This window comes from Paramisgurnus dabryanus, chromosome 5 (genome assembly GCF_030506205.2).
Source record: "Paramisgurnus dabryanus chromosome 5, PD_genome_1.1, whole genome shotgun sequence".
NCBI lineage: Eukaryota > Metazoa > Chordata > Actinopteri > Cypriniformes > Cobitidae > Paramisgurnus > Paramisgurnus dabryanus.
In genome coordinates, this window is record NC_133341.1 from 10617407 (window position 1) to 10728697 (window position 111291).

The window sequence follows — 111291 nt, forward strand, 5'->3', positions numbered from 1 at the left end:
CAAGCCTCTCACAGGTAGCAGATGCAGGAAGAGGTATATTAGACCTTGTTCACACTGTCAGTCCAAATCCGATTTTGGTGCATATCTGATAGGAATCCAAATCACATTTAGAACGTGTGAACGGCTAAAAACCACATGAAATCTGTTTTTTAATCCGTTTTAGGCTACATCCAGAAGTGGTTTGAAATCCTTTTCAAATTGCATTTCTGGAAATCCATTTCAGTCTGACCACCCTGATCGCATTTGTGTAGCTTTTCGGTTACGTCATGCTGTCACGTCACATAAAACACGTCAGACGTCGAGGCAGATTGTCGTGCCAGTGTGACATCATTGCCATAGAAACCAGCAGATAATCCGGAAAACGGCTACAGGACGGACAGATTAGAGCTGAACAATTGTGATACACAATGTGGACAGTGAGTCTGTCAAATTAGATATGCACCAAAATCATATTTTGCCTGACAGTGTGAACAAGGTCTTAGTCTTGATAGAGAGGCTGCAAATAGCAGGGGACGTGTCACACTTCATGTGTTGTCGGTTTCAAAGATGCGAAAAAATCTTCATCATCAGATGAACTGTTGAAATAGATGAAATAACATTTAAATTAAACTGGCCATCAGCGCAATTCAATTGGTTTGATAGAGCAAGGGAAAATAGATCTCTAAAATAGAAGTACTTTTTGACTGTAAATAAAATAGTAAGGAGCAAAAAGTACTTTTTTCTTAAAAAAGTAAAAGTAATGATTTTTAATTGCACTCAAGTAAAGTAAAAATCCCCAAAAAGAATACTTAAGTACAGTAATCAAGTAAAATTACTCAATTACTTTACACCCCTGATCATAAACAATGAGCAATATATTTACAACATTCATACATTTGTTCATTGTTTAGTTTGTTTGTTCATTAACTAATGTAAACAGAAATGACTTTTGATTTGAAAATGTACTGATAAATGTTAAGATTAACACAAACTAAGATTAATAAATGCAGTTAAAGTATTTTTTATTTCATTAACTCATCCATTAATTAATGTTAACAAATAGAACTTTATTTATCAGATAAAAGCTTTTTGGAAAACAGTGTAAAATTCAATTTTTTCCTATTTTTAAAACATTGTCGACTGGGTTTAGGGTTAGATTTGGGGTTTAAATAGAAAAAAATAGAAAAAAAGAATGCATAAAATGACAAGATGAAAAGAGTGTGGTATTAAGTGATTGGAAAGGATTTTGGCATATGCATTGCACGGCTTTTCAAAAGGCATGTTATTTATAAAAAAAATCATGAGAATGGGTCCATATACCTGTTCTTTAAAGGATGTAATGACTATCCATGTGTGAACATAAAAATTATCATTATGTACAATAATAATTACACATACTTTGATCAGTTGCAAATTTTAAGCCAACAGCTGTGTTTTATGTAACCTGATAACATAAAAAAAATATTCCAGTCTCTCAAGAATGTTCCAGAGTTCTGTTACTGAAGAAAGGATTGATTAAAGTGTTCATGGAAAAAACTCTTTTTCTGAGAAGATACCCACACCAGTTCATGAGCCAACAGGTCAGAGCGAAAGCAAAAGCAGATGAACGCAAAAGCAGCAGAAAAAAAAATCATGACTGATTTCCAACAACAATTAAAAATAAATCCTCAATTTGATTAGTCTTACTTTAGTAAATTTAGTAAAATTATCTTTTGATTTTGCAAAAAAATATGTTTTAAAACATTGCCAACATTTCAATACCCATGAACTTAAACACACTCCACAAGCTAACACTTTGCATTTATCATAAACTTAATGCACTCGTCGTGTTTGTGCAAGATTGACAAAAAATTCCCTGAAAGATGTTTACTTTTCCAAGAAAGCTCCCTCAGTTCTTGGAGAAGCACCACACCTGAGAACACGCTTATACGGTTGAACCATATGATCATATTTGAAAAGAGAAACTAAAAAATGCAAACCTGTGCTTTACCGAAACATGTCTGAACATGGACTGACCTGAAAAAAACACTCTAAATACACAGCAAAATAATTCATCTACAACACAAATTCGGTGTCTTTCCTTTAACAGAAAAAGGGAGTGTGTTCCAGTTTAGTGAATTGTTATGTCTTTATTTGAATCTTCTTAGTTATTCATCTAAACTCTTTCTATCTTAAGGATGTACACTCATAATCTGGTAAGAACACAGCAGATAAAATTTAGTAAAATACTGCAATAAAGTTCCATTTGGTACATTATACTGTAGTTAAAGGAGCACTGTTTAACTTTCAGAAGGATCTCTTGACAGAAATGCAATGTAATATAAATAACTATATGATCAGTGGTGTATAAAGACCTTAGAAAATTAACTCTGTTTTAATTATCTTAGAATGAGCTGCTTTTATTTACATACATTGCGGGTTTACTACATGGAAGTCGCCATCATGTTTCTACAGTAGCCCTAAACGAACAAACTGCTCTATAGAGCGGTTGTCACTATGTTGTGATGACGTGTTTGTCCTGTGGTGGCAACATGATCTCACGTCGTGGTATAGTCACAAAAATTTTTTTCAATTTATTCGTGTCCATGGGACGGAATGTAGCTTTTTTCGTGCCTTGAGCATGAATGTCTTTTTTGTGTCACTCGCACAAGCTCTATAAATAGTTTTTCGTGTCCGTGGGACGATTTTTTTTTCATGTCAATTTATGTATTGTTTTCTCATCTTTGGATTTGGGGTTTGGGTTAGGATGTACTGTTATTTATTGTTTTCTCTACATGTTTTTCTTCCGCTTTTAAAACTATTCTCCCCTGGAGTTGGGGTTGAATTAGGGGAATAAAGGCCTTTTCAGGCAGCACTGGCACAGGGGGTTTGGGTTAGGATGTAAGAGAAAGTGATTCTGACCCCAACCCCAAACGACAATGGTAAGACAATAGGAAAAACCAATCAAGAAAACAATACATAAAATGACACAAAAAGAAAGTCGTGCAACGGACACGAAAAACTATTGTGACATGAAAAAGTCTTTCGTTCTCCAGGCATGAAAAAAGCTGAATCTGTTCCATGGACACAAATAAATTAATCAAATTTTGATTTTGCGTTGCTATAACATGACTTTCTGTGAGATCAGTCTGATGGTGGCTAACTAGCTTCACTATACGTTTTGAAAGGAAGGGGTGAGCTGTGGACTGAGCCGATGGTTGCAATTTACAATTTCACAGCAAAAAATGTACACAACATTTGTTAAATGTCACGTTCTTCCTGATTCCATTTTTCGAACTTTAGTTAGTGTGTAATGTTGCTGTTAGAGCATAAATAATACCTGCAAACTGATAAAGCTCAAAGTTCACTGCTAGGCGATATATTTTCTCCTTTACATGCCTACAGCGAACGACCGGTTTGGACTACAACCCTCTAGTTCCTGCTTTAATGACATCAAAATAAGAGTTTTTGACTAAATCCCGCCCACATGAACAATATTTTTCATGGCATTTATAAGTCTTATTCATTTTAAGTTAATGTTAACTTACTAATAGGTGTTTAAATCAAAATCACTTTAATCAGTGAACTGACATTCAACAATCAGCAGTTTGCAAAAAGTTGCATCTGTTAACATTAGTAAAAGCTAACATAAACAGCAGTTGTTTTGACTGATTAATAAATGCTGTAAAAATATATTGCTCATGGATGGTTCATGTTAGCTGTAAAAGAAATACAACAAATATACACTGTCTTGACCATTGAACTCTGAACTAATGATGAAGCGATGATTAATCCCTATAACACGCATACGAAATTCCTGCATCGATTGCATGTAAACATATTTTTTAACTGAAGAGATTATAAAATATTTTTTATTTAATTACTTTTTTTTTACAATATTGTATAATTACATGAGTAAGTAGTGACTATTAATGACCATCTTAAATGTAATTATTTCATAAAGCAGTTTACACATTGTTTTTATTATGTCTATTGTATTTATGCTAACACGCAATGTGTGAAATACGAATATTGGAGCAATAACATGCTAATATTCTAAATAATACTGAATGTCTCATTTTATCTTGCGTTACATTTTTTTCATTACAGTTACATTGTATGATGATGACAAATATCTAAAGATATTGCAGGAAAATTACAGGACCATTTAATATTACCAAAAATACGTTGCAGACCCCCATTATCATTCAAGATTAAAAACCATATAGTTAATTGAACACACGATAATATTTTATTCTTAAACAGGGAAGAAAATCACAAAATCCGACTGCTAATTGCAATTCAGTATTGATTTGAAGGATGGAGTTCCCAACAAATTCACATGTTTGTGTAATTGGACCCATGACGTAAATCCTTGAGATATAACTACTTTATAGTTACTTCAATATAAAACATTTTCCTTGTGTGACAACTAGCCCCAGTCTCCATCAAGTTTTTACTGCTCCAGTGCATAGCATCATTCTTACATGCTGCCATTTCAGGTTTTTTAAGATGACTTATCTATGTTCTAATCAATAGGTTATCAATGAGTTGTGTGGAAATACAAAGAAGTTGGCCTGACAACAATTGTCACTCAAAATCTTAAACAAATTTGTTCAGTATGCTGACGTTTAAAAGGAACAGGGTTAATATTGAACTTACCCTCATCTCTTATCACACCCCTTTCAGAACTTCTTCCTTGTATGCTTTTTTAATACAGTAAGGCATAATAATTACAGTACGTAGATAAACACCTAATAAGCATGATTTATAAGCATTATAACAACTCAAAAACCGCAAATGTTTACAGACTCACAATGTAATTAATTATCAAAGCTTCAGATGTTATTTATAGAGTATGAGCGGGCAGAAGCTTTCTTGTTTTATCTGAGTAAAGCTGTTCTGTAAATAAACAAAGTTTGTTACTCTTGGGAGCCAAGAGTATTTCATCAGTATCGGTAGAAATGTGTTACAACACAATATCAGTTTGTCATTCTTATCTTTTGACTTGTGAAGACTGTACATTATTTATTCGATAAACACTCTAGAGATATCGAAACCATCAGGTGTTTATGATTATGAAAAGGGCCATTAGATAAAGTATGGTCTAAATGCATGTTTACATAATCCATGTTATTTATATTTTCAGTTATCGGCTTCTCTCATAAGCATGTATTGGGTTTTATTCTGGTGAGGTTACAAAATTTGTTTTAAATGATTATTCACCATTAAATATTGTTAATCAAAGGGAAACTAACAGGAGAACACTGCAAATTAAAGTTTTGAATGTTAAATCTGATACAGATGTGGGTTTAACCTCTTCCTGGCCCTCATAAAATACATCACAGTGACTCATGCTGGGTGTTAAAACTGAAATAGTGCTTGTGCACAGCCTCAGGTCACTGATTTACAAAGCTTCACTTTAATGGTTTTTCTAGCTTATTTCCTGCAGCAGATAATAAATAAGCATGTCTGTTAAAATCATTCATATGGTACAGTAGGCAAAGGTTAGGCTCAAATTTGATTTTATCTCGTTTTGCCTACAACGTCTTCTAAAAGAATGTGTGTATTATGTGAAAAAGCAAGCTTCTGTTTAAAATTACAACCATAAGCCATAGGGATCATAAATAATAACCCAATAACAAAAAAGAAAGCCCCAGTAAACATGAAGATCAATCCTTGCTATAGGTTTTTGATCTCTTATATACTTTTATCCTCTGGCAGGCTCAGAAAAATGTGTTTATCTCTGTTTTCTGGAACAGAAATGATTTGTGGGAGATTTCAAAGACAAAGAGACATAAAAGTGTTCACCTGTTGACGTTCCTATTGAAGAAAGAAGAAAAAAATGAAAACATCTTGGTTGGATTGCCATGGAATTTCAACCGGCAAACAATAACAGAGAATAACATGAGGGATGTGGCTGTTGCGCCTCTTTAAGACAGAAAAATATACATCTGATTCAATTTAACCCCTTAAGTGTGCCCCTCCGCCATTTATAAGTGGGGTTGAAAAGGTGATGTGCACCTACAGATTTGTATATGCTATGGGGCCGATCACACCAAATGCGTTTATGGCAGTTGCAGGGGCCTTTTTTGAATGATCTTCTACAGTATGTGCAGTGAGCGCGCTGTTTATGCACGCGCTGAGAGTGGAAAAGCGCCCGACGTCATTCGAGATTTTCCATTGTCCAATAGAATGAGGGAAGAGGTGGGCCTTCCATTGTGGTGAAGTTTACACACTGTAAAATGTAATTTGTTGACTTTACTTAAAAAAACTTAGGAAACCGATTGCCTCAAATTTTTAAAGTAAAGTTGACAATCAATTTTAAGTTGTTGTAGCTGAGAAGAAATGTGTAAGGACAACTCATATCATGGTAGTACACTTGAGTACAGTTAACGCAAAATCATTAGTTATGATGACAAAAAAAATTTTAGTCCAGACAACTCATGTCATGGTAGTAAAGTGAACTTAAAAATCATTAGCTCCCGTCACTAAGGAAATGTCAGTTCAGACAACTGAGTTATGTTCAGTTAGCAGTACTCATTAAGGCAAGTTATCCTTACAAGGCTAAGTGTTCACAATACTAAGGAAATCTTAGGAAACCGATTGCCTTAAAATATTCAAGTAAACTTTACTCAAAAGTTTTAAGTTGTTGAAACAAAGAGAGACAACAGTTTGAATGAATCAATGAAACACTTTATTTGATTGAAACAGAACAATACAGTGAACTGCACATCCAATAAGAGAGAATTTGAATTTTGAAAAAAGACATAAAAACCCAACAAATCACACATTCACCATTACACAAAACCAAGACCAAATGACAAAAAAATATATATTTCCATCAATAATGTAGATACACCATAAATGTGTGTGTGTGTGTGTGTGTGTGTGTGTGTGTGTGTGTGTGTGTGTGTGTGTGTGTGTGTAAAAAACAAAGAACTTCACTACTCACTGCACAGTAGATTTTTGAGTGATTGAATTTTGGGCCTTAAAGGAACACGCAGACATTTTGGGTTTTTACCTTATTCACCGTATCCCCCAGAGTTAGATAAGTCCATACATACCTTTTTCATCTCTGTGCGTCCTGTAACTCTGTCTGACGTACCCACCGCTAGCTTGGCTTAGCAAAAAGACTGGAAGTAAATGGCTCCAGCTAGCATACTGCTCCAAATAAGTGACAAATTAACGCAAACATTTTCCTATTTATATGTTGCGATTTGTATAGTCACAGTGTGTACAAATAACAAGGTCATATGAGACAGACATCTTTTAACAGTATACATACAGGAAACTATATTCTCAGATGAAGCACTGATACTTGGGCGGAGTGATTAGCACAACTCTCTCCTCACCAGGGGGCTTCTCTGGTGCTGCGAGCAAATCACTCCACCCAAGTAGCAGTGCTTTGTCTTCAGAGAATATAGTTCCCTGTATGTATACTGTTAGAAGATGGCTGTGTCTCATATGACCTTGTTATTTGTACACGCTGTGACTATACAAATCACAACATATAAATAGGAAAATGTTTGCGTTATTTTGTCACTTATAGGGAGCAGTATGCTAGCTGAAGCCATTTACTTACAATCTTTGTGCTAAGCTAAGCTAGCGGTGGGTGCGTCAGACAAAGTTACAGGACACACAGAGATGAAAATGGTATGTATGGACTTATGTAACTCTGGGGAATACAGTGAATAAGCTAAAAACCCAAAATGTTGGTGTGTTCCTTGAAGTGGGGTACCTTCAGGGATTACTGTTAGGATCTCAATGGAGGTGTTGGCCAGTTCAGGTTCATCACAGTCCTAAAAACACAATTACATGAGATATTATTACACAATTCCACATTGATATACAACCTTGCATTTAGGTAGAAAACACAAAGCAGCCACTTTAGAAAGAAGGTTGATAGGTAGTCCTGATCAGGACCAATTGAGGGTATCTCACATCTGCTCATATTTACATCTGAAGAGGCATTAGCTGATGACAACAGTTAGCTATTCTACAATGTGATAACACAAACCTTGCACTCTATTGACAGTTCTGTAAAATGGATAAGCCATATTCAACAGGGAAACAACATATGAGAAGAAAAAATACCTACAATTCTAACAAGGCTTTGCTGTTGTCCCAGAGGACAGTTGACATTTTTGTACATAATCATTTCACTCTTACACTGGTCATTTGTGAGATTAGTAGAACCCTCTCATTAACACCTGAAGATGTGTACCATTAAACAAGCATGCAAACTGGTCAAGGGTTAAAAAAAGGTGAGAAGGGTATGCGAGGATGGTGGGGGAGTGGGTCATATGACGGATTCTTTTATGCTTGCTGCTAACAAAACATCCTACCCTAATGGAAGCTTATGAAATGTACCCTCCGGCTAGTTTGACACATTATTGAGACCTTATTGAGTCAGCCCTACCATTTGTTCCAAAAACGTGATAGAACAACACCTCCAATGTTTTTGTTGTAGCGAGATATTTTAAGACAACCTTTTTACTAGTAAGTCACCATTGTTTGTTTGACCCATAATGCATTATGGACCGTGACGTAGACCGGTCCAAGCGCCGCTACAAACAAAAGGCAAATAAACTATAACATTATCAAGTAAAGCGATTACCTCAATTAGCGAGCGAAATGTCTGCCATTCAAGCCTTTCCAATTTGAGCCTCAACATGCTGTAAACACGGAGGAAGGTATATTTCACTCGCTAACTGAGGTAATAGCTTATCTTGATAACGTTATTGTTAATTTGCCTTGTGTTTGTAGCAGCGCTTGGAGCCATCTACATCAGTCCAGAATGCATTATGGGTAAACATTTCTTAAAATATCGCTACAACGAAAACATTGGAGTGTTCATCTATCACGTTTGTGGGGCAAAACGTTAGGGCTAACCCAAAAAGGCTAATTTGTTAAACTAGCCAGAGGTCCTTTTAACTTAAATTTCCAATAAGCATAACCTATGCATTACACATTGTACTGAGCAGTAGGGCTGGGCGAGAAATCGACTGCGATTCTCATGCGCATTTCATCAGTAAAGCTGGCTCCGTGATTAATAGTAAATCACCATCACCTGCTTTCAGGTGGAGCAGCATTTACTACACAGAGCCGTATTTCACAGAGAAGCTCGGCAAAATCTCATGCATTATCAGAGGTGAAATTTCACGATTACGAACACGATTTTGCCTAGCTTCTCAGTAAAATACGGCTCTGTGTAGTAAATGCTGCTGCATTTGAAAGCAGGTGATGGCGACTTATTACTAATCATGAAACCAGCTTTACTGATAAGATACGCATGAGTATTGCAGTCAATTTATGGCCCAGCTCTACTCTACTACTGTGCAGTTTGCATTGCATGTCGAAATTGCATATGGCATATATGAAAATAATAGGCCACTTTTATGACACTGTTGTTTCCAAATCTGGAGGTGCTGTGGCATTTGCAATGCATGAGTTGTGACCCCTCTCGGCCATAGGGTTGCTGCGGTGACAGAATTTTCCCACCGGTTAATCGGTGCGTGACAACCCCGATGATACCGGTTTCACAGGGTGGGAGGGGCTTACTTTTTTAATTTGAATTAGATGCAACTGTTTAAATGCAGCGCTTGCATAGGCTGTCTTAAAGGAATAGTCTACTCATTTTCAATATTAAAATATGTTATTACCTTAACTAAGAAGAGTTGATACATCCCTCTATCATCTGTGTGCGTGCACGTAAGCGCTGGAGCGCGCTGCGACACTTCGATAGCATTTAGCTTAGCCCCATTCATTCAATGGTACCAATCAGAGATAAAGTTAGAAGTGACCAAACACATCAACGTTTTTCCTATTTAAGACTAGTAGTTATACGAGCAAGTTTGGTGGTACAAAATAAAACGTAGCGCTTTTCTAAGCGGATTTAAAAGAGGAACTATATTTTAATGTGGAATAGCACTTTTGGGAGTACTTCAACTCGGCGCAGTAACACCCTCCCTCTCCCATTATGAGAGGGAGAAGGGGAGCGGACTTTTCAGGCGAGTCGAAGTACTCACAAAAGTGCTATTACGCCATAAAATATAGTTCCTCTTTTAAATCCGCTTAGAAAAGCGCTACGTTTTATTTTGTACCACCAAACTTGCTCATATAACTACTCATCTTAAATAGGAAAAACGTTGATGTGTTTGGTCACTTCTAACTTTATCTCTGATTGGTACCATTGAATGAATGGGGCTAAGCTAAATGCTATCGAAGTGTCGCAGCGCGCTCCACCGCTTACGTGCACGCACACAGATGATAGAGGGATATAGTTAGTTAAGGCAATAACATAGTTTAATATTGAAAATGAGTAGACTACTCCTTTAAATCTCATATGAATTTGCATGCAATGCGAGCGCAACAGCTGGTTTAATTAAGTGCTTGAGTCAATGTGCACAGGTACTTCAGAACCTGCCAGTCCCAAGGAGAGCATCCGGCTACTCCTCTATAATGGGTTGCTTGAATGATGGGTTTATTATTATTTGTAATGAAAAACGCAACAACAAAACGATCTCGCTTACATTAAACATCATATATGTATATTATAACAAAAATGAGTAAGCATACGGCTTCTGCCATCGTCTGGTCAGTCGCTCGCCTCACACACTCTGACAGGAATAAATGAAATCTGACACCGGCTGCTCTGTGATGATGCGCGTTCAGCTCTGCTGAATTCAGGCAGAAGACACATTCATGTTTGCTGTCTCTAACGAAACTAAATGATTTAATTACAAAAAAATATCAAAACGACGGTGAAAGACGGTGTCGCGGTGGGCAAGTGATCTAACCGGTAAGAGGCTGACACACTGGTAATCACTGTTACACCGACTATCGCGACAAGCCTACTCGGCCACTGTAAACTAGCACCTGAAACTACTTACAAAGTATGTCTTGAAGAAGTCTTTGTTCTCATCTCCAAGGAGGATGGGAAGGCCACGGAGGACTGCTGTTCACTTAGCAGTAACATCTGTATTCTGAAAGATAATTTCATACATAGCACCCATAAATGGTCAAGGACCATCAATTAACAGCTCTGAAAATACAATGTGGTTACACTATTTTGCTGACACCATTAAATCATTAATGTGCATGAGAAACTTACCCCCAGTGCGATTTGATGATGCAAATACGCCTTAAGTATCTGGCCGGTACATCCACCCTTGGACTTGAAAATGTCAAGACAGCGAGGAGTTGTTTGTCCAGTTCTTTGAAAAACTCGATTTTGAGGTTTTTGCTGGTTAAGCGAAAGAACTCTGACAGAACCTAAAGAAACAGACAAATGAGCATTTAATGAAGTCATTTTGGATGCGTTTCACTAGGTCACACTGCAAATCACTAGGTCACACTGGCCAGAAAACTAGTATTACACAAACCTCGAAAATGATTATATTACTGCAACTTGTGCATCCAATCAGCTCTAATGAACGCTTTCTTTGTAAGGCATAAAGGATACATGTATGTATATTGCCCTGCTACTCATTCCATTACAACAGGCTATCTGAATATAACAAATTGTATATGTATGTATTTTATGCTTAGAATTAGTCAAGGGGGTTGTATGGTTATTTGGTTCATATCATAACTTTCTATTCAGAAATTAATTGTGCATAATGACATGTGCAGCAACTGCATAGGTTTAGTAATCTAGTATTTTTCAGTAATGCAGTTATTTTGGGAAAATTTTAAATAATTGCAGGCTGAGTTGAGGTGCCCTTAATTTTCTGCTTGGGCCAAAATGTTAAATAAATATAACCTTTATTATTTTAAAATCACAAAAATACCAAATGCCCTTTCAATAGAAAAATATATCCCACCTTTAATATCGGAGTACATTAACAGTAAGTTACAAACCTTGAGCGGGAGCGTGAAGTGCACTTCCTGCTTGGCAGTCTCTGCATTAATGCTAATGTTAAAAACAGAAAAAAATATTCGAATCTCAAAATTAAAAATCGAATGAATATATCGTCGCTGTCCGATGAAAATCACGTATGTTCATTTTGCCGATTTTGAGATTTTTTGACAGATTGAATGTCCAGGTTCATTTCCGTATACAGTATGCGTCACATACCTAAATGGCCAATGAAAACTTGTGAAATCATGTCATCTGATTTTCACGTATACCCATTTGGTGTCAAAGCTGTCAATCACGCCGCATATCTTCCACCTGTGAAGCATCTCGCCGGTCTCGTAAAGTTTCATCGAAGCTCAGCACTGGATATAGCCGAATAAACATGACAATGACTTTCCTTCATCGAGGTAAACGTTTCCCCCGGACACCAGACGAACATCTAGGAGTAACTTAATTACGGTAGGACTGTGCAAACAAAGTATCTGTCTAGCATTGGTGTTATTTACGCTGGGGATGTCCCCACCACTTTTTGAAAGCATTTGGTTAAAATGTCCTGAAAAATCAAGCGATGCTTAAGACTGGTTTTGTGGTCTAGTGTCACATATGTTGCGTTGTATGCTTATGGTGTGTTTTCTTGTACATATGTAATGAAATTCATTGTAATCATTGACTAAAAGCGCTGCTGTTTTCTACGGTTTGGTGCTTTGGCACTGTTCGGTTGAGCTGGTGTTGTAGGGACTGTTACATGTGTGCAGTCGACATTGTTGAGGGTTTTATGCTGAGTATTTTCTTGTTGTTGACTAGCCTACGCTATGCCCATTTTTGATGCGCCGTTATTCAATATTTTTCCTGTCCCGCAGTAATGTTTTTATCTGATCTTTTGTCCCCACCACTTTTCAACACAAACTGACGCCCCTGCTGTGTAGCATTACCATGTCAGTGTATTGATTCATTGTCCCTTCATAGTTTGCAAGAGACATTTAATAAATGTATAATTAATATTAAATAAAGTAAGCGTATTTAACTAAGACGTAGGCTATTTAATGAACTGAGCATATTCATCTGTCAATACGAAACGCGACTTGGCCATTCTAATTAATGATCGGAAGAACGCGTATCGATCACAGTTACTGTAAAATATGCACGCATGTCCATTTAAACTCAATTTGGGTCAAATGTGGATTATATCATTACACTGGCAAGAATATGGTTACATGTAAATATGCCGTACCAAGTATGACAATGCTACATTCAACTGCTTTTGATATACGGTGTTTTTTTTCACTTTCTGAAAAGTAAACGTTTTGGACATACGTGAGTTTTATCGGGCAGCGACGATATGAATATTCTGATCCAGACCTCCTGCTTAACAGCTGAGCTAGCAGATAAGTTAAAGTTTTACTGTGCCATCGCCAGTTATAGCCGATGCACGCAACAGTTAACAAGCACATTGCATTTGGCGATATGAATTCATATTTACAGTTTAAGAAATTTGAGATTTACAAGGTGGGACAATGACAAGGTGGTTAGCTAGCTTTAGCTTAAACCTTACCTCACAAACAAAACTCAACTCAGAACATTAACAGAACATAGTCCTGACTTTACTAAATTGTAGAAATACATTTAACCTACAAACAGACTGAAGTATTACATACATGGCCTCTCCAAATTAACATTTTGCATGCTCTTACCTTCAAACCAAATCCAGACAAACGTTCTTTTGCCGCGTGATGGTTCAAATCCAACGTCTCAGGAGGAACTGCGCATGTGCAATCTCTTCTTCGTTGATTTGTATTGGCGGTTGGCATCCAGCATGGTGCATTACCGCCACCAAGTGTTGGGAGTGTGTGGAGACACTCATACTTCTCAAGTAAAGGTTACTTAAGTATGATAAGTTTAATTACTCTCCTCACCAAAATGCTGTGTCAACTTATTGTAAGCTAGTAGAGTCAACAAATTATGGAGCAACTAGTTATGATCACTATTTATTTTTAAGTAAAGTTAGCTATTACATTTTACAGTGCAGGTAAGTTGAAGTTTACAGTTGTTTGGAACAACCGGAGACTACAGTAACTCACTCTCTCTTGCGTGTTTGTGCACCTCTAATATATAAATATAAATATAATATAAATATATAATTTTTTATATTATATATAATATAAAAAGCCGCACCGCACTGCTCTTTTTTTAAAGTGACCAAAAAAGGCGCTTGCGTTTCCAAGCGTTTAAAATGCGTTTGGTATGATTGGCCTCTAACTCTGGCATTCTTTGGTCTAAAAGCAAAGTGTGGTAATATTAAATAAAAATATTTATAGTGGTTTAAGGTTATTTCATAAAAAAATTTTGCAGTAAACTATATGGGCTCTATTTTAACGATCTAAGCGCATTGTCTAAAGCGCACAGCACAACGTCTAAATGGGCGTGTCCAAATCCACTTTTGCTAATTTAACGACGGGAAAAATGGTTTGTGCGCCGAGCGCATGGTCGAAAAGGGTTGGTCCTCTTTTTTAATGAGTAATGGGAGTATTTTGGGCGTAATGTGCAATAAACCAATGAGAGTCTCACCTCTCATCCCCTTTAAAAGCCAGTTGCGCTGGCGCTATGTCTAATATCTATTTAGATGACGGACTTTGTAAACCAAAAAACTAAGCGGAGTAAGAAGATCCCCAGTTTAGGATTAATGTTAAATAATTGTGTTGTTTTTCACGTGCATTAAAATTTTTATTTTTTATTAAAACCTTTAAATCCCGTTTTCTTTTAGTCATGGAAGTAAAAAAGCAGGCTTTTAATTGCTTTAAATGTATGGCTATTCAATATCATCAAAAAAATAATTTACAAAAGTATGTAAGAAAAGGTTTGTACTCTAAAAATACTTTATTTGTAACAAACAGGAGATAAAGAATTTACAAACGGCTCTCCTCACGTTTCAGCACTTTGGACAGCGTTTTTTTAGCAAAGAGTTTTTTTAAGCGTTACTTAAAAAAGTTTCTCATCTCACCATATCCACAGAGTCATCATATACAATAAATCCGTGAGGTAGCATTTAAAAAAAAAAACATTTAAAAACAGATGCATTTGTTTAAAGCAAAGCATTTATTTACTTACCAGGCTGCAGGTGAAGCAGCTCTTTGCGCAGTCTAACATCTCATAATTAGTCCTCATTTATGTCCAAGAGACTCAGTAATAATCTTTTACATTCAATCCTTTAATCTTTCATATTTAAAAGCGTTTTTGTGCTGCTGCCATTCATGTATGTGATAAGCAAACCCGCGTTGTCATCCGTATGTCCCGTTTATAGGCGTATATTACTAATGCGCTCTTTAAATAACAAAAAAACACTATTGCGCCATTGACTTTAGACTTTAGAGCAGGTTTTTGTTGGTCAATGGCGTAGTCTATTTTAGTTGCCTCAAAATAGCAACGCGCCAACAATGCGCCTGAACACACCTCGTTTTCAGACCAGAACGCCCAAAAGGGGGCGCAAATGCACTTGATATTTAAACAACGTGGCGATAAACGTGAAAATGATAATTGCGCAGGGTGGAAACTAGCAAAAGACACTTGCGTCGCGCATTGCGCCGGGTGTAAGATAGAGCCCTATATTTTATATACAGCAAAGATAAAAATGAAAATGCTTCATACCCAAAATGCTGAAAATAAAGACATGTCTCAACTAATTTTGATTCAAATTTCAAGTTAAAATCACACACAATTGTTTTATTGGCACACTTTTAGTGGTTTTCTCAACAAATGCCACTAGGTGTCATTGGTTTACTGCATAATATTGTTACAAATTAATAAATGACTGTCACTGCAAGTATAAATGTCGATTTTGTTCGAAATTGAGCTTTTTATATAAAAATAATTACATTAAGCCCTCATCTAGCGATCACAATGCTCTAAATAGTCATTAAACATCTCAAATGATCTTTATTTGAACATTTTACCATGCACCCTCCTTAACCTATTACAAAAATGCATTTTCATCCTCTTGCTCGTCTGACATTTTGGCTTCTTTTTTAAAACATGCAGGGCTTAGAAAATAGAGTGCAGGTCTTGCTTGATTTTAAAATATTAATAATGGTTTTAGCAGTAACAACATAAAAAAGCAGCTTGTGTGTGGTCAACACGTAACTTCCGGTAAACTCCGCTAAGAATAAATAACAATAAAGACCTTCTAAAGTAGTTTATTTATATAACAAGCAAAACACATAGTTTACCTAGAAACCAATTTTTTTTTCGACGAGGTATTTGTTCAAGAGTTCAGTTTAGCAACTAGTCAGACCATTAAAAAAACTAAACTGGAAGTAAAGTTCCAACCAGTCGTGTAATAGCGTCACTGCAAATGCGTCCAATGAAACAGTCTATTAAAGTTCACCCCAAAATTAAATTTCTCTCATCATTCAATCTCCCTCATGCTGTTACGAACCTGTATAAATTTCAGTGTTTTGATGAACACAAAGGAAGATATTATGAAGAATGTTTGTAACCAAACCATTCATGAGCCCCGCATTCACCTCCATAGTATTCTTTTTTTCTACTATGGAAGTGAAAGTTTTGGGTGAACTATCCCTTTAAAAGTGATAAGACATGAAAACGATATTCCTTCTGCTGACTGACAGAGACGAAATGCACACAGATGCACCATATATACACATAAACGCAAAATTACAGTTTTAAAAATATCTATTTTGACAAAAATTCATGCAGATATAATCTATTAATGTCTTAAATGAATGTTTGGTTAACTGTTAGGAAACATATCTGATGTGTTATTAGATCCTTGCATCAGTAGATCTCAATGTCAATCAAACAATAAAAGAAAGAAAAAAGTTGAACATATATCTTTCCTATAGTATTGTTTTTGATTTGTGTGTGTGTGCTAAATCTATTAGTTTTACCAGCAGTGATTTTAAGGTATGGATGCAGTGATTTTGCTTTTGAAATCTTGAACTCAATGTTTCTCAAAATTGACTTTGCTGACTCTATTAACTTCAAACAGCTGTAGCTTTGTCATATTTTGTCAGATTCCAGCTAATCATACATCATTTTGACTTTTTAAAACTTTTTTAAACTAATTTTTTTAAACTTTGCTCATTCCGAATCACGGGTCAAATAGAGTTTGTCAAGATTAGGTTAAGAAAAGGATATTAGTGTTATAAGTAAGGCATAAGTAAACCCTGAAGGTGTGATCAGGACCCGAAGCAAAGGGTCTTGTACCACACTGAAGACGCTTATTTTGCATAACAACCAGCTGCCTTTACATTATGCTATTTATTATATGGTTATTCACTTCATAAGTTAAGGAACATTAAATCTTGATTTGAAATATTTTATTTGCTCATTTTTAACGAATGCAGACCTTCCGTGGTTTACTTTCGGTTTTCAGGCAATTGTTATCTCAGAATAAAATACTTTGGAATCTTGCGACTGGCCAATCAGAGTCAAGCATTTTAGAGTGCTGTGCAACATGTAACAACTTGTGCTCACCTCCCTATATAACATTTATAAAAAGTGCATAACATTGATTCACATAAATAATCATAAAAATAAAAAGTCAGATTATCACTTCAGTATCAGGCAACATTTGTTCTATTGCTAAACGCATAGCACTGCCTTAAACAATATATAAACTTGCACGAGAAATCATGTTGCTGCTACAAATTTGTAATAATTTCCTGTAATATAGACAATGTACCACATACATCTAAGTCATACATGTAGGTCAAATGTCAAAATGATGAAACTCTGGTTTCCAGGTTATACGTATGTAACTTGTTTATAAACAGTACAAATGTATTTGTATACTCAGGCATTTATGGTGACAAAACTATAAAAGGCTCTGGAAGGACCTGACTTAAGTAAAAAAATTATCTTTATCCACCTCATAAATAAACATTTGCATGTACTAAGAATAAAAATAGGCAATCTTTGTGCATAATTTAACAGAGATTTCCTAAAAAAAAAAAACATTTCTATTTGTCTCAGCAAATGAGTGTCTTGATCAGCGGCTGAAATCAGTTTGTACCAGTCAATCAGGTTTAGCTACAGTATAGGCTCTACTCGGTTGGGTGGCAGATTTACTGTAACTGTCATGTTCAAAGATGTGTCAAGAGATTATTTGCCTTTAAATGAGAACATGACATTCCTCGATTACACAATATAGATGCTGTCTGTACATTGTATTGTTGTCGAAAAGGAGAGCCTATGTATTCTCTGCATTGCAAAAGAAATAACAGTTCAGCTGCAATATAGATTGACATGTTTAGTCAAGTATGGTAACCCATACACAAAATGTGACCTCAGTATTTAACAATACAGCAATCAGCGAGCAATCATGAACACACACACACACACACACACACACACACACACACACACACACACACACACACACACACACACACACACAGAGAGAGACACAGTCGCAACCTGTCAGCCGTGAGACTCGAACCAGCGACGTATGGGTTACAAGCCCGACTCTTTAACTACTAAGCTATTACTGATTTATTGTGTAATAAATTCATCAACAAATACTGTCTAAAAGAACAAAAAATCCTGTCATTTTGTTCTGACCAAACATAATAACTAGGTAAGACATCTTTATAAAAGGCCAGAAGAATGTGAAATATCTGTTTAAGAATATCCAAGAGACCTGAATAACTCAAAACATGATTAAAGCCGATACAAGATATCTGTTTTGAAACCTTCAGGGAACAAAAGAAAGAGATGAAAAACGAACTTTGCAACAGTGGGGATTTGTGTGGAGTCAAGTGCACATTTGAAATAACACAGAACATGCAGTTCGGAACAGCAATGACTAAAACACACTTTCTGGGTACATTTGCACAATATTGTTCCTGTGAAGGGAGTGCAGTACAAAGTAACGATCGTGACTAATAACTTTGAGACATAATAAAAAAAACTGAATAATCAGAGTAATCAAATCAGCTAAAGGGGTAATTTGAACTCTGTTATGGCCAACATATTATTAAAATTAATCTTATTGGCAAAATGGCATTACAGAATGGCATTTAAATACAACGGAATCTAAAGCATTGTTTCCAAAACTTAAAAACAGTGAAGGAATTATATTATTGTGTCTCAAAATTATATTTATATTAACTTTATAGGCCTGTTATAATCAATTTTTCAGATTTAGGGGAAGTAAATTTGGGAAAGTTTTTGATGGACTGACTTTTAACTGTATGTTAGAATTGTATGGAATTAAACGTCTTATTGTATATGAGATAGTCATAACCTTCAGAGTATCATGAATAAACTGTCAATCATAAATGTTTTGTCTCCCCCTTCTGGTCATTTAAATGTGTGCAACTAAACTGAACTGTATACATATATTGTTGGCAGATATTTTTAATTTAAGTATATATGTTAACTTCATCAGTGCTATTGTAACAAAAAAGCAAAATAGTGGTTTTGTAAGGTTCATTTAGGAATAATGTGGGTTTATGGGCATACATTTAAATTTTCTTCATTTGAATAACAATTTACATTTATGCATTTGTGCATCAAAGACCTTTGGGAGACCGTTATCGCCAACTACAAATGAAGAGATTAAACAAACATAACATGAAACGGCAGTCATTCTTGTAAATGCAACAAGCAATGAGCAATTTATTATTACCAATTTAATGGTAAGCTGGAGGATAAAGCTGTAATAAGTTGGTGCTGATACATAGATGATAATTATTGTTGTATGCCTCATTTAAACAAAATTTAGCATGGACTAATTCGAGTTCAAAAGTTAATTTGACAGAAAATTACACTTTGTCTCGCAAAAACAATGTCCACACCCAAAACATGATTATCGTGGTCATGTGATCCTTGTCTTTAAATGTTGTATTTGATTAGAGGTGGAGATATGTGAAATTCCAGACTTAAACTATGGGAAGACTAGTATGGGCTAGACCAAAATTAAAATAATGAGCTAAATCATGGGAATGGAACATCTGAGCTATTTGGTCTGACTCAATCCTTGCTTATTATCGATGAATGTCTTGCTAATAACCTCAGGCAAAAATACTTTAATGTATAATTATGTGCAGCAGAGATCATAACAGATTTACTATGATGTATTCTGACATGAATGTGAATGTCACAACTTTAAATATTTCACATGGTATAAAACATTATTATAATTGTATTTTATAGACGGTTTCGGCAGTAACAACATAAACAAGCGGCGTCCGTGGTCTACACGTAACTTCCGATAAATTCTGCTAAGAATAAATAACAACAAAGTACTTTAAACGTATTTTATTTATATAACAAGCAAAAAAAAACAAGACGTAGGTTACCTAGGAAACCAAAACATTTGTTATTTTCGACGAGGTATTTGTTTGCAGTTCAGTTTAGCAAATAGGCAGACCATTAACGCTTTCACCGCCAGCATTTTTAAAAAAAGTTGCCAGCCAGCGCCAGCGTTTTTCATGATTTTCACCAAAGTTTAATGCCTTCCAGAAAATGTTCTTCTTTAAATATATAAACATACATATATACCAAAAGAAAGAACAGACCCTCTGCTTTCAAACAAAAAAACCGTTTCATCCTACCTTTAGTGGTTCTTTTGCAATCAGCTTTTGAATATGGGTAGGTTTTTGCAAAAACACCATATTTTGATAAGAGATAATTCAATTTTTATGACGGATTTTTCATAGAGATCCCTTTCAGAGCGATCTTTATAACAGACACGGACATGCAGCAGCTTGCCATAGGGCAATACTTCCGGTTTTAAAAAGTTGCGGAAGGGCGCCACCTGGTGGATAATAGCGGTATTGCGGAAAGACGGAATATCTCGTCATTGGCGGGGAAAGAGCTAAAAAACTGAAACCGGAAGTGAAGGTCAGACCAGACTCGTATCACGTCACCGGACGTCCGTCCAATGAAACGGTCTATACTAAAATAAACAACACAATGCTTTAAATTAGAAATATCTTTTTAATTTATTAAATAACAAGCAACTACGTTTCAAAATCTGCTCATTAAGATCTTGTACTGTAGGAGAAAAAAACTATATAAAGTCACATTGTGTCTAACAAGGTTTATTATCCTATAAACAGTATTCAGCATTGTACCACAAAAAGTCAGCATGTTCAGCATTCATGTTATTCCAACGGCATCATTTTTCTCTTTACATTATTTACAACTTGCCTTCAAAAAATTTTTAGTACATTTGTCTATAGTTAATCTTGTATTGTTTTTAAAACGAAGTGTTGGTAGTAGCTTTGAAACATTTTAGCCATAAATTAAAAATAACAATAATCTTCTGAAACATTTAGATAAATTAACATTTTTGGGGTAAAACTACCAAAATAAATACCAGAAAGATGCAATGTTTATATTGTGGATCACATTTCTTTCAGACTTCAAACTTTGATGTCAGTTTGAATTCACCTCCTTATCTTGTGTTTTAAATGACATTTATTATTGTCCTTGAAATACTTGGGTCACAAAGCGGTTGGATTAAAGGCATGAGAAATGCATCATTGCCATTAGGGTTGATGTTAGTTTACACAATGATGTTTGATGGTTTAGCTAATGACATCCATAAAACACAGGTGAAAGAATGTAAAGCCTGGTTACGGGCTATCAAAGCAATCAAAATAAATAAAGAGACATGCCAATTTTGCATAGTCAGCTCATTTTATCCCAGTTTCCATTAGACAAACTTCTAAACACTGGGAGTGTGGCTCAATAATAGAAGTAACAGTGGAATAAAAGTGTTTTCATGTTGTTTCAACTGTAGGCCCAGAGCCCCAGGGTACATTTCTTTAGTTGCCAGTGAAACATGTCACAACAGCAAGAGGACATTCAATGAAGGCTGGATAAAATCGGATGCAAACAAAGCAGTACAAAGGAAAACGACAACCGAATTTCCAAACATCACGAGACAAAGGAAGTTGTTTAAAAAACATTTCATCTTTAACTCTGTATGTGCTTCATTCAATATGTTATCCATATACATCGAAATAAATCAATTAAGAGAAAAAAATCTAAATTAACACTAAATATCATCAATACGAATATACTCCTGTAAAAGCCGAAAGCATAATGTTAAAGAAGTTTTAGAGCAACAATTGTGTTTTATGTACCAAATGCTAACATTTGAAAGTGGACATATCAGGCACTTAAATAGTGTTTAAGATCACGTCAACAAGACTTTAGTATTATTCCACTACGACCTTGACCTATGGTTGGGTTGTGGCTTATCGAGGGCCACGTTTTTGGAAACAGCCGATTTCCATCTCTGAGGAAACATTCCCACACACCTGTCAAACACACGGAGAACAAAGCCAGGCTGTCTGTATACAGAAACTGGAAATGATGTGCTGATAGAGGAGCGGATTTATCTGTCCTTGGAAGTGAGCTTCTCAATCAGCTCCTGAAGGGGTGCAAGTTCCTTCCTGTCAATCAAATTAAACTCCTAAAAAAAGAGAAAATGTGATATTTTTATTATTAAATCAAGAACAATATTTAAATGATCATGTGTAAACAAACCAGGGATAAGCTTACCCGAACTACACAGTATTCAATCAAATATTTGACTAATTATTAACACAGTAACCTAAATATATATTCAAGTCACAATGAAATAAAAAATTAAACAGTTTACATTTTTGCAATAGGCTTTATGCCCAGCTGCACTACTTCCTGAACTTCAGCCAGCTCCTTGTTTCATGCCTGCCATTATGGGACAAACTGATTAATCCAAGTGTGTCTGATTATTGTTGTTGTGAGTACTGAGGTCAGGCACACCTGGATTAATCAGTTTGTTTGTGACTACTGAGGTCAGACACACCTGGATTAATCAGTTTGTCCAATAATGGCAGACAGGAAACAAGGAGCTGGCTGAAGTTCAGGAAGTAGTGCAGCTGGGCATAAAGCAAATTGACTTATTTGTGAGCTTCATTGTGCCCTCATAATCGTTAATCAAAAATCTCTTATTAATCTAATCTCCTCCCCTCCTCAAAACAATCTCTTTACTTCTGGTCACGAGAATTGCAAGAGTATGGGGCCCGGGAAAAGATCGAAGCAGTTAACAAATAGCAACATGACCCACCTTCCCACTATCCAATCAATTCGAGATGGACGAATTCAAGATCCGCCCAACATTTCTTTCTCATTTCAGAAACCGTTTCACTCTGATATCCATCACGAAGGGGAAAATAAGATAATCGCTATTTCCGTTTCATTGTGACTTTAAAGGAATTATTTATTTGGTTCATCAATGTAAAAGACAACAGATGGCACACCTGAACAAAGAAGATAAAGTGCTTGAAAGAGGTGTTGAGATGCGCCTCCTCCTGCAGCTGGATTACTGAATCAAAGTGCTGGTGATAGATGTGAGCGTAAACACGGAAAAGTCTCTTCAATATTGTCTTGGCTACCGACATGAAGTTCTTTGGGAAAGGAACCCCTGTTAGAGGCACACGGATAAATCAGATTTATTAATCAAATACTGCAATGGCTGGTTATTCATAACATCAGAATAGTTTCTGTGAATAGACATTTTGTGTTTTTTTTATAACCAAATAAAGCATATAGTTCCCCAAAGACCCCTCGACAAAAAAAGTGTTGGCCCCCTTCCTGATTTTATATTTCTTTTTGCATGTTTGTCACACTTTCATTTTTCAGATCATCAAACAAATGTAAATATTGATCAAAGATAACACAAGTAAACACAACATGCGGTTTTTAAATAGTTTTTATTATTAGGGGAAAACAAAATCCAAACACACATGGCCATAAACCTAATAACTGGTTGGGCCATCCTCAGCAGCAACAACTGCAACATGTTACAGCGCTGTGGAGGAATTTTGGCCCACTCATCTTTGCAGATTTGTTGTAATTCAGCCACGTTGGAGGGTTTTCCCGCATGAACTGCCTTTTTAAGGTCATGCCACAACATCTCAAAAGGATTGACATCAGGACTTTGACTAGACCACTCTTCATTTTGTTTTCCTTCAGCCATTCAGAGGTGAACTTGCTGGTGTGTTTTGGATCATTTTCCTGCTGCAGAACCCAAGCTTGCTTCAGCTTGAGGTCACGAATAGATGGCCGGACATTGTCCTTTTTTGGTAGACAGCCGAATTCATGGTTCCTGGCAAGTCTTCCAGGTCCTGAAGCAGCAAACAGCCCCAGACCATTACACTATCACCAACATATATTAGGCAACTGTTGGTATGATCTGTTGTGTTACTTTAACACCAGATGTAATGGTACACACACACTTTTCAAAAAGTTCAACTTTTGTCTCATCAGTCCATATATGAGAGTATTTTCTCAAAAGTCTTGGGGATCATTAAGATGTTTTCTAGCAAAACTAAGACAAGCCTTTATATTCTTTATGCTCAGCAGCGGTTTTGGTCTTGAAACTCTGCTACACAGATCATTTTTGCACAGTCTCTTTCGCATGGTTAGGCCTGCAGTTATTTGGATGTTGTTGTGGGGTCTTTTTTGACTTCTTGGACGAGTCGTCGCTGCACTCTTGAGGTAATTTTTGTTGGCTGGCCACTCCTGGGAAGGTTCAGCACTGTTCTATGTTTTCGTCATTTATGGATAATGTCCTAAAATATGTAGCTTTTGAAGATCTATTGGTCTACTTTTACTTTGTCAGGCAGGTCCTATTTAAGAGATTTCTTGATTGCGAACAGGTGTGGCAGAAATCAGGCCTGAGTGTGGCTAGAGAAACTGAACTTAGGTGTAAAAGACCCCGGTTAAGTTATGTTTTGGATTTTGTTTTCCCTTCATAATAAAAACCTTAATTTTTGTGTCTATTTGTGTTATCTTTCATTAATATTTAAATTTGTGACAAACATGCAAAAAATTAAAACATTACATTTGTTCAGGCAGTTATTTCAGCATAGACTATTTTAAGACCAAAAAACCTACATCATGCAAGATCTATAAGCATCTCATGAAAAACGGACCCATGAGTCAAAGAGTTTGGAAAAAGTAACATTTGTTGTGCTGTCTGGAGATGTACAGTGAAATGAGCCACCTATTTTTGAAGGGAAAAGCGTCTCATCGTCAAGCTGATCCTGGACCCAAGTCATCAGGTAATCGATGTACTTCGGAGCGGAACATTTTATTGGCTTTTTAATGTTAGTTCCATCTGCCCAGTGATATTCATACCTGTGGATAACAGATAAGAAACACAGAAAGGAGCATTGATCAAAATGATTTATTATGATAATGTCCTGTTAATACTTAAGGGCTCGTTATAGTTGTGCGTAGGTTCTACGGCATAGCTACAACGGCGTAGGTTCTGCGTCGGTTTTTATTTATACTTTTGCGTCGTCATCCGTGTCGACGTGCAAACATGCGCGCAGACCACTGGTAGGCAGTATCCACGCGTATAACCAAAGTAGCAGCACGACCGTCAAAGAAGAAGAAGCTTGGCAAGTTAACCCACAAACGAAGAAGAAACAGCAACTTGTTGTGTATAATTTGAGAAGACCAGCAATGATGGAAGTAAATAAACAGTGACTTTAGTTGCAGTTTGAGTTAAATCACTCCTCAACCTGGCCATTCTTTGTTTTCACCGTCGCAAACGGAAATACCTATGACGTAGTTTTTTTTTACCTAATGGGAGGGGTTCTGGTGGACCAATCTCAGCGCTTGCGGTCCGTGTAGAACTGACGCGCTGTTAAATTTTTTGCAAGGTGCACGTCAGGCTAAGCAGAGCTACGCACAGGCTACGGATAGCATACGCCGTAGAACTTACGCACAACTATAAATCGGGCTTTACTTGGGTCCAGCAGACATCAGTGGGCAGCTTTCCTCAGTGCAGAAGTCTGTGATGGTCCCATACAGCATGTTGATCTGGTTGAAGAAGTCCACAGCTATGAGGAGAAAGCAAATGCAGGAGTACACCATAAATGTATGGGGACATCTTTACTGTACCTACAGTATATATCTTTTTTGCACAGACAAGTTGTCTAACATTCAAAAGACTGGCTAAAAACCATTATATGTTACCCTGTCTGTGAAATCCAGGCAAATATCTACACATAAGAATAGGAGCGTCAAAGTTTGTAGCATGGTTTTTACAGACTGGATCATATATATTATTACTGAAAAGTATCAAGAAAAAATAAAAAACTACTAGGGTAGCCCCTAGTAGTTGTGGCCTTCAAAATAATGGCATATTTTACTCATAGGTGAAAATTATACTTATTGGTTATATTATGGATACAATAATTAATGTTATTCCACCCCCCCCCCCATTAAAAACTGCCAATAACTTCAGGTAAAATACTGATTCAATTTACAATAAATGTGCCATCTTAAAAACTCCCTACAATATCACCACAAATCGAAAGAGGTTTTGAAACCCCCGCTGGGGCTCACTGATAATTACACTGCAGAAGGCGGCATACACCCAGCTTTACATGAGCCTTAGCAATTAAATGAAACTCAAAACCCTGGCAACATCCACACCACTGGAGCCTGTAATTCACCCTTTTGTCCCTGGGGCTAATAACTAGAGACAACTCCGCTCTCATATCTCTATTGTTGTAAAAAGAAGCAACTGGAGGCTATGAATCTAAGGTTGCAAAGCTGCCCTCATATAATGGATTTTTAATCAATTCAATTATTTGCTAATTAAATATTGGCTTCAACGTGCATACAAAACTGTTTTTGGTTTCACTTGTATAAGGTGCATCCTAAATACTGAGCACAAAGACACAAAACACCAACTGAACTCAACTGAGGGGTGGAGACAAAAGCTGAGCAAAACAGGAATATCTCTTTGAATAATGTTAATCACAGACCTTGTTTAACTCATAAACCAAGAAACGCTATTTAAAGTCACGATTGGTAGCTAGTGTGTGTACACTGATCAAAGTCACATGCTTACTGTTGACAGCCACCCATTCATTAAGATCTTCTCCATCGGGCAGCATGACAGCCATGCGCAGGTTTCCGCTGCCCAGCGTGGCCTCTGCGTGCTTCAGGAGCTCGTATTGATGCGAGCCCTCAGGAATGTTCTTTTTCGGCTTGAACGTCTTCGACGACCGACTTCCACTGTGAAATTATAGCAGAGTAAGAATGCGAAGGCAAATTATTTTTAGCAAAGCACCAGTTACAAAGCTTTAAAAACATTGTTCAGTCAAGCAGAAGTTTATTATATTCAATCCTTTCGGTAAATAAATTATAGAATGGTGGCTTATATGATGGCTTATAATGCCAGCAGCACTGTAGGGAAGACTTCAATACAGTAGATAAATATAAGATGTCCACTTTGCTATACACTAAATGACTTATTTTTATTCTGACAATTTTTCAAGTATGCAAAAACTGGGATATTTATGCTTTGTTTTGGAACACAAATACCCAGTTTAGAGACGCGGCTTAAGGCTAGACTAAAACACGTTTGAGATGTCTTAACTGAAAATACTTTTCGTTGACAGATCTTAAAATATGCCAGTGGCATTGTTTTGTCTTAAGACACACCAGTAACGTCTTTTTCTAAGGCAATGCATGGTTAGTAATAGGGCTGGGTATTGTTAGGAATTTCACAATTCGATTCAATTTCGATTCTTGAGGCTTCGATTCGATTCAATTCAATTTTGCTTTACTTGCTTCGATATCGATTCAATAATAAGTAAATACCCAAGCAATTAAGTACCTGAGTATATTTTTAAACAATGTGTGTAGTATTAATAATGTTTGATCACGTTGATGGTGAAGGCTTGTAAGAAGTGCTGCGGTTTGCCATCTTTGATCTTTCTGTTTTGATAAAGTGCGTCTTGTACAACGCTGAACGCTCTCACTAGAGTGTTGCCCACAGCGGCGCCACTTGCCGTGGGGGCTGAATCGATTCATAAAATTTGATGAATCGATATTGAATTGAGAAACAAATAATTGCAATGCATTGATGAATCGATATTTTTACCCAGCCCTAGTTAGTAAATTTGCTTAAACAATAACATCATTATTTAACACCCTGACTTTAGCTAAGCATTGTCTGTCAAACCAGCCCACAATGTTTTGATTTTGATTCCTCTTGGTTCTTTGCTAAGGGTTCAAAGGTAAAACATTCACAGGTGTTTGTGCCATCTTTCAAAGAGATAAACATCTTACTTACTGCTGGACTAACAGTTTTCACCGTTTGTTTTTAATAAAGTTTTTTACTTTGCACACAATTGTCAAATTTAATCTGTGTAGATATCAAATAAAAAATCTTTAAAATTTTGATAAAATCTTTTCTATAGGATTTAAAGCACTTATTCAGCCCTTTTACATTGAATTATGGAGCCTCAGCCTACAAATCAGTTTTTACAATACTGCGATTGCTCTGCTGGGTTCCTGTCCAGGGTTACTTTTGGATTATTAGGTAAAAATAGCAGAAGTATATTACAGCCCTGCAAACAAAAATCTCGATTCAGCACATTAAAGAAAATCAGAAACATTTTCTCAAAACTCAAAGAGTTTAATTTGCACTTGGATGGAAACCCTATGAGGTCAGTGGCAGTGACACAAATGTGTGTTCTATGTAGGGATGAGCGATACTGACCAAAATTTATATCTTTCTAGTTTTCAGAAGAATGGCAATAAACGATAAATATCTAAGTATCTTCAGGAGTTGAAGAGGTCAAATGCAAAACCCACTAAGTGCGTCTGGCATGGTTTCTTGTTAAAGATTTGTTTATCAGGTTCTTAATGGATTCTGACTAAAAACCCATATTTCTGAATGTCTTAAGGGTGGGATTAAGCAAATTTGACATGAAAGTACTTGATTAATGTAAAGTTCCTGTCGAGATCATTCAGTTAATATGATTTTTGCAGGTGGCGGCAATTAGTGTGATTTGCATCGGAGCTCTTCAAATTATTACATTTTAAAGCCTTATGTATAATGTCACAATCACCATTATTAAAACTTTTATGAAAATTAAATTCTAGGACAGGCTTTTCCCCACTGTTTGAAAAAATATAGCCTCACAACATGTGAGTGGGTTGGACTGTTTATGTCTGACCTCGGTGTACATTTCTGGCAAAGCTTCTATTGCAAAGGAGGGTTGGATCAGACGGTATAGATGAATACAGTATAGATGGTATCCATCTGATATAGATGGTATTGTTTCATCCGGTATACCACTGGGAAAAAACAATATATTACCAAACCTCAATATAATAGGTGTCAATATTTTAAGGACATTTAAAACTAAATGTGACCTTTGCTTTCCAGGTATGTTCAAAAAATTCACACAATGACATACAAAAAAGGATACCAATAAGTACCATATTTTCCGGACTATAAGTTGCTCCGGAGTATAAGTCGCATCAGTCGAAAATGTGTTTTGAAGAGGAAAAACATATATAAGTTGCAGTGAACTATACGTCACGTTTATTTAGAAAATGATTTTACAAAATCCAAGACAAAGAACAGACATTTAATCTGGAAAGGCAAGTTATTCAACTAAACAATAGCACAGAACAGCAGGTTGAATAGGTGTCCGTACATGTTAAAGTAAAGTAAAATAAACAGTTATTTACACGATACATAATAGCACACAGAACATACATGAGAGGCTGAATAGGCTAAATTAACACGACAAGCCAAATCAAGTTCAAAAAGGTCCCGAAGTCATTCCGCATCACTGAATCCATTGAATTACAAAAATACAGGAGCAGTACAGCAGTAATGGTTTCTTTTGGTTCATATGAAATTATTTTGCCGTATAAGTCGCACCTGACTATAAGTTTCAGGACCCGCCAAACTATGAAAAAAGTGCAACTTATGGTCTGGAAAATACAGTACTGACTTATTACCCTGAGACTCTTTGCCTTTTTAAACTCCTTATGACTTCAACAAGTAAACTATCAAGACAGCTACACTGATGTGGTCCACCATTCACCTAAAAACTTGGCATACCTCTAAGGCCCTTCACATTTAAACGCAGATAAAGTCTGCAGGCAGCTCCATAAAACACATAATGTAATGCACAATGGAGCTGAATTGTGGCTGATTCACTGCTCTTCCTCAGTTGACCCAACAAGCCTTACAGAATTGGATTCTGTCTGTCCTACAATACAGTATGCGCCTTTGTTATTCTATCAACACCACAAAGCCTATCTTTACCGATTCAACAGCTGCTCTGCTTAGTGTGTCCACCTGTTTAGACAGAATGTGTGTTTGAATGGTAAGTGATGAAAGGATGCTGCCTGCAGCTAATGAAAAACAGGCAAATTGTAGCTTGAAGAACTGTAAGCAAATGTACCATGAAATGCCCTGCAAAGTGTCTGTGATAATAAAGTGACTGAGGGCAATGATGACCATGAAACATTATGTAACTGTGGAAGTAATTGAAGTCTAGTGGAGAGTTACACTCATCTAAAGCTCCTTCACATTCTTTATTAGACAAAATGAAAAAACACATTAATTATAATGAGATAATGAAAAAAAGAAAAACATGTTGTCTTTCCTACAAGGACATAAAGTCATATTAAATGACTTAGATGATTAGATGACAAATTAAAAGGCGTATCTACCAAACAAAATTATATTGCAGCCCTGATGACATTACCTTGAGTCAGACCACCACTGTAGAAGTAAGATGGGGAATTCAAGTCTCCATGAAGTCAAAAACGCATAAACTTAGAGGCCTAATCTAAGCACAAACAAAGTTTTACTCAAATCACATGTGTCAACATTTTGAGGACATTTAAAACTGGGCTAGAGCACACAGTCGATGAATCATACAGCCTGAGTTAAAACAATGCCTACTTCCGATTTAAATAAAAAGAAGAAGACAATTGTATGTACACTTTAAACTGCTGACACTTTATATTTTTTCCTTTACAGACTTTACGCCAACAGACAATTATTTTGCTATTATTATTATATAATTATTATTAATCCTAACACAATTCAATTAGTTCCTAAAGACAACTAACGCTGACAGATATCCAATGCACTACAGGATTTATTGAGGGGGGTTAATGGATCATCCATGCTCCAATTTAAAATTGCGTTAATAAATGCATATTAAAATACGATAAAGCACATTTCATTTTCAACTTCTTTAGTGTATTGATTCATTTGAGGGAAGAGATGATTCCTGTCAACTCAACAAGAAGAACCGCTTTACACATATGACATGATATGGGGAATACTGTATAGCTCTGTACTCAAGTTTAGCCTTAAAAGATGGGTAACCAAATTCTGTTTCATGCAGCTGTCTCAGGACCTCATGTAAGTTACAGGCTAAGTATTATTCATTAGCCAGACTACAGTTTCATGTTATGATGCCTACGTACTAACCTGCTGCAACAGCGACAATATCAGTGTTTTAAATTAATATTATTTATGCGCCCTTCTAATAAATTAAGAATGCGTAAGGAATGATCATGTATTCATGTACAGGCTCTTACAAAAGCAGTATTTTCTGCGTTTGCTAACTAGCTATCAGTGTTTTCATTTACAGAAGCCATTCATACTCACAACAAAAAGCTCATCTCTCTCAGAAAGAAATTTGCTGTACTTCAGAAATCGATATTGGTCCGTTATCTTGCCCGCCAAAGGGTAAAGAACGAGATATTTCAGGAACAATGTCCTTAACAATTCAACAACACAGATCCCGACCGTGCAAAAGTTCTCCTTTTCATCCAAAGTATCCACAAAGCCGCAAATCTCGCGATATTACGACAGACGACACTCTGCATAATTTTTTTCACATAAGAGTCACGTTATTCTAGATATGTGAGCGGGCTTGAACAATAAAATTCTGAAATATAAACGATTTTATTTATATTTATTATTCTATTTTATTTCTATAGTGATTTTTCCGATTTTGCATTGTTGCAAGCAGCTTTTAGAACAAACACTAGAGATAAAAGAAAAAAATGTTTAAAAATAAAAATGAAAGAAATTATAGAAAACTAAATATGTATAACATATATAAAATACATAGTATTTTTTCTAATTCATAAGATTTATGTTAGCGATACTGACTGTAAAACTAATTAATAAACAGCTCTAATTTTAACTACTGTGTTTTAGTTTACCTGTATGTTTTGATTGAGAACCTTTATTTTGAAAGCACTGTCATGTCCAATGGCACACGTGTTTCGCACGTCATGTTGTCCTCTGATGCCGTAGGTCAACGTGTGTTGAATGTGCGTAACATGCCGCTGTAGATCAGCCTATGTTGTTGTAGATTGAAGTTAAATTATAAAGAAATTTGTAACAGCACAATATGTCTGCCTTCAGCAGGAGTGCGGTTGTGTTTTTGCGCTGTGTTAGAAGACAACAGTTATCATGTGTGGAATACATTAGATCTGCGCAGTTTACAGCAGTAGCACGAGCTCAAAGAAATCATTCCTGGTCAGCGAGATGTTCAGAAAACTACAAAAACAAACTGATCTGGACATCATACCAACGAAATCTGTCTTCTGAGGTAAATGATTCATAAGCGTAAACATTTCAGAGCATCTCTTTAAACATGTCTCAGGAGGTCTTTTACATAGCCGGTTGGCTTCTTTCTGTCACATTATTTATTTCTTTAATTATTTTTAGGCACCATCAAAAGAGGATGAGTACCCACCTTTACCAGAATACACCCCCGCTAAAGAGGTCCAGGCGAAGGAAGTGTTCGTCATCCGGGCCAGGGGTCTACCTTGGTCGTGTACTGCAGAAGACCTGATGAACTTCTTTTCTGGTACTTTCATTATTATTATTCACATCATCAGATTATATGATTTTATTTCAATATGGTTTCTGCCTATAGTATGTACTTCACCTAACTTACTGTACATGACCGATATGTCATTAAGTACTGTTTCCATTGTATTGCATTGGTAGATTGTAGGATACGTGGTGGAGCTCAAGGAATCCATATAATCCACAACAGGAATGGCAGGCCGACTGGACAGGCGTTCATTGAGTTAGAGCACGAGGAGGATGTTGGCAAAGCATTAGATCGGCATAAACAATACCTAGGGCAGCGCTATGTTGAAGGTAAATTTGAAGAAATATCCTTCACTTTAAATTGATATGGTTCGTATGTGTAAATATGATATACATTGTGTGCTCATTTTAACCTTTTATTGAGATAAAATATCATATTATGTTTCAGTGTATGAGGTCACAAACAGTGATGCTGATGCCATCTTGAAGGCTACAGAAGAAAGTTCAGAGTCAGATGGGGTGGTCCGACTGAGGGGTCTTCCTTTCAGCTGCACAGAGAAAGATATTATTCAATTCTTCTCTGGTAAAATCCTTAATAAAGGCTCATTTGATTGTAGTTGCACTGATGAAAGATGCTTTTTTTTCATTTGTATGTTTTTACATTATCGAAACAGGGTTGAAGATTGTGGAAGATGGAGTTACAGTAGTCCTGAACAGGAGAGGTAGAAACTCAGGTGATGCTTTTGTGCAATTTGCCACAAAAGAAATGGCTGAGAAAGCCCTTGAGAGAGACAAAGAGGTCATGGGAAACAGGTGGGTACACCATCAAATACTTTTTTGGTGCAGAATATAATCAGTATGCTTTACAGTAAATATTCAATGTTGAACCTGCCCCATTCAAAATTTTTGCACCGCTGTCTATAAATGGGAGATAATCCATTTTTGTATTTTGCAAAGAGACTTAGTGTATTTAAGCCAATGTATACATTTTATCTGCATGTTTGTTTCTTGCTTTGTCTTGCAAGCATCATGCTGAAACATACTGCAGAGATTAATATTTTTAAATGCATGTGCATTGTTGTGTTTACTTGTGGCATCTATAGCATCCTACTACTGCTAAATTTGCATATATGAGTAGTGAGTTTAATAAATGGAAGACATAATTCAGATGCACAGTTAGGTGTCTCACTATAAAGCAGTTGTTTTGCACTTGTTTAACAGACACTTTTCACTGTATGTGCAGGTACATTGAGGTTTTCCCAAGCAGGAAAAGCGAAATTCAGGCACAGTATGGAAGAGGGCGAAATGACATGTCAGAAACCACGGCAGGTCCTGTGGATACAACCACATTACGCAAGGCGAAAACTGGTGAGATGTTCTGTGACTATAAAATGCATTGTCAATTTCATCCAAGGCTTGCATACTATTTACTGTTTTTAGCAATCCCTAGTCTAATATCTATATCTTTATTCCCATGCACAGCATACAGTAGCCCTGTGTCAACTACACATCAGAATTCATCTAAGCCTGATAACCTTATCCACATGAGAGGGTTACCCTATGAATGTACTGGAGAGGACATTGTTAAGGTAGTAGTTTTTGGCAACTTAAAGGAATATTCAATTTTCTTAAAAGAAAAATCCAGATAATTTACTCACCACCATGTCATCCAAAATGTTGATGTCTTTCTTTGTTCAGTCGAGAAGAAATTATGTTTTTCTCATTTTAATGGACTTTAATAGAGCCCAACAATTTATACTTAACTCAACACGTAACAGTTTTTTTCAGCGGAGTTTCAAAGGACTCTAAACGATCCCAAATGAGGCATAAGGGTCTTCTAGCAAAACGATTGTCATTTTTGACAATAAAAATAACAAATATACACTTTTAAAGCACAACTTCTCGTCTAAATCCAGTGTTGTGTCGAAGTATGTTCCCCCTATTTTTCCCTTCAGTGTAGTGTTTTTTATAGAGTTTTTATCACGTTATAGGTTTTATTATTTATATATTTAAAGTTTTAATGGCTACTGAGATGTGTATGTGTGCATTTCTGTAATGTATCTGTATTGTTCTTAATGGTAAGTCAATTATTTTTACAGTATGAATCATATTATATGAAGTTTATTTAACTAAGTTCGGGAGGGGCATGGTCATGTGATCCAACCAATCAGTGCAAAGAGGTGCCTATAAATGGCATTCCCTCACCTCTGTCCCGTGACAGATTTTTTGCAGAATCCCTCCTCCACCCCATCACCTCACTCTCATCTAGGTTCATTCATCACAGTTAAAGAGAGGGGAGTACTCTGGGTTCGGGCTAAAATTCCGAGCTCGGAGCCTTCTCCTCGGACAGCACGCCAAATATGCTTTATCTCATTCCCTATCGATTACATGTTAATGCGAACTCGTGAAATGTATAATATATATTTATTATGTATGCAAACATTACATTTTTAAAACAATCAGTAAAGGAAAAAAAAGAAAAAGACACGCTATATTTAAAAAAAATACCCTAATAGAAAACTGTCAAATGTATGAAATATTTAATAAATTGTATTATAAAATACATGATATTATTGCCTTTTAGTATAACCAATTCAAATCTTTAATCTTTCTAAATGTAAAGTGATGAAAACGCTATAAAAACACTACACTAAAGGGAAACACAGGGGGAACTGAGTTCGACACAACTACTGTCCAGCGCGACCTAACGTAAATGTGTAGTTACGTAGGGAGGTCACGTGTTACATATATAAAACACACATTTGCGGACCATTGTAAACAATAAACTGACACAAAGACATTAATTAGTATCAGTTGACATACAACAACGTAGGAACGGTCCTCGTTCTCAACACTTGTAAACACTGGGGCAGAGTTTCGCGTTCGTCCTCTGTGACCTCTTGACGTCATGATGTATTGCGTGGGGTCACGTTGGCGCATCACGACCCGATTTAAACGAGAAGTTGTGCTTTAAAAGTGGATATTTGTTATTTTTCTTGTCAAAAATGACAATCGTTTCGCTAGATAAGACCCTTATGCCTCGTTTGGGATCATTTATAGTCCTTTGAAACTCTGTTGAAAAAAACTGTTAAGTGTTGAGTTAAGTATTAATTGTTGGGCTCTATTAAAGTCCATTAAAATGAGAAAAATCCTGCAATGTTTTCCTCAAAAAACATAATTTCTTCTCGACTGAACAAAGAAAGACATCAACATTTTGGATGACATGGTGGTGAGTAAATTATCTGGATTTTCTTTTAAGAAAATGGAACATTCCTTTAAGATGTGATATACAAAGCTTTTGAATATAATTTTCCAATTGAAAATGATTGCTTTTTAAGACGATGATATTGTTTGTTTTATGTTCAGCAGTTCTTCAATAAAATTTAAACTTTCTTTGTATGCCGAATAAGTAAATGTTTTTTTTTCTGTTGCAGTTTTTCTCTCCCATCAGACTGGACAGGGTTCTTATAGAGTATGGTCCTAATGGACGACCCACTGGTGAGGCAGCCGCCTACTTTACAACACATCAAGATGCAGTAGCAGCCATGTCCAAAGACAGAGAGTATATAAGTAAGTTATTCGAAATAATACATTTGTGTTCAATTTATGTTAACCTGGGCCCGGTTCCCCAAAACGTTCTTATCGCTAAGTAGTTCTTAACCTATTCCTTAACCTCTCTCTTAACTCTATGGCACGATTCCCAAAACGTTCGTACGCTAAGTATATCTTCTGTAAGTCACACTTTCGTAAGGTTGGTCTGGACCATTCGTAAGCTCTCTCTTAGCGTTGTTTGAGCGCAAAACGCTATCGCCGCAGTCTTTAGAAATCAGCGCAGCATAAGTCAAACTATGGTATGCTGACAATGATTTTATGTTATGGACATTTTTAAGACTTATAATAAAATATGTTTGCAATGGATATAGGACTATTTATGCAGTTGACTTTATTTGGTATCAGAACGAATGAATCAAAGACGGCGCCGGTGTTTGTTCCTTATTGAAGTCTGTTCCCTCTATGTTTATAGCGTTTTCATCACGTTACATTTATAATTTATTTAGAAAGATTAAAGATTTCAATTGATTATACTAAAAAGCAATAATATCATGTATTCTATTATACAATTTATTAAATATTTCATATTTGACAGTTTTATGTCTTTTAACATATAGCCTGTCTTTTTATTTTCTTTTTTTCTCTACTGTTTGTTTTAAAACTGTTATGTTTCCAAACATAATAAATATATATTATACATATTATATGATTCATACTGTAAAAATAATTGACTTGCAATCAAGAACAGTCAAGATACATTATATAAATGCACACATATACATCTCAGTAGCCATTAAAACTTTCAATGTATATAAAGAATAAACGTATAATGTGATGATAATGCTATAAAAACACTACACTAAAGGGAAACATAGGGGGAACAGACTTCCACACAACACCGGCAGCGTAACTGTTTAGTCCATGCCAATTTTTTTATTCGTCAACCCTTAAACCTTTTGACATTTTGCCTGACGTGGCTAAATAAAAAAATCGCCTTCCAAGACAACTCATTATGGAGCTGCTAGATCTTCTCAGACCATATTCTCTATCTAACTAGGTTGCTTTTTATTGAAAACATTAATGGTAAGCAATACCGCATTAAACAGAAATACTGCAGCTGCTTGCCAATCAATTCTGATTGTTAAGTACCTTAACATTCGTATAAAAGTGTATTACATATTTTTTTAAAGTCAAAACCCATGTCAAGAAGCGGCACAAGTGGCACAACGGGATAAGGAGGAGGGTGGATAAATAGCGAGGGATACCCGGTTTGTCTACCCGTATTACTGACAATTTGATCATTTTATTAATAGTCTATATTTTACGGATAACTTAAACTATGTTAAAACAAATGTGACTGGAATAATTTGAGTAATGTTCCATTTGTATATAACGTGTTGTCTTTCTTAACGCCGTAATGAACCTTCGTGTGAAGTGGAAAATCGATCCCTGAATGATCGATCGCAAATAATTCAGCACCTTCACTTGGGACAGCGCCATTGTACGTCGTACTTAGAGGCAGCGTGTTAAGAAGCTTCCTAAGAGACACTTCGGGGAACACACTTAGGAACATCAACAACTTTGGTAAGATATATCTTTTGGAGTCTTCTTAGCACGCTAAGAGTGAACGTTATCGGGGAACCGGGCCCAGGTTATTGCATGTAAAAGCTTCAGCCTTTTTTAATCTTGTTATTGCAAAAATAAAATTAAAATTGACCATGTTTTCTTTTTTGTGTGTGTCTTCCAGTGGAGCGATATATTGAGTTGTTCCTGAATTCATCACCATCCATGGAGAAGGAATAAGATAACAGTGAACTTTTTTTAAACTGTCATGTAACGTTAAGGTCAGTTGTAATAAACATTAAAAGAGATGTGTTACTAAACTGCCTTGAATTTATTTTTAATTAAAACATCCTTAGAGTAAACCAGGGTTAGGTTTAAAAACTTTATTTTGTCTTTTCCAATTTTTTTAAAATAGTTATTGTTCTGTTATAACTGGAATTCTTTGTGTAGAAACGCATTTACGTTTACTAACACTATATTTCAAAAGTTTGGGGACACCCCTCCAACCCCTTGGATTGGTCTTGGCCCCTTAGTTTCATCATACCAAGACATTGTGGACAATTTTATTCTCCCAACTTTGTGGGAACAGTTTGGGGATAACCTCTTCCTGTTCCAACATGATTGTGCACAAACCAAGGTCCATAAAGACATGGATGAGCGAGTTAGGTGTGGAGGAACCTGACTGGCCTGCACAGAGTTCTAACCAGAACATCTTTGGGATGAGACTACGAGGGACCAACATCAGTGTCTGACCAACTCCATATTAAACCCTTTGGATTAAGAATGGGATGTCATTCAGGTTCATGTGCATATAAAGGCAGGTGCCCAAAACTTTGGGCAATATAGTCTACGCATCAACAGAAACAGAAGTAATTTCTGTTTTCTGCTCAAATTCAGTTAAGTGAAAATGTTTTTCTTTAATATTGTACTCTTTATTATCTGCATTAGTAGTTTACATTATGTATTAGCTATACACAACGTAGTCATTAAAGGAATAGTCTACCCTTTTGCCATATTAAACTATGTTATTACCTCAACTTAAACGAATTAATTCATATCTATCTTTTTTTAATGCGTGCACTGTACAGCGCGTCATGAATGTGTTAGCATTTAGCCTAGCCACATTAATTCCTATGGTACCAAACAGGGAAGTCACCAAACACTTCCGTGTTTTCCCTATTTAAAGACTGTTACATGAGGAGTTATACCAGTAAGTATGGTGCCACAAAATAAAACTTTTTTGGGTACCATAGGAATGAATGGGGCTAGGCTAAATGCTAACACATTCACAACGCGCTGTACAGTGCTTGATTGAAAAAAGATAGGTATGTATTAATTCGTCTAGGTTGAGGTAATAACATAGTTTAATATGGCAAAAGGGTAGATTATTCCTTTAACTATTTTATAAATTATTTTAGATTTATTTAAAATTCATATGAATGTGTAGGGAAAGGTGCAATTATAGAACAACGTGCTGTTTGAAAGTTTTAGATGGAGTACAGAATGTCACCTCAACTATATAAAAATAAACAGACTCGGAAATCCACATTATAATAAAATTTATTGTTCAGATGACATAATAAAAATGTTTAGATGCTAGCATAAAACTACCTTTCATTTTCATTTTTTTCCACAATGACATTATTTTAGAGTAATTATGATCTTAACTGTGCACAGCTTCCAGTTATGAGCTTTGAAAAAATATATATGTTTTTATCTTTAATATGTGCGTCAAGCTAAAAAATATTATACATTGTCTACAACCTCTTGGTTTAAATATATCAGGAATTTTAATCACAACAGGAGTGTTACATCGGCACTTGAAAAAACACATGAATTACACATGAAGAGAATTCAAACGACCTTCATAAATCCACCTGGTGGACAGCTTCAGTCACTTCTCCTCACTGTTGATATGCTCTCATGAAACAATTTTAAAGCATTTTAAACAAAGCTACTTAAATCATTCCATCTTTGGCAAACACTAGATGCAAAACAAGTTATTGAGATAATGTATAATTGCGATGTTGATACTTGTTATCCAAAGTATATATATAGTATTTATATATTATATACATAGTGAATTGCACTTTTTTTAGATTAATAACCCGTTATTGGTGCTGACAGAACAGTCTGTGGTCTCAGATGTCTCAAGGTGGGGTGGAGGCATACTGCTGCAGTAACTGCAAGTAGCAGACATCACACACATGTTCAGGGTTGATGGAGGAAGGCAGAGGAAGTTCATTAGCAGTGCAGTTCTCACAGAAGACGCCACTGCAGTTCTTGCATTGCTTCTGAAATTATTTTAGAAACAAGACAGTTTTGTATGCATCTCAAGGACATCAACATTGCTTGAGTATTTAGTAAAATACAAAGTCCAACATCACCTTAAAACTCTGGGGTTTTAACTTAAATTTTAACCTGGATGAAAAGTTTTATAACAAATAAAGAAATATTCAATAGAATATATTAACAAAAAGCAGTTTCATTAGCACTCTTAGATTTTCCACTGAACTTACAGATTGAGCTTAGGTTCTGTTTTAGTCATTCAGATTAAACATACCATTATAAGAAAGCATACTGTTATATTGCACACACTTACAAGGCATATTAACATAATCATTGTTTAAATTCTGCTAAGGCTTGGTTTGCTTTGGTACCTTGGGTATGGTCAAGGAGTTCTGGTTTTCACACAAAGAGCAGATTGATGGTTCTATGTCTGGATCCTACAATACCAAAAAATGACAGTCATTAATTAAACATTTGGTCAATATTAAAATGTAAATAGAAAAAGATAACTGACAGGTAAATGTAGCACCTGTTCGTCATCATGTGACAGCGTCCTGAGAAAACAAATAAAACAATATATTGAAATTAATTTTGGACAAGATGAATAGAAATAGTTTCATGCTTGTTTCAGACTTACAGACTTGAACCAAGACTTGACTTTTCCTCGATCACAGTGCGTAGTGTGTCATTTTCTTTTCTGACACTTTCTAACTCCTAAACAAATCAAAAATACTGAATTTCAGAAAACAGTAAACTGCATATACAGGTGGTGGTCATATAATTAGAATATCATCAAAAAGTTTATTTATTTTACTAATTCCATTCAAAAAGTGAAACTTGTATATTATATTCATTCATTACATACGGACTGATATATTTCAAATGTTAATTTCTTTTCATTTTGAATATTCTAACTGGGAACTAAGGAAAATCCGACATTCAGTGTCTCAGAAAAATTGAATATTGTGAAAAGGTTCAATATGGAAGACACCTGGTGCCACACTAAGTCTAGTTCTGTAGGCTACACCATTTTGGGGAAGACTTGACAGTTGTCCAAAAGACGACCATTGACACCTTGCACAAGGAGGACAAGACACAAAGGGTCATTGCAAAAGAGACTGCCTGTTCACATAGCTCTGTGTTCAAGCAGATTAATAGAAATGCGAAGGGAAGGAAAAGATGTGGTAGAAAAAAAAGTGTACAAGCAATAGGGATAACCGCACCTTGGAGAGTATTGTGAAACAAAACCCCGTTTAAAAATGTGGGGGAGTTTCACAAAGAGTAGACTGCAGCATAAGTCAGTGCTTCAAGAACCACTACGCACAGATGTATGCAAGATATGAGTTTCAGCTGTGTAAAGCCACTCTTAAACAACAGACAGCGTCAGAAGCGTCTCGCCTTCAAAATGGACTGGACTGCTGCTGAGTGGTTCACGGTTATGTTCTCCGATGAAAGTTATGTTCTCTGATGAAAGTAATTTACAGATGATTCAGAACGCAGCGGCAAGAGTAGTCTTCAATGAGCCAAAGAGGGCGCATGTCACTCCTCTCTTTGTCAAGTTACACTGGCTTCCTATAGCAGCTCGCATCAAATTTAAGGCTCTGCTCCTGGCCTTTAAAACCACCACTGGGTCAGCACCCCCTTACCTTCACTTACTTAAAGAGCCTTATGTACCCTCTCGATCCCTGCGCTCTGCCACCGAGCAACGGCTTGTGGTGCCATCTCAAAAAGGGAAAAAATCACTAGCGCGTACCTTCTCAGGAGCTGTTCCACAACTGTGGAACGATCTGCCAGTCGTGACACGATCTGCTGACAATGTAGCTTTCTTTAAGACTTGGCTAAAAACCCATCTCTTCCGCCATTACCTCACTTCCTAACAACGGACTTACTATCTTTCTTTAGTTACCTTTCTCTTTATCTCTTTATCTATTTACCATTCTCTTTATCTCTACTTATCTTAAAAAAAAATACTAACAACCCCTTGGCTATGTATATTGTGTTGGACTTGATGAGACTATTTCCAGTGCACTTATGTATTGCTGTTCTTGTGTTGCTATAATTGCTTCTATTGTTTACCTCACTTGTAAGTCCCTTTGGACAAAAGCGTCTGCTAAATGACTAAATGTAAATTTCCATTGGAAATCAAGGTCCCAGAGTCTGGAGGAAGAGACACATAATCCACGTTGCTTGAGGTCCAGAGTAAAGTTTCCACAGTCAGTGATGGTTTGGGGTGCCATGTCATCTGGTGGTGTTGGTCCACTGTGTTTTTTGAGGTCCAAGGTTAACACTTCATGCTTCCTGCTGATGACCAACTTTATGGAAATGCAGATTTCATTTTCCAACAGGACTTGACACATGCACACAGTGCCAAAGCTACCAGTACCTGGTTTAAGGACCATGGTATCTCTGTTCTTAATTTGCCAGTCTGACCTTAACCCCATAGGGGTATTGTGAAGAGGAAGATGCGATATGCCAGACCCAACCATTCAGAAGAGCTGAAGGCCACTATCAGGGCAACCTGGGCTCCCATTACACCTGAACAGTGCCACAGACTGATCGACTTCATGCCAAGCCGCATTGTTGGTGTAATTCAGGCAAAAGGAGCCCCAACTAAATATTGAGTGCTGTACATGATCATAATTTTCAAGTTGGCCAACATTTCAAAAAAATATTTTCTTTGTATTGGTCATAAAGTAATATTCTAATTTTCTGAGATACTGATTTGGGATTTTCCTTAGTTGTCAGTTACAGTTATCACAATTAAAAAAAAAAAAAACATTTTAAATATATCAGTCTGTGTATAATGAATGAAAACAATAAACAGGTATCACTTTTTGAATGGAATTAGTGAAATAAATCAACTTTTTTATGATATTCTAACCAGCACCTGTATAAGATCAACAAACACAAGACAAAGAAACACCAAGGGGAATGACATAGAAATCACAAAGCAACTTTCACCTTTTTGATCTCTTCTACGTGTTGCCTCATATCGTTCTGTGGTGGGGTCTTTCCTAACAAAACTTCAGGACTGTGGTTGCTGTGATGCTCTCTCCATTTCCTCAGCTCCTGCTCCATAACTGATCTATGGCACATAAAGAATAGAGAATGGCTTGTTGATACTAAAACACAGTGAGATTATGTTTGAGGTATATTACCCCATCATTATCTGTGACATTACAATCGTTGTACATTCTAATTTTGCAAAGTTAGGCGACAAAGTTATAACCCAATCTCACCCTCAACACTAAACAATCCTAGTCCCAGCCTAAATTGCATGTTTGAGTTGCTTTAATCTAAAAACATTTTGCACTGACATATCTTACATATTTACACACCAACATATTTTAGTCCCATTGTTTTGTCTCAATATGCATGCACATCAGTATTTTACCTATTTAAGGCACAGTATATTTGCAAAAACTACTTAAATGTCCTACTACAACTAAGGCCTAGTTCTAGGCTACCCGATATACCAACACACTTTTTAACTATTTCAGTTATAGGATTCAGAAAGTCAAAGACCTGGGACAAAATACGGGGTTTAATTATCATTTCTTTAGAAGATTTTGACAAAACTGTCAAAGAATAAAAGTGTTTCATTTTATTTTATATGGATTTCATTTGTCCTAAATATACTGTACAGTATCGTTTTGCATTACATCAGCCATCTGACAGCCTCTATAGGTCATCTGAAACATTTCAGTCAACTAATCGATGTATTGTCATGCCAGGGTACCTTTGCTTTCGTAACTGTTCCACCTCTTGCTGCAGACTTTCAATCTTGTCCCCGAACTCCTGCTTGAAGAGTCTATTAGCCTCATCCGCCAGGTCTCGCTCTCGTTCTGCCTTCTTACATCTGAAGTTGGGCCACATTAACTTAATGAGGTGAAATGAAAACTAAAAGCCATGCAAAATGATAATGAATTAAACAATAAGGAATACTGTAAAACTGAAGAACGTAAAGGACAGGTGGAGAAGACAGGAGGATGCATTCGGCTAACGATAAAAAAGCAAAGCAGTCTGACAAGTGTCTGATTTGTTTTTTATTAAGCTAGGTTTACTACAGTTCACATCTACGTTATGTTTACATACACTTCAGTTCGCTTACAATTTGAATTTCATCATCCAAACGTTTGTAGAATTTGTAAAGCGTGATATCAAATTCTTTTACAAACAACTTTTCAGAGTTTTGACATTTGGTATCAACTCCCAGTGTGTCAAATTCAGGATTCATTTAAGCTAACATTAAGCTTTGAAAATAATTCAGGCACGCAATCTTGCACTCAACATCATTTCTTGCAAAAATAGCTAACATAACCTCCTGAATATGCTTTTAAACATCATACTCAATTAGTTAGCTTGAGCATCCATCAAACCACTCAACATCGTTAAACTTACACAGGTCCAAGGTTTTGAAACTGTAACATGGTCAAAGAGAATTAACCTAATGATAAGAATGTGGTGTTGCATACTTTCATATTTATAGATAGGAAACGATTGTACGTTTTTTTTTAGGAATGTATCCCTATGATGTATTGAACTGGTTTATGGTTTTGATAAGGAACCAACTTGATGCAACATCCTGCTACCCTCTTTAACAGTATTGAAAGAGATATATTAGATAAGCATTTTCACTTAAAATGTACATATCTGACCCAAAACCACAAGGATCTAGGAACAGACCATTTGTAAGACCGGCCAAAACAGCTGCATTTTACTTCTGCTAAATCACACATAGGGAGACTAGAGACAGGAGCACTGAATTAGCTGTACAATATTGAAAGATAATGCGGGGAGACACAGAAGCAAAATCCGTAGTTTTCAGTTCATAACAAAATAACGGCAATGGATTTGAAACCCGGTAATAAAATAAATACCCTAAGTCATATATGTTATGCAAAATTAAACCAAATTTCTGATTATTTTTCCATTTAGGCATTTTTGGATTCTATCCGGGAGTTTGCAATAATTTTATTGCTGTCTCTGCAGGAGTTTTCCAGCGGTTGTGCTCAAGTTTCGTGCCTGTTTGGCCATGTCTTTCTCACTGGTCAGGGCACAACGAGTAGAAACAGAAGAAAATGAACATGGGAGAAAAATCAAATGAAGAAAAAAGACCAAAGAAATGATTGACAGAAGACAGAAATGAGGAGAGAAGTTATTGTAGGTATAGATTATTGTCACCTATGGAAAGAAGCATCATTTCTGAGGATTGACAAATAGTGAACCTGTCCTGCAAGCTCTCAGATTTTTTTGTTGTATACAATAAAGAAAAATTATTATCTGGAATTTAAAATCAAATTTACACCTGAAAATAAATACAATGAATTGGAATTTGCTCAAATAAAGCTAATTATTAACTCTTTCCCAGCCATTGACGAGTTAACGCGTCAATTAAGAGAAAACGCTTCCTGGCCAATGGCAAGTATTTCTGGCTATTCGTAATACTGCAACTTATAAAACCCGGAAATATCGCCCTAGGGCAAACAGCTGTATGTCCGTGTATGTTTTGAGGGTCGCTCTGAATCTGATTTCCATCAAAAGTCCTCGACAAAAACGCAATTATCTCAGCTTTTTGCCTAAAATTTGGTGTTTTTGAAGAAACCTAGAATGAGGCAGAAAAAATTACTGACCGCACACTGAATCCAAAAAAGACTAAGAAGGTCTAGAAAGTACAAAAGTGCATAGTGCAAAAATGTGAATTAAAACCAGAGATCTGTAAATAATACTGGTTTTCAAATAGGAAATAATTTTTGGTGAGAACAATTTCAGCCATTTCATTTACGAATTTGGATGGAAGGCCATCATCTTCAACACGTGAATTAAGGAAATGTTTTAAGGCCAATAGACCTTCATGATGTGGAATGTTAGTACATAGTGAAGTCACATCCATAGTAGCAAGTATTACATCCTGTTCAACATTATGAATAGTTGATAAACACTGGAGGAAATCTGTTGTATCTCTAAGATAACTGGGAAGGGATGTGACTAATGGTCTCAGAACAAAATCAACAAAATTTGAGAGTGGTTCAGTGAGACCGGCTACTATACTGTAGGTCGTCCTGGTGGATTAGTCAAGCTTTTATGTCCCTTAGGCAGAATGTAGAAAACTGGCCTACTTGGAGAACGATTGAACAAGTATTGCAACTCTTTATCAGAGAACAATGACCAGGGCCGCCTTAACCTAATGTGAGGCCCTGGGGCTGAGAGGTTTTAGAGGCCCCCCATACCCTCAATTTATAGTCTCATTTAATAAAAAAAGTGTAATATCTAGGTAATCTACATCACAAAATGCATTAGTTTCTTTCAAGACATACAACAGTGAGTTTTCCCTCTTTGACCCAGAAAACACCATAATATCATTATTAACATATCACTGAGCCCACTTGAGCATAAACTCAAGACACTTTATTTAAGAACCAAACACAGCAACTTGTGGGGAAAATAAAACCAAAATGTGTGAAAGTATATATGTTTATAAGCTTTATATTTATATAGTTTTTGGAATATACAAAATTGCAGAAAACTCCCACTCACTAACTAAATGCTAACCACAGTTTTAACAATATTAGAAGTAAAGTTAGTTTTAAAGTGAAAATGCATTAATGTTAACAAAAGAGAAGTCTTTATAGACAGAATCTTGTTAAATGCATTAATGATAACAAAAGATAAGTCTTTATAGACAGAATCTTGTTTGTTATTTATTTTGTAGGCTATTGAAGAAATAGTATGCATTGTATTAAGTATTTATGCATACGCATGTAAAACGAACAAGTATGAATATGCACAAGACAGACAGGGAACATACCTGTATATAAGATCTTTAGATAAGGAGATTATAATGGTGCTATCAGGGGATGATCATTTGAGATGGTCTTGTCGCTCTTTTCTTTCTTAGACTTGCACCTTTACCGTTGCGTCTCTTTCTCGTCTTTCTAAACCAACAGATGTATTTACTGTGAGCTAACTTCGCGTCAAACTACATCGCTCCAGGTGCGCACGCGTCACTGATATAAACGCGAGTAAACTTAAACTTTATAACAACTAACAGCATTATGTGCGGGAACTCCTTTCTTTATTTGGCGGCACAGTTTCTTGCGCACGTTTAGAGAGACTTCTGCATGCCAGAAACTCAGCTCCACGAGCACAGAGAGAGCGAGCGCGAAAGAGAGAGAGACCTGCACCTCACTAGTGCTTATTATGAAATTTCCGAAATTACTCTTTCATTTGTTGATGGATTATTTCCCGTTTCTCTCTCACACTCAGTCTAACATGCAGGAATGCCAAGTTGACAACGCGCACTTAATTGCATTAGGCTACGCGGAAAATCCGTTACGTCTGATATTTTATTTCACGGTAAGTTACCACGGACCAATCAGCAGCCATGGAACGTGCAATTAGAGTGAGTGAGTACGTTTACATGCACAGAATAAACGGATAACCAGGCCCGGGGTGGGTAATCGGGAGAACCGGGAGAATTCCCGGTGGGCCGCTTCATTTTTGGGCCGGTCGAGTTTTTTTTTTTTTTTACATTTGTCACGTTAGTGAGTCTATGTTCTCTTAAATGAAACTTCACACGTTTAGCATTGATACTGCAGCGCGCAGCCTCTGCATGGGTTGTACCATGTGAGGGAGTTTTCCCCTCTCCTCCCATAGAGTTGGTTCGGTCCAAGAAAACTTTTCTCCGGTAGGCTGGGCGGCCCTACCGTAACAATACGCGTCTGAGAGGAGGAGGGCGTAAAAAACAGGTTGAAGAAAAAAATCATTGGAGGAGGATGCTGCCAAATGTGCCAAACTTACAGATTTATTTTCAAGAGGACAAACAAAAGTGACAACAGGTAACTTAAAGAGAAATAAGCCTAGTAATGATTAGCATTAGCAACGTAATTAATCGGCTAATACCGTTGTAAAACTATTTACAAGCCAAATTTTTTTTGTTAAAATATTACCCTTTTGTTTATACATCATGGCGATTCATAGACTTTGCAAATATTATGCAAGCAGCTTCTGAGCAGTCCCCCGCTGAAAATGAGGAGGCCATGAATAAACAATATGAATTAAAGTTATTTAACCCTCAGGTTATGTTCAGAACCCTATAACACCTTTTGTTTTCCCAGTCAAAAATGACCAGCCTAAAAAAGCTTATAAATCACTTGTTCTGCTATTTAACCAATATTGTATTCAATATTTTTGTCAAATTGTTTTCTTTTTTAATTAGGACTTTTATATTTCTATTTGCATTAATCATCGGCCTCATAGCATTAGCAATGCTAATAATTTATCAACCTTTCCTTGTGGAATACACTCTAAAAAGGGCTGGGTTATTTATATATTTTATATATTTTTTAACCCACCTGTTGGGTTATTATAATTCATGGTTTCATAACAACAACCCAACATTGGGTTATTTTTAACCCAGCATGGGGTAATTTTTAATTTAATATTATGGGTAACCCAGCCTTTTTTAGAGTGTAGAGGAATATTTTTGTTAACTTCTTATCTTAAGTGAAATATTATTTAACTTTTACCTTATTTGTTGAACCATGATATTAATAAAAACTATAGTAAGAGCTGAACTGTTGCTTTATTTATCCAATTTGAAAAAAGTGCTAATTTGGAATAACACTATGGAAAAAGTGGGCCGGTCTTGGGCCTGAAACTCCCGGGCTGAAAAGTGGCCCCACTCCGGCCCTGCGGATAACTATCAAAAATCTGCTTATTACAGAAAACTGTTTTCATGCGTTTACATGCAAATCAATAAGCCGGCTATGCAGACAAATGCGTTTACATGGGACTTGAAGACTTAACAGTTTTCTCGCAGGCAGTGACGTCACCACCTATAGTACACAATAGTCGTTCAAAAAGTAAACGGCATATCTGTCTCAAGCTGTACTGTTGTATCTCTTCTTGTGTGTGCAGAACCTGTAAATGTAACATGAGCTTCTATTTTAACAGTTTCTCTGCCAACTGCTTTTGTCGAGCGGAGACTTTTATGCGTTACTTTGCGCTTACTTCCACGTGTGACGTTTATCTTTCATACTCGGAGACATGCGCACATGGACAAAACCGTGAGAAAGCCGGTTAAGGTGTTTACATGCCACGCGAAATCGGCGTAATGAGCAAAAAACTACCTGTGCCGATCGGTTTTTGCTTACGCGGTTTATGAGCTTTCCCCGGTTAAAGAAAACAGTTTTACGCGTTTACATGACCCCACGTGTTATCAGTTTATTAAGCATAATCGGCGTAAGACTGTGCATGTAAACGCACTCAATGACAGAAAACCTAACAAGTTACAAAACAATATGACATTTTCAGCTCATCATGAACGTGAATATGGGAGGCCCCTGAACTTGGGAGGCCCCTGGGCTTCAGCCCAGGTAAGCCCATTAAGGCGGCCTTGACAATGACTGAGCATGTGCTTCCTGAAGAAACATCTCAATCTCTCTCTGAAACTGGGCTGTTGGATCTGATGGTAAAACTTGATAGTAGCAGGAATTTTCTAATTGACGAAGAGCCTCCTGATTATAAAGCCCTCAGGGCAAGATCACCAAACCCCCTCTTTTACCTCCTTTATATTCGACACAATCTGTCAAGAGCCTCTTTTTCAGACTGTGTCAAATTGGACTTTTTGTTCTGAGATGAGGATGACTGCTCAAATAAACTAGTCACATCCCTTTCCACTAGCCTACAAAATGTATAGATAGATGAATTAGATACAGATGGACAAAAAGTACTGGTAGGTTTAAATTTGGCTCCAGCATTATACACATTTACATATGTTTGGTCTGCATGAACATTTTTTTATAAACATTTGAGTCTTAATGTCCGAAAAAAATTGAAAAGTTCAATCTTTGAGACAAAGGGGTCTGTGGCTTTATATGGAACAAAACTTAAACCCTTGTCAACAATCTGCTGAAACATTTGCACATTTTTATCTGGTTTTAATTCACAGTTTTGCACTATGCACTTAAATAGATTTTCTAACTTTCTAGATCTTCTTAGTCTTTTTGGATTCAGTGTGCGGTCAGCCTTTTTTTTTTGCCTATTTCTACATATCCTTCTTGGTTGTACGCTCCTAAAGAAACAAATAGTTAATTGGAGTGCAACAATTTTCTCTATACTTTGAAGAAGCCTACCCATATTTGAGATGTGATAAAAAGAGAACACAGATGAATGAAACTTTTTTTTCTGAAAACAAAGAGTCAGTTTTTTCGTTTAATATATTGTATGTTCATATATTTAAAGAAGAAGATTTTCTGGAAGGCATTAAACTTTTGTGAAAATAATTTAAAATGCTGGCGCTGGTTGGCAACTTTTTAAAAAAACGCTTGCGGGGAAAGAGTTAAAGGACAAGGGTGCAGTAATAAAGACTTAATTTAGGCTCATTACTTAATAATGAGAACATTGAAAACAGCAATTAATAAATCAATTTAAAAGTATTTCTATTAGTAGCCTTAGTTTAGATCTTTGGACCTTATTGTAAACAATGAATGATGTGCAGCGTCAGATGATCTCACCTGTTTTCCAGCTGTTTAATGACATTCGCCATCTGGTTGGTTTTCTCATCCAAGCGGCTGATAATGTCACTCTTTTGTTTTGCACCGGCCTCTGTACTCTACAATTCAAACACACAAAAAATAAACCAATAACATGCTGCATCAGCTGCATAAAAAACTGTTTTACTCTATTTGCTAGCAGTTTTAATATTCTTATAATAATTCTTTTAATAATCTTAATCTCTGTGCATTTGACTTGTGTAGACATCCAGTAAATAAATCTCATAACAGAGGGCATCTTGCGTCTCTCATACCTGTGACTTGACGGAGAGCTCATGATTAATTGTACGCATGTCATCCAACTGCTGTCTGAGCTCCACCAGGGCATCATGTTTCTCGCAGATGTCTTTCTCCAGCATCTTCATGGACAACTCCATCTCCTGCTTCATCCCTATCTGCACCTCAAGCTCCTTCTCCACATCCTACACAAAACAAAGAGTTTCTATGAATATAGCATATCAAGGCTTTATCTTAGAAAGAACATGTTTTGAACGTTTCATATAAAGTAAAGATTAACTGGGAAAAAAACATGGTTTTAAGTTAAACAAATACATTCTGACTTGCACCTTGGGTGACATGAAAAATGACTGAATAAACTATGAAATAATAACTTTTAACTACATAATAAATACTTATATTTGTATAAGAGTTTCAAATGGTTTTGGTCTGCCACTGGTGCCTCCTCTACAGTTACAGGTGCATGAGACCCCTGAACACAGGCATTAATGTTTAAAGGCTCTCTAAGCGAATCTGCGAGATGTTAGTTATTGTTGACGTTTGAAACTGTTTTCAAACAGACGGAGCGTAGCTAACTCATCCCCCTCCCCCTCCCTTCCGTGCTTTCATGAATGCGCCCAACCCCCACCCCCAAATCCTTTTTGTCGTTTATTGGCTGGAATACTTTGTTTTGTTTTGTGATGCTAGGTTTGGCCACTGGTTGATATTGCCGTTTGTGAAGCCTGGGCTGTCTACAGAGATCGCGTTTTTTTACAGTTTGATCAGCGGACAGGCAGCAAGCAGATAGTGAGGAGATGTTTCTGGTATGTAACAAAAAATGTTTTATGGTCTAAAACGCTTCAATTCGCTTAGAGCACCTTTAAGGGCTGGCTATTTCATGCATTTTGACTTATTAACACAGTGTTGGATTCCTCATGCTAAACATGGCCAATAGTTCAAATAACTATTTGGACGTATAACAGAGTACTTCTGTGCCGAATGCACATCCTCAAGGTTTGTATGGAAAGTTTTAGAAGTTTTTTTTGACTACTGAATCGTTGCGTAAGCAGTGCAGGAAGTACAGCAGAAGTCCTTATATGGGCACATCACCGGGAATAGCGCACGCATACACCAACCAAGACCCGAAACAAAATCAACGTCACAAAAGAAGTGTGTTGTTTGTGAGTGAAAATTAAGCTTGCTCAGCTTCCCAATTAACCCAGCATTGAGGGAACAATGGATATAGTTTGTTTATCTGGAGTAGAAGCAAAGTTGTGCAAGTGTGTTTAACGCTGGATTTTCATTGAAATGGGGCAATCCCAGTGATAAAACAACCATATCATGAGTCGTAGACGGTAAGTAAAACTGCATCAAATGTCTGTGGTTTGTTGATAATTGGTGCGTAAGTGCATTCTGTGCATATAATGTAAATGACGCGAACATGCAGTGAATCATAAGTTATCCAGAGATACTGGGATAATGTTTTGTGTATGTTGCGCGCTTATGACTCGCTCCGCCCACGGTATGGCTTCCAGAGCTTTTCTGTCTTTTATAAAATTGAAGACTCTTCGGAAATGTGTGGGATGCAATACACCTCTAAAGATACTCAAGATTAACACGCGATTAGCAGAAACAGTGTGTTGTCTGACCCTTAACCCACCAGCCTGAGCTGAGTCTCCTCTTTGAGCTGTTTGCGTGTTTCTCCCAGTACTTGACCATTCGCAGTACCCTCTGCTCTTGATACCTTTAAGAGGAACACAGGTCAAAACATCAGACCACAAAGCACAACCACTCCTACTGCAAAAAAAATCCCAGTTCAACATTATCTTGTGGTTTTGTTAAAAAATTAGTAACAAGGACTGAGTCATTGCAATGTGAGTAAACAATCCATACTTCAATAACACTGCTGTAGGTTAAAGTTTACCTTGCGACTCGACTCCACTAAATAAGAGCTTTCCTCCTTCACTCTCTCCAGTTCCTCCTGCAGGGTGATGATCCTGTTGTTCGCGACAGCAAGCTAAATGAAATGAGAAAATACACAGTTAGTTGATTGAGCTGCGTAAAATCCCATGAACTTGATACATCACTACACCACATGGACATAGATAGTGCTTATAATTATACTACTGTAAGTTATAAATATTACCCACTTCCTCTGAAAGTTTACTGTTGGATTTTTCCAATGCGTCTACTTTGGCCTGCAGGTTATTCACTGACGCACTGTGAAGGGGGAATTTCAAGAAGATTAGTCATGCAGCTAGTCAAGAACATGCCTGTGTGCTAAAGGTAAATTTGGACGCACCTTAAATGTCTGTTCAGTTCTTCCACGTAGTTCTTCTGGTCAAGAATAGCTGTGATCTGTCCATCTCTGCAAACAAAAAAGACAGATTCTGTCAAGCTTTCAAATCTTACCTGTGCAACTGTACTAAATGAACACATCTGGTCTAGTGTGGACGTGAAATATAAACTCACCCCTCTGTACTTTTGCTGCTGTGAGCTCCATCTTTTAAATACATGGAAAAATCTATGACTCCAACCTAAAGAGAGGCCAGAAGAAAACTTATTTCCCCACAAAAACAAATAAGATTCATTTTGGCTAGTAATACTTTTTAAATTACAAAGCTAATCTAAATTGAAATTTGTGGACCTTCATTGGCTCAGTGTGCAGTAAAAAGTAACTAACAGATACCTGTGAGTCTAAATCTTCTCCCTTCATACACAAGTTAGCATCAATGACATTTAGCCCCACCAACAACCCAGCAATCACTGCTCCTTCCTCCTCCATCATAAGAGCGTTGGACTCATAGAATTCACTGAGGAACACAAAAGCAGCAAATATAACATCATTCCAAAATGGTGCACCATGATAAGAATTGAGCTCAGATGCAAAAGCCACCAAACACCACCTCCTTTCAAAAATGAGAATCATGTTAACTAAATGCTCTCAGCCCGTACTATACGTTCATGAAAACATTCACTTCAAATCCGCTAAATCCCCACCCACCTCAAGCCATTCAGAAATACTGCTTTGTTGGCAGAATCTGTTAAACGCCATGTAGATTTTCCAGCAAAGTCCTTTCAATTGCATGGAAGATGAATTGAAAGAAAGACAGTAGCAAAATGACTGTGTTTCACATTGAAACTTGGGTCCCTTGTGAGTAAATGAATCAGATATAACCCGAATGTTGCAGTCACATGGGTCACAGTGACCTCTTATATGTGGTTCAGTTTCTTCATTTTTACATTTTGACTTTCATCATTTTCAATGTTTCTTGTTGCATCTTAGTGATTTTGCAACTGTTTACCAAGTCTTGTCAAAAAAAGAAGTGGATTTTTTTATAGTGGATGATTTTGCAGCGAAAGAGTCAAATTTGTTACATTTAAGAAAATAAGGCATTTCAGCTACTGACAAATAACCTTTTTGTTGCTATTAAAGCGAAAAACTAAACCTGAGTATAATAAAAAAATGCTCATTTACAAGAAAACGCCAGACGCACTTAAAGGATTTTGCATCTGAACTCCTCAATTGCAATATCAAGAACAGTACCCGAGAAGGTCTTTTCGGTTGATGATGGTCTTCATATAATCGGAGAGCTTCTTCTGCATCAAAGCAAGGCGAAGCCATGCTCTGCCTCTTCCTAATGGGGTTCTGAGATAATAAAAAAACAGCTTTAGAGTCATAAACAGAACATAATTGAAAGAAATACTATATTGAGGTAAAAGTGTTTTCTTACTTGAGTCCAGGAAGGTCTTTGACACTGGCTGTGATCTCCCCAGCCTCCGGGGTCAACTTTTCTACCAGCTCCAAAGGACCCCAGAAAGACTTATTTTGACCAAGGAATGTCTTTTTACCTTAGCAACAAAAGATATTAGGAAAACAAACAAATGAAAATAAATAAAAGATACAGATGACGAAGAATTAGGTAAAGATTTGGTTTCACTACAATAACTAAACTACGGTAAAGTTTTACAATAACTTTCAAAGGTTAAACCAGTTAACCGGCGCTGTCCCGTAAGCGGGACACCCAAGTTTGCCTTAATATTTTGCACATAAATTTTAATCTATCACGACAAACTATATATTGTTGGAAAGGTCTAAAAATTTAGTTTTCATATTTTAAAGCAACACTATGTAGTTTCCATGTAAAAATGACTTACAGCTCCCCCATGTGGTTGAAAAGTGCAACAGCGCCTGGTATCAGACACTCTTCTGCAGGCAGGGGGAGGGGCGGGGCTGTGTGCTCTACCCTCCACCGCCACTTTCTGAGTGTGCTTGTAGCAGCTAGGAGGCTGCTCAGGTTGCAGCAACAGTATAATTTGTCCAGTTAAAAGTTGTTCTATCACTGAAATAACTTTAGAGACATTATTTAAAGGTAAAAAACTACATAGTGTTGCTTTAAAACCTTTTAGCAATAATAATAATAATAATGCAGTGACTGTAATTTTTTTATTTGTGACAAGAGTATGCAGCAAACCTCACAGCAAACCAACAAAATTGACTATTTTATGTAAAAATAATACTATATTACATTATTTTTATTTATTAAAATAATTTAAAACTGCTATAAAAATATATTTAATATTTTTACCTCCAGACACTTTAAAGAGTCTTCTAGTGTTGTAGTCAAGACCACCTAAACCGAGACCAAGTTATGACCAAGACCAAGACAGGCCGAGACCGAGACAAGACCAAGACTTTAAAGGGTCGAGACCAAGTCAAGACCAATACAGGCCGAGACCAAGTCAAGACCAAGACCAGTGCAAGTCACTGCATTATGCATATGATTAGGCACTTCTCGTCTGTGTGTGTGTGTGTGTGTGTGTGTGTGTGTGTGTGTGTGTGTGTGTGTGTGTGTGTGTGTGTGTGTGTGTGTGTGTGTGTGTGTGTGTGTGCATGTGTGTGTATGCCATCAGAGAAGTTGATAAAATAATCAAAGGCATTGCAGATATGTGGGAATTTATCTTTGTCTATAAGCAAATAAAAGTGAACAAACACTAAAGAGCTGAAATCAACTTAACCATTTAATCTGAGCTGTCTTTCCATGGCTTGCCATTCAATTAATACAATGCAGGTGTTTTTAGTAATAAAATTAGAAAAATTGTCATTGGGAGAAACTTAAACAATGTTTAAACAATGCCAACATCATATGCCAAACCTGAATAAACTGCATAAAATGAATGATAAAAAATAAATTTGTGATGATGTGCCATCAGTTGTGGTCTTGACCGGTCTTGAAATAAAATTCAGAGTCCTCTTTGTCTGAGACCGAGAAAAAATGCGGCCGGGTCCAAGACGAGACCAAGACCTTTAAAAAGTAGTCTTGAGAACTACAACACTAGGTCTTCTTTAAAACAAGACCAAAATTTGGCTTCTAGACCAAAAAAAAATGCCACAGTTATATCACCTTTTTACCCACCCCTCACATAAAAAGGGCTGCGCCAGGTAAAGGGTTAAGCATTATAAAACAGCACATAATGGTACAGTGTTGTTTATACAGGTTAACAATACACTTCAAACTAGCCAAATTATAACCCAGGCTGTAACCCATAAACCCAATAAATCCTTGTACTTACTTTTAAGCCCATGTTTTAGGCAATGCTCCATGACGACAAAAAACTGCTGCAAAGGGGCATAGTCGGAGTCTAGTGTGCGTCCCAGGTTTAATGCAGACTCTATCAAGCCCTTGATGCTCAGCTTGGCCATGTTCATCAGGTTAAGCCTCTCGATAGCAATAGGATCTTTTGGATCTAGAGTTAAACAGAAATGTTCTAGTTATGATACAATTCTCTCACTTTGACTTTTCACAACAGTATTTTACAGATTTGCGAAATGAAAAAGCAGTATTTGAGGATCTGGCCGGAAGAATTTAGTGAATACATCAGGAAAAAGGTCTTTGAATCGTCTGAGGCTATATGGCTTTCTTCATCTACTAGTAATACCTGGTAAAAAAATGTTCATCAGCTTTATTTCAAAGAGCAGAGAGTTTTTGGCTTATTTCAGAATTATAAAACTCACACCAACCTCACAATGCATCAGTTAAAGATGACCAAATTAAAGTTTCTGTTCTTACACCTCACCGTAATATGTTAGCCAATAGCAGTGACTCTTTATAGTGAAAGCTCACTCCAAACTATAACAAACATTAGTTTTGTTTCCCTTAAAATACTTTGGGTCAGTGCCAAAAGTAGTCTGACTCGGTGTAAAATAAGCTCATATTCTCAGTGAATTCTCACTGCACAAAAACATCTTTTACTTTACATCTTAGGCATTAAGACAAAGAAAACAATCTAGGACAAGACAGCACAGCAACTGTGAAAATTATGCCATTAAAGAGTCTTGTTACCAAAGTTCATTTTAAAAAGTCATTGATACAGAAATAATGTATTGATAATGAAACCACAATAATAGAAACTCAGAGAGCATCTTAAAAACTAATTTTCCAAAAATTGTCTTTGTTAGGTTGTATGGTTTCGTAAGAACCTTCAACATCCAGACCTTCTGTTGCACAAAAGGTTCTTGGGGAACCAAAATGTGTTCTTATGGTGTAAATGTAGCTAGCTCCACGCCTATGCTAAGGTTGATTATGTCACAAAGACTGTTTTAGCATTATTTAAGAAAAAGATACAATTCATAATAAACAACTTACATTATAAGATATAATTTATTATAAACGTCTAATGGCAATCAGAGTATATCTTATATCTTACACCTGAATAACTATAAACTGCTAGCATGAAATGCTGCTAACATCATGCAATAAAAAAGCCAAATCAGCAACTGAATGGGATGCAGCATTCAGACAGCCAGTGGGGGGTGGACAAAACAGGCCATCCAAGAGCAATCCAGTCAAATGGGTATACAAAGACATTTTGCAAGAGAAAAAGAAAATCATTAACAGAAACAGAAAGGGAAATAAAACATTAAAAGAGACAGAAAAAGAGATGCAAACAAGGCTAAGGGCTAAAGTATAGCTGTGGTGCTAATGTGCCGTTCAGGGAGGTTGTTCAGCACGACCACCCCTTCTGCAGTTTTAGCATGGTGCCCGAGGCGAGGATGAGGTGGACTGGGGAGAGTGAAGCCACCATACGCACCTTTAAACTCATCAAGCATTTGCATTTGCTCCACCAAATCTGTGAAATCCTCCCATGAGTCTTTGCAAAAGGTAATGGAAAACAGAAAACAAAGCAGAAGAGGATTGGGTCATGCACACCATGGGAGTAAACCAAAGCAATAACAAAAGGGAATACATCATGTTTTGGAATATTTTGGTGTTACGGTCCGTTTAAGCTCTAGCACACTGTCATACAATTGCCGCAATGCCTTTCTCTGTGATAGTTGGGAATAATAGCAACTTGAGCGTTGATGGTCATTAAAGCTGTTCAAATGTGTCAAAAATCGTGAATCAAAAAATATATGTGGCGAATCAGCCATTCATACATTCAAGACAAAGCAGCATATTTTTACATTACTCTGTTTGTTCTGCAAGTCTCAAATGGCAACTTATCTAAACTTTGTCTAACAGAATTACCTTAGGAAAGAGTGCTAGCAACAGCAGTCCTTAAGTTGTAAATATTACTCATATGCACAAATTAATTTATAACTTAGCTTTAACATTTTTTTTGTGGCTTGGCTGTGAAAAAAATCAAATCATAAATGACACTTTATGAGGCAGTGCAGACCAAACACCTTACAAAAAACATTTGCATGCAGTGAATCAGACTATTACGTACTATACCATAGTAAATGGGGATGCAAGGCAAAACATCTGCTTCGTAATACTGATCGATATTCCATGTAAAACATCACCAAAGTACATCATGAAGAGATCTCTAAGTAAATATACGGTATACAGTCAGTTTACCACACGTGAGAGGGCTTTTTTTACAGCTCTAAAGGTAATGTAGTATGGGAAACAAAAGAAAATCCTTTTGAAACAAATGCTTAAGTCTACAAATGTCTCAAAACAGTGCAGGCCATGTTGTCCATGTGGCGCCTGATCACTTCTCATTGCTGTCAGTGATCAATCTTTCCAAGACATTTTAGACCCTCTCCTGTGTAACAGTACCGTCTCCACATAATTGTTTATCCCAGAATACTACACCTTACATTTGGTACAATAAACACTTGCTCTACTACAGTAATGGCAGGGTTTGCAGAACATAGCTCTGATTTTAATAAATAATTTATTCCATACTTTCTTCTTTAAAATTACTGAATAAATAAAATCCAAAGGAAAAAACAATTTGCCATTAAATTGCATTACATTGGTTAAAAATTAATTATTAATAAAAATCTGAAAAAAAAATCACTGCACATTAGAAAGCACATTTCTCATATTATTTAAAATTTGGTATTGGTATTTGGTATTATTTAAAAGTTGATGCTTAGGTTATCAAAACATTCGTACAATAATATTTATAGTTTCAATAAAGATAATCTGTCAAAACCAAATGGGTATCAATTTAAATTCTCACTTAATTTGTTTAATGCAACAACAAACTGCTCCATAAAAACTACATTTCCAAACAAGCCTGCAGGAACGCTGGGAGCATGATGGTGGTAGGCTGGGCCAGCACCGCCCAGTATGGTATAAGAGCCAGGAGGCCTAGTGATGCTGCGCTCGCCTACCTTCGTGAGCCGGCTCAGGATCGGGGGTGAGCGAGATGTCGTTAAGCTCACGCAGGCACAGCCATTCCCCGTCCACCGACACACGGAAGTTGCACAGGTAGATGGTCTCTCTGGCAGCCTGTGTGATTTTGTCAGTAGTGGGGGTGGGGACCTCGCTCTGGGGCGTCAGATCAGACATGGTGACTCAGCTGATAGCTGCGACGACAATAACAACCACGATGGCGGCCCTCAGCAAGCAGACAGGCGCAGTGCAAAACACCAATAGGGGATAGAAAGAATTCCCAGAAAAATCCAGTCCAACCAACAGTCTTCACTGGTGCAAAGGAGGAAGGAAAACAAAGAAGTAGGCAAGGGAAGAGCAGTAAATATCAAACAGCAGTCCACGGAAAATTTGACAGAAAGGATGCTATTCTTCTTCTGGAGCTCAACAGCGTCGTCTGGTGAACAAGCAATGACAGCTAAAATCCGGTGTGAGAATAAAAGGCTTCCCTGGTCTTTGGCTCAGCACAGCCAGGGGATTGAGATGCTGTGTGAGCTGGGCTACAATCAGAGATGTCTCTTTCTCTCCGACTCCCTCCCTCACAGCCCCCGCTTGCATTCGTTGGATTGGCTGCACACACTGCAAATGGGAGGGTGTTGACCAAGATGGCTGCCGTGATGCTGAGGATGATTATGGGATTCACGTGCGCAGATGGTGGGAGTAAGGAGAGCACAGCACCCGAGGGGACTGCGAAGGTAGGGGAGCTGTTGTCATGATCCACAAGAGAAGGATGAAGGCCTTACTAATCGAGACTTGATTCAGATCAGTGCTGCTGATAAAGCATTAATGTATTGAAGAAAATGTTTTGTCCACTATGCATTTTGCTGACGATGCAAAAGACACTTCCCAATGTATCAACCTTTGCACAGCGTTTCAAATTATGGAAGAAAATATTTGGGAATTTTATTATGTGGTTTGGTGTTGTTAAAAAAAGTGTGAAACATATCAAAATATTATTTGATCCTCAGTGTATGTTCGTAGATCTATTAACTCTTAGGGCACTTATGCAAAACAAAAAAAACAGTGAATGAATGAACACATTGTGTGAAACATCCTTATTTCTGTAAACTGTAAAATAGATTGAAAATTACTATAACATGACTGTAATACTACAAACGATTAAAAACATAAGTTTGTTTTTCAAAATCTGCTGACCTATCTTCTTTGAAAAGCTAACATATTTTTAGCATAACATGTGCTATGTTTATGATGCCTAACATGCTGTCTAGGTAGTCAGCTCACTAGATATTGTTACACAGCCATATGGTACAATTTAACATCTGATACTGTCCACACTACAGCCAAAACGGAAGTATTTCAACATTAGTGTCAACATCCCAGCTAACACAGATGCATAACTATTTATAAATACTCAGCATGCGAGTCTAAATTCATACATTCAAGAGAAAACGCTTACTTTATAAAACAGCGACTGTTCCGCACATAGCAAACGTGCGTAAACACCGTAACGTTACCTGTCAGTTTGCAATGTTGTTGACATTGAAACAAGGGAGGGAGAAATGCTGGACAGGTTTGAGCTGAAATATTACTAAATGCTCATGAAAGCAAACACTACGACAGTAAATAAAGAAATGAATAAACGATCATATCATATACTCACTTCTCGTTTTCTTGGTCTTCTCAATCTGGAAATCATAGCGAACTGGTGCGGTGGATGAAGAGCTTGTTTTTGAAAACTGTATACTTGAGTTATAAGTTAGCGCCTCCTTAAAGTAAATGACCGAGGCCGGAGAAAGCGAATCCTCCGGGCTATTTGCTATATGTCCATCGTTTTTACTCATTTGGGGTCTAAGGAATTCATTAGAGGAAACCAAAGTTTCAGTAACTTCAGCAATCTGGTGCTCCGATGCGGCTGAGCTGTGATCCGCCATCTTCAGTTCACATTCATGTGACCACTCTGCGTTAACACACCTCTGGGCTCATTGTTTTAACATGGATCTCTCGTATGCAGCAAAATATTCACATATACTCTAAGAATATGCTGGACAATAATACGACTCCGCACCTTTCCCTCAGGTTTTCTTAGCCGAGAAATGAAGAAATAAAATTAGCAGTATTTGACATGATGCGGCGATGCGCAAATCCATCAGATTATGACGTATATGTACCGCGAGATCAATTTGTAAGCCTAGTTTTTGGCTTACTCTCGCGGTACTTTGACGTTGTCCTTCAGCGGTTAATAGCAGAGCAGAGTTAAGATATATATTGAACTGAATACATAAATTACATAAAATCTCTATAAATATTTGCATTGTTAAAAACTGTAACAGTGTTTAACAGTATACATTATTTTAATTTTCCATAACATTTATATCATATTGTTATAGAATATATAGCAGCAACACTGACAAAAGTTTGAGGTAAATTACAATATTTGGAGACCCGTGCATACATTTCCACTTAGTAATATCAGTATTATTTAATTTTCCTTAACGTAAAATCAAAACAAAAAGGTTAGATTTAGGTTATTACAGAATTGACCGTTCTTTACAAATACGCAAATGTTTCATGCAACAGTAGAGGGCGCCATCGCCATATTTTTAACCAACATTAAAATGACTCCATTATTTTATTATCGTATACTTTCTGTATGTTCTATCTTGACCTTTTCTAAATCCTTAGTAGTAATAGACTTTTAAATATACTTTATAACTATTTAAAATTAATAGGTAGACATATGTAACTGTAGACAAAACTTGCTTTATTAAATAAAGAATAAAGCAATCAAATTTCATAGAAAGATGTACAATATGCAAGATTCCAATGTGCTATATATGCTGACAGTGCAGTTACACTACAGCTCTGACACCTCCAATAGCCCACTGTTATGTGATTGAATTATCTGTGATCTGCTGATCCTATGTTTTGTGTGTTTTCCCCCTCCCTGGGTTACATTTGTTGGATATGATTAAATATGTTACTTATTGCCTAAACTGTTTGATGACATCCTGTCTGTATTGGCATACACTGTATCAAGGTGACCCTTTTTGTTTCATTGCATATCAATAGTATAGACATGTCACTGAGGATTGATCATAAAGCTACAATCATTCATGATTTGAAGCAACGCTCCAAAGAACTTACCTCTATTGGGTTCCAGTGAAATGACATCACATGATGTAACATCCTAAATATTTCCAATTCTGATACTAAATATATTATTCTATACATTCGAGCATTGAAAATAACATTAAATATACTTCAATATATATACAAGTCAAGTTAAGTCTTTGTGAAGTTTTTGTCAAGTTTATTGTTTAGTGTTTCGTCAGCTTAATTTCATTTTGTTTTACCCCTCATGGGCTGTGATATCCTCCATTTGTCTTTTTGTTGCCCTGATCTGCACCTGGGTTATGTCACCTCCAACTCGTGACAGAAGGAACCAGAAGCACATGCTCGTCTACTGTTTGTGACCTTCGTTGGTGGAAATCTCTGACCCTCTCAGCTCACATTCCTTAGATATTGTGTAAGGAAACAAGAAGTTTGCCAGAATTATAAATAACTAAAGCATTGCTTTTTTTCCAACAAGTTATTGACCTTTTTACACAAAACCACTCTGTGTTATTCAAATATGTTAATAAATTAATTAAAATATCTATATTAATGTTTGAAGTTTTATGGTATAGTCAGTGCATGAAGAGTTTTTACTGAAATCTGATAACATAAAGTGTAAAAGCATGTAAAACACAGAAAATCAGACATACTCTTAATAATAAGTATGTTTTATACTCGTAATAATAAAGGTTCCCAAAAGGTTTCTTTGTCAAACTGATTCAATTAAAGAACCTTTAACATTTACAGAACATTGTTCAGAACTTTTATAGTGGAAATGTAAATGGGTGAAAATCACATAAATCTAGAGTGCTGTGAATTGTTTTCTGTGTATGTGGAATTTTTTTTTTTAACCATAAACCATGCAAACACATTGTATTATACCAAATAATACAATGTGTTTAGCAAGGAAATATGTGCTCTTTAAGGGTGCACATTGTAACTTTTAGGAGGTCATAACAGAAATGTTATATTATATACATGATTATATTTTCACTGGTATAATGAACTGTTATGTTTTTATTTCCTTGGAAATAGTTGGTTTTTATATACACACGATATGGATCCCCTTCCTTCGCCATTTTGGATGCCCCGCCATCTAACCCCAAATCCGCTAAATTGCATCAATTCCATATGCTCCAATGGAAAAGTTTTTGGACAGCAATGACTGATCATGGCGTCTTCTTGGAAGTTACTGCCCTATTGGATAAAGTTAGCAACACAAACCAAAAACAGCCTTTTAAATATAAATGTAGTTATTTTACTGCAGATTCATTTATTGTTGTTAAATGAAAGACCCTAATGCTATTAGACACGATGGAGGTGCACAGTGCATATTTACGCAATAACATATGATATTGGGTGGAGTGTTTAAGGCACCATGATTCTGTTGATTACTACCTAAATTAATTCAGTGTAATACATTCATCTATTAAGAAGTTGTAATTCATCTAAGTTCATGGATGAATAAAAATTGAAAGTCATAAAGAGGACATCTCCCAATTTTAACAATAACAACAAAATGAAAGTAAAACAAAAAGGACACTGAGCCATGCAGGGGTATTATTATAATTCACAATAAATTTAATGAAAAAGTGCCTCATGAGTCTTTTTTGTAACTTTGTTCTTCGTATATTTATAAAGCAGACAGGCATGAGGTATATACACAGCACATAGTCAATTGTACATTATAAAAATCATACTACACAGTGTCATGGTTTATAAATCTTTAAAGTTGTTGTAGATAGTTTAAACAAGGCACATATAAGCAACTGACCAAACTGATCTTCCTATATTAGTGGATTTTATTAAAAAAAAAAACATTGATGATGTAATTACATACAAATACTACCTACATATATTAGTGTGATACTGTATATTAATAAATAATATAGTAAATTAATACATTTCTTAACTATTAATTCTGAGAAATCACAGTTCTTTGCCTCCAACTCAATGTATTTTAATGGCTCACTTCGAGCTTTCAGGAACTACTGTATGTGAAATCTACTTGAATCATTCATTGGCTCTGATTAGCCCATAACAGACAAACTGTATAACTCTACTAAGCACGTTTCATCACTATGTTGTTTCTGCCCATTGTCTGACACAACATAGGTCCTGTTCCAAATGGCACAGTTCATGTGGACTTTCGGTCTCATGGCCTTAAATTGCACATGCTCGCTTACAAGTCAGTCAGCAGGAAAAAAACAATAAAACCATTACAGAAAATTCTAAAGGTTTCCACTAAAATACCAATAGGAACCATTAGCTTTAACCATTAAAACCACTACACTGTAGTGTGTTTTGGGCCATATTCCATTAGAACCAATACAATTCCCAAAAAAACCATTAGAATTTTCTGTAATGCTTTTATAGTTTTTTTTTCAGCAGGGGTGTCTTTAACTCTTCTTCGGTGGCCAGATTTTTAAATGTGAAATATGAAGCGGGCCAAACTTTTACACCTATTTTTAAAACATTTTTACTAATAAAGTGAAACAAAAATGATTAAAGCTTATAAGCGAATTCATGTGTTTTAGGCCATAAATATTTTTTGTTTCATACAGTAAACATCTCCTCACTATCTGCTAGCTGCCTGTCCCCTGAACATACTGTAAAAAACACTGTTTCTGTAGACAGCCCAGGCTCCACAAACTGCAACAAAAACAAAGTGGTCAAACCTACCACCACAAAACAAAAACAAAGTGTTTCAGCCAATTGTTTGGAAGTGGGGGTTGGGCGCGTTCATAGAGAGAGAGCGCAATGCGTCATAACCTGAAAACCACGCCCACTGGGGGTGGGACAATCCAGCCCTCTCCATTGACTTTGTATTGCAAGAGGCTGCCTCCTTGTCAATTCTGGCTTATAACAAAAACAGAATAATGCCTAAAAGATGCTGTGTGACAGGATGTAATAAGCCAAAAAACACAGAAATACACTTTTATAAGCTGAAAACAAGCGTTTAAAGACACAATTATAAAGCATTGTGGTCTATGGAGCATTCTGGATCATACATGGGAAGCAGACTCGCTTCCTCAGTCAAAATCTAGGGAATGAGGGTCTGCATGTAAACTTTACGTTTCCACTTCACGAAGTGGAACATGGGGTGGGGAAGTTTGCAAGTGCTTATCTGAAAGTGTATTGGAATGCAACCTGAGCATCAATCTTACCATGCTGCTAAAATCTACACAAAGCACCTTTAAAGGCAGGGTCCATGATCTCTGAAAGCCAATATTGACATTTGAAATCACCTAAACAAACACGCCCCTACCCCAATAAAATCTGGGCCTTCTTTTGATAGACCCGCCCCACACATACGCAACCCAGGCAACAATTTCAGTTAGTAGACAAGCCCCTTACTGCTGATTGCCTACAAGTGTGTTTAGTTGGCCCGATTCTCTTTTCCAAAGCGTTTTTCAGATATCATGCACTCTGCCTTTAAATGTCAAAACATTGTTTTTTAATTACATTCAGAAAGATATACTTCAAACCTTTAAAATTCATTCATATTTAAAAACTTTATCTGAAGGTAAAAATTGCATTACATATTTAAAGGAAAACACCACCGTTTTCAATATTTTACTACTATCTTACCTCAACTAAGACAAATTAATACATACCTTTCTCTTTTCAATGTGTGGAGTTTTAATCTTTGTATGTATACATCTACAAGTAGTGCACTAGTAAAAAAAAATTATGCAAGTGTATGTGACATAATGTAACTCAGCAATTTCACAGAAATCAGACATTTTACCCTCCAGGACCAGACACTAGGTTTGACCAATCAGTAACCAAAGTATTTAAGGGAGCTGTGTAATAATACACCATTTGTTAATATGTGAAATATTATAAGTAAAAGTTAGTCATACTATACAGGTACATAACAATTTATAGCATTGTGTCTCTTATTGTTTAGGTGTTTGTGACATTTTAATCAGTGATTACTTGCTTTGCCACAACTTACCACAAATACTGTTAAACAGGGGATGAAGGGGGGCATGCAGAACGTTGTTTATGCAAAGGGAGACTGTGGAAATAGTGAAACCTAGATGCATGAGTAAGGTTTACAGGTAATTTTTCCCATCCACTGCCACCTTCATAAAGCCTGAACTTTTGTGGGTTTCTTCTAAAAGAATAATTGTGTGCTTTATGAATGCATTTTTTGGTGTCCACTCAAGTGGTTACTCATCTATGTTCTTGCTGATTTTACATTTTGACAGTAAAGGGGAAAAGGAAAATGAAAGGGCAAATGAAAGGTTAAATGGCTAAAGCTGTATCTAAATCCCCCTGAGATACAATAAAATAAATTATTCAGAGGCAAAGGGTAAGTTTTACTGTGCCCAACTATCAGTATAACAACAACATGTTCAGAATGTTGTAAGAATGTAATTCTTTCTTTACTGTGTTATCTGTTACAAAAGGCCAAACTGTAAAAGTAGAGGAAAGAAAAGTAAAAATTAGAAGGTTGGGGCAACTGTCAATTATGTTCTTCTGGTCTTACCAATTGAAGTAATTCACTTAAAGGAACAGAATGTAAGAAATTTATATCAATTAATCATAAAATGGGCCTGATATGTCACTAGACATTAAGAAATAATTTTTATTTCAAATACTTATATCACTGACAACAGTGGTCTGGCCAGGATATTGTCATTTAAAAAGTGGAGTTGCAGCCCTCAACTGATGTGTATGTTGTCAATATGTGCATTGGCCACCCAGTTGTGTGATTGCAGTACCAGTTTTAGCCACAATCCTACATACTGTTCCCTCAAAGTGGAAAATTTAAATTGCTTAAACCAATTTTTTAAGTAGATCCTACTTTTTACAGTGTAGGGTAATTATGCATCTATGCTACATAACAAACAAAAGTTTATGGTCCAGCAAAGTCATAACATAGTCATAACAAATGGTTATTTGGTTTATTTTGTTACTTGGCAAATAGTTTAATAATATGATATTACATGTTCAATCTTAAATTAAATGTATGTTTTACAGATATTAAATATGATCAAGAATTTAAATTAAAGAAACAAATTCATTACAATAATGGAGGTCCTATGATTTATTACACAACATATTTTATGAAAAAACATCAAGAAATGGTCTGTTCATAAAACCGGAAAAAGCCTGTCATTCAAATAAAAAGCTTTGACAGTTTTGACCTCTTTTCACCAACGCACACACAACCACAGTGGTCTTTATTCATGATGAAACATGCTCAGATGAAAAAATGAACGTTAAAATAATGGCATAAATTGTAAGATTTAAATTCAATAGAATAATTGAAGTAAATTAATGCCTTTGTGATTCAGGAATGAGACCATGTGGGCTTCTGATTCCTGCTGAGGAGAAGTTGTAACTAATAATAATCAAAACAACAATTTGCATATTTTTATGTAAACCTGTTTTATGCATGAGAAAATAGTATAAAAGTAAAAGAATTAAAACACAAATAACAACTTTTTCCAATAAAAATGGGACAGCCAAGCTCAAAATATTATGGGCATTCTGAAATATAAAACTCCTGCAAGCAAATACTTCTGACCTTTGGACATTTAAGCTTTAGAGACAAAATAGCTTGTGGCAAGTTCTTTGGTCTGACAACTAGCCCTGATATAAAATCTTCAATGCAAATACACAAATTTTTACACAAAAAAGTTGGTCTGCACTGTGTGCTTCTTTTCATTTCCTAGAAGTGGGGTAAGTGAAAGGAAAAAGCCAGGAGAAAAAATACTAAACAGAAACGTCACACAGGGAAATCCCAGAGAGCGTGCACATAAAATGAAGCTGTCCAGCTAATTCACTCACATTTGAGTGCTTACAAGATCAAGACTACCAAGACACAATGAAGACGGTGGCAATTTTTTTTGCTTTCATCTGCTTGACTCTTTTTGCTGTTAAAGGTAAAATTGGTTTTACAGCCTCTATCATAATTCCTTGCTTTGTTGTTTCACAGTACCATATTCAATATAATCATTTGCTTCTGTTATCCTCTATAGGGCATCCTGGAGTTGGCAGACAAAGGTGTATATGTCAAGGACCTGGTGTCAAAATGGTGAAGCCAAAGCTGATAGAGACGGTTGTAATTCACCGTGCCAGTGCATTCTGTAATCGCCTGGAAATTGTGTAAGTTGATTCTTCAGAAACATCATTTGGATTAATTCTCCAGCTTTTGTATATTTCTCTTCAAATAAATCTATACTGTGTTTAAACAGAGTGACGCTGAGGAATGGTGCAGGGTCAAGGTGTTTAAACCAATATTCTTCATTTACCAAGAGCATCATTGACAGGTTGACAAAAGATACAAGGTGAGAGTTTCCTTATCTATATAGACATTAAAAATGACATGAGCGTTATATGTTAACATAAAAATTAAGCATAAATAGAATAAATAGCTTCATGTGAAATATAATGTTTTTTTTCTCTTTAGGCGTACTAAGATGTAAAATGATTCATCTCCAGTTGCAAGTGTCAATGCTGCCGCCAATGTGAACTCTGTTTTTAAAAAGCTGATTTTGTGTGTAATATTATTTATTATTAATATTTTGTGTATTTCTTAATTTAAAATTTAAAATAAAATTTCATTAACGTTTCATAATTTCTCCATTGTGTTACTACTGTAAAATGAAACTTCCAGAGTAATTTCAAACAATGATAGATAACACTTAAAGTACCAAGACAGTTCAAAAGTTTCAAGTCACTTCACTTCAGGGAAAAATCTGGAAAATCTTTATATATGAAGTTTTGCTTAAATGTTGTGTAAGCATATTAATTAATTTTTATTAGAAAAGTTGTATCTTTGAATAAAAATTGTGAAATGCATGAGTTTTTAAGGGGCCATAGTGTGAAAATCTGACTTTTTCCATATTTAAGTGCTATATATATCATATATATCAGTATATATCATCAGTGTGCCCCTAATTCCCATATCATTACTGTAATGTCATAATTTACTTTTTTAATGTGGAGAAATGTACTGTATGAGTAAGTAAGTAAGTTTGACATTATGGGTAAATGTTATTATATTTTTAATAATTTGTTAAAATAATTATAAAATTGATTTCTTCGAAAATAGTGAAAATTACTGTAACACATTTTATTGTGTTCACTTACAAAAAATAAAAAAATAATAAAATGGAACAACCACAAAAAAATGTACACATGTAAACAAAAACAAAAAAGTTACTAATACTAATACATACCAGGGAAAATGTTGCAAGTGTCTCTACTAATAAGTTAATGAGGGGATTCAGGTGTGTTTGAATAGGAACAGGAAGTGTTGATATGGCTCAGGAAAAGGGTTGGGAAACTTTGATTTAGTTCTTTATTATCTCATGTGCACGTACAGTACATGTGTAAGAGTTTGTTTTTGTTAGCCATCGTCTTTACTTGCCTTTGTAAAAAGCTATTGCATTTTCTTTTATTTGTAATGTATGGGTTATCTTTAGAACTCAACTTAAAAACTACCAAACAATAAATTTTTTGTGGATCAAGGCATTTGATGAAGCTTATGATGAAGGTTTATAATTTTATATTGGTTTTAAGAGCATAGGAAAAATGTAATGGTAAAAATTAATCCACAATAAATCCCAATAAAAAATACATTGTTGATCAAATTTGTCTGATTGGTCCATTGTCACATGATTCCATTTTTAGTAATTTGAATTATATTTAGAGTTTGAAAAATGTTGGGCTGGTGTTATATAAACACATGCCACTAAATATTATTTTTACAGATAAGTGTGTGTTATTGTAGATCAGTGTTTCTCAAAGTGTGGGGCGGGGTCCCACTGGTGGGGAATAGGAACAATACAAGTGGGCGTGACAAACCGGAGGAAATGTGGTCATTTGTGTGCCCATCTCTATTAATTCCGTTATTCATTGACCACTTAAAACAACACATTTAAATATAAGCCTAACTTAACTTAACATTAGACTGTGAAGAAAATGCCACGCTGAACCATAACCTACAAAAACTTTAATGTGGGGAGGAGGTATAGGCGGCAGTGCGTATAAAAGTTAACAATGGATACATTTGAGACACGGAATGAAAAGAAAACTGGAGATTCGGCACCAGGAAGACAGACAATGGACCTAATCAACCAAAAAGAAAAGAAGGTATGATGACTTTTGTCAGAGACAAAATGCAAACGCAGTTGCATTATTAATATTTACTTTTGAACAAAGTCTTATTTATGCAAAGTGGTGATACATTTGCACGTTTTTCTGTCTATTGAAAGTGTTTAATGCTGTAAATGCAGTTAAACTTAAAGCCTACTTGATTACCATTTTGTTGGGGTTATTGGGGCAAGTCTGGGCTTGGAACCCTTCCCTACCTCCAAAGTGGGAAATGGAAGAAAAAGTTTAAGAAACATGTTCTAGATGTACAGAGAAAATGATAAATAGGAAATAAATGTTATATTGAGAACTCATGTATTATGTGTTAGATACCTATACAGATATTTCCATCTGCACACATTTTTTATTATTTCTAATAGCGCTTTACTATATATCTGTTAAGCAGATAAATACAGCATAAGCAGAAATTTGCAATTCTCTTAAAGAATATATTTAAAAATAAAGAGGTAATAAAACTGATGGTTGGTGTTTTGTGGTTGGGTTTTACCTTCATGAAAATAAAACCAACTGATCAATTGGTATTTATTCCATTCAATTAAATTAAATTTTATTTTATAGTGCTTTTCACAATCAGTAATTGTTTCAAAGCAGCTTTACATTAATAGAAGCAGCGGAAACACTGAAAAATCGATAGACAACATAAGTAGCAAAATACAGTGGCTAAGATTAAACTGAACAAGCGAGCATAAGAATATGTAACGTATAGACTCCCAGGGGTGGTAAAAAAAACCCTAGAAGAAAAACTCAATGGAAAAGTCCTAGGAGAAAAAAAACCTTGGAAGATATATATATATATATATATATATATATATATATATATATATATATATATATATATATATATATATATATATATATACTGTATATATGTAGGCGATAAGGAGATTAGATGGGTTCAGTCGGTGGTCATCGGGCAGGCATCACACTTGAAGGATCAGTGGTGTGTTGACCTTTACGGCAGCCGGAACTGGGTCTGTTAGCTTCAAGTTAGTTCTCAGGATTGAGGACGAGACAGGGAGAGAGAGACAAAATCCTATTAGCGTAGGGGCCATTCGCATGTTAAGCAAGTATTACACAGTGTTGTGGTTTAATATCTGCTCGGTTCCAGACCGGCTAGCTATTTATGAGAACAAATAATGTTTTTAGCACAACAGTATTGTTCAAAAACACAGTATGTGTTCAAAATACAGCTTTAATAGACTAAAAAATCAATTGATGGGCATTTTGGTGCAGGATTGGATTCCGGTTGGGCAGGAATCCCCTAAAAATATACTTTCCTGCGTTTGAATATTTTTTCTAATGTTGCACTAAAAGAAATTTTATCTCTTCCTCTTTGAAAACCAACAAGAAGACTATTGATAACAAGACTAAAACACATACAGTACTATCATCTCAGAAGTGAAGGCATTTCAAAGAAATAGGAAATCAAAATTATGCATATGAAACTTAAATAGGGAACTGTTCCTGCAGAGGGAACAATGCGGAAACCCCTTTACCCCATTATATAACCATTATTATCCATATCATCATTTTATGGTGGATATATAAGCAGCTAACCTCCTTCAATCAAATAATACGACTCTAGACACCAGTGAACTCACAAACCATAGCCATCAAATTCTTTAAAACAATGAAGACCGTTGCAGTGTTTGCTTTTCTAGTCTGTCTGCTTGCAGCAGAAGTGAAAGGTGAGTGTTTAATTTTAGATCGACTCATTTATACCTGAATCTATTCAATCTTTTAGTTTGTTTTCTTGCTGTGGTGCAACTCATGGTTAACCTAATTTGTTTCAGGGCAGCAGAGTTTTACAGGCAGATGCCTCTGTGCTGACAAAGGCGTGAATGCGGTTTCCAGACAATTGATTAAGAAAGTTGAAATCTTCTACCCAAGCCCATCTTGTGGAAAGCAGGAAATTATGTAAGAATATAAATACTGACTTTGTCATATTTGCACTAAATATATGAACAATCGTGTATTTAAACCATGATCCAAATTAACAAATGAACCTTTGTTTTCTCATGTTCAGTGTCACTCTGGTCAATGCAAAGCGGAAATGCCTGAATCCAGATTCTAGTTTTACCCAGCATTTAATCAAAATGGTTCTTGAAAAGAGGTTAGTGTTGTTTGTAGTTTTGTGTTCACTAATGCAAGGACACAAACAGCTCAAACTTGCAGAATGACTTTTTTATTTGCTAATAAAAAATAAGGATAAACGTTTGTGCTTTGGATCTTTGCAGGGGCCCAGTAGGGAATGACTCTCAACATAAATCCAGAACAACATCTGAACCATAAAAAGACCCTTTTATCAGAACTATAAGATCAGATGCGGTATAACCTACAGTTTGCATACACTGCAAGTATAGCTTCATTTGAGAATTTCTTTAAAGAACTGATACAGCAAAAACTAAGCTATCTGTTGTAATTTTTTATCTAATTGTTATATAGTTTTTGATATAATTGAAAATTGTTTAAATAATTGTTTTTGTATTGTTTTTAAATTATAAAGCTAACAAACACGGTTGTGGTGTGCTGTAATATAATCCATTGTAAAGCTATTTAAATAATGCAACTTTCCACAACTATGTCAAAGTACAGAGTTTTGTAAAATAAAGTTATTTCTCTCCAGAGATAGTTATCACCTGTCTGTCACTATGGCTATCATCTTTCTCCTGTTGATGTCAAATTTCTGCTTTCTCAAGCTAGCTTTATTTTGTGAGAAATAAGAAAATGCATGAATATAAAAAAGTCTTTCATGAATATGAACAAAACTGTTAAAGCAAATACAACAGTTTATGTCTAACTATGGATATTGGCCAGCCTTTATAGTTTGGAGTGCCAATACATTCAAAAGGACATTATTATAATAGAAAGATAACAGTTTAATAAGAAAGAGACTTTACAGGATTAGCTATTGATTATTTACTCAGGAAACAGAGAGCAAAGAAATCTCATGACCCAACAGAGATGTAAAATAAATCTTTGTTGTCCCCAGAGTACATATGTTACATTAAGTTCAAATACCCCACAGATAATTTATTATAGCATGTTAAAATTTTCACTTTGTAGGTGTGAGAAAAAATGTGCCATTTTCAGGTGTGTCCTTTAAAGTGCAAATGAGATAATCTCTGCCCTAAATCCAACCACGGCACTATGCAGTAGGTAGTTGGATAGTGCAGATTAAGGATAAATATTGGACAGAACACACCACTGGGTTAAAATTGATCAAATGCTGGGTTGTTTAATCCAGTTGCTGGGTTATTATACCCCATGGTTCAGAGCCCCCTCAGTTTTTTGAGCCAAATTGATTTTGCATGCAACCTCAAAATCAAAGACGCGTCCATTAATCTGTAACTTTCTTTTAATCTGTTTAATATGCACAATATTATCAATTCTGTGCTGCATCCTTGTCACTTTTCAGACATTTTTGCCGTTTTGATAGTGTTTTGATCATGTTACATTATTATGGCGGCAGGCGCTGCATCTGAAGAATTAAAACGTGTAAGAAATGCTAACAACATTTCCAAACCCCAGTACGATAATGTGCAGTTAACCTCCTCTGTGTAGAAAATGTATGGTTTAAAGTGTTACTGTCTCAACATTATAAAGATTTCTAGATTAATCTTCTTGGTACAACGCCAAAGTTCGCCAGAGGTCACAGGGGGGCGGAATCACACATGCTCACATTTGAGGTAAAATTTAATGCAAAATCCGTTCCTCTAATAATTGTATCTGAACATATTTTTTTTAACATTAAAATCAATCACGTGGCTATAGCTTATTTTATTTTCGTTGTTTAAATACTTTATGGATTTAAAATTACATTAATTTAATAGGATAATGCAGTTGTTGTGCAAAATGCATTAATGACACAATTAAAGGTGCCCTTCCTCTGTCGTTTTTATTGCTTTATACTGTTGTCTGATGTCTACTCATGACGTTTGCATGGTTTTTACATCCAAAAACATCAAAAGCAATAAGTAATAGGCCATTTTGTACCCTGATTTTGAGGCTGGTCAGAGAAATTATCCGTTTTAATGGGCGGGCTGCATTGACGACTTGGAAGTTAACGCCCACTGCTATGATTGGATAACAGTTTTTCGTTCAAACTAACTTTCAATTTAATCTCATGTGTAATCAGTTTAATGTTAAGTGAGTGTCTTAAGACACAGTGTCTTTCTTACACACGCATATTTTATCATAAACCCTTTTGACACACACACGTGTGTCTTTTATCGTAAACCCACGCACAAAAACACACACACAGTCCCGGCGCCATGGGCGAGCTTTAGGGGGGCGGGCCCGCCCTGTGGGTCACCAGTGCCCGCCCTGGACGAACCCGCGGTCTCCCTTCACCTGTTCACCAGCTCCATGTTTTTATCAATAGGCCACTGTTATTAATTAAAAGTTATTGTTTTGTACATATATAACTCCTGAATAAAAATAAAAATGTGTTTGGTCTGATTTAAAAAAATATATATTTTAAACGTATTTGATTGGTTTGTCAATAGTGAGCGCGGATATGTTTGGTTGTTTGCTAAGCGCGCCACCGCTTAATGTTAAGACACGATTGAGTGCTGCCTGCAGTGAGACTGACACGTTATGGTTCTGCTGTTATCTTTCACTATTTTCGCTGCTGAAACAACAAAAACAGTCAACATTGCGTCTAAAATGTAAGTGGCTTAATATTAATTACTTGTTTAGTGAACTGTCATTAAATCTGTCACATTTTCAACAGTGATGTGATGCTGCTTAACTATATCATGTTATAAAAAATCCACATTTTACCGCAGTATGTTTAACCCACTTTGTTAACACACTTTGTGTTTGCTGTGCTTATTTGTTTAACTTTGTGTTATTACATTATGCACTTTCGGTCGCCATTGATTAGAGGATGCAGAATCATTATCCTGTTTTGGTGATTGTTATTGGCGTTTTTAATCAGACTAGGCAACTTGTTCGGTCGAGCAAGTAAAATTCTCTTTCACTTGGCCTTTTAAAAAATCCACTTGTCTCTGATATTAAGCGGACAAGCGTTGATGTCGAGCCCTGCGACGTGTTTTATTTGCGTTTAGATTGCTTCAGTAAGCTAGGTCCAATCTTTACGACTTCTCCGTTGTATTGCGTTAATGGAGAGGTATGTTAGTTCTCCCTCGCTTTTTTGTCCATTTAATTCATAATTAATGATATTATGCATTGCAGTGAGGTTGCTCTCATTTGTGCCCCCCCTGAAAAATGAAATGCCCGTCCGTGAATTTGTGTCTGGCGCCGGGTCTGCACACACACACACACACACACACACACACACACACACACACACACACACACACACACACACACACACACACACACACACACACACACACACACACACACACACACACACACACACACACACACACGCGTCTTTTACATAAACCCTTTGCGTGTAATGAACGCACAAACACACGTGTCTTTTATCACATTCGATGCGTGTGCATCATGAATTCACGTGAATCGCGTCCCTCTGAAGAGAAATCCCGGCCACAACTGATAACACATAGTACTAAAGTGTTTTACTCACACAAACACACGTGTCTTTTATCATAAACCCTTTCAAAGCGTGTGCAGCATGAATTCGCGTCCGTCGGAAGAGAAAACACCGGCTGCCACAGTGACACATATAGTACTAAAGTGTTTTACTCACACACACACACACACACAAGCGTGTCTTTTATCATAAACCCTTTCAACGTGTGTGCAGCATGAATTCGCGTCCCTCGGAAGAGAAAACACCGGTCGCCACAATGACACATAGTACTAAAGTGTTTTACTCACAAAAGCTGCGGCATTCTGTCCAGATCCAATATTAATGGAGGAGCATTGCTTTTTAATCGCAGTCTCTCTTCAAATCCAACGTTCTTTTGAACATCCAAACATGTAGCAACTGTTATGATTCCCTCGTTTAATAGGAATGATGTCTCTCAACAAAAACAATGGCCCGAATACGGTACGGTTGACGTTCAGCCATCCTTGCTGTAACTTGTTATGAAAACTAACTCAACTACACGTAATATGTGGGCGCGGTCTCAAGTTGAAGAGCTCATGAATATTAATGACCTCGATCAGTTCCACGTCACACTGATAAGCTTTTCAAACTGACCTGATTTCTCCACTTCTTTCTTTTCAGTGGCTAGAGCTGACAGAGGAGGTGGAAGTTAATTTTCACATTCAACACAAATACATATGGACCTAACACATATAAAAAAAAATACAAGTAAAAACGGTTTTATGTGGAAGGGCCTCTTTAAACAAGCCATTAAACAAAACGTAAATAAACAAAACATGCCACTTCAGATGTAAATATGATGTCCATATGTCATGTCATGTATTCCGAATGAATAGTATTTGATATAAAAGTTAGTCAACACTTTTATTTTGGAGATTTTTGCATTAAGGGAGGGGCGCTCAGATTGTTAGAAATGTAAGTGCCGTGGAAAAGCCTAAAAGCACTATAATATTTCGTTTGATGTCTGTGAGCTGTGCACACTGTACCCCTTTAAAAAAAATTGTGCATGATGCCCCTGCTATGGTTGCATAACAACAACCCAACATTGGGGGTTTTTTTTTGCCCAGCATGGGGTCATTTTAACCCAACATGTGCTCTGTCCAATATTTACCCATTATGGGTAAAAAATAACCCAGCCATTTTTAGAGTGTAGGTATTTGAGGTACACCTTCCAGAATGTTTTAGATGTCCCCTTAATTAACACACCTGATTTAAATCATTAGCTTGTTAGGGAGACATTCTGGAAGTGGGCTGAGGAGTGTTTTAAATATGTCACGACGGGGAACAGAAGTAAGGACACAAGTGCAGAGTTCACAAAACATAAGGACATTTAATAATAAAACATGAAATAAAACACGGGAATCAAACAACGGGCAGGTAATGAACACAGGAACATCCAACGTGAACAGACATGGAAGAAATGACAATGAACCGGCAGTCAGTATTGCACAAACACAGGTATAAATACACAGACTAATGACAAACAGGTGGAATGAATCAGGTGATTAATCAATGAATGTCCAGGTGACAACGATCAGAACAGAAACAAAACATGACACGGATTTAACCGTGACAAAATAAGGACCAAGGTTCTGAAACACTGGACTAATGTACCCCGAAAGGCACAACATTGTATTATGTTTAAAGGTACAGAACCTTATGGTACCACCCCAGCGACAGAAAGGTACCATTTTGTACTATTATTTTCTGTCAGTGTGGGTATTTTAATGGCGAGAACCATCAACAATGGGGGTGGCTCAGTGGGTAGTACTGTTGGAACACAGTCCCCAGCCAGGTCAAGTGACCTTTCTGTGTGGAGTTTGAATGTTCTCCCTTTGTCTGTGTGGGTTTGCTTCAAGTACTCCGGTTTCCTCACACAGGCAAGAATGTGCAAGTTAGGCAAATTGAACAGTGGCAGGATAATTAACTAGGTAGCAGGGTCAGGAGACGAGACAGGAAAGCAAACTGAAAACAAACAAAGGCCATCTGCATTCACACAAAACACATGGGCCTGCAAATGATTCTGTGAAAGTGACATATTTTCCAATGTTGGTAACCCATACATTGCCAGCTGTGAGACTCAAACCGGCATCTCTGGTTACAAGCCCAACTCTCTAACCACTAGGCTACAACTGCCCCAATTCTGTCACAACGAGTCACAAAACTGTGACAAGGAGACAGGATCATGTGAAATTAAAATAGGGCCAGGCTAGGTAATATGTTTAGGTAATATGCTGTCATTCATGCTATTTTGTTTATTATGTAGCTTGATCTGCTCTCAGTTTTGCTTATTATTAGCAGAAGGTAAAGAATTTCCAGATTTCTCTTTTAGATTCATTTTTGTTTCAGATTCATTTCATCATGACTTGAACTCAACGTCAAGTTAAAATTCTACATAAAGAGGTAGTGAAAATATCTATCATTGAAATCAGAGGTTATGTCTCATGCCGTGACTTGCATTTCATGCTCATTGGTTATTTATATATCAGAACAGATTAATCACTGAATTTCATCATTTCCATCATTAAAATACTTCATTATCTGCGAACAAAAGGGGGGACAAGTTGCTAGGAAGTGCGACCGCTAGGAAAATCTTGAGGATGGTTATAGAAAAATGTTGCTCAGTGTTTTCTTGCTCTTATTTACAGTTTCTTTCTTTAAAGAAAATAAGTTATTGGTCTATGTTTGTTTAAATGCATGTTTGAATTAACAATATTATTGTATGTTAGTAAGGACTGGGCAAACCAGTCAGCACATCTCTTTGTTGCTTCATCATCAGAAACTGTTGTTTATACTGTAGTTTTCAAAGAAAGGGGTAGTGAAAAAATTTGACCATTTTCATCAGGGAAAAGACGCTTACTTACACATCCTATTTTGTGTTTTCATAAAGCCTTTCTTAAGAAAATATTTATGATAAGTTGCATGTAATTATGCATCACGTTCTGTTATTACTGAAGTTATTACATGAAACATGTAACAAAGACACTGTAAAAAAAAATGTTACCCATATGTGGAACCAATGGTTTTAAACACACATTTTACCACTGGTTACTATGCATGATTATTATTGTGTTTTACTTCACAGTCCAAAGTTGATTGTAACATTTCACCTTTCAAAGTACTGTCAGTAGTAATAAACCTGTAGGTGAAAATTTGCAGTAAATGAAAAATGATGTAAGTTGTGCTATAACTTTAAATCAGCAAACAAATATTTGGTATTACCAACGCTATCTCATGGCAATTTGTACATATTTTACGAGGTGACTAATTCGTATGACCACATTTGTACATGCACATTTTGAACGATTTGCCTTGACCCCGTGACATAGGGGTAAGAGGTGGGTGGGGTTTCGTTATTCTACATCTACATCTACATCTGAAAAGCCAAATAAAGTCTTAGACCATCAGGAGCCTGTTGCATAAATTACTTAGACTAATCTTACAAGTAAGTAATCTATGTTTTCTCAAGATTGGACATAAGTCTTTGATGCCATTTTATCAAAAGCTAATTCGGGTCTAATATGAATCTAAAAAGTAGGCTAAGACTGATTAGCCCTAACTATATTTTCTAGGTGGTCAGACTAGTTTTACAGTCTAAATTTAGCAGCTATGCAGCTGGACATTGTGGTCGTTCTAGGACCTATTTGGACATAATCCATCTCATGACCCATCAACACATTTTTTTTTTATTAAAAAATACATAGTAGTTTATTTTACTTGCTTATAATAACAAGCTATAATAAAATATAAGTTGGATTGCAATACCAAAATACCTTATTATATAAAATATCAAAACCATTGTTATTGTTTAATTGAACTAAACTGTTTTTGTGGCAACCACCAAGTGACGATCTGCTTCATGCACTGTGCGACCCACAAGTGGGCCCTTACTAATAGTTAGAACAATCAATCAGTTTATATCATCAATCAGTTTTTTGCAAGAGTTCAAACAGTGCCTTTTCATCATGACTTGTTTTTGAGTTTAATACTCATGATGACAATGCAAAATGGTGCTAACAGAATGATAAAAGCACATCTAAAATGCTTAATAAACTAAATATGTTGCATGTTAATGTTTTACGTAAAATGTAAAAATATCAAGGCTTAGAATTAGAGTAGGACTATATAAAAAATGTATATCTATATAAGATAATTGTTAATAATAATAACCATAATAAGTCTTAAAAGCATTGTCAGTGATTGTGGGTGTATGTATGTGTGTGTTGTGACTGAAAGGTTGACTTTGCACATGCAGCAAACTCATAAAATCTGATATTTTATTATAATATAATTATAATTTATAATGCACTGTCAGAATTTGTTTTTAAAAATGATCACTAGCTGTCACTGGTGCAATACTGCTTTAAAATGATCTAATATAAATGTACAGATATGTACATTTGGTGCCAAAATGTAAACCTTTGAGGTATAATAAGAACTCTTTTGGTGCAACATTGTACTTTTTGAAAGGTTGCTGCCCCATGTTGACAGCTAGCGACCAATTTGTTCTTACAGTATGCAATGTATGTTTATTTATGTAACTCTGCTTGTAAAAACCTAGCAAACGTCATTTCTTTGTAATTAACTGAATGTAAAGAAAATTTTGTGGAAATTAACATTGATATCTTTAATATTTACTGAGTAATGTCATTTCAAAGATTAAAGTTGAAATGAAATCAGTGAGGTAAATCAAATGTTGATGCTTTTAATCTCATATTTATTACAGGCTGGGTCACATTTCATAAAATCATAACAATTAGTTGATAGTTCAAAAACGTCATAACAATTTCTCTATTCATCACTAATGCCTGACATTTTCTCCATAATTGTATCGATATGTAGGCTTTGATTTAAAAAATTAGCTTTTTCTAAAAAAATATAATTTTTTTACTTAATAATTCATGCCTTATTAGATGGTTAAACATGTGCTTTAAATAGTTAACCAATAATTTGAAGAGAAAGTATTTCCAAGAAATGGCAATAAAAGATGGAAGCTAGAGTAGTGAAACGAAAAATGAGAAGTTGTGCAAAAAGGAAACTCCCAGATCTAGAGTATATAAATCTACTCAACACATTCATTCATAATCTCACTGATCCACACAAAGTCTTACCACAAGCAAAGAAAAGACCATCAAGAGCAAAAGGACAATGAAGACTGTTGCAGCTTTAGTTTTTCTGGCCTGTCTGGTGGCTGTAGGTGTGAATGGTAAGTGTGATCTTTGAGATTAATCAAATTACCTTTACTCTGTACCGACAGATTTGTTTATGGTATATGTTTGCATCTAGTACTGGTATGAATATGAAATAAATTAAAATGTTCTTGCAGGGCAGGACAGGTCTTCCAGGGGCAGATGTTTCTGTGTTGATAAAGGAGTAAATATGGTTTTAGTAAAGAACATTGAGAAGGTGGAAATCATACCTCCAAGTCCATCTTGTGCAAAACAGGAGATTATGTAAGTAATCATTATTTTTTACAAATGTTTCCAAAATTTAAATTTGTGTCTCATTGAAAATTGAATATTGAGTTCATTGCTCCTTTTGTTCAATCATCTAGTGTTACTCTAAAAAATGACACAGGACGAAAATGCATGAATCCAGAGTCTAAATTCACTAAAAATATCATCAAGTCTCTTGCAAAACGGTAAGAATGCATTGCAGCTATCTGACATTTGTTTCATATGTACTTATTCTTTAAATATAGCCCACATATATAAACTGTACATAAATAAGAGGAAACTTATACGATTGAATGTGTTCTGTCTTCACAGGAGCCAACAGTAGGAGATTTAATGCTTCATAGATTCATACACTGTCTGTGGATGAAGAAAATCCTGTTTAAATATATTATTTATATGAAAATATTTCTTAAGCTGATTAATTTATTCATCTGGCCATAAAACAGCCTTTGCTTATTTGTAATGTTTGTTTTAGTTCATGTTTGTTTACAAGAATACTAAACAATGTGTCATATGTACAGTCTTTTTTACCATTTGATTTATGATTGTAGTTTGTCTATTTTTTTATTGTCCCTATGATGCACAAAAACTGTTAAATAAAGCTTTTCATCTAAATGAAAATTCTTCTGACTTGTTGGGGTCTGTGGATGTTTTTAGTGACTGTGAGATTTGTGAGATTTGATTAATAGAAAAACTGTTTAATACCACATAAAAGTTGCATGGACAATGCATGCACATAACATATGAGCTTAATGGGGAGTATGACAACTCTGTAAATTATGTTAATAACTTATCGCAGGGCTCAAAATTACAATTTGCCCGTTCATCGCTGTATGTCAAAACTGCACTGACAATGAATCTGTTTAAAATCGTTAAATCAGTTATTTGTTATGTCATATTTAGATGAGTGTTGCACTATTGGTTATTGGATCACTTGCATTTGCTTGAGGTCACAAACAGATGGCCGGACATTGGATCTCTTTCACTAAGCATGCGTACGCACAAATTTGTTCGTAAAATGTGCGCACGGACGTTTTAACTTACAAATCATGATTCAAAAAAAACTTTCATACTAAAATTTATTTTTAATGTATTCAAAAACATTAGAACAACTTAGACCACACATATGCAATAATCATGAACAAGGAAAAACATCTAAAATATATAACACAGATATATATTATAGGTTTTTTTTTCCTTGCTTATGATTATTTTGCACGTGTGGTCTAAGTTGTTCTTACAGTTTTGCATTTAGAAGAAATTTTAGTATGAAAGATTTTGTTGAATCATGATTTGTAAGTTAAAACGTCCGTACGCACGTCCGTGGGTCTCATTCACTAAGAATGTGTATGCACAAATTTGTTCTTACGCATTGCTTAGTGAATGAGACCCATTGTCCTTTAGGATTTTTTGGTAGACAGCGGAGTTCATGGTTCCATTTATCAAAGTCTTCCAGGTCCTGAAGCAGAAAAACAGCCCCAGATCATTACACTATGACCACCATATATTAGCTTACTGTATGATCTGCTGTGTTACTTTTATGCCAGACATAATGGGACACATACTTTTCAAAAAGTTAACTTTTGTCTCATCAGTCCACAGAGTATTTTCTCAACAGTCTTGGGGATCATCAATATGTTTTCTGGCAAAACTGAGACAAGCCTTTATGTTCTTTTTGCTCAGCAGTGTTTTTTGTCTTGGGACTCTGCCATGCAGGCCATTTTTACCCAGTCTCTTTCTTATGGTGGAGTCATGAACACTGACCTTAAAATGATGCCTGCAATTCTTTGGATGTTGTTGTGGGGTCATTCGCTGCGCTTCTGGTTTAATTTTGGTCTGCCGGCCACTCCTGGGAAGGTTCAGGACTGTTCTATGTTTTCTCCATTTGTGGATAATGGCTCTTACTTTTGTCAATGTGTCCCAAAGGCTGTATAACCTTTTCCAGACTGATAGATTTAAATTGCATTCTTTCTCATCTGTTCCTGAATTTCTGTGGATCTCAACATGATGTGTAGCTTTTGAGGATTTTTTTTAGGGGTACTTCACTTTGTCAGGCAGGTTCTTAAGTGATTTCTTGATTGCGAACAGGTGTGGCAGTAATCAGGCCTGGGTGTGGCTAGAACTGAACTCAGGTGGGATAAACCACAGATAAGTTATGACTGTTTCTCAATATGCGTTCTTCCGCGATCTTGCATTCTCGTGTCCTTGCTCTACGTCATCATTAACAGTCGAAAGTTCATTCCAATTCTCAAGAACGCAAGTACAGAGGACGCATGAAAATACCCGGATGTATTCTTGATATCGAGGATGCATCGAATGCTTCACGCCCCAGAAGTCATTGTGGCAAAACAATGCCGGAGGTCAGGTGACCAACGGGAAGATCGCACACATCTCAATTCTCATAAGTGCGTTCTTTGTTCTCGCGACCTTCTGAGTTCGTTCTTCCGAGGTTGCCTGGCAAGTTCGATCTCCACGAGGACGCAAGTCCATTCTTTGCGTTCTTGGAATTGAGAAACAGCCTATGTTTTGGAAGCAGCACTTTTTGACACGGGTCCATGTTTTTGGATTTTGTTTCCCCTTCATAAAAAAACTTTTTTTTAAATTGCATGTTGTGTTCACTTGTGTTATTTGTGATTAATATTTAAATTTGTGCTATTTGTGATTAATATTTAAATTTGTTTGATGATCTGAAACATTAAAGAAAAAAAGCTAGAACAGGGCCAACACTTTTTCCACACCACTGTATGTACCTCGGTATAATGATTTTTTCCCACAGTCGGTATAAATATATGAACATTTTTCTAAATGAATATCACAAAAGAAAGCCTATATAATATTCTACATACAATATTATTAAATAACACATGAGCCTGCCATGATCCTGTCACAATGAGTCAGAATGAGACAGAATTATGACACTGTGCCAGCCAAAAAAGTGACAGTATGCAATGGGTGCAAGAGGTGTTTTTGGGTTATAAGATGTATACTGAACTATAAATACACACATATCATACAATCATCCTACCCTGTGAAAATATGTTCTTTATATTTTCAATACTGACTGGTTTAGGCCATGTCAAAGATTGAAATCAATGTGAGGCCCTTTCTATATATATAATTATATTGTACACATATGGAAAATGTCATTAATGTTATTTTGTTTATTATGATATGTAATCTGCTCTTAGTTTCGTTGATTATTAGCAAAAGGTAAAGCATTTCCAGATTTCTCTTTTAGGTTCATTTTTGTTTCAGATTCATTTCATCATGACTTGAACACAACGTCAAGTTAAAATTCTACATAAAGAGGTAGTGAAAATATCTATCATTGAAATCAGAGGTTATGTCTCATGCGGTGATTTGCATTTCATGCTCATTGGTTATTTATATATCAGAACAAATTAATCACTGAATTTTATCATTTCCAACATTAAAATAAAATACTTCATTATCTGTGAACAAAAAAAATCAATCCTATTTCCATGAATCCAAGAAGCAACCTGTTATGAAAATGTTTGAGATGATTATAGAAAAATGTTTCTCAGTGTTTTCCGGCTCTAATTTACAATTTCTTTTTTCAAAGAATATGAGGTATTGGTCTGTTTGTTTTAATGCATGTCTATGGATTAACAAAATTATTGTGTGTTAGTAAGAACTGGACAAACCAGTCAACAAAAATTTTTGTCAGCATCTCCTTGTTGTTTCATCATCATGAACTTGTTGTTTATACTAGTTTTCAAGAAAGAGGTAGTGAAAACATTTGACAATTTTCGTCAGGGAAAAGACACTTTCTTCCACATGCTAGTTTGTGGTTTCATAAAGCATTTCTTAAGTAAATAAAGACAGTAGGGCTTGGTTTATGATAAGTTGCATGTAATTTAAACCAATAATAACTTTAAACCAGCAAACAAATATTTAGTATTACCAACGCTAACTCATGGCAATTTGTCAGATTTTACGAGGTGACTAATTTGTATGACCACATTTGTACATTTTTGTACGATTTGCCTTGACCCGGTGACGTGGGGTTAGGGGTGGGGTTTCGTTATTGTACATCTACATCTAAAAAGCCAAATATAGTCTTAGACCATCCGGAGCCTGTTACAGTATATGTGCTTTAAATCATTTGAAGAGAAAGTATTTCCAAGAAATGACAATAAAAGATGGAAGCTTCAACAATGAAACAAAAATTGAGAAGTAGCTCAAAAAGGAAACTCCCAGATCTAGAGTATATAAATCTACTCAACACATTCATTCATAATCTCACTGATTGCACACTCACTGCCTACAACAAGCAAAGAAAAGACCTTCAGGAGCAAAAGGACAATGAAGACTGTTGCAGCTTTAGTTTTTCTGGCCTGTCTGATGGCTGTAGGAGTGAATGGTAAGTGTGATCTTTGAGATTAATCAAAATATCTTTACACTGTACCAGCAGATTTGTTTATGGTTTATTCCTGCATCCAGTACTGGTATGAATATGAAATAAATAAAAATGTTCTTGCAGGGCAGGACAGGTCTTCCAAGGGCAGATGTTTCTGTGCTGATAAAGGAGTAAATATGGTTTTAGTAAAGAACATTGAGAAGGTGGAAATCATACCTCCAAGTCCATCTTGTGCAAAACAGGAGATTATGTAAGTAATCATTATTTTTTACAAATGTTTCCAAAATTAAAATTTGTGTCTCATTGAAAATTGAATATTGAGTTCATTGCTCCTTTTGTTCAATCATCTAGTGTTACTCTAAAAAATGGTGCAGGACTGAAATGCATGAATCCAGAGTCTAAATTCACTAAAAATATCCTCAAGTCTCTTGAAAAACGGTAAGAATGCATATTTGCAGCTATCTGACATTTGTTTCATATGTACTTATTCTTTAAATATAGCCTACATATTTAAACTGTACATAAATAAGAGGAAACATATACGATGAATGTGTTTTGTCTTCACAGGAGCCAACAGTAGGAGATTTCATGCTTCATCTATTCATACACTGTCTGTGGATGAAGAAAATCCTGTTTAAATATATTATTTATATGAAAATATTTCTTAAGCTGATTAATTTATTAATCTGGCCATAAAACAGCCTTTGCTTATTTGTAATATTGTTTTGGTTCATATTTGTTTACAAGAATACTAAACAATGTGTCATATGTACAGTCTTTTTTACCATTTGATTGTAGTTTGTCTAACTTTTATTGTCCCTCTGATGCACAAAAACTGTCAAATAAAGCATTTTATCTAAATGAAAATTCTTCTGACTTGTTGGGGTCTTTGGATGTTTTTAGCGACTGTGAAATAGTTTGATTCATAGCAAAACTGTTTAATAGCACATAAAAGTTGTCTAAAAGTCTTTATAGTGTTGTAATACATTTGATTGTAAGTGAATTGTGGAGCCTAACTTGATTGCAAAGTCAGTCACATGTTTGCTCTGGGCAACTAATCATCAACTGCAGACAATACAAGTATTTTATAAACACTTTTCCAAAACGTGGGAACCTCAACTTTGAGAGGCAAATGCCTAGGGCCTCAAGCTTGGAAGGGGGGCCTCCATAACTGCTAAGTCCATGTGCGCTGGTTCGAAAATCACTACTGATAGCATTAAATAAAGTTTTAAGGTGAGTTCAACTTTATGCGGTGCCACCACTGCAAGAATTAAGTTTGTATTTAAAAAAGGTTTGTATTTAAAGTCGAACAGCAAACAAAACTGGTGTTACCTAAAGAAAACTGTCTGTATATCTTGTAAGTTCTCTACACTTTATTTTAGTTTTCAAATCATGAAAGTAGTTTGTCTGTTTAACTTCCAGTGGCAGCTGACTTGTATTGTTATTTAAGGTAGTTTATAAAAAGGTATTGCAATAGTCTGATAGATAACTTTATACTGTATTAGGTTAAGTAAGAGGGGAATTCTTCTTCATACCAAGTTAAAATAAAAAAACAATAAAAGTTTTCTAGGAGGTGTTCACCTATAATTTTTTTAAGGTTGGGTTTTTGCAATGTACTGTTGTCTTTTTAATTTTACTCTTTGGAGAAAGCAAAACTGTTATCCTGTGTTATCCCAAAAAGGGGGTGTTTTTAATAAATGTGACTGCCTTAAAATTTTTAACACATGTGGTTTTGCATAATTTCTAATTACATTTTAGCATAAAGTTAATCAATTTGTTGATAAAACTTAATAAAAAGTAAAAGTAATGGGGAAAAACATGTTTATTAGTAGTGCTCATCTGATTTCTTATGCAGTAGAAAAACACATTCTCACATTATTCTGAAAATTAGAGGGGTGTGAGGGGCCTCCAACATAAATTTTGCCTAGGGCCTCCAAATATCTAGAACCGGCCCTGATCAGAACTAATGAATCAAAGACGGCGCCGGTGTTTATTCCTCATTGAAGTCTGTTTCCTTATAGCGTTTTCATCACGTTACATTTATAATTTATTTAGAAAGATTAAAGATTTCAATTGGTTATACTAAAAAGCAATAATATCATGTATTCTATTATACAATTTATTAAATATTTCATATTTGACAGTTTTATGTCTTTTAACATATAGCGTGTCTTTTTCTTTTCTATTTTTCTCTACTGTTTGTTTTAAAACTGTTATGTTTCCAAACATAATACATATATATTATACATATTATATGATTCATACTGTAAAAATAATTGACTTACAATCAAGAACAGTCAAGATACATAACATAAATGCACACATATACATCTCAGTAGTCATTCAAACTTTCAATGTATATAAAGAATAAACGTATAATGTGATGATAATGCTATAAAAACACTACACTAAAGGGAAACATAGGGGGAACAGACTTCCACACAACAGCGGCCGCGTAACTGTTTAGTCCATGCCATTTTTTTTGATTCGTCAACCCTTAAACCTTATGACATTTTGCTTGACGAGGCTAAATAAAAAAATCGCCTTCCAAGACAACTCATTAAGGAGCTGCTAGATCTTCTCAGACCATATTCTCTATCTAACTAGGTTGCTTTTTATTGAAAACATTAATGGTAAGCAATACCGCATTAAACAGAAATACTGCAGCTGCTTGCCAATCAATTCTGAGTATGTTAACATTCGTATCAAAGTGTATTACATATTTTTTTAAAGTCAAAACCCATGTCAAGAAGCAGCACAAGTGGCACAACGAGATAGGAGGGTGGATAAATAGCGAGGGATACCCGGTTCGTCTACCCGTATTACTAACAATTTGATCATTTAATTAATAGTCTTTATTTTACGGATAACTTAAACTATGTTCAAATAAATGTGACTGGAATAATTTGAGTAATGTTCCATTTGTATAGAACGTGTTGTCTTTCTTAACGTCGTAATGAACCTTCGCGTGAAGTGGAAAATCGATCCCTGAGTGATCGATCGCAAATAATTCAGCACCTTCACTTGGGACAGCGCCATTGTAAGTCGAACTTAGAGGCAGCGTGTTAAGAAGCTTCCTAAGAGACACTTCGGGGAACACACTTAGGAACATCAACAACTTTGGTAAGATATATCTTTTTGAGTCTTCTTAGCATGCTAAGAGTGAACGTTATCGGGGAACCGGGCCCTGATTATTATTTATTTTAAATTTTTTGCATGTTGACACACTTTAATGTTTCAGATTATCAAAACATTTAAATATTAATAAAAGATAGCACAAGTAAACATAACATGCAGTTTTTAAATGAAGGTTTTTATTATGAAGGGAAAACAAAATCCAAACACACACGAGCCTGTGTGAAAAAGTGTTTGCCCCCTAAACCTAATAACTGGTTGGGCCACCAACTGCAATCAAGTGTTTGCGATAACTTGCAATGAGTTTGTGGCCCACTCATCTTTGCAGATTTGCTGTAACTCAGCCACATTGGGGGTTTTCGAGCATGAACCACCTTTATAAGGTCATGTGTATGGGAAAAATAATATTTACATCCGCTTGGCCCAATGGCAGAAAACCAACCGGCATGGCAGAAGGGTCCTCATGCGTTCGGCCTTTTCCGGCACTTACCAATGACGTTTTAACATTACGTAATAATAAAACGTTTAGGTTGTTTTATATGACTCCAAAAGATAAATCTCGTTGTTCATAATAATAATCAAATAAATAATTGTGGAAATTTGAATGAACGTTTGATCATTCTATTCAACTCATGTTTATATTAAAAGCTGCGGTAGGTAAAATATTTTTGATCATATTCGCTGAAACCGACACTATGCTCCGATAGAACAACATAAATTAGACTGTTTATGAAAAAAATTAACAGTCTAAACAGAAAAAAATCTACGCTTCTACCTCCACCTATAGCCTGTAATTTTGTTTGCAAAAAATCCACGCGCCTGGCAATCTGGTCTAATCAGCGCAGGCCGGTTCATTTGGTCTCATCAACGCAGGGCTGTGTAAAATCTGCCTGTCAATCACAGTTCACGCGCCACAGATCTCCCCCCTTGCGCGCGTAACAATATCACATGCATCCACCTGAAGTTCACAGATTAAGCGCAGGGTAATGGCGGAGAGAACATTCACTAACAAACTTCCGATTCTTTGGTTAACAACCAGAGCTCGGAAAACAACCAATGAAAAGACGGAAACAAAGATAGAAAGTGACCGTGCCGGTAATAAAACTAGATTCAATATCGGATCGGCAGTTGAGTGGAGATAGATTCCTCATTTTAGATTGAGGAATCTACAAAATTTTAAAGGGTTCAAGCTGGATGCAGAGCTTGTCACATTTCTTCTCGACAGGTAATTGTGCTTTATCAACCATTTATTGTATTTCTGAGTGTTATATAAGTAATGCTTGCTAAGTATGCGTTCAAAAAAAACTAATGCACACGCACTGACAAGGATGAGCTCAAAGGCAGGTTGGTCTGCGGTAGTGTGGGAGGGGCATGAAAATTGTTGACTTTCAAAATCATCCCAATCCTCCAGAGTTGTCTACCGCAGCTTTAACTTCATTCATTTGATTACCAATGTCGTATTGGCCCACATTGGCTGTTGTGCAGGTTCCGAACACATACTTGACTGTACCAGAGGCTCTTGGCTCAAGCAATTTAACAATGCGCTCCTGCGATCTCTTGCTTAAAGGTGTCCATGTAGCCCCATGCAACTGTCTATATGCAACTTCATTGTCCAATTTAGTGCAATCCAATTCAAAATACGAAGCATAAATCAATAAACAAATGTAATCAAAAGAGAACATGCACACCTGGCAGAAGAAGTAATAATAATAATAATAATAATGCATTTTATTTATGGCGCCTTTCAAAGCACTCAAGGTCACCGTAGCAACAGTAACAATAATATCAGAAGTAACAACAGACAAAAGTATCAATAAAAAACACAGATAAAAAACGACTAGACTTGAGTGCACAGAGTTATCAAGAAAGATAAGCGGTTCTAAATAAATGAGTTTTAAGTTTGACTTTAAATTGATCTAATGAATCTGAATTACGGATGTTAGCTGGAGAGAATTCCAAAGACGAGGAGAAACACAGCTAAAGGCCCTATGGCCCATGGTGGTTAGGCGAGCAGAAGACCGTGACAGGTATTTTTGTAAATTAACTCTTGCGATTTTAACCAGGTTTTAGATATTTCCTAGACAACATATGAATTACTTTCAGGTGGATTTGGGTAATTTTGTCTAGGCTTACTGTCTTATGTAACCTATCTATCAATGGGCTAACTATGATTAGCAATTGAGATTATTTTAAGAGACTATTTAAACGATGGCATACACATCTATCGCTGTATGTTTGTTTAACATTTAAGCTAAACATTAGCGCGGTTGGCGACTTTTCACCTATAAAACAGAAACTTGCTGATTTGTACTAGATAAAACCAACACAACAGTACATATGCATAGATTATTTTACCTGATATGAAGTGTGCACTGCAAACACAAGTATTATTTATGATCGTCTCCGTCTAGTCTGTACGCCGTATTGCATTCAACCACAATTGTCTTCTTGATTTCTGTGAAGAAATGTCTGCCGGGATCCGGTAAAACGTTATTTTTGAACCAAAAGTGCTGTTCCTTCTAATCTGGCAGCCAAAAACACAACAAGATAACATTTTAAAGTCAAAAACTCAAACTTTTAGCGCGCCGGCTATAAGTCCCTTCGCATTTTTTGCCTCCAGCTAGAGCGGTGACGTCACAATGACGTGGGTGATTAAGGGGTCTATATACCTACCTTTTGTCAGGATTTGGCACCACCCATCACATGTCATTGCATCTCAATAAGATTGAGGCCATGACTTTGACTAGGCCAATCAAAATTCTTAATTTTGTTTTTCTTCAGCCATTCAGATGTGGACTTGCTGGTGTGTTTTGGATCATTGTCCTACTGCAGAGCACAATTTCGCTTCAGCTTGAGGTCATAAACAGATGGCCGGACGTTGTCCATGTGTTTGGATTTTGTTTCCTCTTCATAATAAAAACCTTTATTTAAACATTTTTATGTTGTGTTCACTTGTGTTATTTGTGATTGATATTTCAATTTGTTTGATGATCTGAAACATTATAGAAAACATTGAAAAAATCAGCAACCTTGTATAATGATTTTTTCCACAGTCGGGTATAAATGTATGAACATTTTTAAAAATGAATATCACAAAAGAAAGCCTATATAATATTCTACACACAATATTATAAAATAACACATTGGCCTGCCATGATCCTGTCACAATGAGTCAGAAAACTGTGACAAGGAGACAGAATCATGACACTGTGCCAGCCACAAAATGCAATGGGTGCAAGAGGTGTTTTTATGATATATACTGAACTGTAAATATACATATATCATGCAATCATCCTACCCTGTGAAAATATGTTCTTTATATTTTCAGTACTGACTAGGTAAGGCCATGTCAAAGATTGAAATCAATGTGAGGCCCATTCTATGCTTAAAAGACTTATGTTGCTTGATCTGCTCTCAGTTTCGCTGATTATTAGCAGAAGGTACAGCATTTCCAGATTTCTCTTTTTAATTTTTGTTTCAGATTCATTTCATCATGACTTGAACACAACGTCAAAATTCTACAGTAGCCTAAATAAAGAGGTAGTGAAAACATCTATCATTGAAATCAGAGGTTACTGTATGTCTCATGCCATGGTTTGCATTTCATGCTCATTGGTTATTTAGATATAAAAACAGATTAATCACTGAATTTTTATTATTTCCATCATTAAAATACTTCATTATCTGCGAACAAAAGGGAAAAAAATCAATACTATTTGCATAAATCCAAGAAGCAACCTGTTGAACACAAATGTGTAACTGTTTGGAAAATCTTGGAGATGGTTATAGAAAAATATTGGTAACGCTTTAGATTACAGCCCGGAAAGTACTGGGTAAGTGCAACAAATTTACAGCGTATGTTTCTGTAATTATAGTTTACTTATGAAGTACGTCCATGTAATTATTAGGGAACAATTTATAATATTTGGGGAATAAAGGGTTAACAACCAGGAAAAATACAAATAATATATGCAGTAAAGTACTGCGTAAGTACAGCGAATTTACAGCATACATTTCTGTAATTATAGTGTACTTATAAAGTACATACATGTCATTTTAAGGGAACAATTTATAATATTTTTGGAACAAAGGGGTAAAAAGTGCCACTTTAATTTACAGCCCACAGATGTTGTATTTACTCTTTAAATATGTGAAACAAGGGGGTAACAAGTGCCACTTTAATTTACATCTTGCAGATGTTGTATTTACTCTGTAACTAAGTGAAACAAGGGGGTAACAAGTGCCACTTTAATTTACAGCCCGCAGATTCCACAAGCTGTGTTAAAAGTAACACAAAATGTGTTGTTTCCATAATTACACAGAGATGGGTGGATTTTGGGACAACGTATTTAGTGTGTCATCCCAGAATCAACACTAATGTGTTGTTTTTAACATAATCGTTCTAAGAGTGTAGTTCTAGCTTTGCTTGCTGTGTTTTCACCAAAGTTGCCTTGCCTATTTTTAATTTTGCTTGATGACCCAACAAATTCCTGTACTCTTTTTCTTTCTTAAGGTAAGTAACCTTTATTGAAAATTCTAAATAAATTGTATCGTACTAATAAATAGCATAAACACGTTAACTGAATTTTAAGTTTTGTTTAGTAATCTAAAATACTAACTGCATATATTATTTGTATTTTTCCTGGTTGTTACCCCTTTGTTCCCCAAATATTATAAATTGTTCCCTTATAATTACACGTTCGTACTTCATAAGTATACTATAATTACAGAAACATACGCTGTAAATTCGCTGTGCTTAGGCAGTACTTTAATGCATATATTATTTGTATTTTTCCTGGTTGTTACCCCTTAATTCCCCAAATATTATAAATTGTTTCCTTATAATTACACGTACGTACTTCATAAGTAAACTGTAATTACAGAAACATACGCTGTAAATTCGTTGTACTTACGTAGTACTTTCCGTGCTGTAATCTAAAGCGTTACCAAAATATTTCTCAGTGTTTTCCGGCTCTAATTTACAATTTATTTTTTCAAAGAATATAAGGTCTTGGTCTATGTTTGTTTTAATGCATGTTTATATTAAAACAAGTTGGTTAATAATCAATAAATATTATTTTATGTTAGTAAGAACTGGACAACCCAGTCAACACATTAAAGGTGAATGTTTTTTCAGGATCTCCTTGTTGTTTCATCATCAGGACCTGTTGTTTATACTAGTTTTCAAGAAAGAGGTAGTAAAAACATTTGACCATTTTCGTCAGGGAAAAGACACTTTCTTCCACATCCTAGTTTGTGGTTTCACAAAGCATTTTTTAAGTAAATAAAGACAGTAGGGCTTGGTTTATAAGTTGCATGTAATTATGCATAATTTTCTGTTATATATAACTGAAGTTATTACATGTAGCATGTGTAACAAAGACACTGTAAAATAAAATGTTACCCATGCACGGAACCAATGGTTTAAAACACACATTTTACCACTGGTTATTATGCATGATTATTATTGTGTTTTACTTCACAGTCCAAAGTTGATTGTAACATTAAACCTTTCAAAGTGCTGTATTTTTTAGTAAATAAAATGAACAGTGTACTGTAGTAAGTAGTGCTATAACTTTAAATCAGCAAACAAATATTTAGTATTACCAACACTATCTCATGGCAATTTGTCAGATTTTACGAGGTGACTAATTCGTATGACCACATTTCTACATTTTGTACGATTTGCCTTGACCCCCGTGACGTGGGGTTAGGGGTGGGGTTTCATTATTCTACATCTACATCTGAGAAGCCAAATAAAGTCTTAAACCATCAGGAGCCTGTTGCATAAATTACTTAGACAAATCTTACAAGTAAGTCATCCAAGTTTTTTTTTCAAGATTGGACATAAGTCTTTGATGCCATTTATATCAAAAGCTAATTGATTAAAGTGAAATCAGTGAGTAAAATCAAACGTTGATTATTTTAATCTCATAATTATTAGCCTCGATTCCACAGGCTGGGCCACATATCATAAAATCATAACAATTGGTTGTTGATAGTTTAAAAAGGTCATAACAATTTCTCTATTCATCACTAATGCCTGACATTTTCTCCATAATGGTATCGATGTATCATCTTTTGATTTTGATAAAAAATGGCTTTTCTAAAAAAAATAATTACCTTTTTACTTAATAATTCATGCCTTATTAGAGGGTTAATATGTGCTTTAAATAATTTGAAGAGAAAGTATTTCCGAGAAATGGCAAAGATGGAAGCTTAAGTAATGAAACAAAAATTGAGAAGTGGCTCAAAAAGGAAACTCCCAGATCTAGAGTATATAAATCTACTCAACACATTCATTCATAATCTCACTGATCCACACAAAGTCTTACCACAAGCAAAGAAAAGAACTTCAGGAGCAAAAGGACAATGAAGACTGTTGCAGCTTTTGTTTTTCTGGCCTGTCTGGTGGCTGTAGGTGTGAATGGTAAGTGTGATGTTTCAGATTAATCAAATTACCTTTACTCTGTACCAACAGATTTGTTTATGGTTTATGCCTGCATCTAGTACTGTTATGAATATGAAATAAATAAAAATTTTCTTCCAGGGCAGGACAGGTCTTCCAGGGGAAGATGTTTCTGTGTTGATAAAGGAGTAAATATGGTTTTAATAAAGAACATTCAGAAGGTTGAAATCATACCTCCAAGTCCATCTTGTTCAAAAAAAGAGATTATGTAAGCAATCATTATTTTTTACACATCAAATATTTTTTAAATATAATATAATATTTGTGCCTCATTAATATGGAATATTGAGTTATTTTCTCCTTTTTGTTCAATCGTCTAGTGTTACTCTAAAAAACGGTGCAGGACGGAAATGCATGAATCCAGAGTCTAAATTCACTAAAAATATCCTCAAGTTTCTTGAAAAACGGTAAGAATGCATATTTGCAACTATCTATCATTTGTTTCAAATGTACTTATTCTTTAAATATAGGCTAAATATATAAACTGTACATAAAAAAGGAAACGTATGTGTTCTGTCTTCATAGGAGCCAACAGTAGGAGAGTTCATGCTTCATAGATTCAAACACTGTCTGAATATTGTGGATGAAGAAAACCTTGTTTAAATATATTATTTATATGAAAATATTTCTTAAGCTGACTAATTTATTGATGTGGCCATAAAACAGCCTTTGCTTATTTGTAATATTTGTAATATTTGTTTTGGATCATATTTTTAACAACAAGAATACTAAACAATGTGTCATATGTACAGTCTTTTTTACCATTTGATGTATGATTGTAGTTTGTCTATTTTTTATTGTCTCTGATGCACAAATACTGTCAAATAAAGCATTTTTTTAATGAACATTCTTCTGACGTGTTGGGGTCTGTTATTAGTGACTGTGAAATAGTTTGATTCATAGAAAAACTTTTTAATACCACATAAAAGTTGCATGGACAATGCATGCACAGTATAATATATGGGCTTAATGGGGAGAGTGACAAGGCTTAAACTCAAAAGCTTTTGAAATTATTATTATTGTAAATAGCGTTTAGTGTTTTAATATGATTTTAAGTGAATTGTTGAGACTAACTTGATTGCAAAGTCAGTCACATGTTTGCTCTGCAACTAATCATCAAACTGCAGACAATACAAGTATTTTATAAACACTTTTCCAAAACGTGAGAACCTCAACTTTGAGATTTGTCATGTCCTCTACACTGAAAATAGAGAAAATCTAAAACAAATGAAACTTTCTTTTGACTCTTCAATTAAGGAGGGCAGAAGGGTTTCAATCATTCATAATTCCATTCTTTAAAATAGGACAGAATATTAATATTAAATATTTAGAGTTCATATTCATCATGTATAATAGAGAGATCGAGAGAGTGAGTGTGCTTGATCTGACTGTCATTGTTTATAGTGACTTTTATTTACCATTGATCACACTTTCTGGGGAGGTTTCCAGGACAGGGATTAAACTAGTCCTAGAATTAAAAAAATAATTGTAAGAGCTGTTCAAACTGAAAACAACTTGCAAAGACATATCTTAAAATACATCAGTGCCCTTTGTTTTGCCTCAATATGCACACAAGTAATGTTTTTAGCAAGGCACGTGTGTTAAAACTAGTTATATTTTCTTATTAAACCAAGGCCTAGTCCTGTCTTAAAATAATTACTGTCTGGGAAACCACTCATCTATGTTTAATGTCAAGATTAATCGATAGCAAAGGATTAAATTGAAACATAGATTCATTCAGGAGACTAATCCCACACGTAGTAATAAAAAACAATGAATGTGAATTAAATTCAGACAATAATATAACAATGTACACATACTCAAATAGAAGATTACATAAAAGGTACAAAAGATTCATGATTTAGGATCACTATTGTCACGCAGTTGTGTAAAAAAGTGTTTGCCCCCTAAACCTAATAACTGTTTGGGCCACCTTTAGCAGCAACAACTGCAATCAAATGTTTGTGATAACATTGCAATGGGTTACAGCACTGGGGAGGAATTTTGGCCCACTCATCTTTGCAGATTTGTTGTAACTCATATGAGGGTTTTCGAGAATGAACCGCCTTTATAACGTCATGTTTGTTAGGATACTGAGAGAAATCTGATGCAAGTAAAATGATTTATTAAATCACAGACAGGAGAGTAAGTCCATACTTCACAGCAAAATTCCAGGCTCCACAGATAGTTGAAAGGTAATCCACACTTCACAGCAAAATTCCAGGCTGCACAGATAGTTCAACGGTTCCAGCCTATTGACAAGGCAGAACCTGTAGCCAATTAGATAATGAATTCAATGATCTTTTTGTGACGTTTTATTTCCTGGTGTGGAAACGGCATTCTATACGCTAACATAAGCAAAAATAATAATAAGAACGAACGTGTATGCATGTAAACAAAATACTTTTATGTTGGGGCTGACCAGGGGCGGACTGGCCATCTGGCAAACCGGGCAGTTTCCCGGTGGGCCGACGTACTTTTTGGGCCGATACATCTCATACTATATTTGTTTGAGCAGCCCAGTTAGCGTCTTTTTTTTTCTAGACAGACCGGCCCACTGACATTTAAGCAGCAGCCCATTGGTTATTTTTTTTAAACGACATTAAGCTGGCCCAATGACTGACCAGCACAGTCATTATCCTTTCTTTTCCTAGATAGACCGGCCCTCTCACATTTAAGCAGTAGCCCATTGGTTATTTTTTTTTGAATGACATTAAGCTGGCCCAATCACCGCTTTGGTCTCTGTGCAAGCGAGCGTGCATCGTCGGTCAGTTCACGTGTCAAAACAGAGAGAGAGAGAGAGAGAGAGAGAAAACACAAGGGAGGCGCAGAAAAACTGCGCGACAAAAAGAAGCAAGCTCTTCAGGCAGACGCTGCAAAATGTGTTAAAAGACACAAATGTTTTCTGCGGCAGCAGGACCTTCAACTCGCGTCGCTGGTGATGATGATGGTGGCGGTGGTGGCACTGGCAGCACCAGCACACAAAGTGTCAGTGAGGAGAGGGAGAGAGAGACGAGGGAGAAGTGAGTGTAGTGCCTGCGGTAAGCAGAACTGCTTTCAAAACACAAGTTTAGATGGATACCTCTTGATAAAGCTGCAATAAAATTAAGCAATTGAGTCAAAAACACAAAATTATGTTGATAAAGCTGCAATAAAAGAATTGCACTCTTTGCTCTGTCGCTACGAGTGTATCTGATTCGTAGATTTTTCGTTGATTGTCTGTTTCAAAACGTATCATTTCTCTTCAAGCAAAATCAAACAATCCAGGAGATCTGCTTACAGAAAAAGATATGTTTATTGTATAACAACACACTTGACAGATCATGTTAAAAATCTCTATTACTGTAATCACACAAGTTTAGTTCAGTGAATGTAGTGAATACTTTCCTGTAAGTACTGGAAGTAATAATCAGTTTTCAATATTAATGTAAGCAGCACTTGTATTTTGTAATAAGTCAGCAATCCAATGGCAAATTTTGCCAATTGCATGAAGCTTGTTTTAGGATTCATAAGTGTGGATTATACAGTTTTATTGCATTAATAAATAACACGTTCTAGAAGTGTTTGTCAACTCTCACTCTTTTCTACCTGCTATTAATTGGGTTTAGTGCTCTTGTGGAATTGGAGTTGCTGTTGCTATACATATTTAAAGGCGTGCAAAGATGGGTGGTATTTGTAATTATACACTGCAAAAATTATTTTCAAGAAAAAAAATTCTTAGTATTTTTGTCTTGTTTTCAGTAAAAATATCTAAACATTCTTAAAATAAGATGTTTTTTCTTTATTAGCAAAATGACCCAAGAAAATAAGTCTAGTTTTTAGACCAAAAATTTTAAATTTAAGTGATTTTGTGCATAAAACAAGCAAAAAAATCTGCCAATGGGGTAAGCTAATTTTTCTTGCATTTAGTGTTTAAGAAAAATGTTCAAGAAATTTTTGCTTACCCCATTGGCAGATTGTTTTGCTTGTTTTATGCACAAAATCACTTACATTTGATATTTTTGGTCAAAAACTAGACTTATTTTCTTGGGTCGTTTTGTTCATCAAGAAAAAGCATCTTAATTTTTGAATTTTTAGATATTTTTACTGAAAACAAGACAAAAATACTAAGAATTTTTTTTCTTGAAAATCATTTTTTGCAGTGTATGTAGTGTGGGCCGGTTTGGGCCAAAATGCCAGGGCCGAATATTTGTCCCAGTCCAGCCCTGGGGCTGACTGCCACTTAGAAAAGGCACTAGTCTTACAAAAACCCTTGCAAGAAGGCATTTTTGGGCCTATTGACCTCAAACGTGAAACATAACTTCTTTATACTTGTGGCTTTTTCACAACATGATCTCACAAAGTTCCGTGGGATAGTCACGGAAAGTTTTGCTCATTTTTCCGTGGCATTCTCACGGATCTCCGGATATTTCCGTGGCCCTGCCACGGACTTTCTTTTCTGTGGCATTCTCACGGATTGGTTACTCAACTGATTTTTCCTATTTTCAAACCATTTTTGCTTCAGTTTAGGGTTAGATTTGGTGTTTGCGTTAGTATGTCACTTTAAGTATTGGTTTATACTATTTTTTCTGATGTATCCTTAAAATTTTCTAAACTTTAATCAATTGTCGCCTGGCGTTGGGGTTAGAGTTGGGTTTGGGGAGGGATGTCATTTTATGTAAATCTAACCCTAAAACAAAGCGACAATGGTAAGAAAATAGGACAAAACAGTTGAGTAACCAATCCGTGAGAATGCCACGGAAAAGAAAGTCCGTGGAAATATGTGGAGATCCGTGAGAATGCCACGGAAAAAATGAGCAAAAAATTGCATTTCTAGGTTTCACACACATATCATTAAGATTTTTTGGATAAAAAATGTAATTCAGCCTCTCTAATTTTTTTTTATTTTTATCTTAAAATAATTTTGAAACCTGGAAAATGAGCGTGGTAAGAGGTTTTAGCCTGACTACGTCAGACTTTGTACTTCCGCTAAATTTCATTACGCTTCTGTACTCAGTCTGAGATACCTCCCATTCTAACCGTTTTCCTCCGGTCTCAAAACGCCGGTCCAATCAACAAACAGAGGGCGGGCTGAGAGCCGTGACGTAGACGCTAAGCGCGAATGTACGGTTGTTGTTTGTGGACATGGAGGCACAGAAAGCTATTTGCTCTGTTGTGGAGAACCGGCACTTGCCAACTTAAGCCCGAACAAGAAGAGTGTTTGTTAAACATTTTGAATGGATATTATGTTGTTGCCCTACTCCAGACAGGTTTTGGTAAACGTTTAATTTATCAACTATTACCGATCGTCAGCGAGAAACTGTGTGCAGCACAGCTTGACGTGCACAACGATTGAGAAATCATGGAAGGGAATTTCGTTGTTCACAGTTAATGGTGGAGAACGCGTGGGCAAACATTCTTTGGTGACATTCCTGATTAACCAGAAAATAAGGTAGGAAGATTTAATTTACATATGGTTATGGCTGTCTGGTGGAAGAGTTTGAGCGGAGAGAGGGGCGTTCCTCCACTTAGACGTGAGTGGAAAGACACCGTAAGGATCGTGTTCTAGCTCTGGCCCGATTTACTTTACATAATCTGCAAAAGTCGTTCATAACCATGTTAACTCCGGTATTTCGCTTGATGGGTTTGTTTTCACATCATACGTGTGTTTTACTGCAGAAATTCGATGCGGCTGAGTCGGCGCATAACGCACATCATGTCCAAACGTTATGTGATTGGCTTACATTTAGACCAATGATTTTAAACTGCAGACAAGCCCCTCCCACGAGAAGGAAAACGATTGTCAATTATGCCCAGCCAGACTCTGTCCATGAAGCGAAGCAAAATAGCAGAGGATGGTATTACCAGGCTAAAGAGGTTTAGCGATCTGGCCAAAATTCTTGATGAAACGCCGGTAAAAATTGGTGAAACCTAGAAATTGCTGTAACTCCTTAGGAATGTCAGGCACTGCACATCCGGTGACTGCTTTGACTTTATCAGAATCGGGACAAATTTCCCTGGCGGCAATAACAAAACCCATAAACGAAACCGACTCCCTGTGGAATTTGCACTTCTCCGCCTTGACAAATAACTGATTCTCTAAGAGCCGTTGTAAGACTAGGCAAACGTGATGGGTGTTTATCTGCATATAGGGGGAAAAGATGAGAATGTCATCAAGATACACAAAGCCAAATTTATTAATCATATCTCCCAACACCTCATTAACCATAGTCTGGAAAACAGCTGGTGCGTTCGCGAGGCCAAATGGTAAAACGGAGTATTCATAGTTCCCAGAGATTCATCTCTAGATGTTGCTTCAATACATCCACATAAGTTTCTTTTCTCATGATGCCATCTATTTTGTGAAGTGCACCAGTTCCTTTTGCAGCAAAGCAGCCCTACAACATTATACTACCACCCCCATACTTCACAGTTGGGATGGTGTTCTGAGGCTTCAAAGCTTCGCCCTTTTTCCTCCAAATATACCATTTATCATTATGGCCGAACAGTTCAATTTTTGTTTTGTCAGACCACAGGACATGTCTCCAAAAATTAAGATTTTTTCCCCATGTGCAGTTACAAACTGTAGACTGGCTTTTTTATAGTGGTTTTGAAGTAATGGCTTTCTCCTCCCAGAGCAACCTTTCAGCTAATGGTGATACAGAACTAGTTTAACTGTGGATAATGACACTGTCTTACCAGCTTCAGCCAACATCTTCACAAGGTCTTTTACTGTTGTCCTGCGGTTGATTTGCACATTTCGCACCAAAAACGTTCCTCTCTTGGACTCAGAATCCGTCTTCTTCCGGAGCGGTATGATGGTTGTACATTCCCAAGTTTTTTATACTGCATATATTCGTCTGAACAGATGAACGTGGGACCTTCAGGAATCTGGAAATTGCACCTAAGGATGAGACACACTTGTGGAGGTCCACAATTCTTTTCCTGATGTCTTGGTGGAATTACCTTGATTTTCCCATGATGTCAAGGAAAGAGGCTCTGTGTTTGAGGTGTGCCTTTATATGCATCCACAGATGTACCACCATTAACTCAAATGGAATCAATTAACCTATCAGAAGCGTCTTAATCTCAGAATGGAATCATCTGGAGTTTTTTTTGTTTTGTTTAAAAACACAATAAACTTAGTGAATGTATATTTCTGACTTTGATAAAAGTGATAAGACAGAATCTAAAACAGAAAAAGTTTACTCTGATTTAATTTATGACAGTAATGAAATAAAAGTTTTTGTGTTTTTCTCTTAAGTGTATGTAAATATCTGGTTTCATATAGGTAATATGCTGAAAAGACTGATTATGGAAATGTCATTTATGCTATTTTGTTTATTATGTTGCTTGATCTGCTCTCAGTTTCGCTGATATTTAGCAGTAGGTACAGCATTTCCAGATTTCTCAAAAATACTTTCACTTTTAGATTCATTTTCCTTTCAGATTCATTTCATCATGACTTGAACACAATGTCAAGTTAAAATTCTACATAAAGAGGTAGTGAAAATATCTATAATTGAAATCAGAGGTTATGTCTCATGCCGTGATTTCTATTTCATGCTCATTGTTTATTTATATATCAGAACGGATAAATCACTGAATTTAATCATTTCCAACATTAAAATAAAATACTTCATTATCTGTGAACAAAAGGTGGGACGAGATTAAATCAATCGTATTTGAATGAAACAAAGAAGCGGCCTGTTGAACACAAATGTGTGACAGCTAGGAAAATCTTGGAGATGGTTTTAGAAAAATGTTTCTCAGTATTTGTTGCCTATAATTTACATTTTATTTAAAGAATATTAGGTCTTGGTCCATAAATAAACAATATTATTGTATGCTAGTAGGCAAACCAGTCAGCACATTAAAGGTGAATGTTTTTGTCAGTATCTCCTAACATCATCAGTTGTTTATACCGTTTTCAAGAAAGAGGTAGTGAAAACATTTGACCTTTATCATCAGGCAAAAGACACTTTCTTCCATATCCCAGTTTGTGGTTTTATAAAGCCTTTCTAAAGTAAATAAAAAATGTAGAGCTTGGTTTATGATAAGCAGAGATGTATAGTAACGAAGTAGAACTACTTCACTACTGTACTTAAGTACTAAAAGACAGTATCTGTACTCTACTGAAGTATTATTTTTTTCTCCTACTTCCACTTTTACTTCAGTACATTTTTTCTTTGAGTTTAATACTTTTACTCCAATACATTTTTTATGTGCTGCATAGTTACTCGTTACTCTCAAATGTTACGAATCATGGTCACATGGTGGTCTGAACCAATTGGAGATAGTGAAGTGCGACCCCTCCCTCCCTCTCACTCACAAATATGAGCCGGGGTTGTGGACAAATGTGAAGCGAAGAGAGAACCAAAGTGCGCGAGAAAGACAGAGAGAGAGAGAATGCGCAAGAAAGGGCGAGTGTGCGCGAAAGAAGGAAACCTAAAGTCAATGAAACACCTTGTACCTTTACCTATTACCATTTTATCGACAAATATTTCATTAATTCTGAATTCTCTATCGCCATATCAGTTAAATTAATCTGAATTATCTGAACATTCATGTCCTTGTACTCCTGCTACAGCCAAAGGAATTGTAATTGTCCTTTAGCTTAAACATTTGAAATAATATAAACAATATCATATTCAAACTTTTGACTGTTTTCTTTAATAACATTACACGATACTTGTACTTTTACTTTCAGTACTTGAGTAGTATATTTTAAAATAAACTACTTGCAATACTTAAGTACAAAGCATGTTTAATACTTTAGTACTTCCACTTAAGTGCTGTGCTTAAAGAGCACTTCAACTTCTACTCAAGTCACTTTTTTGATAGAGCACTTGTACTTTTACTCAAGTCTGGGTCGCTAGTACTTTATACATCTCTGATGATAAGTTGCATGTAATTATGCATATTTTCTGTTATTACTGAAGTTGTTGCATGTAGCATGTGTAACAAAGACACTGTAAAATAAAATTTACCCATGTGTGGAACCAATTGATAAAAAACACACTTATTATTGTGTTTAAAAGGCAGGTCTAACTGTATTTCATGCATTCTGATGTATTAACACACTTTAAGAGTTTGGGTCCTTTCCTAAACATCGACAAAGATTCAAAAAAACATTTGGACGTATGACGAAGTATTACTGAGCCAAACACACTCCTTTTTCCTACAAGTATTGGATTAAAACAAGAGCAGTGACTTTTCATCATAATTTCTCTTGACTTGTTTTTGAGTTTAATACTTATGATGACAATACAAAATTAATGATGCTAACAAAATGATGAAACTCCCAATACCCATAAAATAACTAAAATACTTCAACAGCTTAATAAACAATGCTTAATTAAGCTTAATAAACAAAATAATTTTTTATTTTGTAAATTTGTATGACTATATACAAAATGTTATACAGTATCTCTAAAATAATTATATTGATAATAATCTCACCATAATAAACCATAAAGCATTGTTAAAAGCAGAAGATTTTCTTTTTCCGGGTGGATCATCAAGACTATTGGTCAACCCAGTTGTCAATCATTCTGATGATATGTTGACGTAAGGCCGCCATATGTTCGCTTTCTGCACATGCGCACTTTCAGGTGTATAGGTGTGGTTGGCTACGGTTTCAGCCATTCATTGAAGCTCGCGTTCTCACCGTATTTTTTCAAAATGTCTGAGGGTCGCATGAGAAAAATTATTGTATGACAAGAAGAGAAAGCCCTCTGAAGAAAGAAACGAGACCAGAGTGTTTTTGGGAGAATATTTCACGCAGGTTGGGCTTCCCACTGATGCCTCAGTCGCGAAGTTTCTACTCTACAGGTAAAGTTTGGCATGTTTTTTTGGAGAAATCCATTTAAAATCACTGCTAGTCAAAGTTGCAAGCTATGATTAGCGATGCTAGCCCTGGCACAAGTCATGAACCGCGCAGACACGGAAAACATCTCAATGTATGAGCCATGCCGGCAGCAACTTGTAAACAGAGCGAAGAGAAGAACTAGGCTCGTGCATGCTCTCTCTCGTGCGCACGTTAATAGGCGTTCCCTCTCGGAGGTAGTGTTGTGCATGTGCATTTTTTTTAAAAAGTGGAAGGGCGGGTCTTTTTTTTAAAGTTCAGGAAAATCTTCCGCTATACCTTTAATGTATACATTTAGTTTCAATATGGACCTGTGAGGTGTAATAAGAACTCTGGATTTCACAGGCTGGATCACATATCATAAAATCAAAACAATTGGTTGATAGTTTAAAAGGGTCATAATAATTTCTCTATTCATCACTGATGCCTGACATTTATACATACTGTAAAGATTTCGATGTGTACTATTTTCATTTTGAGAAAAGATTACTATTCTAAGAAACTATACATTTTGTAACTTAATTATGTCTTATTAGAGGGTTAATATGTACTTTAAATAATTTAAAGAGAAAGTATTTCCGAGAAATGTCAATAAAAGATGGAAGCTAGAGTAGTGAAACAAAAATTGAGAAGTGGCTCAAAAAGGAAACTCCCAGATCTAGAGTATTTAAATCTACTCAGCACATGATCTACTACTTCATTCATAATCTCACTGATCCACGCATAGCCTACAACAAGCAAAGAAAAGACCATCAAGAGCAAAAGGACAATGAAGACTGTTGCAGCTTTTGTTTTTCTGGCCTGTCTGATGGCTGTAGGAGTGAATGGTAAGTGTGATCTTTAGGACACCAAGATTATCAAAATTCCTTTACACTGTACTAGCAGATTAAATAAATGACATTTTTCATTGCAGGGCAGGACAGGTCTTCCAAGGGCAGATGTTTCTGTGCTGATAAAGGAGTAAATATGGTTTTAATAAAGAACATTGAGAAGGTTGAAATCATACCTCCAAGTCCATCTTGTGCAAAACAGGAGATTATGTAAGCAATTATAATTTTTTACACATCAAATGTTTTTTTAAATTAATATTTGTGTGATCCAACTACAGTCTCATTAAAATTGAATATTGAGTTTATTGCCCTTTTTGTTCAATCATCTAGTGTTACTCTAAAAAATGGTGCAGGACTGAAATGCATGAATCCAGAGTCTAAATTCACTAAAAATATCCTCAAGTCTCTTGAAAAACGGTAAGAATGCATATTTGCAACTATCTAACATTTGTTTCATATGTACTTATCTTTAAATATAGCCTACATATAAACTGTACATAAGAGGAAACGTATACAATAAATGTGTTCTGTCTTCACAGGAGCCAACAGTAGGAGATTTCATGCTTCATAGATTCAAACACTGTTTGTGATATTGTGAATAGAGAAAAATCTGTATGAACTTATATAAGAATATTTCTTAAGCTGACTAATTTATTAATGTGGCCATAAAACAGCCTTTGCTTATTTGTAATATTTGTTTTGGATCATATTTTTTACAACAAGAATATTAAACAATGTGTCATATGTACAGTCTTTTTTACCATTTGATGTATGATTGTAGTTTGTCTATTTTTTTATTGTCCCTCTGATGCACAAAAACTGTCAAATAAAGCATTTCATCTAAATGAAAATTCTTCTGACTTGTTGGGGTCTGTGGATGTTTTTAGTAACTGTGAAATAGTTTGATTCAAAGAAAAATAGTTTAACCCTCAGTTGGTTCTTGGGGTCTATATGACCCCAATCAACATTTCATTAGTCTAAAAAAATGGTTTTCTTCATTTTCAGAGTGACTTTTCCTAAATCATCTATCTATACATACACAAAAAAACTAGGCTTGATTCAGTTGTTCTGAAGGTATGTAAAAAATATTAATCTGCTCTTTGGGGTCAATATGACCCCAACTGAAAATTAATGGGAAATGCAAAACAATGTATTTTTTCAATTTTTCAAAAAAAAAAAATATCAATAAATCCAACATAAATCTGAAAATTTCTGCACAAAAATAAAGGCCTGGTACTTGTGCACAAATGCAATGTAGAAAACACCCATGCTCATTCAAACACTATTTGAAATAATATTTATTTTTGATGTCCTTTCTAATGTTTATATACATAAATTCACAAAATGTATCACTAAAGTAGTGATGTTAGCAGTTGCCCATATCCAGTAAAATAAATTCTACACTCTAAAAAATGCTGGGTTATTTTCAACCCAGCATTGGTTACATGTAACACAAGTAAGTTTACATGTACACCAACCAATAATGTGATTATTTCCAATAATCAGAGTAAGGACTTAATCACAGTGAAACATTTACATGACTGGAGCTAACTACTTCACTCCTGTTTACATGCAGTTTTTATTTAAGGATTATTCACACATAACCCAATGCAGAGCACGAATAATGAACTCACATATACTGTACACTGTTATAATTAACTTAGATTAATTGACAAACACGTTATAGATGTGCCTGTAAAGGGCCGTTTATGTTATAACGATAACTATAAAAATTTAGTTCTGAAAATCGTTTTATATTAAAGAGAATAGCGGAGTTCACCCCACAACTATAACCATAAAGATACAATGAACGATGTCGTTGGGATTACTTTCTGAGTGATTTTTTTTCCACCTGATGAACGATAAACCATTGACAGCCAATGAAATGTATTTGAACCTTAAGTGCACGCACACTTGAAATGACAGTGGAAAAGCTCATTGCTGAGGTCTATAACATGAAATGAACTCAGGTATCCAGCGCTGATGCAGTTGCTGTGAAATTCACTACGTAATGCTTTATTCTTACCACATTGACTACAACAAAAGGTAAGATATTAGATTATACAAACTATTAGATTCACTGTCAAGAGTTATGTGAAGTGCGTGTTGAGGACATCTGCTGGTTACCCACTGTGTAAATGCAACAAGAACAGCTATTTACACATTCAGTGACATGTAAACAACTGCAAAAAAGGTTTTATTACAAGAAATGTACAATATTAGTTAATGCCATTAAAGGCAAGTGCTTTGTGCGAGTGCGTGAGCGAATTAGCATGAAGTTATCGTTATGATGTGGTCAATATATTTATCGTTATAGTTAACTTTATAGTTTTTGTTATAATATCCCTTAAGGGTTTTATACTCTGCTGTCGCGTTACTTAAGCTGTTTCTCGATGAAGGCAGACTGCTGACAGCAAGCCGTGTTGACAGAGTTCAGGTAAAATGTCCTAATGTCAAGTTTAAAACAAATTTGTGCTTAAGGTGTGTGACTAAAACACACGCGCATTCAATTAGTGTGGTATAAATTCGATTAAAGCATTTACTCTACATGGGTCATCCCCTGCCTATGAGGACCTTTTGGAGGCGATTACTATGCCGTGGCATGGTTTTTGTTAGCCTTTTTGAGAATGGCAGCATGCGTTCCCAGTGCACATTGGATGAATGTTTTTTAAATTTAAATTCCAGCCTCCTTGACACAACATGCCTTTCTTTCCCAAACTCCACAGTGAGCAGTCATGGTCATGGAAAGCCCCATGTCCACCACCCTCACCCCACCATGTCTTCCAACATTGTGGGGACAAGTAAGCATGGATATTTGGTGATGGTGGAGCAGGCGCTTGCTAGCTATCTATCCCCATGCCGTGGCTTCGTCTCTAAGCCCACCGACACATACTGCGATTAAAAACTGCATACCCCACCTCTTTTAATACAATTATACTTACTGCGATTATGAGCTTAATCCCATTATTTTTTTATTTAACATTCCCCAACACTAGCCTTTTGGGAAAGAAACCATTGTAATGAAACACGGGACATTACACACTGATTTTTGGCGTGCTCTATATGATGTGCAGCCCCCGAATATTATTCATAATGTTTTTTACCTGCACCTAATGCAGAGTTCAGACTGAACAATTTTAGCCCTGATTTTGACTCGCTGACAGGTTTTGAGAAATCGCTGACAAATGCCCGAAATCACAGGCAAATCGATGCTTTTGCAAGCGAGTGACAATCACACAGTGTGAATGATCAAAGATGCATTCTGAGAGAATCGCTGACGAGTCAAAATCATGCCGTTTGAAATGTGTTTTGACTGAAAACAACATCGGCAATGACCTACAGCCAATGAGAGAGCAACATACAGGGCAGCTGGAAGTTCGGGGAAGAGTTATAAAGGTACAGCCCATAATATCAGCAAGCATGGATTTGGTTAAGAAAAGGGCTTGTTTTCTTTTTATTTTCGCTACAAATGAGCGCACATGCAATTTGTATGGCAAGCTTCTTGCGGGCTACCATTTTTAATAATAATCCGCAGTGTCACGTGAGAACTCCGGTCTTGCACGTGCGACCTCAAAATGTTTCCTTGTCACTTCTCGCGTGCGTCTGGCTGTGAAACGTAGTTTGTGAACTGGGACGAAGTTGTCTGCGATTCTTCCTATGGTAAAGTCATGCCGTCTGAACCCCCCTGTCGCCGCTCCGTTGTGCAGTGTGAAAAAGCAGCGACTGAACACTACCCCAGATTGTCACGCAGTATGAAAAGATCTGTGACCTGACTAGTTTGAAAATCATGCAGTCTGAACTCGGCATAAAACTTCTGCAGTACAGCTAGGGTAAGAAAGCACCGGCGTGCCCTTCCAACGCATCAGTGTGCTTAGAGACGATCCCACGGCATGGGGGGAGATAGCTCGCAAGCGTCTGCTCCACCGTAGGCATCACCAAATATCCATGCTTACCTGTCCCCATTCTGTTGGAAGATATTGTGGGGGGAGGGGTGTGGACGTGGGGCTTTCCATGACCTTGACTGCTCGCTGTGGAGTTCGGGAAGAAAGGCATGTTGTGTCAAGGAGGCTGGGGTTTCAGTTTAAAAAAACATTTGTCCAACATGCACTGGGAACACACGCTGTGATTCTCAAAAAGGCTAACAAAAACCGTGCCACGATGTAGTCATTGCCTCCAAAAGGTCTCATAGGCAGGGGATAAATTAGGGAACACCTCAGTGTCCACCGTGTTTGCATACAGTATATAATGTCAACCTCCTCAGAGGAAGACCAATATGAGCTCCTGCTCCAGGCGAAAGAACACGGATTGCAGGCTTCTGTAGAAACAGGGAATTAGATCCTGCAGGTGAGGATCTAACCCATACAATCACATTTTCTGCTCTGCCTCCAGCAGCAGGGCTGGAGACTTAGTAACACACGGCTGGTCATGTAGAATGTGAGAGATCAGAGAGAGTGAGTGTGCTTAATCTTATTTTCATTGTTTATAGTGACTTTTATTAACCGTTGATCAAACTCTCTATGTTTAAAGTCAAAATTAATCCATAACAATGGATCAAAATGAAACAGGTTCATTCAGGAGACTAATCCCACACGTAGTGATAAAAAAAACAATAAATGTATACGATTAATTAGTACACAGACTCAAACATTATGGTAACACAAAAGGTAAAAAAAAGATTAAGCATTTAAGATTTACTTTATTATGATATAATTACCTCGGTACAATTTTTTGTCTCACAGTCAGGTAAAAATGTATAAATTTCACATTATATTATACACACACTATTTGCGCATATCTAAGTAAAATATTAAGTAACTTCATGCAATAAAAGTAGTACACTTTTACAAAGTGTTGCATTTGTAAGGGAAGAAACAATTGTTCAATTGTTCAGTTTTTGGTTGGTGTGACTGCAATGCAGCTGCGAGTTATGATCTCAGTCTTTGGGGATGGCAGGGGGTATCAACAGCAGGAAATGGTAGAAATTCACTGGGGATCCACTCAAGGGCATGTTTTCAATATACTTCTCATAACAAATGCGTTCTTCTTCGCATTAAATTGGCAAGGCTTAAAGAGTGATAGTTCTGCAAACTGTCCC

General features: G+C 36.0%; 9 protein-coding genes across 18 annotated transcripts; 7 read left to right on the top strand and 2 right to left on the bottom strand.

Annotated features, from left to right (window-relative positions):
* Window positions 1–20759: 20759 nt before the first annotated feature.
* On the bottom strand, window positions 20760–31466 carry mob1ba (MOB kinase activator 1Ba). The gene is made up of 6 exons (XM_065266868.2): window positions 31293–31466; window positions 26706–26872; window positions 25593–25686; window positions 24843–24976; window positions 23095–23258; window positions 20760–22265 (listed from the first exon to the last, which is right to left on the bottom strand). Exons 1-6 carry the CDS (start codon window positions 31304–31306, stop codon window positions 22188–22190), a joined length of 651 nt encoding a protein of 216 aa, XP_065122940.1. The 5' UTR covers window positions 31307–31466; the 3' UTR covers window positions 20760–22187.
* Window positions 31467–31919: 453 nt separating this feature from the next.
* Window positions 31920–37912, top strand: grsf1 (G-rich RNA sequence binding factor 1). Its single transcript, XM_065267203.2, has 9 exons — window positions 31920–32247; window positions 32367–32508; window positions 32652–32807; window positions 32926–33060; window positions 33152–33290; window positions 33721–33845; window positions 33960–34066; window positions 35912–36047; window positions 37777–37912. The coding sequence occupies exons 1-9, from the start codon at window positions 32047–32049 to the stop codon at window positions 37830–37832; spliced, it is 1197 nt and encodes a 398-aa protein (XP_065123275.2). The 5' UTR covers window positions 31920–32046; the 3' UTR covers window positions 37833–37912.
* A 1222-nt stretch (window positions 37913–39134) lies between these two features.
* On the bottom strand, window positions 39135–61242 carry rufy3 (RUN and FYVE domain containing 3). 10 transcript variants are annotated; one of them, XM_073814623.1, is made up of 20 exons: window positions 60944–61242; window positions 57746–57805; window positions 56228–56401; window positions 54388–54505; window positions 54201–54302; window positions 53343–53466; window positions 53126–53190; window positions 52956–53021; window positions 52804–52873; window positions 52578–52670; window positions 52314–52397; window positions 50692–50859; window positions 50399–50496; window positions 43621–43740; window positions 42843–42966; window positions 40519–40595; window positions 40411–40435; window positions 40253–40318; window positions 39980–40013; window positions 39750–39886 (listed from the first exon to the last, which is right to left on the bottom strand). In XM_073814623.1, exons 1-19 carry the CDS (start codon window positions 61212–61214, stop codon window positions 40002–40004), a joined length of 1917 nt encoding a protein of 638 aa, XP_073670724.1. In that variant the 5' UTR covers window positions 61215–61242; the 3' UTR covers window positions 39750–39886; window positions 39980–40001. The 10 variants fall into 10 exon arrangements, with proteins under 10 accessions (XP_065123268.2, XP_065123267.2, XP_065123270.2 ...); XM_073814622.1 differs by having other exon boundaries at window positions 40396–40435; XM_065267196.2 differs by lacking the exon at window positions 39980–40013 and having other exon boundaries at window positions 39135–39886.
* A 6897-nt stretch (window positions 61243–68139) lies between these two features.
* On the top strand, window positions 68140–70014 carry LOC135748842 (C-X-C motif chemokine 11-1-like). The gene is made up of 4 exons (XM_065267140.2): window positions 68140–68297; window positions 68394–68520; window positions 68610–68702; window positions 68825–70014. The coding sequence occupies exons 1-4, from the start codon at window positions 68240–68242 to the stop codon at window positions 68838–68840; spliced, it is 294 nt and encodes a 97-aa protein (XP_065123212.2). The 5' UTR covers window positions 68140–68239; the 3' UTR covers window positions 68841–70014.
* Window positions 70015–72063: 2049 nt separating this feature from the next.
* LOC135748714 (C-X-C motif chemokine 11-6-like) lies at window positions 72064–73158 on the top strand. The gene is made up of 4 exons (XM_065266985.2): window positions 72064–72221; window positions 72327–72450; window positions 72560–72646; window positions 72771–73158. The coding sequence occupies exons 1-4, from the start codon at window positions 72164–72166 to the stop codon at window positions 72823–72825; spliced, it is 324 nt and encodes a 107-aa protein (XP_065123057.2). The 5' UTR covers window positions 72064–72163; the 3' UTR covers window positions 72826–73158.
* Window positions 73159–81047: 7889 nt separating this feature from the next.
* Window positions 81048–82155, top strand: LOC135748756 (C-X-C motif chemokine 11-6-like). The gene is made up of 4 exons (XM_065267035.2): window positions 81048–81284; window positions 81405–81531; window positions 81633–81719; window positions 81847–82155. Exons 1-4 carry the CDS (start codon window positions 81227–81229, stop codon window positions 81857–81859), a joined length of 285 nt encoding a protein of 94 aa, XP_065123107.2. The 5' UTR covers window positions 81048–81226; the 3' UTR covers window positions 81860–82155.
* A 3609-nt stretch (window positions 82156–85764) lies between these two features.
* Window positions 85765–86776, top strand: LOC135748758 (C-X-C motif chemokine 11-6-like). Its single transcript, XM_065267039.2, has 4 exons — window positions 85765–85918; window positions 86039–86165; window positions 86267–86353; window positions 86483–86776. Exons 1-4 carry the CDS (start codon window positions 85861–85863, stop codon window positions 86493–86495), a joined length of 285 nt encoding a protein of 94 aa, XP_065123111.2. The 5' UTR covers window positions 85765–85860; the 3' UTR covers window positions 86496–86776.
* An 8549-nt stretch (window positions 86777–95325) lies between these two features.
* On the top strand, window positions 95326–96358 carry LOC141279786 (C-X-C motif chemokine 11-6-like). The gene is made up of 4 exons (XM_065267037.2): window positions 95326–95480; window positions 95601–95727; window positions 95840–95926; window positions 96045–96358. The coding sequence occupies exons 1-4, from the start codon at window positions 95423–95425 to the stop codon at window positions 96055–96057; spliced, it is 285 nt and encodes a 94-aa protein (XP_065123109.2). The 5' UTR covers window positions 95326–95422; the 3' UTR covers window positions 96058–96358.
* A 9713-nt stretch (window positions 96359–106071) lies between these two features.
* Window positions 106072–107056, top strand: LOC135748757 (C-X-C motif chemokine 11-6-like). The gene is made up of 4 exons (XM_065267036.2): window positions 106072–106193; window positions 106280–106406; window positions 106527–106613; window positions 106736–107056. The coding sequence occupies exons 1-4, from the start codon at window positions 106136–106138 to the stop codon at window positions 106746–106748; spliced, it is 285 nt and encodes a 94-aa protein (XP_065123108.2). The 5' UTR covers window positions 106072–106135; the 3' UTR covers window positions 106749–107056.
* The last annotated feature ends 4235 nt before the right edge of the window (window positions 107057–111291 follow it).

Bases quoted from the DNA above. Each gene is read 5' to 3' on its own strand.
- LOC135748756 (XM_065267035.2), top strand. From the start codon at position 81,227: ATGAAGACTGTTGCAGCTTTAGTTTTTCTGGCCTGTCTGGTGGCTGTA. The intron at 81,285-81,404 runs GTAAGTGTGATC...ATGTTCTTGCAG, and splicing joins GGTGGCTGTAGGTGTGAATG to GGCAGGACAGGTCTTCCAGG. The intron at 81,532-81,632 runs GTAAGTAATCAT...TCAATCATCTAG, and splicing joins TGTGCAAAACAGGAGATTAT to TGTTACTCTAAAAAATGACA.
- LOC135748758 (XM_065267039.2), top strand. From the start codon at position 85,861: ATGAAGACTGTTGCAGCTTTAGTTTTTCTGGCCTGTCTGATGGCTGTA. The intron at 85,919-86,038 runs GTAAGTGTGATC...ATGTTCTTGCAG, and splicing joins GATGGCTGTAGGAGTGAATG to GGCAGGACAGGTCTTCCAAG. The intron at 86,166-86,266 runs GTAAGTAATCAT...TCAATCATCTAG, and splicing joins TGTGCAAAACAGGAGATTAT to TGTTACTCTAAAAAATGGTG.
- mob1ba (XM_065266868.2), bottom strand. The intron at 25,687-26,705 runs GTAAGCATGTGA...TTCTCCTCATAG, and splicing joins TGAATGGGTGGCTGTCAACA to CTGTGGACTTCTTCAACCAG. The intron at 22,266-23,094 runs GTGTGCCATCTG...CTCTTTTTTTAG, and splicing joins ACTTTATCTTCTTTGTTCAG to GAGTTTAATTTGATTGACAG.
- rufy3 (XM_065267195.2), bottom strand. From the start codon at position 61,214: ATGGCGGATCACAGCTCAGCCGCATCGGAGCACCAGATTGCTGAAGTT. The intron at 54,506-56,227 runs GTAAGTACAAGG...TTTGTTGCTAAG, and splicing joins CCTAAAACATGGGCTTAAAA to GTAAAAAGACATTCCTTGGT. The intron at 52,874-52,955 runs GTGCGTCCAAAT...CCCCCTTCACAG, and splicing joins GAACTGAACAGACATTTAAG to TGCGTCAGTGAATAACCTGC.
- grsf1 (XM_065267203.2), top strand. From the start codon at position 32,047: ATGTCTGCCTTCAGCAGGAGTGCGGTTGTGTTTTTGCGCTGTGTTAGA. The intron at 32,509-32,651 runs GTACTTTCATTA...TTGCATTGGTAG, and splicing joins CCTGATGAACTTCTTTTCTG to ATTGTAGGATACGTGGTGGA. The intron at 36,048-37,776 runs GTAAGTTATTCG...TGTGTCTTCCAG, and splicing joins CAAAGACAGAGAGTATATAA to TGGAGCGATATATTGAGTTG.
- LOC135748757 (XM_065267036.2), top strand. From the start codon at position 106,136: ATGAAGACTGTTGCAGCTTTTGTTTTTCTGGCCTGTCTGATGGCTGTA. The intron at 106,194-106,279 runs GTAAGTGTGATC...TTTTCATTGCAG, and splicing joins GATGGCTGTAGGAGTGAATG to GGCAGGACAGGTCTTCCAAG. The intron at 106,407-106,526 runs GTAAGCAATTAT...TCAATCATCTAG, and splicing joins TGTGCAAAACAGGAGATTAT to TGTTACTCTAAAAAATGGTG.
- LOC135748714 (XM_065266985.2), top strand. From the start codon at position 72,164: ATGAAGACCGTTGCAGTGTTTGCTTTTCTAGTCTGTCTGCTTGCAGCA. The intron at 72,222-72,326 runs GTGAGTGTTTAA...AATTTGTTTCAG, and splicing joins GCTTGCAGCAGAAGTGAAAG to GGCAGCAGAGTTTTACAGGC. The intron at 72,451-72,559 runs GTAAGAATATAA...TCTCATGTTCAG, and splicing joins TGTGGAAAGCAGGAAATTAT to TGTCACTCTGGTCAATGCAA.
- LOC135748842 (XM_065267140.2), top strand. From the start codon at position 68,240: ATGAAGACGGTGGCAATTTTTTTTGCTTTCATCTGCTTGACTCTTTTT. The intron at 68,298-68,393 runs GTAAAATTGGTT...TATCCTCTATAG, and splicing joins GACTCTTTTTGCTGTTAAAG to GGCATCCTGGAGTTGGCAGA. The intron at 68,521-68,609 runs GTAAGTTGATTC...GTGTTTAAACAG, and splicing joins TGTAATCGCCTGGAAATTGT to AGTGACGCTGAGGAATGGTG.
- LOC141279786 (XM_065267037.2), top strand. From the start codon at position 95,423: ATGAAGACTGTTGCAGCTTTTGTTTTTCTGGCCTGTCTGGTGGCTGTA. The intron at 95,481-95,600 runs GTAAGTGTGATG...ATTTTCTTCCAG, and splicing joins GGTGGCTGTAGGTGTGAATG to GGCAGGACAGGTCTTCCAGG. The intron at 95,728-95,839 runs GTAAGCAATCAT...TCAATCGTCTAG, and splicing joins TGTTCAAAAAAAGAGATTAT to TGTTACTCTAAAAAACGGTG.